Source organism: Malus sylvestris, chromosome 1, assembly GCF_916048215.2.
Source record: "Malus sylvestris chromosome 1, drMalSylv7.2, whole genome shotgun sequence".
Taxonomy (NCBI): Eukaryota; Viridiplantae; Streptophyta; class Magnoliopsida; order Rosales; family Rosaceae; genus Malus; species Malus sylvestris.
Window position 1 is genome coordinate 20,983,832 of NC_062260.1, and position 121,753 is coordinate 21,105,584.

General features: G+C 38.8%; 8 protein-coding genes, 5 non-coding genes and 8 pseudogenes across 13 annotated transcripts; 7 read left to right on the top strand and 14 right to left on the bottom strand.

The window, feature by feature from the left end:
- The first annotated feature begins 4,676 nt into the window (after positions 1-4,676).
- Positions 4,677-11,016, top strand: LOC126623747 (uncharacterized). Its single transcript, XM_050292730.1, has 18 exons — positions 4,677-5,057; positions 5,123-5,350; positions 5,485-5,580; positions 6,062-6,114; positions 6,241-6,337; positions 6,507-6,580; positions 7,187-7,304; positions 7,837-7,947; positions 8,105-8,181; positions 8,552-8,618; positions 9,004-9,069; positions 9,159-9,266; positions 9,360-9,490; positions 9,583-9,649; positions 9,779-9,846; positions 9,926-10,019; positions 10,253-10,323; positions 10,429-11,016. The coding sequence occupies exons 1-18, from the start codon at positions 4,908-4,910 to the stop codon at positions 10,802-10,804; spliced, it is 2,052 nt and encodes a 683-aa protein (XP_050148687.1). The 5' UTR covers positions 4,677-4,907; the 3' UTR covers positions 10,805-11,016.
- A 4,494-nt stretch (positions 11,017-15,510) lies between these two features.
- Positions 15,511-16,956, top strand: LOC126633294 (probable membrane-associated kinase regulator 4; annotated as a pseudogene).
- Positions 16,957-18,223: 1,267 nt separating this feature from the next.
- On the bottom strand, positions 18,224-19,709 carry LOC126633305 (uncharacterized). The gene is made up of 6 exons (XM_050303884.1): positions 19,451-19,709; positions 19,289-19,338; positions 19,102-19,210; positions 18,907-19,013; positions 18,697-18,743; positions 18,224-18,549 (listed from the first exon to the last, which is right to left on the bottom strand). Exons 1-5 carry the CDS (start codon positions 19,638-19,640, stop codon positions 18,702-18,704), a joined length of 498 nt encoding a protein of 165 aa, XP_050159841.1. The 5' UTR covers positions 19,641-19,709; the 3' UTR covers positions 18,224-18,549; positions 18,697-18,701.
- Positions 19,710-26,450: 6,741 nt separating this feature from the next.
- Positions 26,451-30,217, bottom strand: LOC126620594 (ankyrin repeat-containing protein ITN1-like). The gene is made up of 4 exons (XM_050288803.1): positions 30,060-30,217; positions 29,245-29,733; positions 28,139-28,548; positions 26,451-27,574 (listed from the first exon to the last, which is right to left on the bottom strand). Exons 1-4 carry the CDS (start codon positions 30,079-30,081, stop codon positions 26,750-26,752), a joined length of 1,746 nt encoding a protein of 581 aa, XP_050144760.1. The 5' UTR covers positions 30,082-30,217; the 3' UTR covers positions 26,451-26,749.
- Positions 30,218-33,481: 3,264 nt separating this feature from the next.
- Positions 33,482-33,598, bottom strand: LOC126634035 (U5 spliceosomal RNA). Its single transcript, XR_007627164.1, has one exon. It is a non-coding gene; the product is annotated as a U5 spliceosomal RNA (small nuclear RNA).
- A 1,921-nt stretch (positions 33,599-35,519) lies between these two features.
- On the bottom strand, positions 35,520-35,636 carry LOC126634062 (U5 spliceosomal RNA). The gene has a single exon (XR_007627178.1). It is a non-coding gene; the product is annotated as a U5 spliceosomal RNA (small nuclear RNA).
- Positions 35,637-36,697: 1,061 nt separating this feature from the next.
- Positions 36,698-38,255, top strand: LOC126619197 (3-ketoacyl-CoA synthase 19-like; annotated as a pseudogene).
- Positions 38,256-38,847: 592 nt separating this feature from the next.
- LOC126634056 (U5 spliceosomal RNA) lies at positions 38,848-38,965 on the bottom strand. Its single transcript, XR_007627173.1, has one exon. It is a non-coding gene; the product is annotated as a U5 spliceosomal RNA (small nuclear RNA).
- A 987-nt stretch (positions 38,966-39,952) lies between these two features.
- LOC126634051 (U5 spliceosomal RNA) lies at positions 39,953-40,069 on the bottom strand. Its single transcript, XR_007627172.1, has one exon. It is a non-coding gene; the product is annotated as a U5 spliceosomal RNA (small nuclear RNA).
- A 5,550-nt stretch (positions 40,070-45,619) lies between these two features.
- On the bottom strand, positions 45,620-45,736 carry LOC126634046 (U5 spliceosomal RNA). Its single transcript, XR_007627171.1, has one exon. It is a non-coding gene; the product is annotated as a U5 spliceosomal RNA (small nuclear RNA).
- Positions 45,737-47,704: 1,968 nt separating this feature from the next.
- Positions 47,705-49,672, bottom strand: LOC126595313 (3-ketoacyl-CoA synthase 19-like; annotated as a pseudogene).
- Positions 49,673-62,325: 12,653 nt separating this feature from the next.
- LOC126595527 (3-ketoacyl-CoA synthase 19-like) lies at positions 62,326-63,946 on the bottom strand. The gene has a single exon (XM_050261834.1). The coding sequence runs from the start codon at positions 63,913-63,915 to the stop codon at positions 62,506-62,508; it is 1,410 nt and encodes a 469-aa protein (XP_050117791.1). The 5' UTR covers positions 63,916-63,946; the 3' UTR covers positions 62,326-62,505.
- Positions 63,947-65,858: 1,912 nt separating this feature from the next.
- On the top strand, positions 65,859-67,888 carry LOC126630834 (putative pectate lyase 21; annotated as a pseudogene).
- On the bottom strand, positions 67,473-69,483 carry LOC126630814 (exocyst complex component EXO70H1-like; annotated as a pseudogene).
- Positions 69,484-69,629: 146 nt separating this feature from the next.
- On the bottom strand, positions 69,630-70,808 carry LOC126630825 (60S ribosomal protein L35-like). The gene is made up of 4 exons (XM_050301031.1): positions 70,696-70,808; positions 70,468-70,603; positions 70,208-70,364; positions 69,630-69,913 (listed from the first exon to the last, which is right to left on the bottom strand). Exons 1-4 carry the CDS (start codon positions 70,697-70,699, stop codon positions 69,839-69,841), a joined length of 372 nt encoding a protein of 123 aa, XP_050156988.1. The 5' UTR covers positions 70,700-70,808; the 3' UTR covers positions 69,630-69,838.
- A 13,190-nt stretch (positions 70,809-83,998) lies between these two features.
- LOC126622941 (caffeoylshikimate esterase-like) lies at positions 83,999-88,139 on the top strand. The gene is made up of 8 exons (XM_050291613.1): positions 83,999-84,250; positions 84,371-84,403; positions 84,493-84,619; positions 84,744-84,890; positions 85,025-85,155; positions 87,145-87,282; positions 87,368-87,466; positions 87,562-88,139. The coding sequence occupies exons 1-8, from the start codon at positions 84,014-84,016 to the stop codon at positions 87,829-87,831; spliced, it is 1,182 nt and encodes a 393-aa protein (XP_050147570.1). The 5' UTR covers positions 83,999-84,013; the 3' UTR covers positions 87,832-88,139.
- A 1,112-nt stretch (positions 88,140-89,251) lies between these two features.
- LOC126622865 (spliceosome-associated protein 130 A) lies at positions 89,252-94,145 on the bottom strand. Its single transcript, XM_050291564.1, has 3 exons — positions 91,013-94,145; positions 90,019-90,510; positions 89,252-89,902 (listed from the first exon to the last, which is right to left on the bottom strand). Exons 1-3 carry the CDS (start codon positions 94,016-94,018, stop codon positions 89,765-89,767), a joined length of 3,636 nt encoding a protein of 1,211 aa, XP_050147521.1. The 5' UTR covers positions 94,019-94,145; the 3' UTR covers positions 89,252-89,764.
- Positions 94,146-95,219: 1,074 nt separating this feature from the next.
- On the top strand, positions 95,220-96,424 carry LOC126622917 (dirigent protein 24-like; annotated as a pseudogene).
- A 1,122-nt stretch (positions 96,425-97,546) lies between these two features.
- LOC126622950 (dirigent protein 10-like) lies at positions 97,547-98,455 on the bottom strand (annotated as a pseudogene).
- Positions 98,456-99,107: 652 nt separating this feature from the next.
- Positions 99,108-101,579, bottom strand: LOC126622893 (uncharacterized; annotated as a pseudogene).
- Positions 101,580-106,504: 4,925 nt separating this feature from the next.
- On the top strand, positions 106,505-108,903 carry LOC126622992 (glutathione S-transferase DHAR2-like). The gene is made up of 6 exons (XM_050291654.1): positions 106,505-106,671; positions 106,762-106,852; positions 106,966-107,109; positions 107,569-107,686; positions 107,802-107,942; positions 108,660-108,903. Exons 1-6 carry the CDS (start codon positions 106,614-106,616, stop codon positions 108,747-108,749), a joined length of 642 nt encoding a protein of 213 aa, XP_050147611.1. The 5' UTR covers positions 106,505-106,613; the 3' UTR covers positions 108,750-108,903.
- Positions 108,904-121,753: the final 12,850 nt, after the last annotated feature.

The following is a 121,753-nucleotide window of genomic DNA, read 5'->3' on the forward strand; positions in this document are numbered from 1 at the left end:
ACCCTAGGTCTGAAAACCCACCTCAAATCAGATAGCAGAAATAAGATCGCTTAAAAGACGAAAATAAAAAACACCCCCCCCCCCAAATATTTTTTGAGCCAGTGAACACAATATTTAAGAACACCAAACAATCAGTTGGGAGCAGTGAGAATAATGAACACAATATTTAAGAACACCAAACAATCAGTTGGGAGCAGTGAGAATAAGGTATAGATGTGTGTGTGAGAGAGAGAGAGAGAGAGAGCAACAGAAGCAAAGTGTTAAACCGAAAAGAAAACTCGCGGAGGAAAGGGACATATTAAGGATGACGGACGTGTGGATCAAATGGGCAAAATCGACCTTTCACTGCAGAAAAGAGAAAAAGCAAGCCAAACAAAGCAAAAATCGAGGGGCAAAATCGTCTAACTACTGGCCATCAACAGTGCCCCCAAACTGAGTTTTAGTATATATGATGTAATTTCTTATTTATTTGTAGTACTTTATGTAAACACACCAAATAAAATTACATAAACTCACCAAATAAACTTAAAAAAAAAAAACACACTAAGTTTGCCTTGTCTTTCTCTCTTTCTATCCAAATTTGCGGCATGTCTAGGTTTGGATATCTGACCCACAACTTCCAACACGACGGGAATGTGAAACTCTCTGTTAGGGGTGGGCACGGGTCGGGGCGGGCCCAAATTTGGAGGGATGGAACATACCCGTTTAAAAATCTAACTGGGCGGGGCAGGGCAGGTATAGGAATTCTAAGTTTTGGAACCGGACCTAACCTGGCCCGTTTAAAACGGGCCGATTCGAGGCAAGTCCATGGGTCCATTTACTTTTTTTTTTCCCTTAATTTTGTTGTTGTTGAATTTTCCTTTGAAATGTAGCAAAGAAAACCTTGATGAAAAGCAAATATGGGAAGTTTTTTCTGCAATAATCTAGAAGGCTATAGGCTTGAGAATGCACAACAGCACTGCATCAACACATATTAGATGAGTATTGGAGCACAGATTATGCCTAGCAGAGCATATTAATATTATTATCCAAATCCAAAATATAGAACATTGTTGTAATCTATCCATGGTTCCTAACAGAGTGCAAATTATACTATAATTGGTAATTAACATGTAATAAAAGTTGTTTGGGTATGATACTTAAGAGATTTGAATTTGTGTTGGTTGATTTGGAACTTAGAAAAGCCTTCAAGTCCCACTCTCAGACTCTCAGTGCTTCAACTTCTCCTCTTTACTCTGTTTGCTGTTGAGCCTGCTAGAGTACTCAAGATCAGAATCTTCCTCATTCCCTGTAGGATGTTCGAGCACACTTAATGCATTCTTTTGCAGCTTAACTTCAACCCTATTTTTCAGAACCTTGTATCGCAAAAAATTAACGGTTTAATATATAAATCCCTAAAATGCAGAATATGATAATAATTACTTGAAGCTCAAGTTTTGAAAGAATTTGGATAATAACAATAACAAGCCCTACATGCCAATGATGAGAAGGGTTCCATACATGACACATGTAGTTAATTCTCAAAGCTTAGATTATGATCTAAATTACAAAATCGCAACCGAATAAACATAACCCAAAACATAATTTCTGATATAAAATAATTCAAAATTATTGAAACCAAAATAGAACAGAATAAATCAAAATCCCTAAATCTAGAAAAACCCTAATTCCTTAATTCCCCAAAGGCTAAAATTGAATGCATTGTGGCTTCAAAATGGATTGGTCGGAACTCAGGAGTCAGGAGACTCAGGACCGTGAGGTGGTGGCCGAAGTTGAGAGGAGCAGATGGTGGTCGTCGGAGACTCGGAGTCGAGATGAGCAGATGGTGAGGAGGAAAGTCTCTGAGTTTAAGAATCAACGACAACGATCTAGGAGAGAGAGATCGAAAGGGAGGAAAGTCTCTGAGTTTAAGAATCGACGAAGATGATCAAGATTCAACAAAGAAGATTGAGGATTGAGGAGAATCGGAGAAACCAAGAGAGGAATTGCATAGCCACGTGTATGTGTTTGTGAGAGAGAATGGATGAATGCAAGTGTATACGGTCCGGGCCAGGGCTCGTGTATACTCAGGCCATCTCCAACCGAGGGCTCGCTTTAGCCCTCTGACCCTCCAAGATATTAATATTTTAATGAATAGTACATGACCATATTTGCCTCCATCTCCAACCGATGGCCAAATGGGCATATGGCTCGTTTTAGCCCTATCACAAAAAATCGTCTCCAACCGAGGACCAAAGGGCTATAGGGACAAACATAATTTATTATTTAAAACCTACAACATAATTTATGTTATTAAATGTTTTTAAAAATATTGTTTAAGTTTCATGTTGTTAAATGTTTTTTTATGTTGTATAATTTTTATGTTGGTTAATGTTATTTAATGTTTCATATTGTTTAATGTTGTTTTATGTTACTTAATTTAATTTAATGTTGTATAATGGCTTAGGAAGTTATAGGAAAAAAATAGAAGTTAAAAAAATATGAAACAAATTTATAGGAAAAATGGAATTTTAAAAAAAATATGAAACAAATTTTGTAAAATAGAAGTTATAGGAAAAAAATAGAATTTAAAAAAAAATATGAAAAAAATTTGTAAAATAGAAGTTATGGGAAGTTATAGAAAAATATAGAATTTAAAAATATAAGTTATAGGAAAAAAAATTTGTAAATGAAACTGTTAAAAAAAATTAAAAAATAACGGCTAGCTGACATCAACTAGCCGTTACATTTGAAAATTTGGCCTAGTATTCCTGTCGGATATAACCAATAGGAATGCTCACATTTCTTGCCAACCCGAGGCTGGCTGGATTGGGCCAACCCTTTGGCCATTTCAGATTCCGTAGGGTCCACGAGCCATTTGGCCTAGCCCTCAGTTAGAGACGATTTTCAAGCGTTTTTAGGCCATTTGGTCCTCTGGACCCTTCGATTGGAGATGACCTCAGAAATTGGACCCGTCCCGCCCCGCCATATACTTAGACCCGCCTCGCCCCGGACAACGGGTCCAGGCCAATTTGCCCACCCCTACTCTCTGCCTTCTATGTTTATCATCCTCATCATCTTCCATTGCGAAAGCCTCATCTCCACCTTCCTTGAGATTGAACAATTCTTTTTGTTGCTAATCGATTTCATACAATCTCCTTGAAGAAGACATTGTAAGAACTCAAGATTTAAAAACGATGAAGAAGAATTTTGAGCTAAAAAAGAAGAATTGAGTTTGGTGTATGAATTAGGATGGATGTAGGGTTTATATGGACAAAAAGAGAAAAGATGAGGTTCTGGACAATGCCACGTGGTACTACATGATTGGTTGAAAATCTTATCGGAAATTTATCCACAAAATAGTACATTCGGATAATGACACGTGGCGTGACAAGATTAGTTAAAAATTTGATCAACATCTTGTGTAAATTATTGTAAACAGATAGTAACACGCGGTGCGTCAGAACTGGTTGAAAATCTTATCGGAAATCTATTCACTAAATAGTACTTTCGAATAATGACACGTGGCGTGACAAGATTAGTTAAAAAACCTATCTGAAATTAAAACTATTTTTTTTTTATTATTATTTTATAAAAAATATTAATAATATTTTAAATAGGCTGGGTGCCAGCGCATTTTTTAGGGATGAAGATGCATTTGTGCCAACGCATTTTTAGGGATGAAGTTGCTCTAAGATGAGACCAAAATAAATATTAAGTTACAATATAAAGTAAATTGTAGCTATATTTCCTTAACTTTAACTTAATTAGAGAAATATTCCCTCAACTAAAAATCCATTACCATTGGTCCCTCAACTCATCAAAACGTGTAACTATGGTCCCTCAACTAAAAATCCATTAACATTGGTCCCTAAACTTTAATTCAACTGGAGAAATGGTCTTTTAACTTTAACTCAATTGTAGCAATGGTCATTCCAACATAACTCGTTTTGACAAAATTTTTGACGTAGTTGACGAAAAGGGCCATAATTACACACTTTGATGAGTTGAGGGACCCTAATTATATAAATGATTATTCCAACATAACTTATTTTGACAAAATTTTGACGAAATTGATGAAAATGACTATAACTACACATTTTGATAAGTTGAGGGACCAATGGTAATAAATTTTTAGTTGATGGACCACGGCGAGTTAGCTGTAAAAAAAAAAAAAAGGTACCATTCTCTTTGTCTCGTTAAGAAGTATGATTTTAGTTTTTGAATCACTTGATTTCGTTAAGTATTGAAGAAGTTATGAACATTTAAAGTTTACCCAGTTTCTAGCGAGTTTTCAAGTTTTCACTCAGATCAGTCAACTTTGAGGCTATTTTCCGGCAATCTCTGGCAACCATTGGGCTTCTAAATAGATATAATCTTATTTTACACTTTCCTATCTTCATTTTGATATATTATGAGTCGAATTTGGTTAAGAATTGATTGCGTTACGAAGCTTTGAAAATTGTCCAAACTTCCGGCCAAAAGCTCCTGGACACTTAACGGAGTTTTTAATGGAATGACCAAAATGATGGAGGGTGGACAATCTTATGGACCACTTTTATCGATTTGGAATCTCAAAAACCAAAGTGATAAGTTATGCAAATCTTAGGGACCATTTTGACAATTTACCCTAAATCTATCTTACCAAAAATAGGATCGGTTAAGCTAGTAGTAGACTGGTAGTCTGTCAGTGGCAAGGCCACATCACCCAAACCCCCCAAAACGTCGTCGTTTCATCCTCTCTTCTCCTTCCCATCTCAATTGGCAATGGCTTCCCCAAATCCTACCCCCATTTCCCCTAAACCCCAAACCCTAAACCTCTCACCTACTCGATCCCTCCCCCAACGCATCAAAATTTAAAAAATTTCAGCTTTTTCGTAAAAATTTTCTGAATAATTTCTCGGCTGGAGCGAAAAAAGTCGGAGAAAATGTCGTGGCTGAGATCGGCTGTGAGCAAGGCGGTGGAGGCTGGCAACAATAACAACCTCACCCGCACCGTCAAGAACTACGCCGACTCCGTCGTCCAGCAAGCCGGCCAAGCCGTCGCAGAGGGCGCCAAACGGTTGCAGGACCGAATGGTAATTTCATAATTCACCATTTTTCACATTTTCCGACATTTTTTCTCATTCGCATTTGTTTACAGGGAGGTCGGAGCTTTAGGAGTGCGAAGAAGAGTATACAGAGATTGGAGGAAGCAGCTGTGTCCTGCAGGGGGCCCGAGAGACTTGAGATATTGAGAAGGTGGGTCTTGCTGCTTAAAGAGGTGGAGAGGCTGAAGCTGTCTCAGGGTTCTGTGGAAGAGAAGGAGAACGCGCCGGAGCAGCCTGTTGCTGCCGATGACACGGACGAGATTCGAAAGAGAATATCTCTGGTTCGATTTTGTTTTGTTTTTGCAGTTTTATTTCATTCCATTTGTGTTTTTTTTTTTTTTTTTTTTTTTTTTTTTTGGTTTTGTTGGGAGTATTGTTTGCTGTTGAAACTTGTGAATTTTGGTAATGTGATTAGGTTTTGTATTATGACTCTGATGTTGGTGGTGAACCGATGAATTTCCACGAAGTTTTTCTTCAAAGTCAGGCTCTGGAGGGCATAACACTGTCTATGGTATGTATTTGAGAAATTAATGCTGCATATATCTATGAAATTAAAGACATTTCTTTGAAAGGAATGGGCTTTTTTATTTAGCTAATGATCTAAGAAATAGTTCAGCCAAACAGATGAATGCTAAGATGGATGACTAAATGTGCTACGCGAAGAAATTACTTATTTCGTTAGTTAGGGGAAGCACTTAATGGAAGCATGATGGAAAATTATTTAAGTCGAGATGATTTTGTTGAACCGTATGCTCTCTGTTTTTGCTCAGGCATTGCCACATATGCACTTGGTTTATGAACTTCATGGAGTTTTCTTTTGTAATAGGAAACGGTGGCTTTTTTTATTTAAGGAAAAGAATGATTAGGAAACTTATCGTTTTCATCAAATGCCTAAAACTTCTAAAACTGGGATTATCCTATATGATCTTATATTTTTTTGGAATTTCTGATTCTGGAAGTTTACCGCTGGTTAACTCTTTTCTATGCCTCAGATTCTTGAAGCTCCAAACGATGAAGAGGTTGCCCTGCTCATGGAGATGTTTAGGTGAGAACCAGGAATTTTCACTAGTGTGTAATGCAGTTCATGGCCTGTTAAGTGCCAGTATTATTTATTCGGGTTAGCAAAACTATGGCCTGATTTTTTTAATCTTATTATTACATGAAACTGCAGGCTCTGTCTTACTGGAGGAACAGAAGTTCATCATGCGACAGTGAGCAGTATAAAGGACTTGGCAACAGCTTTTTCAAGCTACGATGATGAAGTATTGGTAAAGATATAAAACTAAGAGTGCACTTGAAGATCATATCAACAAATATGAATTGTAGAGAAAACTTGATATATATTTTCCATCAAGCTTATATAGATATAATTCATGCAAGACTTGTACTTCTTTTTGCTTAAGTGAAGCATACTAGTTCATATTCTTCTGTATTCAGGTAAAACGGGACGAATTGCTCCAATTTGCACAAGGTGCAATTACAGGGTTAAAGATAAATGCTGATGTCGTAAGGTGTGCAAAAGATAACAGAACTCTCCCTCTCTCCACTTGATATAGCAATTTCATGAATAACTTCTTATGTATGAATAACCCTATTTTTATTATCACGCATTCACACCCAAAAAATTAATGTGAAAAGAATTATCACCTAGGCAGTTGACGATTGATTATGAGAAATCCTGATCTTAACAGTTAGTAATCTCTTTCGGATTTTTCTTTTTTGAGAATAGGCAGTGGGATTTTGTTCTTGTATGGATATGGGCTAGTCCTTGGGAGCAGCCTCTCCATAAAATGGGGGTAAGGCTAGCCGACATTCACCTCTCCCAGACCCTGCGTAAAGCGGGAGCCTTGTGTACTGGGCACGACCTTTTTTTTTTATGGATATGGGCTAGTCCTGCCACTCACTAGATGTATGGATATGCAAATAAATTTGTTTGTTTATATTTTTAGAAACTTTTACCGATAGGTTGTTTGGGATGGTGACCTTAGGCATTTAATTATCATACTGGTAAGATAGAATGTAAAAGTATGACGCTAGGCCTCAGTCGTGAACTAAAGGGGTGAGGTGTTGCTGGTAAACATTTGCTTACCTGTGTATTTATATGTGTCCTGCCACAGAATAGACGAGGAAGCCTCTAGTCTAAAGAGGAAGCTTGATGTAACGAAACCACCTCTGAAGCCCTCAAATGAAGGTCATGACAAAGCATCAGAAGAAACAAAATTGGAAACAATAAAGGTGAGAATGATTGCTATTATTGATTTTTGTGGTTTTACTGCCTCATTATTTTTTTTGTATTTAATCATATTCATAAGTTCCAAAGACATATCAAATTTTATAAAGTGGAAGACTAGTGGCTTAATGATGCAATTTTAGTCATGGGCGACCTGATAGATAACTGTTACCATATGTGCAATTTAAACTTCTAGTTTTCTGGATGTAATAATAATTATAATATTATTTATATGGGAGGCTTCAATATAAAAGTTTTCCATTGAAGCTGTAACAATTAAAAGTTTACAGCATTCAGTGAAAGAAACCATTTAAGAACTCCATGTACAGGAAAAAAGAGACAACTGGCTGCTTAGTCAGGATTGAGTAAAATATCCTGCACAAGGTGCAAATAAATTGTTACTATATATACAGTGTACATTCTGTACATGTACAAGTTCTTCTTTTGTTCCTTCTTTATAAGGTCCGGTTTGATGGAGTTTTGAGTGAAAAGTCAAGAAAATAATGGATCTGACTGCCCTATGTTTCTTTCTGGTAGGCATTAAAAGAAGCACTTGCACAAATTCGAGCATGTTCCACAATAGAAGCGCTTTTACTGAAGAAGAAATTATTGAACAATGGAGATTCTCCAGAGATCCATGCTCAAAAAGTATGTCTTGTGTAAGCAGCATCTTGCCTTTATTTATATAGTTTCTGAATTGAATGCAGCTCGATGCCTTGATTGTTACTTTTGCACCAACAAAATGGCAATTTTCTTTCATGATTATAAACCCTTGTTATCAACATTATTTTGGCTATATACTCAGGTTGATAAATTGAAGGTTCTATCAGAATCTCTTGCTAGCTCCTCTGCAAAAGCTGAAAATCGTATTTTAGATCACAGGTATAACAACCCTTTAGGAACCATTTGTGCTTGTGTTGCTATTCGATAGTGTTGAATCACGTTGTTACAATTTGTCTTTTTTCTTATAATACATGTGTGTTCATTATATATTCTGTTGTTTTGTTTTTAAGTCAAATGTTAGGCTATCAACTACTAAACATTAACTCAAAAGTCAAAACTTCATATGACTTGGCTTGATGTTTTGTATCCATACAGAGATTTATTAAACCTTGATTTTGTAACTGCAGTTCCAGTGAAGAATTATTGGTTTAATTAACAGTAATGGCATGTAGTCTGTGGTTGTATTATTATATTAGATACCAGGAATAGGGAAAACAAAATCACTTTCTTAGTTCTTTTTAAATGACAGACTTCAAAAAGAGGAGGCAATAAAGGTTCGTGTAGCCAGAGCAAGTGAAGTGACTGAAAGGGAGAAGGTAGGGTTCTTCAACCTTTTTTAATAACAACATGAAGTTTGTACTCGATCCAAACACATTTATCTAGAGAGATTATTATTAGGTACTTGCATTGTTATCAAGTTTGAAATATGTTGGTATTTTAATTATTAGCATCTTTATTTTTGTGGGAATTATTGTTTGAACGCCAAAAGAAGCTTCTTGCAATCCATATATAAGTGCCTGGAGGAGTATCAGAAGCAAATTTTGGAGTTCATAAACCATCTCCCTTTTTTTTTCTTCTCCCGTGGGTAAAACGTTCTTTTTTGGTTCATGCTAGGCCTGCTTATAGATGTGGTAGAGATGTTCAAGTATACCACGAGCCTTGGAAAGGGAATTTTAGTTTTTGTCTTATGACCATTTTCAGGAAATAACAGCTGAGATTTCAGAGCTTGAAAAAGAAAGGGATGATCTTGAGGCTAAATTGAAAAAGGTTTTTCTGCTTTGATATTTCCCCTTTTCTATTAAATCAATTTGGTCTTCATTGATTGCTAATTTCTAAACACTAGCCATCTTTTCTAGGTTAATATCTCCTTGGCTGCAGCTAATGCTCGCCTTCGCAATACCAGGGAAGAGAGAGAACAATTTGAGGAAGCTAACAATAAGATTGTTTCTCACTGCGAAACAAGGGTTTTGATTGTTTCTCACCTTCTGGATTATTTCAGGGTATTACTCCTTTTTGGCCATTTGCATAATTCAAATCTTTCTTTGTTTTGTTAACAGGAAGTTGAGCTCTCGAAATCCATTGCAACGTGTAAGGTAGAGGCTGATATTCTAAAGACATGGATTAATTTTCTCGAAGATACTTGGGTTCTCCAACGCTCGTACGCAGATAAGAAGGAGAAGCTGGTCAAGTATGTTCTTCAAATCTATGCAATTGGATTCTTTTCTTTCTTGAAATTTATGCATTGTTTTTTACACAACTATTGTTTTCTGCACTTTCAAGTGATGAATTGGAGAAGCATGAGGACTATTTCTTGAACTTGGTCATTGTTCATCTCTCTGTTTACAAGGTGTTGACTCCCTCTCTCTCTCTCTCTCTCTCTCTCTCACACACACACACACACACACACATATATATATATATATATGTTGATATTTCTTTCAGTGTTCTTGATGCACACCTTTTCTCTTATATGCAGAAAGAGTTGGGGCCTTCTGTCAGCCGTATTGGGACATTTGTAGAGAACCTTAAGAAATTGAGTGAGGGGTAATGTTTGTGAAACTGTGATGGTTGTACCTTCATTTTGTTTGCGCAGTTTTTAATGTATTTTGACTTGATGAGACAGGTCAAAGATGGCAGCTAGTGCAGAGAATGAGGCTTCCAAAGTATTAAATCCAATAAATAATCTTGAGGAGGAATATATGGACCTTGAAACCAAGGTGAAAGTATTGTGTTTTAGTATCGCATTAGGAATCATGTCTCAAAGTCTTATTGTTCTGTATCATCTATGATCCAATGTTTCTTTTGCAAGTAGTCTTTTATAGTATCGCATTAGGAATGCTTCAAATTATGTGTCTAATGGTTTCTCGGTTCCATAATGTACCTATTATTTTTGTTGTGCAAGATTTATCTACTAGCAAGTACAAACATTGATGTTGTCCTTTTGTTTCAGATTATTACCACCTTCAGTGTAGTAGATTACACCAAAGAGCAATTTTATGGCCAGCGAGCCGAAGTTTCCAGGTATCAACTTGTGGGGGTGTATAAACTTGTTTCTTTTCCTTTGTACACTTATGTTTGAAGATGTTCACCAAAGACCCCGAATGTGATGTGTCTTGCCTATTCCAGGAAAGATGACCCGAGGGTTAAGGAGCTGTTTATTGATATTGAAAAATTAAGAGAGCAATTTGAAGCTTTTGAGAGACCAAATCTACAACTGGAGAATCCATCCCCTAAAGCAGAAACTTCATCTAGTGAAAAGCCGCAGAGCGGTCCATCTCATCTCCCGACAGAAAGCACAGGAGCACAGGAAGCAGGGACTGATAAGCAGCCTGGATCAGGTGCAGTCAAGGCACAGCAAACGCATGACACGGAAGCAGAACTAGCTAAGTTGGAATCCGAGTTTGGCAAGGTCGGTCAAGACTACTCAGGAGAGGAGATTAATGACTGGGAATTCGATGAACTTGAAAGGGAATTACAATCTGGTGAGTCATCAACCAAATAGCCAAATACTTATGCTGGCTAGGTGATCGTCACCTGTGTACTACAAGGGATATGACTGCCTGACCTCTGAAAACCTACACATAATTTTGTAATTTCAGTGCAACAAGTGACGGATTATCAATTTGTTAATTCTTCCTTAAATTCTCGAACGCGTGTGTTCTAATATGGATTTAAATGAATGAATGAATGAATGAATGGTATCATTTGGATGTAGCCGGTGAGCCACAACAATCTCTACGACAGTTTAGCTTCATGGCACCATGTTTCATATAACTGTTCGATACGGTTGAGAATGTGGCCACATTGCTTCTCTTCTGTGAAGTGGGGGGACGCCGGATGCCCACCAGATGTTTAAGCGGGCATCTCGTGTTTCCCCACCCACGGAAGGAGTCCAGAAGAGAACGTGGGGTTTCGAGATTTTTTTGTTTATGTGGATTTGAAAAGGTTTCCAGATATGCAAGTAAAATTTTTGTTTTATGTTTCAAGAGTACCATAATTATGCAGGACCCCTATGTTTTTAGCACAAAGGGAACAGAAGCTAGTGGCCTGGACATTAAACATATCTCCACCCAAAAGTGCTTCCTCCAAAAAGTAGCTTCTAAAACGACTTCCAAAAGAAGTTGTTTGAAGCCGTTGTTGCAATTCTCTTTTTGGGGATGCCCGGCCAAAGGTGCCTCAATTAGTCGATCCAGACTTATCAGTCCTTGAACCAATCAGATAGCTCAAGTATCCTGGATTTGGGGGTCGTGGGTCATTTGTATGAAATTGTGGCCATCCTTTGCTAGAATGATTTTTAATATAATTTGGTTTCGTAATTGGTTATTGCATATAATGTAAGAGTTGTGCTAGGATTGTCGTCCATGAGAGCGGGTAACCATCAACCATTGATGCGCTGCGGAACCCACCTTAATCAACAACTAATGGCTTGTTAGTAACATTTCTCATAAAAGTAAATGTAATATGTATTGGTTGTTCGACCCTTATTATTAAGGAGATATTCTTATGTTCAGACGCTTGTATAAGGCACCAGACAGTGCAGACACAAATGAATAGGACTGAAGAAGGTGGACGAGATCAAAATACAAAAGAGTGAGATGCTTTATGTGTAGTTGGACAGCCTCGTGATCCGGACTCCTGCACCTAAGAACAACTCCTTCCTGGCGATGCAAGGGTTAAAAGCAGGAGAAGGTATTGATATGGTAAAGTATGATGGAGGATTAGATATTGTGGAGTAGGGTGAGAGTGAGTCGAGTGACTTGTTACTAATCAAATTCAAACCCTTAAAATCTAAGCTAACGAAAGCACATTTATGAATGCTTGCTGTAGGAGGACAATCCTGCGCTACTACTCAATGCCGTTTGTCTCAAGAAAAAACACAGAAAGAACATAACAATACAATTTTTTTTTAAATTTTTTTTTTTTTCAAAACATTTAACAACTTGATGCCAAAATATGGATATTTTAGAAGGTGGGAGAAGCCACATGATATAATCCTTGTGTGCTTAAGTGGTGTTTGGAGTTCACCATGCTTGGAGTTCACCATGCTATAACGAGAAACTCTTAACACATTCTTGTGACACCTCTCACACAAAGTGTTGATTCTATATGTGAAGCTGATATGGGGTTTCTTTTTATGTGAGAAGCATCGTATACATTAGCATATAACATTTTCACTACAAGTCTACAACACAAGTACTATTATCAATATTCAAATCCTAAATTCTAAACTCAAAACTTAGTATGCACGTTATAATTTGAGTGAATTTAGATGCGCAACATATGCCTAACCACCTGGCCAAAACATGTATGATCAACTTAGCTAGTGAGTGATGATGATGATGAAGTGTGAGGGAATAGAATAGGGTGACAGAAGAGCCATGGCCAACCATTTGGTTTGGGTTTTGAAAAAGGAGGGAATCCCATTTCTGTGTTTTAGTGTTTAAAAATTGTTCGAGGAAAGAAAACAGAGAGAAAAAGATGGAACGCAAAGATGGGGAGGGTGTTAAAAGGAGAAGACAAATGAAAAGTCTCTCGAGACTGGCAGGCATTCCTTCCGGAAGTTCCCTTTCCCACCCACCACCAACTGTCGGCTTCTGTCTTGGCTCCTTTTTGAGGTCGACAAATTCTCCCCACCCTCCATTTCACTATAAACAGTACAATCTCCTCTCTACCTTTTCTCTCATTTTATAGAAACTGAGAGAAACATGTTCAAGATATTTATTAACCTTTCAAAAAGAATATTGTTTGATCCTTTTACATGTGAAATATTATTTGATATGAGAAAAACTTATGTATGGGTGTTCGACCACATCATTCATATGATATCTCTCATAAACGCATGAGATATGTTTGTATCTTTTTGATCCGGACTAACACTATGTTGGACTCACCGGTGTGACAGCCGTCCTAATCAAACATCCCACAAACAATTCCTAGTACTCTAAATCAGTTTAAATATAACTTTACTCAATAAGGCTGATACAGTAGTATTGATTTATCACTTCCTTTCTCCACACTCTTTTGCTCTTCATCTCGCTCGACTCTACTGTAGTAACTAACTCACGTACATAGCATGTGTCGCCACTCTAATACGATACATATACAAAAATAATTAGTTAAAATTCCCAAAAAAAAATTTCCGCATACATACATATCAAGATGTGACCTATGTGTAAGATAAAATATCAAATATGGTGCATATAATAAAATTAGAGATAAGTTAAAGAATGATCAAAGATGTGTGCACGTACAAATATGAAATGAAAGTGAAAAACAAGCCCAGGAATCCAGTAAAAGTAAGATGACCAGGTGAAGTGTACTACAAAGTGATTATTTTTAGTTCTAATTACTACTCTATTGGATTACAAGAGCTTTTTCAACCTATAGCTCCCACCATTACTCCACTGTTTAAAAAAGCTTTTTCGTTGTCTTTGAGAGAGAGAGAGAGAGGTATTGTTTACATTCTTGGCTGCATAAAAAGCCAGGTTTTGAGACGTGCGGTTGGTCACGAATTTAAATTTAACTACAAAGGTGGTGAGCATGAAACGGATGTGATCAGTGAAGGATTCAAAATTTTAATACTGGTGATTATAATAATCAAGATATGCTAGGGGCTAGTCGAACAGCAGGCTGGGGCTTAGCGTCTATGCGCCTAAATGAGGCTGGGGCTTAGCATGAATTTATAGTGAATTTAAAAATAAAAAAAATTAATGGTGTCAAACATATAGTATAAAAGGTATTAGTTGAATAACACTAATTAAAATGCTAAGTGGCACAATCTGATTGGGTAATAATTAAAAAAAAAGAAAAAGAAAAAGAAACATGGAGAGTTGGTCAGGTGGGAAATGGAAAGAAAGTCTTTCTTCTTCGTTGGAACCAAGGTCCAAGGACAGCAAGGCCATGGGTAGTCTTCTCTGTGTTCCTCTTCATCTCAAATTAGATATTTCTTCTTGGTTCAAAGTTTTTGTTGCACATCATCTTCATAGCCATAATGGTCTTCTCTCTTCCACCACCTTCCCAAAGTGTTGGGTGGTCCTCAGAGGTCCTCACAGGCGACTTCTTCGGACCCTGGGTGATCCCGGGACCACCCAGGTCCATGAATGGGTCCGCCCTTGGATGTGATAATGTTTCAAACTAATTATGAAACATTGTGCGAAAAACTTAAAGCATCGACATTGTATTTTTGATCTGAAATACCATAGTGACGTCGCGAGAGATACAAGTAACATTCTTCCGAGTTTTGAGTTAAAGTAGCTTCGTTTAGTTAGGCTAAAAAACAAAATCATGCACTCAAATGTTATTGCACCAAGTATTCTCACTAACAATATTATCAGTTTCCGACAGCATTTGTTAAATATTTGATAAGATATTCTAGTAAGTTTCAACTTTGAACGATTCAAGCATTGTTTATTGTGAGATGTGTCAACTTCACAAGTAAATTCAAACAATTTTTTGTCTAACAATGACCAATTCACTGAACAAGAGCCGGCCTGGGCCAAGTTGATGACTGTATTAAGAGGCTAAAGCATATCATCTATAGATATTAATCCTTTTAATCATGGTTCTTGCTTAATTTAGCACTTTTTAGATATTATTAACCAAAATGTTCATCTTTGTTTTTCACTACTTAGGAACTTTGATTGGAAAATGCATGGTCCCAACAAATTAAAGTCTTAAACTTGTCCCGAGTCCAGGAAAAAAAATACATAAAACCGACGTGCATTCTAATCAATTCAAACGCTCATCTTCTTCTTTAGTGTAAACTAATATAAAATATCATTTGTGATATATAAAATATATATATATATATATGGGTTGATCTGTGACACCTTTTTTTTACACAACTTTTGTTGGACCCAATTCATAATGTATTTAACGACCCGAACTATCTATCTTTTAGAACATCATCCATAGATCATCCTTGCAAAAAAATTAGAAAAATCCAAAATCATTAAGACATTAATTTCTAGTGAAGAAAATTGACAAACAACCTTGAATCCAACAGTCATATGGTTTCATACATTGGGTGATTTTAGTGGACATAATCTTTAAGGAAAAACCTAAAAGACTATTAAAATTGTTAAAATACATTGCAAAATATACTTCACAAAAATTTGTGTGAAAAGTTATGTAAAAAGAATGGCACACCGGATCCGTCCCATAAATAAAAAAAGAGAACCACAAAATTTTTAATGATAGATGGGGAGAAGAAAACATTTCTAAATGAGCCAACAGAAAAAGTCCACATCATATTTTATATTTGGAATTTTGGGAGCAATTAAAAAATATTCTAAAAACAGTTTATTTCTCTCTATAAGTTGGCATCATCGACATTCTCTAAAGGTTGCACAACACCTTTCATAAACCTGACCAAGCTCATCTTCAAGCAGCACACAGGCTATGGCTGTAGACCACCTATCCTGTGACCATGCAGACGATGACTACATCGACATGGATGTCGGTTCGTACTCCGCCTTCCTCAGCCATTCCATGAGCTCCCCTCCACACCCCAGAGAGTTTGAGTTTCAAATGTCATCCACTTCTTTGGAGAGGTATTCCCCCTCAACCTCTCCAGCTGATGAGCTCTTTTACAAAGGGAAGCTCCTTCCCCTCCAACTCCCCCCGCGCTTACAAATGGTCGAAAAACTACTGCAAAATTCCCACTCTGGTTTCGATCACCGAAAAGATATGTTTGAAGAATTCTATAGCACTCCATTGGCCACCACTGCCCCAACTCCAACCACAACTAGCACCCCATTTGAGTCCTGCAATATCTCGCCTTCGGACTCTTGCCAGGTTAGCAGAGAGCTGAACCCAGAAGAGTATATTTTGGAGTACTCAACTGAAGGGAGCGGCTTCATGAATGAAAACCCGAAAAAGTCTTGGACCAAAAAGTTCAGGCAGTCATTGCTTGGTTCAAAGCTGAAGGCTTCCCGGGCATACTTCAAGTCTCTGTTTGGCAAATCTAGTTGCTCGGACGAGTCCAGTGCAGCTGCTGCCAGGAATGCAGATGGAGGAATGGTTTTCAAATCTGAGGATTTAAGTAAATATGTGAAGACATCCAAGAAAACCCCATTTGGACAAATTCAGAGAGAAATACCGGATGTCTGCTTCTGGCGCGAGGAGCTTCAGCAAAGCCAAGGTCATTGACGATGGCCCTGGTCTCCACAGGAGATCGTTCTCACTGGCCATCAAACGGAATTCAACAAAGATCTCAACATCCTCTTCATCATCTTCGGGCTCTTCTTCATCTTCAAATCATTCCAATGGGACTCAGGAGCTGCAGTTTCTGAAGAGATGCAACAGTGCAAGTTCAGAAATTGAGAGTTCAATTCAGGGGGCAATTGCACATTGCAAGCAGTCTCAGCAACCTTTTCGTTCAAGAAAGACCGTCAGTGAAGTTGGGTTCTACTCATTGTCATCTTCGAGGATAGCAGCTTGTGAGGACCAAAGAAGACCAGAGCTTTGTAGGGGCTGAAGGGCTCTCAGTGAATGGGAGGGAGGGAGGGGAAAGTACAACTTTTGACTTGGGTTAATGATGTGTTGTTTTTTTCCTTCTTTCACAAATTTGTTAATGAATATGGTTTGGTTCAGTGCATGGCTGTAAGAAACTCCGTTTCACTTCTAAGACAAGACATCATGTTCTTCCCCTTTTTTCCTGACAACTGCTTCACTTCCAGCAAATTCCGTGGCTCTAGAATTCAACTAGCTAACAAGTTTTCAATTTACGAGCATGTGGTCCAAAATCCTAATGGAAAGGGTGTTGGGTTTCCACCCATGCGTCCTGGGTTCGATACTGACCATCTTTTAAGACGTCATAATCAAGTGAATTATGAAAGAAAAGATTGGTAATAATCCATGTCAAGGGTCTGAGATTCGTAAATTAACCCTGATGTTATTCAAGGAGTCGCCTGATGAACTCTCGGGATCAGTTTCACTTCCTCAAATGACTATGAATGAACAAACGAGAAAAAAAAGATCTTCCCAGCATCATATATGGATAGCTAATTAAATTCAACAGCCATCAACTCGATGAGCCGGCATCATTCCTTGATGATAGTTAACTGCAAAGTACCTTAGATTAGGCTAAGATCAACATCATTATGTCCCAGCCAATCACCAAACCAAGTTCCGAAAAGCCCACGTATCTGCCCCTCAAGAGTAGCCAGAAGACACCAGCCTCCATTATATACATTAACAGAAGAAAATGGTCCTTGGATCAACAAAGAAAACGTATTTACTCATTCTTACTGCATCACACAAGATTAATCCTAAAGCACGGTATAAATGAACAAAATTACGAACTCGACAAAGAAAAAGGGTACACGTTCAACAATTTAATATAACAGGAGTTCTTCAAGTGCAAGAAAAGAAAACAGCCTTTACTTTGGCTCTTGTTTCCTTCCCCTTTTCTTTTTCCAGATACTTCCCAGTGGGAAATATAAACCTTAAATTAAGTGAACATGTCAGCCAAAAATTTGACAGGATAAGAGCAAAAGAAAGCAACTAAAAGGTCTAATTGATGTTGTTGAGCACTATGGGTTACCAGATACCCATCTAACAACAGACCTTTTTCCCCACTCAAATTTTAATGTTAACTAGGAAAAAATAAAGAAATGGTAGGCCTTGCAGACCAGCTACATTGTTACATCAGCACAGCAGCCGCAAAGTTACCCCTAAAAACTAAGGTATATTTTTATCTTCGAGCCTATGGTTGAAAAGGTCAATAGCGCAAATGATCTTTCTTATCAAGTTCTTTTGGCTTGAACTAAGAACGGGCCTATGGAAGGTAGTGGATTTATCACCAGGCTGTCCCTATGACCTGAGAGATTTGGATATCTCCAATCCCTTGCATATCCTTTTATTGTGCTAGGATAATGATTATACCATAAGCACAAATATAAATATTCGCAAACATACAGAAATAAAGACAATTCCTACTCTTCATTTATCTTTTTTAAACCGCTAAATAAATCAAAATCTCCATATAGCAACAAACTGTACTAAAAAAAGAGGTAAACTAAGCCTGCCATGTATGACCATTGCAGCTTACTAACTCAACATCTCTTATCATTTTATTTGGGATGCACATCCGACTGATAACCAAAACATAATAACACACAAACCAGATGAGGAAGAATTTAAATGCACTGCAGACCTGTAACTTGTTCAAAAATCAAGTGCTTTGATTTCTCGGCATCCATCTTGATAGGCAGTTGCGTTCATCCTGACGGATCTTGCCATTTCCTGAACACAAACAAATTCAATCGTACACATGAACACAAACATTCGTACCCACAGTCAAAACATGTACACGCACGTACACAAACATGTATCTAGACAAATATCTACACACGCTATGTAGAGAACAAAGTCGATTCATTTGCCACTTACCGCTATTATGCAGGACACGAGTCAGTTGACTGCAGCTTGATAACAATCTGCCACAAAACAAACAGGACCAATTAACAAGCTATATCTTTCCCACAAAACATCAAAATCATAAACTACTATATGCGTCTCTACAACTAAAAAGTTCAGAACTTCGCTTTCAGTAACATGTCGAAACCAATTGCAATCCATACAAGGTATCAAATTAATCACCTTAGTTTTCTCATTGCTTCCAATATAATCACACAACCGTTTACTCCCATCAAGCACTTTCCCGGCCCAACAAAGCCGACTCGAATCCTCCCCGCCAAATTCAATGCCTGTAACTTTTCACATTGCAATAAAAAAACCAAGACTTCCCAATTACAATACACAATTCAAAAACTCAAAAAACAAAAACAGGGTTACCTCCCAATAGTTCCTGAAACTCAGAAACCGCTTTGAGCTCTCTCTCCAAAGCTTGTATGTGGTTTCTCAGTACATGGTAAGACAAAGGCTTATTGTATACAACCTGGTCCTGTTTTCAAAAACCCAGAATTTATCAGTGCGTTTTCGTTCTTGAAAACAATTCAAATTCAAATTCTTTGGTTTATACCTTGGAAGCGTAGGATTTGGCTTCGGATAGAGCTCTGAGGAGAGAAGCAGCTGCATTAGTAGTTAAACAAGTGAGTGGTTCAGAGATTAAGGATTAAGATTCGGATTAGTGGGTTGTAGGCAAAGTGATTAGGGTTTTTTGGGTTTTGTTAGAAGTTTGAACCTTTTGCGTCGCCATGGAGGAGTTCCAGACGAGGTTCGAGCTCGAGAATCAGGCGGTCGATCTTGGTTTGGAGATTGGAAATTCGGGAGATTTCGGGGGCAATCTCGTCAATTGGCGAAGTGCTTGCGCAGTCGTAGAGGAACTCCTTCTGTTCGGAGCCCTCGCCGTGCTTCACGTGGATTCGAACCATTTCCGGCTGGGAGCGGTCAAGTTTCAAAATGATCACGAATCACGATCGAGAAAACTCTTGTTGTGTTGTTTTACGTGGCATTATACAATTATTACCCTTAAATTGTTATTAAAAATAAGTTTTTTAGTTAAATTCATCCCTTAAATTGCTATAAATTTCCACTTTGAACCTCAATATTTAAAATAAATAAAAGTATTTTTTGAAACTATCGACTGTCAATCATTTTGGACATCCTATAAAAATCTCCGTTACGTTGTTTTTTCTGGTGAAAATACTGGTGAGCAGTGAATGCCCAGAGTGCTTTGGTAGAGTTTTCAATGCCACACACAGAGACTTTCAATACCCATGCAAATTGAACTTGACTTTGGGAATGCAAGATATCATATTGTCAAAAAGGATGTTGTAAATTTCAAATGTAGTAATACGACTTGCTCTATAAATGGAGCAATCGACTCGATTGCAATCAAAACATACATAAAGAAAGAAATCTCTTCCTCCATCTTTTATTTGTTATTCTCTTGTGCTATCGTTCTCAGTGTGACATTTTACACTTGCTTCGTTTCATTCACTAAAAATGTTATCTCTCTATCTTTGACATATTTATAACACGTTATCAGCACGAGTCTTTAAATATAATTATTTCTCATTCCTCTTCACCGAATGAAAATCATTTATCTTTGTCGAACGAAAGAAAAAATGTTCCCTCTAAGGTTTTTACTGTTCATCTTCTTCCTCTGGCTCAACTGCGCGGTATACCCTCGCGACGAACTATTTGTTCCATGCCTGCTTCTAGTTCTCAACCTAACGGTTACATACATCTTTGATTTCTTGTTTGGTATAGATATTGATTACTAACCCAGTATTTATTTATGTTGATTTTACTGCAATCCAAGATGGTGTGGTACAATCGCCCATCTTGAACTACAAATTTCATCTTACTCCGATCCAAGATGGTGCGGTATCATCGTCTATCTTGGACTACAGATTTAATTTTACTGCAAATTTTAGGTGGAGCGGTATAATCGCTCACCTTATCCTGCATATTTAATTTGCCTGCAGTTTAATTTCATTACAATTTTAGGTGGTGCGGTATAATCGCCCACACTGGTATGCGTATTTAAATTTTCCTGCTATTTGAGTGGTGCGGAATAATCGCCCATTTTATGTTACATTATTTCAATGAGAATGGTGCAGTACAATCGTCATCCTCATTCACCCCGAAAATCTCGAGCCAAAAGTTTCGAGTGCTTATCATTTTGGCCTGAAGATCAAAATGAAAAATTTGTAAGAAACAGAAGTTCTAATACTATATTCCTCCAGGAAAACATATTATTGCAAGTTCTTACACATCTCATTTTCTTTCAGAAAAGAAAATGGCGAACTTGGCGAAGCTTGATTATGCTGCCCTGGACATTATCGGGAAGAATTACCTTACTTGGGTACTAGATACCAAGATCCATCTGGAAGCAGAGAATCTTAGAGATACCATCAGGGAAGAGAGCAGCTCATCCTTTCAAGAGCGGGTGAAAGCTATGATTTTTATTCGTCGCCATCTTGATGAGGCACTAAAGAGCAAGTACTTAACGATTGAAGATCCGTTAACTTTTTGGAATGCATTGAGAAGCAGATACAATCACCAGACAATGGTGATTATTCCAAGAGCTCGCTATGAATGGACTCACCTAAGGATCCATGATTTTAAGTCAGTGGCAGAATACAATTATGCGTTGTTCAGAATTACCTCTCAGCTGAAGCTCTATGGGGATACTATTACTAAGGAAAATTTGCTGGAAAAGACTTTCAGCACATTTCATGCCTCTAACGTGCTCCTGCAACAACAATATAAAACACGAGGCTTCACTGTATACAACCAGCTAATATCTGTGCTCCTAGTAGCTGAACAGAACAATGAGCTCCTGATGAAAAACCATAATTCCTGACCTACTGGATCTGCACCATTCCCAGAAGTGAATGCTGCTTCCCTCGAAGTGAACACCACATCCTCTGGTGGCGATAATCATAAACAAGGACATGGCCACAAGCGAGGTCAGTAGAACAGGAAAGGCAAGAACCATGGTAGTCAGTTTCACAACCAGGCATAATTCAGGCCCCCCGAGCTTCAAACATATGAATCGCCACAAAGGCAAAGCTCACATGAACAATGCTCACAGGAACTCTGAAGGAACCTGCCATAGGTGTGGTGGCAATGGGCATTGGGCGGGTACTTGTCGTACCCCAAAACATTCTGGTGGATCTGTATTAAGCCTCCCTCAAGGAGAAGGGTGTCGAGACCAATTTTCTCGACCAGGCTAAACCAATGGATATACCTTATCAAGTGTGTGACTTATCAGGACAGTTGAACACAACTCACCCAGATGTTTCAGACTTCATTATGGAAATGAGGAATGAAGTGTATTGGTCTGACTAAATCGTTTATGTTTGATGTACTTTTATTATGTTGAACTTGTAATTCAAAACTAGCATTTCAGATTCAATAAAAGTGGCATATAAATTTCTTGTTATAACTTGCTTTTAACTCTGATTTCCTTACTTAGAAAGCATGGATAAAAACTATGGTCATTCTCAAAACATGAGAAATGGCGGAGACATTTGTCTTGTAGACTACGCAACTACGCATACAATACTTCGTGATCAAAAGTATTTCTTAAGCTTGGTGCTTACAAGAATGAGGGTAACAACAATATCAGGCAAATCAGATGTAATTGAAGGCTCATGGAAAGCCCAGATTATGTTACCAAATGGAAAAATATTGCCTATACAGAATGCATTGTATGCTACTCGATCCACTCAAAATTTGTTGAGTTTCAAAGACATACGTTTAAATGGATACTACATTGAAACGGAAAATGCAGAAAATGTGGAGTATCTATGCATTACCTCCAATGATACCCAGAAACGTATATTGGAGAAGTTGCGTTGTTTGTCGAGTGGATTGTATTATACATTCATAAAGACAGTTGAATCACATACTGTCATGAACCAGAAGTTCATTGATTCAAAAGTTTACATGATTTGGAATGATCGTCTGGGTCACCCAGGATCTACCATGATGCATAGAATCATTACCAACTCTAATGGACATTCATTATTGAGTAGGGACATTGCTATCACAAATGATAACCCTTACAAAGCTTATTCTAAAAGGAAGTTGGTAATCAGACCATGACAACTAAAGGTTGATGTTGAATCCCCATCATTTCTGCAAAGAATTCAAGGGGATATTTGTGGGCCTATTAAACCATCTTGTGGACCATTTTGATATTTTATGGTTTTGGTTGATGCATCTACCAGATGACTTCATGTTTGTCTCTTATTTACTCGAAATGTAGCTTTTGCGAGACTTCTTGCTCAGATAACTAAGTTACGAGCACAGTTCCCAGATTATCCCATTAAGTCAATCCGACTTGATAATGCTGGTGAATTTACGTCTCAAATTTTTTATGATTATTGCATGACATTGACCATTGATGTTGAACACCCTGTTCCTCATGTCCATACTCAAAATGGATTGGCAGAAGCATTGATCAAGCGGCTTCAGTTAATAGCCCGCACTCTACTTATGAAAACAAAATTGCCAGTTTTTGCATGGGGACATGTCATCCTACATGCTACATCATTGATTCGATTGAGACCTATAGTCAACCACTAATACTCCTCAATACAACTAGTGTTTGGACATCAGCCAAACATTTCACATTTACTAGTTTTTTGTTGTGATGTTTATGTGCCTGTTGCACCCCACAACGCACTAAAATGGGACCTCAGCGTAGAATGGGAATTTATGTGGGTTTTGATTCACCATTTATCATTAGATATTTGGAACCCTTGATAGGTGATGTGTTTATAGCTCGTTTTGCTGATTGTCAATTTGATGAGACAGTCTTCCTGTCATTAGGGGGAGAAATGATCGTTCCAGAAGAACAGAAAGAGCTAACATGTGTTGTTCCCACCTTGTCTCATTTTGATCCTCGAAGCATTCAATGTGAAAATGAAGTAAAAATGATCGTTCATCTTCAAAGCATTGCCAATCAAATGCCAGATGCATTTAATGATGTTATGAAAGTGACAAAATCACATATACCAGCTGCAAATGCACCTGCCAGAATTGATGTCCCTGTTGGACAAAATAAAGTGGCAGCGAATGATTCATCTAGTGCACACCTGAAGCGTGGTAGACCCCCAGGTTCAAAAGATTCAGCTCCTCGAAAGAGAAAGACAAGGGCACAGCTGAATCCAAATGAAATCATTCAGGAAGAGAAAACAAATGACAAATATACAATTCATGATTCTGGACTTCCAGAAGAAGAAAATGTCTTTGATGAAACACATTTCCCTGAAGAGACAGAAGTACATGAAAGCAAAGAAATCTCCATAAATTATGCATGTACTAATGAATTGTGGGATTGGAATGAAATAATCATCGACGATATGTTCGCATTCGCAGTAGCCACTGAAATCATATTAAGTGATGATCTTGAGCCCCGTTTTGTTGATGAGTGCAAACAGAGACAAGATTGGCCTAAGTGGAAAAATGCAATCCAGGCATAATTAAATTCCTTGGAAAGGCGAAGTGTTTTTAGACCAGTAGTCCAAACCCCGCTTGGTGTAAACCCCGTGGGTTACAAATGGGTATTCATAAGAAAACGCAATGAGAAAAACGAGATTGCAAGATATAAAGCACGACTCGTTGCACAAGGTTTTTCACAAAGACTTGGAATTAATTATGAGGAGACATACTCTCCTGTAATGGACGCAATTACGTTCCGTTACTTAATAAGTTTAGCGGTTTCAGAAAAACTTGACATGCAACTTATGGATGTCATCACCGCGTATCTATATGGAGAATTAGATACTAACATATATATGAAAGTCCCAGAAGGACTTAAGTCACCTGAAATAGCTAACAAATCACGAGGTATGCTCTCGATCAAATTAAGGCGATCATTGTATGGGCTGAAACAATCTGGACGAATGTGGTATAATCGTCTCAATAAGTATTTGATCAAAGAAGGATGCATCAACAATGTCATTTACCCTTGTGTGTTCATTAGGAAATCCAACTCTGGATTTGCTATAGTGGCAGTATATGTTGATGATATGAACCTAGTTGGAACTCCTGAAGAGCTCCATAAAAATGTTGAATATCTGAAAAACCAATTTAAAATGAAAGACCTTGGAAAAACAAAATATTGTCTCGGCCTGCAAATCGAGCATTGTGCTAATGGAATTTTGGTCCACCAATCAGCTTACATTGAAAAAATCCTAAAGCGATTTGGTATGGACAAATCTTATCCACTCAGCACGTCAATGGTCGTTCGTTCTCTAGACATTAAGAAATATCCATTCCGTCCAAAAGAAGGTGATGAAATGGTCATTGGTCCAGAAGTACCATATCTGAGTGCAGTAGGTGCTTTGTTGTATTTAGCACAATGTACTAAACCAGATATAGTTTTTTCAGTCAACTTGTTAGCCAGGTATAACTCTGCTCCAACAATCCGTCATTGGAATGGTGTCAAAGATGTATTGCGATACCTTCGTAGGACAACAGACATGGGTCTTTTTTACTCAAAGAACTCCACAAATGACCAAGTTTTTGTTGGATATGCAGATGCTGATTTCCTCTCTGATCCACATAAAGCCCGCTCACAAACTGGATATTTGTTCAAGAATGGAGATACAGCAATCTCATGGCGCTCAACAAAGCAAACATTAGTTGCTACATCTTCAAATCATTCAGAAATACTTGTTTTACATAAAGCAAGTTGTGAATGTTCTTGGTTAAGATCAATGATCCATCATATTCAGAATTCATGTGGTCTACCTTCAAAGACAGACATTCCAACTATCATTCATGAAGATAATGCAGCCTGTGTTGCCCAAATGAAGGAAGGATTCATCAAGGGCAATAAAGCTAAACACATATCTCCAAAGTTTTTCAGTGCACATGAGCTCCAGAAGGCTAAAGTTATTGAAGTCAGACAAATCCGTTCTAATGAAAATCCGGCAGACTTGTTCACAAAGTCTCTACCAAATGCACGTTTCAGAAGTTAGTGCAAAGTATCGGATTACGTCGACTTACCAAACAACTAAATTTGGAGAATACGAAATCAAGGGAGATACATATCAGGAGGAGCATCCATGATACATGCTTGTTGTACTCTTTTTCCTTCGATTAGGATTTTTCCCATTGGATTTTTCCTATCAAGGTTTTAACGAGGCAACATAAGCATATCTAACACTATATCAACAATTCAGGAAAAGTTGTACTTTTTTTCCTTCGCTATGGTTTTTTCCCACTGGGTTTTTCCAAGCAAAGTTTTAATGAGGCAACTGATGTTGATACGTGGGCATCCAAGGGGGAGTGTTGAAAATACTGGTGGGTAGTGAATGCCCACAGTACTTTGGTAGAGTTTTCAATGCCACACACAGAGACTTTCAATACCCATGCAAATTGAACTTGACTTTGGGAATGCAGGATATCATATTGTCAAAAAAGATGTTGTAAATTTCAAATGTAGTAATACGAGTTGCTCTATAAATAGAGCACTCGACTGCAATCAAAACATACAGAAAGAAAGAAATTTCTTCCTATTGTTTTCAATGTGACATTTTACACATGCTCCGTTCCATTCACTAAAAAGGTTATCTCTCTAACTTTGACATATTTATAACATTTTCACCCTTTTCTCCTATTTCCCTATAACAAACTGCTATATTGCTAATTTTTGCAAAGGGAAATGAACAAACTAAATAAACAATTCTATCGATTTTAAATCTAAGAGACCAAGGTGAGAATCGCAACAATCAAAGTGAAGAGTTATACCAATACATTTTGACTGAAAAGCCTGGAAAAAAAAAAAAAGGTTACTTGTCTTCGCATATAGATTACAAGACAAGTGCAATTTTTCCACTTTGAGTAGAAACAGGCAGAGTACAACGGAGGACACAGAAATATATTGCTGTTATTTAACTCCAGGGGATCATTCCTGTTTCCTGGAGGTCAGGGATATATCTACACGCCTCTGCACCCACTGAACATCCATTGTTGCAGTGGTTTTAACCTCTACAATTCCTCTACAAACTTCAGATCAAAGGGCATAAATCCGTTCAATTTCCGAATTTGAATGGTCAGAGTGCATCCACGAGTTGGAACCGCTCCTCTTCGGGTGCTTCTTCCTTATGGAACGTATCCGCTTCGACTTCACTACGTAGTATGTCATGGTGCCGAGAACAGCAGCCATTATCATTCCCCCAACGACTGTTACCAGAATGGCGGCCCACTTATGGTGCCGGCCAACCACTATGTAAGAGGAGGCCATGAATGCCACTGAAGTGCAGACAGAAGCCAGCCACATCAACTTGTTGATTATCTCCACCACCCGTTTCTCTGCCTTTGTCTCGCCTCTGACCAAGGTAATTTGGACAACCACAACAGCCAGCGACGTAAAAAGGGCAATGGCATTGAAAATGAAGAAGATTTTGAAAGGAGTGCTCTTAACTACCACGGCAGTCCCGTCATCATTATCACCACCGGGCACAGTAAAGATAGCCGCAAACGCAACTGTTGCGAATAGAACAGCCACCACAGTGACTGAGTTGGTGGCGTTGTTGATTCCTTCCCTGTGGAGCTTTCTCAGTTCTTTGGATATATTGTGAACATTTTTGTTGGTTTTCTTTGTTTGTTCAAGCTGGATATGAACATCGTTCTTGATCTGAGTCACCGTTTTCCTCAATTCATCCCTTGGTTGGTTCAGTTCATTTGCCTTGACTGCACCATAGCGATAAAGACAACCCCTTATTTCTGAGGATTCTTCGGAAAGTGGAAGTGCATCAGCAATGTCAAGAGCCGTTTTTGTGTCCCTGTTCAGTGCATTAACATTGGTGTCTGGGAGGAGTAACAACTCATTCACTATCTGCAATGAAAGTTACAATAATCAGTACAGATCTATGTTTGTTGTAGAGATGTACAATCATGAAAGGAAGAATCAATGGCTATACTAGTTCAGCTTGAGCCAAAGCTAAATCCAGTGCAGGAAATACAACAAACGTCCATAAACCCTATGTTTGAGAGCAACGATGTTAAAACTGATACTGGTTTTTAGCCAACTAAACCTTTTTGTTCACACCAGACTAGCAAATAAGAATCCTAGTTCATCACAACTATATTTAACCGTGCAAATAAAATTAGATCACAAAAGGAAATTGCTAAAGAAGAATAGCACATATCATCGCAGCCATGTGCAAGGATCAGATGCCCAGGTAAGGATTTTACAAATGGCGTGAGTCAATCTTTAAGAAATTATACACTATGGGCAGATAAAGAAATTAGCATTACATACCAAGAGCAATTACTTAAAGCACTGACTCACGATATTGGTGGGATTAAAGCCGTCGTTACTATATTAGAAGAATTGGAATTCACAGCCATATATCACTAAAAGAAACACTGGGAAAGATAAAGCATAACCCAGACATACCTCTGCTCGCCTCTTCCTGGTGGCAATATGTAATGCTGTGTTACCAAATTTGTCTGGCAGCATTACAATTGCGGGGTCTGCCTCAAGAAGCAATTTCACCACCTCACAGTTCGTCCCTTTTACAGCCATATGCAATGCAGTTTGCCCTTTCTTGTCAGTTCTTCGTGCCAACTGTGGATCCTTAGTTAGCAATGCGCTTACAATCTCTGTATGCCCCTGTCTTGCAGCCAGATGCAATGCATTCTTCCCATTTGATTTAGAAATCTCCAACAAGGTAGAATCTTTCGAGAGCAGTTCATCAACTACTGCTATATGCCCTTTATGAGCTGCAGATATAAGTGGGGTTGAATTCGACGGACCAATTGTTTTGCTTAGCCCAGGGTCATGATCTAGGAGCACCTGGACAATGGCTGCAAGAAAAGTAGAAGTATGAATGCATTGTCCAACGGCACAGACGCAATCAGAACAAGTAAGCTGTAGCCTTCATATACTCACTACAATCAGAAATCATTATTTGAGGATGGACAAAAGAACCAGGAAAGAAGCAACTAGGAAAGGTATCAGTAGTTTTACGAAACCCCTGTCAACGGAAATCAATATTTGTTTCACAACATGATGCAATTTCTCTCACATAACTGTCGATTCAACGGTATCATCAGTGCATCTTAAACTCTCGAAACAACAGACAGATCAAGCACCAAAACTAGAAGATAATTGTCACATGGAATGGTTAACATTTGTGCCTTGTCCACACAAGAGCATAGCTTATAATACCACCAAATCCTGTCCCTCAAAAAACACAGGCTTGGATACTCATCCAACCAAAATTCATCACTCTTTCGAATCATAAACCTCGAAGATCAAATACATCTTACTTCCTATTCGATTTCCGAGAATAAGTACGCTATATCGTACACTATATTCGACATGATTCAAAGAACACGAGAAATGATATAGCGAGATCCCAACATCTCAAAGAAGCAAACTTTTATCCTAATAGTCCTCTTACCATCTTTCACCAAAACACCCAAACTAACAAATCACACAATTAGAATTAGATAAAGAGATTCTAAATCCAAATTAGCACAAATGCTGAAGATCATTACCATGGTGTCCTTGACTTGCAGCAGCATGCAAGGGATCAAACCCGGACCGGTTCTTCTTCGTAACGGTCTCCTGATTCGAATATTTCAACAGCTCCTTAACCACATCAAGGTGCCCTTTATCCGCCGCCGTGAACAAAGCCGTCTCTCCGAGCTCATTGACCTCATTCACCACCGCCGCCCGGACCTCAGCCACCTCCGTATCAAACTCCGCACCGCTAACTGTCCCCACAATCTGCGAATCGATATCGCCGAGAATCTTCTTCACGGCGGCTAGATCCGCGCGCTGAGCCGCCAAGTGGAGCTCCGTGTCGTTGTGCCGCCCAGTGACCTGCTTCACGTACTTCTTCTTCCCCGCCTGGTCCATCCGCTTTCCAGAGTTGGAAAGCACCAAAGCCGGCGCCGACGCCGTGGAAGACGGAGACGGCGACGGCGATGGTTCCGCGTTAGGCTGTGCAGTCATCGGACCCTTCTCTAAGTCTCCATCACCTCCTACAAGTTCGATCATAATCACAAAAAATACACAAATATTCAGAAAAATAAAAAAACCTGTTTGGCTCGGAGGAAAATAAAGGAGGCAACTTTCCGGGAAAATAAAATATGGGTTCAATCAGGAACGATGAAATTAAGCATGTGACAAAAGTAATAAACAAAAGACAAGTTGTTGATTGATGATGATATTTTATTGGATTGTTTATTCAATTATTTTCGGAGCTGAGCGACAGAGAATCTTGTTTTCTTTTTCTGAGGTATATTTTCCCGGAATAATCAAACCAATCGGATTAAAAATATAAAAAAAATCTAGAGAGAGAAGGAACCTTGTTCGATTGGGGACGCCATGAGAGAGAGAGAGAGACAGACAGTCTGGGAGTGGGAAGAGAGCTCAGAGCTATGAGTTTATTTAGCCGAGGGTGCTGGGTTGCTGTGGAGGGTAATGAAAAGACGAAAAGGGGCAAGGATTGGAGGACAAGAAGATGACGAGGAAAGGGAGGAAGGAGGGAGGAAATAGGGGTCGCCATCAGTCGTTAGTCATGGTTGGCTGACTGTTTTGGAATTTTGCTTTCCTCTGTCTAGTGCTCTCTCTGGCTTTCCATGTCATCATCTGAAAATACCAAATTACCCTTCTATTTTTCCCATATTGTGCCTGTTTATTAAATTTTGTGTGGCGCGCGAAACTTTTTTAATTCATTTGATTCGATGATCGTAAAGAGAGAAGCGCATGAAGTAAAAGTAATGGCCTAATTGGATAAATGGTGATCTTTATAATAGAGTTGTTGGAAGGTAGCATCAAGGATAACAAATTCATATTGAAACCTTACTGGTAAAGTCTGTTAGAATTTAAACTCAAAAATAAAATCTCTGTTAATTCTCCGTTAACCCCATTAACCATGGCTTCACACTCAACAACCAAACTTCCTCCGCGGTCACCATTTGTGAATCTTTTGACTGAAAATGGAAACACCAAGGAGGCTTCTCACTTGTGACAGCCAGCTTACCCAGACGAGTTTAATGAAGGATCTTGTAGTGACTGTCAAGTCTGCCATGTAGGAGGAGCATATATGTGCCCTGAAGGTCATTGGTCCGAAGAATTACGTATGATGTTGTAGCAGTAGCAGTAGCTGATGCCACGACGTTCTTTGTTTTACTTTTTTTTTTTTTTCTTCTGTGTGGAACTGTTGCTAACATGAATACTAACATGGGTATTTTAGTCTCTTTATAGCAACTACCGTATGGTTTACCAACCCTAAAAATCGAAATCAGAATATATTGTGTAGAATACAGGTTTATAATTCATCTAACTATTGATCCACTCGTAGTAGTTTATAACCGAACCCATCGTTTGATTTTGAAGCTAATAATGGGTTACGAATGGCAATGGGCTTTAGAATTTAGATGCGTAACGCACTTGCACACTAACACTTTGGTGATATCAACATTTCAAGCGAAAGGAAACTTCCTTGTAATTATTACTTTACAAAAAAGGCACTTGGTGAAAAAGCCAATTTGAAACAAGATACAGATTTTGGGAGCAAAGACGGAATTAGAAATTTCTTCTAATGAGGGCAATCGAAAACAACTAAGAAAATCTTATTATAGTATGGTTATACGCAATATGATATTAATAATGGTTTCAAATGATGATATCACAATTCCAATGTTACAAAAATTTCAATATAGTAGTGGAAAGTGGCAAAGTAATGAGAAAAATATAAGTACATAATAGGCGGGAGAGGGTTTTTTCGATTTGAATGACAAAACAAGAGCACTATTACTCATATAGTATTTGATATGGAGTATAAGTAGAATGAATGTACGTTAGATATTAAATACATATATTTTCTTTAAAAATAACCCATGTATATCATATAATTGTAGTTTACAACTAAATAAATGAATTACTTGAATGAAGACATATGCCCTTAGTGAGCCTTGATTGACTCCGTCCATATTTGGAAGTGGCAAAATGCGTACGAGTCCGTGACTTCTAAGGACATAATTTAATCACTTTTGGCTTTTGCTTTATCCTCCCTGGAATTCTGGTTTGTGGGTCTTCCATTCCCAAACTTATCCATTGCTAGTACGAGGGGCTCCTTCCTCGAACTGAGCAATGCTCACTTAAGGTCTTCAAAATGAGGAGAATGACCTCTCTCATATGAATCCGGATTCTTGTTGGATTATCTTTATAAAAATTTCGATGATTTCTGAATCGTGTCTGTTCATCGTACATCAGGTGGTCAGAAATCATTTTAAATATTTTTATTTAAAATTAAACATAAACAATCTCTGATAAAAACTAACCGTACGATTTATGATAAACGAACACGATTTACAAATCTCGAAAATTCTCATCAAAAGGATCCGGAGAGAATCCTGTTGGATTTCATATAAACTTTTAGATTAATTTAAAGGTAGTTAGACTTATTGGCTTAAATCTTCGTTTGTGTGTCTAACAAACTTGAACTAATGAAACAGAGTGTAAAATCCCAACAATCCCAATTCCATAAAACTCAATAACTTTGCAGACTCGATTCAACCCATTCTTTTTTTTTGAAGACCTAGACAACCTAATTACACAAATTCAACAAGTTTCAAATTCACGCAATCCAATTCCACAAATTCAATGAAATTCAAAACCCAATAGACCAAGAAAATATTGGGATTGCTAAGTTTTGAAAATTGCTTCACTCTTTTTAATAGGGTTGTGTAACGCCGCATGTATCTTCATGGCGCATCGTCGTCATTAAAAACAGATGAACCGAATCGATGCTTCCGTTTGGGGTGGAGGAACACAAGATGGGTTGCCACTAAATCTAATATATGAATACGAGACAACGTGGATATGAATCTAGTTACAAGCCAACAATTCGAATCGATACTTGCTTTTGTAAGGTTAAAATTCAAAAGAAAACTTGATATAAATCTAGTTACAAGCCAACAATCCAGCAGACAGCCTAAGAAACAAACAAAAAATTGGACCTGTAGATCTAAAGATTTGGGGAAAACAGAGAGATAAGAAATCATAGGCTTTGGGATTCTCCTGCGACAGGGCTTGTGGGCTCAAAGAGGGCCCACTATCAGCTATACCCACCAAGAATGCTTGAGCCATAAAGAGAATGGATTTGGGTTGAAAAACTGAAGGGGAATTTGCATGAATGGCATTTGAACTTTTTCATTTTTGTGCGATTACCATGTAAATTAGAAAAATTAACAATTTACCACTTAAACTTCAAATAGTGTGTTATAATTTTGCGTCTATGTCTACTTCCATCTGCATTTTCGTCAAATACTGGACATGACAAATACAAATACTATTTTACAAAGAAATTATCATTCATTTTTCCTCAACAAGAAGGCCGCACAAACATATGTTGTTTTGTTGGCAAGAGAGTGAATGTCGATAAAATAAATGGGTTCAAGTACTCTAGTCATGATAAATGACTACAATGCCTTCGAAAAAAGGCCTCGTGAGTTTTGGTGAATGCCTTCGAAAAACGGGCCTCGTGAATTTTGTTGGTGTCGAACCACAACACAACATAAATTTCATACGATTATTTGTACTAAGTTCAAGAGAGTTTTTGTACCATTTGAACAATTTTCCCGAATCAAAGGAACAAAACAAGAATTTACTTGGTGACGATTAGTAAGTCACGAATACAAATGTGAAAACTCTTGACCCAAGCGACCGAGAACATTAACCATTTTGACAGATACGTAAAAAGATGGTACTTGTATTGATAGGGGCACCCACAGAGGTGCGCCCCTCCAAAAATAGGCGTATGCCACTTATAGCGATGAGCACACGGTATTCTTTAGTAAAAGGCGAAAGAATAGTTCGCTTTGTGCTCAACGCATGGCTCCGTGAGTTTATCGTCATTCTGCTGCTGCGTTTTATATCCCAGAGGCTAGCTGCTTCTTTTGGACTAGTCGATGTGGGAGAAACTCACCGCTTAGTTGAACGGCCAACATAGAAAAACTTATAAGCTCAACAAAACCCATACCAGCGTTTCAACTCCTAGTCTGTGATGCCCAATGGCACCAAACGAGGTTCGTGAGCAGATGACTGATGACTCGTATGATGCCATTCTTTAAATTTCTACTCTTCTGAACAATTTCCAACTTGTTTCAAGCAACTAAAGCTCCATGAGTAAACTTCCAATTCCCGAGCTAAGAACCATGAAGAACCCATATTCCCCGCCGAAACTCTTACTCCCCGATTAGACTCTGGAGTATAAGATGTTCAGCACTAAGTCAAGATTCGTGCAAATCACGGTATGTAACTAATAGGTAAATTGGTAGAATGCTCGACCAATTCCAATCCCCAACCATTTCGCCCGCCATACCCTTGGCTCCTCATAAGAACAGTGTCAGTCCCTGATGCTCACAAACTGTCGGTTCTACTATGGTGTTCATCAATTTCGGGAGTATGGACTCGATGGGAGGGTGTTGGGGCACAGGGAAGAGATGGATTGGGGTTCATAATTCAGTTCTCCAAAGCTTGTTAATCATACGGTAGCTCATTGCTTTTACGTTTTTTGTTTTTAATTCATAACATATTCGTAAAAGACACATGAATTTGCTTTAAATTTTTATTTCTATACAAGCGAAAGTGCGGAAGATTGACTTACAGACATCACCTCCATGGGTGATTTTCCCTTCCAATTATCTTAACTTTATGTGCTTTACAATATCTCTCAACCTTAATTTATAACTTGACTCAGTTTTTCGTGACTTTATAACTTTGTTTTCAATTTTACGAGAGTTTAAAATTTTCCTCAACTTGTATGATTTATAACTTTATAGCCACACGTTGTTATAGTATATATCTAATTTATATGAATTTTTTTGGACTTATGTAATTTATGTGACTGATTCTTTCTAGGCATATCATCCAAGCCAATCAAAGTCAAGGGATTTTAGAGCTACCCGACACTACGCTGCTTTAGGGCATCTCTACTTCGATATGCATAATATTTTCAAAATAAAAATTTTACACTTTCAGTTAACCGGTTAGTTCTCCAATAGAAAGATATCAATTCTAATCTTGACAATATATATACATATATATATATATATATATAAATGCGAATATGCATGTTTTTTTGGGAGTTTTAACTAAACACTCCCAGTACTAATCACTTTTAACGAAAAATCACATTTTTACCGTTTACTGACACTATTCACTATACCTTTAAAAAGAGTTTTTGGTTAAAAGAAAAGTTTTTTTTGGACTTTTCGGTAGTGTTTTTTTTTTTTTTTTTCACATCTTTGGATGTGGGTCCCGTCAAATAAACAGAGAAAAATGGGATCTGCAGTTTACATCTCTCCTGTTTTTTTATCCTCCAGTTAGAGTACAACTTATATTTACATCTCAGAAAAATTTTAAATAGAATTTAAATGTAACTTTACATCTCTAATTTACATCTTTCAATTGCAAATGCTCTCATACATTATTATTTAGGAGTATCGAATAAAAAACTCCACTACCATTTTAAGAACACCAAAAAGAGATGATCTCATTCCACTAAACTCACAACAAAACAACATTTATTGGTCAATAAAATCGTTCAATTCACTTTTTGAACACGTAATAAGCATCCACCGTACCCCAATGACCAAGGACTTCACATTAGGCCGAAGGAGGTTCGCTGGTAAAAATTGACACATCGGACCTAAAGAGGTTTGCTGCTAAAAGTTATGAAACCAGTTGCATTAGCAGCGTCAAAGATAAGATGCATTAGCAGCTTTGATTGACTTTTACAGTGAAACAAACAAACAATGACACCCACAGAGGTGTGCCCCTCCAAAAATGTGCGTAAGCCATTTGCCATGATGTGCACATGGTATTCTTTAGTAAAAGGTGAAAGAATAGTTCGCTCTGTGCTCAACGCATGGCTCCGAAGCCATCTGATAAGCATGCTGCTTTGCTTGTATACCAAGGACACTAGCTAGAGTTTCTCTGCCCGTCGGTGTGGGACATCGAGCGTTACTCCTCCCCTTATGACTAATAGGTTCAGTCCAATCCAACATTCGACATACAAAATCTTGGATCTCTATTTGATATTGTTGTTGACTTATCAGAATCATACTCTACTTCCCAAGTTCAGCTCTTATTCTAGTACAAACAAAGCCTCAGCATAGGAGAGGGATCTTTAATTATGATGTCAATAGTCAGATTTATTTCTCCATTTTGTGTATATCAATTTAGTGCGTGTTTGATGAAAAAATGGATGCAACTACTAAATTTTACTCAAGTTAAAGGTAAAAAAATGAATTAGTCATGAAACTTGTCCATTCTAATTCTCACAAAAGAAGTAGAAGTAACAGTCATAATTTTCTTTTTATACTAATTCATCTTCTACATTTAACTCAGATAAACTTTTAAAATTGCGTCCATTTGTTGCTTCAAAATGTACATCAAGTTTAGAGAGTAATCTCCAATCCAACCCTACACAACAACGACATAGTTCAATTGTGAGTCCCAAGCCAAGTTTTCATGAAGAAGCCATATTGCATGCGTTGATAAGTCCCTTATTTTGTTCACAAAAAAGTGATAAGAAAAGTACATATTCAATAAGACAAAGACTACTCCATCTCAATAATTAAGTGGAGAAAGCATCACTGCTAAATGTCAGGGCACTCTTAATTATCCAACTAATTATTATATGTGGTTGTTGTTGTGCCTAACTACCCTTAACCATACATCTTAATGAGGCCAACTGTATTATATTTATCAATAAGTAATAGTAGAGAGACTATATCAATCTATTTGGATTATATTTCGTAAATCATATGATGTGATTGTTGATGATTAAATTATTATTTAAATGTTGATTAACGTGTTTATTTTCTCTTAGTGACACATCACATAATTATAAATGTGGTTTAAAATTTAGTCTACCGAGCATACTATTTAATAATTATTTGACTCTAGCTCTTGCATAAGCATCTATTTATAAGAGAAAGATATCGTGCAACTGATCATTGACACTGCCCAATTCTAACATCTCTCTCTCCCTCTCCCTCTCTCTCATGGAGATCTTGATGGCAACGTGTTTGCTGGCTCTTTTCCATGGTTTTTACTGCCTCTATAACTTACTTCTCAGAAGGAGAGACCAGTCATGCTATCTGCTGGCATACGAGTGCCACATGCCTCCAGACGACATGAAGCTCAGCACTGATTCATGCGTGAAAATCGTCTTGCGGAATAGGAATCTGGGACTGGATGAGTTCAGGTTTCTCTTGAAAAACTATTACCAATTCGGGTATAGGCGAGGAAACTTACTGCGCAAGAAATATCATCAAAGGCCGAGAAGAAAATGCAACCCTAGAAGATGAACATGCGGAGATGGATGGCATCATCTTCGACACGCTGGACAAGCTTTTCACTAGGGCCACCTCAATTTCTCCGTCACAAATTGACATTCTTGTCGTCAATGTGTCGATGTTCTCCCCTGCACCCTCCCTATCGTCGCGTATAGTGAATTGTTACAAGATGAGGGGCAACATCAACAGCTTCAACCTCTCGGGAATGGGTTGCAGCGCGACCCTTATTGCCGTTGACGTTGTACAAAACTTGTTCAAGTCTCACAAGAACGCGAATGCCATCATTGTAAGCACGGAATCCTTAGCTCCTCATTGGTATTGTGGCATAGAAAAATCCATGATGCTCAAAAACTGTCTCTTCCGCTCGGGAGGGTGCGCGATGCTGTTCACGAACAACCAAGACCTAAAGCACCAAGCCAAGCTGAAATTAAACCATTTGGTACGAATCCACATTGGCTCGAACGACGACGCATATAACTGTTGCGTACAGGTAGACGATGAGAGTGGACATCGAGGTTTCCGCCTTACCAAATACCTATTAAAAGCAGCAACTCAGGGTTTTACAATGACTAGTACTAAAAGCCAAAAGCCAAAAGTCAAAAGTAGCTGAGGGAGTAGGGTTGAATCTCAAGACAAGAATAGAGCACTTCTGTATTCAGCCTGGGGGAAGAGCAATCATAGATGGGATTGGGGAGAGCTTAGAGCTAAGTGATTATGATGTTGAGCCGTCAAGAACGGCGCTTCACCGGTTTGGAAACACGTCGGCGGCTGGATTTTGGTACGCTTTGGGAGACATGGAGGCAAAGAAGAGGCTGAAGAAGGGGAATAGGATTCTGATGAGTGGATTTGGAGCTGGTTTCAAGTGCAACAATATTGTGTGGGAAGTGATGAAGGACTTGGATGATGTCAATGTGTGGAAAGACTGCATAGACAGTTACCCTACGGATCAAACCCTAGTCAATCCTTTCATGGAGAAGTATGGCTGGATCAATGATGATTATCTAGGCTTTGTTAAGTTTGATTTCTCCCTATTAGCTGTTAATTGACTTTTCAGCACTTATTAAATTTGTGTTTTTTTCTCCTAATTTTTATGGTTGTTTGAAGTTTGTATGAAGCTTCTCAAGCCCTGTACTCTAGATATATCTCATAAATAAAACCAGATAAGGTGTTCCTGGATGTCGTTTATCAAATTCAGAGTTCCTTTGCTAGATGTCAGCCCATGATCCTTCGCTAGCAAACTCTCTTTTTGATATATATAGGGTTAACACATTTTGAAACACGTTTTTTGTGGAGCTCAGTCTTTAATATATTTCAACAATCCAACCAAACTATTTTCTATATCTTACCTCAAATATCATGTCAACTAAAAATACATTTTCAAATGGGCTCTAAGCTTGCAAGTCCCTTTGTCAATTCTTATATGAAATCAAGCCTTGATTGTCAACCTGATTGGAAATTAGTTGACAAGTATTACGTAGAAGACTTAAAGCCCGTTTGAAAATGCTTCTTCAGAAAGCACTTCTAAACATTAAATGTTACTATGTATGTTATCTGAATTAATATCACTATGTATGTTATCTGAAAATTTCAGGATTCAAAATGAAGGAGATTTCCTGAAAACTAGTGTATGCGTTCATTTAAGCCTGGTTTTTGATTTAATAATTCCACTCGCTAGCGAGGTTTAGGATGAAAAACAAGTTCTGGGCTCAAGGCTGTAATGTTGTGGTACAAAAAAGGCCGCAGTGCCTCAGATACATAAAGACGTTGTACTTGAATTGTTAGGGGCACCCACAGAGGTGCATCCCTTCAAAAATAGGCGTATGCCACTTTACGCGATGAACACACGGTATTCTTTAGTAAAAGGCGAAAGAATAGTTCGCTTTGTGCTCAACGCATGGCTCCGTGAAATTTAACTATCACATGCTGCCTTTGTTTATACTACCGCCACTACATACCTCGCGCCTCTGGTCGCGATGTGGGAATTATGCAGCACAGCGCTCAGCTCACGACTCGTGGTTTTATTTGAACGGTCAACCTACAAAAGCGTTCATACTTGTCCATGATTCCATCACATTTTTCATTTCCTCTGGTCCCCTTCAGGCTAAATCCACTTGTATCTTTTGCTTGTTTTATCTTTACCCCCATCAAAATCCTCATCTGTTTTCACATCAGCTCCACAGACTAATGAGAAACGTTGTAATCTGCCACTAAGGCATTCATTTTGAACAGTGATGATGGTTGCTCAAGTGTATTTCATTCAGTTTAAATAAACTCTGAGCTTGCTAGTTCTTTGTTCAAACTCCATACCATACCAGGTAGCAATAGGTTGTGTTTGAGTTCATCATTTATATATGCGTCATGTTTATTTGAACTCAAAGTTGATCAACATGCAAAACTCTAAGCTTGCCAGTCCCTTTTACAAACTCCATACCTTAATGGGTAGCAATGGGTCACATTTAAGTTTGTTGTTTACATCTATGTTGCGTTTGTATCAATACATTCTTAATATATATATATAAGAAAAGCCGTCATTTAATTGATATAATAATTTAATTGGGTACACAACATGTTTTATATCCATGCAGGTTTCGAGTCATGTAATATGTCGTGTCCAAATTTATCACTTCTAACTTAAAATGAAATGAACTTATTTGCACGAAAATGGAACTAAATTTCTTCAAACTTAAAATACTCACGGATCAAATGAAGGAGATTTCCTGAAAACTAGTGTATGCGTTCATTTAAGCCTGGTTTTTGATTTAATAATTCCACTCGCTGGCGAGGTTTAGGATGAAAAACAAGTTCTGGGCTCAAGGCTGTAGTGTTGTGGTACAAAAAAGGCCGCAGTGCCTCAGATACATAAAGACGTCGTACTTGAATTGTTAGGGGCACCCACAGAAGTGCATCCCTCCAAAAATAAGCGTATGCCACTTTAAGCGATGAACACACGGTATTCTTTAGTAAAAGGCGAAAGAATAGTTCGCTTTGTGCTCAACGCATGGCTCCGTGAATTATAACAATCACATGCTGCCTTTGTTTATACTACCGCTACTACAATACCTCGCTCCTCTGTCGATGTGGGAATTATGCAGCACAGCGCTCAGCTCACGACTCGTGGTTTTATTTGAACGGTCAACCTACAAAAGCATTCGTACGTGTCCATGATTCCATCACATTTTTCATTTCCTCTGGTCCCCTTCAGGTTAAATCCACTTGTACCTTTTGCTTGTTTTATCTTTATCCCCATCAAAATCCTCATCTGTTTTCACATCAGCTCCCCAGACTAATGAGAAACGTTGTAATCTGCCACTAAGGCATTCATTTTGAACAGTGATGATGGTTGCTTAAGTGTATTTCATTCAGTTTGAATAAACTCTGAGCTTGCTAGTTCTTTGTTCAAACTCCATACCATACCAGGTAGCAATAGGTTGTGTTTGAGTTCATCATTTATATATGCGTCATGTTTGAACTCAAAGTTGATCAACATGCAAAACTCTAAGCTTGCCAATCCCTTTTACAAACTCCATACCTTAATGGGTAGCAATGAGTCACGTTAAAGTTTGCCGTTTACATCTATGTTGTGTTTGTGTCAATACATTCTTAAAAAATATATAAAAAAAAGCCGTCATTTATTGATGTAATAATTTAATTGTGTACACAACCTGTTTTAAATTCATGCAGAGAGTTGTGTAACGTGTCGTGTCCAAATTTATCACCTCTAACTTAAAAATGAAATGAACTTATTTGCACGAAAGTGGAACTGAATTTCTTCAATCTTATGAAATTACCCACATGTAGTCTATATATAGAGCTGATTTTCCACAAAAATGGAACTGAATTTCTTCAAAATTAAAATACTCACAGATCTACACATATATGGCAACATTGCTCGAAAATGGAACGCCAACTCAACAAAAAGTGCCACGTAGCCAAAATTTCAAATACGTGAACTTTATTGTTCACTCAGTTGTGATTGATGAATTTTTATGATACATAATTTGATATGTTTTTATAAAAAAATATTTTTAAATGTTTAACAGTGATTACAAAATTGAGCAATTATGATTGCTACATGTGTACAATGAAAATCGTTTGACAACTTAGCCAACAAGGAGGTGCACTTAAGTATCGTTCTAAGATAAATTTCTCATGCTTTTCAAACTTAATAGACTTGTAGCAGTTCAAATTCATTTCAGAATTTATTAGGCAAGTCAAAAATACCAAAGATCTGACTGTACGAATATGTAGATGAAAATTCAGTCATAAAATTAAACATATATCTATTTGTGTTGTGATTTGCCGCTTCAATTAGAGAAAGTCCACCCCTAAAAATGTGCTGGCACCCAATTCATTTAATCCACTCAAATGAATAGTAATTGACCCCAATGAATAGTAATTGGCCAAATGCACCTCCATCTCTAAAAAATGCGTTGGCACCCAGCCTAGTCAATTTGTATTAAAATATTATTAAATTTTTTATAAATAATAAAAAAATAATTTTATTTATAATTTCGGATAAGATTTTTAACCAATCTTGTCACGCCACGTGTCATTATCCGAAAGTACTATTTTGTGGATAGATTTCCGATAAGATTTTGTGTGACGACCCGTCCCAATTTTAATTATAATTTTCTCCTCGAGTATGTGAGATGACGATAATGCTCTCGTGGTTTAGTGACGTGGATGTACATATTCATATTTAAATTGATTGTCTTGCTGATGTAATTAAATTGTACTAGACGTCACGAGCGCGTTGACGCGAATTAGGGTCGAATCGGTTTTCTAACGGAAAAGTTACGACAATTAAAGAACGAGAATGGGTGGAAATATTTTAGGGTGGATTATATCTATTCTTATCCACCAATCACCTTAATTCCTACTTTATTGGGCCCAATCAGATTTTGGGTTTGATTTCATTTTTCTATGGGCCACTTAACATAACTCTCTCTCTCTCTTCCTCACGGCAACCCAATCAGAGCTTGTGGTCATCTTCTTCTGACCAATCCCGTGCACACAAACACAAACACCCACACGCGTATGCATCCTTCTTCTCTCCCTCACCTTCTCGACCTTTCCTCATATGTACACTATAGCACCCATACACCCAATCATCACAAAAACGTCACAGATCGAGCTTTTGGAAATCACCATCACACTCATCTCAAGCTCTCGAACCTAACCATACCCATAGGTTTTAGTTTTGGTGAGATTTAGGAATTGTTTCATGAACTCCGGCACGGTGGGAATTTGAGACTTGTGAATCGCGGGCGATTCACAAGGTTTTAAGGCTCGAGGAAGCTCTTATTCAACTTCTTAAAGACCCTAGACTAGCTTTAGGACAAAGTTGACGTCGGGATGTGTGGTTTCGAGAAGTTGCAGGGGTGGCCAGATTTTCCAAGGATTTTTCCAACCATTTTTCGTAGGATTTTGGACCTCAAATAGGTACGATTGTGTTCTATTCTTCAAGACCTTCAAATCCATATAAATTTCATGGATTTTTGTTGAGAATTGAAGAAGATATTGAACTGTGAAATTTTTCTAGTTTCCGACCAAACAGACGGCAGCTGGCTGCTGCTCCGGCGAAGCCAACAGAGAAGGAAGAGAATATTCCATCAACTTTGATGAAATATACTAATGACGTCAGTTAACTCCGTTATTTTTTAAACAAAATATTCTGTTATTTAACGGAATATTCCCTAACACCGTTAGGGATTCCGTCAGTGTGCCAGACACGTGCCTGCGCATGGCTGAAGCATGAGGGCGCGTGTGACGTCCAAAAATTATTCTAAAAATATGGGGGTGTTCGTGTTGTTGAGTAGATCACATTGGTATATTCAAACACCCCATTTGAGTAAAGTATGAGAATTTATTCCTAAGGTTTGTGTATGTGCTTTAAAATTAATGTAAAATTAGTTATTTCGCATATAGGTGAGACATACCTTGAGGACGAGCGTGGACAAGCGAGGCTATGTGGCTACGATTCTGCTACATATCAGTGAGTGTGCATTTTCTTTCTATATATATAATATGGTTTCCAGAATATTTTCTTAAATGATTTATACTTTGAATGTCATGTCGTAATGAGTTGCACTTGAGTATTGCACCGTTATACTTGTGAATTATATTGTGTGATGTTGTGGAGACTCAGGTAAGCTTCAGGTAAGTATGATGTGATTGAATGGGTTGTGTTGCATTGGTATGCATATATTTATTTAGAGCTCATTAGGGCTGCACCCGGTATTAGTGCTCATGCCCGGGGATTAGGGCACAACCTTCACGTGATCGTTCACATCTTGCACCGCACGCTCACCTTGGATCCAAGTTTGGTGCCAGCTTGTCGTACAGACCACAATAGGTGGTTCCGACTCGTAAGTGACCCGTGATTTATCGCACAGCCTTCACGTGATCGTAGCACTTGAGCGTACATATTTATATCTAGTCTGTCGTACAAGTCACATCAGGTGACTCTGACTCATGTGCTAGCCTAGGTTGATGAGCTATAGTCCAGTCGTACAGGTCACATTAGGTGACTCCGACTGGCATGTTATTTTACATTGATTCTACACCTGGCTTACATGATATATACGTTACGACATGGCATATTTTGGGTTTCACTGCCCTTGTGCGTTGATTATATATATGTAGTACTATTTTCTGGAAACTATATGAGTTTTACAGTGAGGGGTTATTATGTTCAGAAAAGATAAATGTGTTTTCAAGCGTTTGTTTTTGCCCACTCACCCCTCTGTTTTGCGCCCCTCCAGGTTCTAGGTAGCTGATCATCTTTGGTGGCTCACGAGGACTTCACGGTGGTTCTGACATATCCATAAATAAGTAGGGATCTTCTCCCTGTTTGTATAATTAGCACTTAGTTGGTTTGACTACACTGTTGGATTGCCTATGCTATGAATACTTGTATTTGGTACTTGATAACTTTCACACACTTATTTATTATCACTAGTTAAATTAGCTTAGGTGAGTTTTTATTTATTCACATTTACCTATTACTATCATTACTTCTGTTGTGCACTTAGCTACGTCACCCTTATATGACAGCCAGCACGTCTTGACTTCGATCGGGGTGTGTCATTTTGAACCAATCCCGACACGCCATGTGTCACTATCTATTTACAATCATTTAGAATATATTTCGATAAGATTTTCAACCAATCATGTTGTGCCACGTGGCATTATCCACAACCTCATCCTTTCTTTCTTTGTCCATATAAACCCTACATCCATCCTAATTCATACACCAAACTCAAACTAGCTCAGAATCCTTCTGCATAATTTGTAAATCTTAAAATTTTACAATGTCTTCTTCAAGGAGATTGTATGAAATCGATGAGCAACATAAAAAATTGTTGGCATAACAGGAATAATTGTTCAATCTCGAGGATGGTGGAGATGAAGCGTTCTTCATGGAAGAGGATGAGGATGAGGATGATGAACATAGAAGGCAGATAGCCTCACATTCCAGTCGTGTCATGGAAGCTGTGGGTTAGATCTCTAAACCCAGACGTACCGCAAACTTGGATAGAAAGAAGGAAAGAAGAGGTAAAGATCTCTTGGAAGATTATTTCATCCCCAATAGTTTATTCCCTGATCATATTTTTAGACGTTGTTTTAGAATGCAACGAAGTTTGTTCAACAAAATCATGATTTCTATTTGCAACCATGATCCATACTTTGTGCAAAAAAAAAAAATGCTTTTCATGTTCAAGGTATTCTTTCTGAGCAAAAAATTAATGCTGCCTTACGAATGCTTGCATATGGTACATCTACAGATCAAGTGGATGAGATAGCGAGGATGAGAAAATCCACTGTTCTAAAGTCCCAAATGAGGTTTTGCTCCACAATCGAAGCCCTCTACAGCAATGACTACCTCCAGAAATCCACGACAATGGACCTGCGAAGGCTTTTGAAGAAGGGTGAGAGGTGAGACTTTCCTGACATGATTGGAAGCATCACCTGTATGAACTGGACCTGGAAAAACTCTCTTATTGATATATATATATATAATGGATTAGGATATACAGGGTTAGGATCGGGAACATGGATTTTGACACACGTTTTTGTGGAGCTCAGTCCTTAATATATTTCAAGGATCCAACCAAACTATTTTCTATATCTTACCTCAAAGATCATGTCTACTAAAAATACATTTTCAAACGGGCTCTAAGCTTGCAAGTCCCTTTGTCAATTCTTATATGAAATCAAGCCTTGATTGCCAACCTAAGTGGAAATTAGTTGACAAGTATTACGTAGAAGACTTAAAGCCCATTTGAAAATGCTTCTTCAGAAAACACTTTTAAAAATGCTTTTAATTATTTTAAAAGCACTTCTAAACATTAATATGTCACTATGTTATCTGAAAATTGAATTTTTCAAGGGATTCAAAATGAAGGAGATTTCCTGAAAACTAGTGTATGCGTTCATTTTAAACTTGGTATTTGATTTGATAATTCCACTCGGCTCAAGGCTGTTAGGTTGTGGGACGAAAAAGGCCCGCAGTGAGTCAGATATATAAAGACATGGTACTTGATTTGTTAGGGGTACCCACAGAAAGGAGCCCCTCCAAAAATAGGCGTATGCCACTTAAAACGATGAACACACGGTATTCTTTAGTAAAAGGCGAAAGAATAGTTCGCTTTGTGCTCAACGCATGGCTCCGTGAATTATAACAATCACATGCTGCCTTTGTTTATACTACCGCTACTACAATACCTCGCTCCTCTGTCGATGTGGGAATTATGCAGCACAGCGCTCAGCTCACGACTCGTGGTTTTATTTGAACGGTCAACCTACAAAAGCATTCGTACGTGTCCATGATTCCATCACATTTTTCATTTCCTCTGGTCCCCTTCAGGTTAAATCCACTTGTACCTTTTGCTTGTTTTATCTTTATCCCCATCAAAATCCTCACTGTTTTCACATCAGCTCCCCAGACTAATGAGAAACGTTGTAATCTCCCACTAAGGCATTCATTTTGAACAGTGATGATGGTTGCTCAAGTGTATTTCATTCAGTTTGAATAAACTCTGAGCTTGCTAGTTCTTTGTTCAAACTCCATACCATACCAGGTAGCAATAGGTTGTGTTTGAGTTCATCATTTATATATGCGTCATGTTTGAACTCAAAGTTGATCAACATGCAAAACTCTAAGCTTGCCAGTCCCTTTTATAAACTCCATACCTTAATGGGTAGCAATGGGTCACGTTAAAGTTTGCCGTTTACATCTATGTTGTGTTTGTGTCAATACATTCTTTAAAAAAATATATAAGAAAAGCCGTCATTTATTGATGTAATAATTTAATTGTGTACACAACCTGTTTTATATTCATGCAGGTTTCGAGTTGTGTAACGTGTCGGGTCCAAATTTATCACCTTTAACTTCAAAATGAAATGAACTTATTTGCACGAAAATGGAACTGAATTTCTTCAAACTTAATGTACTCACGGATCTGCACATATGGCAACATTGCACGAAAATGGAAGGCGCGTAGAGAAGGGGAGAGGAAGAGGGAGAAGAAGCAGAGTGAGGAAGAGAGAGAAAACACTTGGTTTATAGATGTAAGCTGAGACTTTGCTTGGAAAATATTCAATGTGTATTTGGCAAACCAGGGTTTTGATATATTCTTGCTATGCTTGTACTGAAGAATCAAGATGGAACTATGGAAATAGTTTTAAGTGTTGAAAAAGAAGTTTAATTAAGGCCTAATTTTGTCGCTATTTTTTCTACCAATTTGGTTCATGAAGATAGAACCAGACAATGCTGCAGCACACAGCTCAGCTACACGTGCTGTGCTGCTACCATGGCAATCATGTTATGACTCTTTTATTTCCCAATTTATTACTTTGATGGCAAGGACAGGACCAAAACTTGAATTGGGCAACACATGCCAGAAGACCATAGGCAGTCTTCTGATTGAGAAATTTATTATGTTTCAGAAATGTGGCAGTCATGTTATTCAATGGTTCTGCAGATACAGTGCTGCAAGATGTTTGTAAATTTAAATTGCTCAAGTTCTTGATCACCTACTTCCTCAAATTTCTCCTTTTGGTTAGGACTCAGCCAAATTCCATTTCTAAACTAGATGTCTAGATATTGAATGTGAACCTCAGAAGCTGCTCTTTCAAGTCTATATAGATGTAACAAAAGAGACATTGCCAAGATATGGTAAATGTGCCCCTAAAAAAAGATATGGTAAATGTAATATAACCTCAAAAGTTACCTTTTACTTGCCATTCTTTTGGTATACCATGTGCTCTTTTGGTATACACACAAATATATAAAAGTAAAGAACAATTCTTTAAGGCATAGTGCATATATAAATACATGAACTTTATTGTTCGCTCGGTTGTGATTGATGAATTTTTATGATACATAATTTGATATGTTTTTACAAAAAAATATTTTTAAATGTTTAATAGTGATTACAAAATTAAGCAATTCTGATTGCGACATGTGTACAACGAAAAATCATTGACAACTTAGCCAACAAGGAGGTGCACTTAAGTATCATTCTAAGATAAATTTCCCATGCTTTTCAAACTTTATAGACTTGTAGCAGTTCAACTTTATTTCATAATTTATTAGGCAAGTCAAAAATACCAAAGATCTGACTGTACAAATATGTAGATCAATATTCAGTCATAAAATTAAACATATATCTCTTTGCGCTTTTATTTGCAGCTTCAATTATTAGAGCACACAAGTTTCAAGCACAGTGAACAACAATTTGGTAATCTGTCGACGAAATAATACAAAACCCTTCAAGAAGATCACAAAATTAACCAAAATCACACACAATTGAGCATACAAATAAAGAAAATGACCGAAAATTAACTGGAAAAAGCTAAGTTTAAGCGAAAATTTGGGAGAAATCGAGCCTAACGAAGCTTAGACATTCATCATTGAGCCAACTATACTTCTCCATGAAAGGATTGCCCAAAGTATTATTAGGAGGGTAACTTTCTATGCAGTCTTTCCACACATTGGCATCATCCAAGTCCTTCAATACTTCCCACACAATGTTGTTGTACTTAAAACCTGCTCCAAATCCCCTCATCAGAATTTTGTTGGCCTTCTTAAGCCTCTTCTTTGCCTGCATGTATCCCAAAGCGTACCAAAATCTGGCTGCTGACGTGTTGCCAAACCGGTGAAGCGCCATTCTAGACGGCTCAAGATCATAATCACTTAACCCTAAGCTCTTCCCAATCCCATCTATAATTGCTCTTCCACCAGGGTGAATGCAGAAATGCTCTATTCCTGCCTTGAGACACAACCCTATACCAACTGCTCCCAACTTTTGGCTTTTAGTACTAGTTCTATTCCGAACCCTAGAGGCCACTAGGTAGTGAAATATTTCTCTCAGTGAAAGCACTACTTTTGGGGCTAGATCTTGGAGGTTCACAGTAAAAGCTATAGCTGCTGCTTTTGTAAGGTGTTTGGTGAGACGAAACCCTAGATATCCACTCTCACCTTCTAGTTGTATGCAGCATTCATACGCTTTGTCGCTCGAGCCAATGTGTGTACGTATCAAATGCTTTAACTTCAACTTGGCTTGGTGTTGTAGGGTTCTGTTGTTTGTGAACAGCATCGAACACCCTCCTGAGCGGAACAGACAGTTTGTGAGCATCATGGATTTTTCTTTGCCGCAATACCAGTTTGGAGCTATGGATTCTGTGCTGACAACGACCACATTTGCGTTCTTATACGACTTGTGCACAACATCAACAGCAACGAGGCTTGCACTGTAGCCCATTCCCGAGAGGTTGAAGCTCTTGATGTCCTCCCTCATCTTGTACCAGTTTATTATGCGTGATGTTAGAGAAGGTGCGGGGGAGTTGCAGAAGTCCTAGCAAAAAGCTTGTCAAGGGTGTCGAAAATGATGCCATCCATCTCGTTAAGCTCGTCTGCCCTGGTTGGATTTTCTTCTCAAGCCTTCGATTATGTTTCTTGGGCAGGAAGTCTCTTCTCCAATGCCAAATTGACAATGGTTTTTAACAGAAACCTGAACCCCTCCAGTCCCAGATTCCTGTTCCGCATGACGATCTTCGCACAGGAATCACAGTCGACCTTCATGTCCTCTTTCGCCTTGTAGCATTCGTAAGCCAGCAGGTAACAGCACTGGTCTCTCATTCAGAAAACCAACTTCAAGAAGCAGAAGAAACCGACGAAAAGAATGAGTAGAGACATTGTCATGACGATCTCAATGGCCCTAGGGTTTTGAACTTGAATTGTGAATTGTTCAATGAACGCAGAACTTGAACAATGTTTCTGTTAGTATATACGTAACTTTGGAGTCATCTCTTTCTTATAAATTGATAGTTTTGAACTAGTGAAACTTTTGAACATTAATGGATTTTTGCAAACAACTCTACTTTTTACCAACAAATATAGATAGTCACTAGTAGCCTGCATGAATGATCAAAATTTCCCAAAATTTGTTTAATTATTGAGAGGAAGAGGAAGTTATGATGCTTCACATCTACACTTGGCCAAGTTGCCATCTCTCGTTACAACCAGAACAGGCAAATTTATTGAGAGGGAGTTATGTCTTCATATGTATTGTTTTATAATTTTCTATAAATGAATTTGGATTTTATTTTGTTTTTTGTTTTTTAAAGTCTTTAACTCCGCCTGTGTAAGTTTACATTGCCGGTCCCAAGCCCGGATAAAGGAGGAGGGGGAGGGCATCAGGTAGTCGACAGCCGGCACTCCACAGTTACGTCGAATCCTTATGACAATGAATCCAGAACAAAATCGCGCTAAAGCTAGGACGTCACCCGTAAGTGGCGCGCTGTGTGGCCCGAGCACAGTGATAAGTGAGCAAGGGTCGCTGTATCTCCATCGGCACCCGGATGCAGTGTTAAATGAGCAAGGGGGCCATAGAAACTTCTTTTCGAACGACTCCACTCAAAGTTGTTTGGGAGCATATGCTCCTATCAACTTTACACATGACACACAAAAGAAGTACTTTGATCCTATTAGACGGGGGATGGTGAAGAAGGTAGGACAGAAGGGTAGAGTTCAAGAGAGTAGAATGCGTTTAGGAACGTGGAATATAGGAACCTTAACGGGAAAATCTATGGAAGTAGTGGAAGTTATGGTGAGGAGAAGGATAAATATTATGTGCCTACAAGAAACTAAGTGGGTTGGTCTTAAGGCAAAGGATCTAGAAAACTCAGGGTTTAAGCTTTGGTATTCGGGCACAAATAGAACGAGAAACGGTGTTGGCATCATTATGGACAAGACCTTGACACAAGATGTTGTAGATGTCAAGAGGGTAGGAGATAGAATCATGGCAATCAAGATTGTAATAGGACAAGAACTCATCAATGTGATTAGTGCGTACGCACCTCAAGTAGGGTTGGATACGAGTTCGAAGGAGAAATTTTGGGAAGACCTTGGAGACTTGGTGCAAGGAGTTGCTCAGACGGAGAAGTTATTTATAGGAAGAGATTTAAATGGACACGTGGGCAGGGAGACAGGCAACTATGGAGGTTTTCATGGTGGCCATGGTTTTGGGGAGAGAAATGAGGATGGGGAAGCTATCTTGGATTTTGCAATGGCATATGATCTCTTCTTAGCCAACACCTTCTTTAAGAAGAGAGAAGAACATGTAATCACCTACAAGAGTGGGTCGTCAAAAACACAAATAAATTTTCTTCTAATGAGGAAAGGGGATCGTATAACTTGTAAGGATTGCAAAGTTATACCGGGGGAGAGCTTGGCTAATCAACATCGCTTGTTGGTGATGGATGTACATATCAAAAGAGTGAGAAAAAAGAACAAGACTTGGAAGTGCCCAAAGACTAGATGGTGGAATCTAAAAGGAGAAAAACAAGTCATTTTCAAAGAGCAAGTAATCACCCAGTGTGTGTGGGATAGAGAGGGGGAAGCTAGCCAAAGGTGGGATTCCATGGCTAGCTGTATCCGAAAAGTAGCAAAAGAGGTATTAGGAGAGTCCAAGGGCTTTGCTCCACACCAAAAGGAATCTTGGTGGTGGAATGAGGAGGTACAAACAAAGGTGAAGGCTAAGAAGGAATGTTGTAAAGCCTTATACAAGGATAGGACCGATGAAAATGGTGAAAGGTATAGAAGAGCGAAGCAAGAGAAGAAGAAAGCTGTGAGAGAAGCTAAGTTAGCGGCTTATGACGATATGTATAAGCGACTAGATACCAAAGAATGAGAGTTGGATATCTATAAACTAGCTAGAGCAAGGGAAAAGAAGACAAGGGACCTAAACCAAGTGAGGTGCATCAAGGATGAGGATGGAAAGGTTCTTGCTACAGAGAACGCGGTCAAAGACAGATGGATATGTTATTTTCATAATCTTTTCAATGAAGGACATGAAAGGAGTACTCCTTTAGGGGAGTTGAGTAACTCAGAAGAGTGTAGAAACTACTCCTTTTATCGTCGAATCAGGAAGGAAGAAGTGGTTGTAGCTTTGAAGAAGATGAAGCATAGAAAAGCAGTGGGCCCAGACGATATACCGATTGAAGTGTGGAAAGCCTTGGGAGAGACAAGTATAACATGGCTCACTGACCTTTTCAATAGGATTTTGAAAACGAAGAAGATGCCAAACGAGTGGCGAAAGAGCACCTTGGTGCCTATTTACAAGAATAAGGGCGACGTACAAAATTGCATGAACTATAGGGGTATTAAGCTAATGAGTCATACAATGAAGCTCTGGGAGAGAGTCATTGAGCATAGATTGAGGCAAGAGACACGGGTTTCGGACAACCAATTTGGGTTCATTCCAGGGCGCTCAACCATGGAGGCAATCTATCTCTTACGAAGATTGATGGAAAGATATAGAGATGGGAAAAAGGATTTACACATGGTCTTTATAGATTTGGAAAAAGCGTATGATAGGGTCCCAAGAGACATTCTTTGGAGGATTTTAGAGAAGAAAGGAGTACGAGTAGCATATATCCAAGCTATAAAGGATATGTATGAAGGAGTAAAGACTGCCGTAAGAACTCATGAAGGACAAACCGAAAGCTTCCTCATAACTGTAGGATTACATCAAGGCTCATCCTTAAGTCCTTACCTTTTTGCGTTGGTAATGGATGAGTTAACAGGACATATTCAAGATGATATTCCTTGGTGTATGCTTTTCGCAGACGATATAGTGTTGATAGATGAAACTCAGGAAGGGGTAAATGCGAAGCTTAACCTTTGGAGAGAAGTGTTGGAATCTAAATGTCTTCGCCTAAGCCGATCAAAGACAGAATATATGGAGTGCAAGTTCAGTGCAAATGGAGGCCAAAATGAGTTAGGGGTGAGGATCGGAGATCAGGAAATACCAAAGAGCGACCGTTTTCGCTACCTAGGATCTATCTTGCAAAAGAACGGAAAATTAGATGGAGATCTCAACCATAGAATACAAGCTGGATGGATGAAGTGGAAGAGTGCATCCGGCGTGTTGTGTGATCGTCGTATGCCACTGAAGCTTAAGGAAAAATTTTATAGGTCGACAATAAGGCCGGCGATGCTGTATGGCACAGAATGTTGGGCGGTGAAACATCAACACGTACACAAAATGGGTGTAGCGGAGATGAGGATGCTTCGTTGGATGTGTGGGCACACGAGAAAGGATAAGATTAGGAATGAGGATATCCGAGGTAAAGTATGAGTAGCCGAAATTGAAGGAAAACTGAGAGAAAATCGGTTACGGTGGTTTGGACATGTGCAAAGAAGGCCTACTGACGCTCCGGTTAGAAGATGCGACTACGGGACAGAGGTTCAGGGCCGAAGGGGTAGAGGAAGACCTAGGAAAACTTTGGAAGAGACTCTAAGAAAAGACTTAGAGTACTTGGATCTAACGGAGGACATGACACAGGATCGAGCACAATGGCGTTCTAAGATTCATATAGCCGACCCGACTCAGTGACTTGGATTTTTCAAGTCTCAAATTGAGAAGTTTTCCACACTCGGGAAATTAAGGGAACACTATCTCAACCTACATGCTCTACTCACAAAGCTTCAACATACAAGCTTCAACAAAAGAAAAATTCAAAGAACTTAGTAAATAAGGCTTTGGTGTATTTAACACAATACGTTGAAATGAAACAAAGCTTATTTATTGATATCTCTAAGAAGTTACAAATATATACATATACACGAGTCAAAATAAACAAACAAGAGGGAGCCTTCACAAAGGTTGCTTAGGAGAAGTCTCAGCAGTCGGCAGAGCCCCAGAAAGAGAAGGCACCGGAGGGGGATCATTCGGAGCCTCAGTACTGGACAGCACCCTAGAAGGAGGAGGCATCGGAGGTTGATCATTTGGAGCTTCATTACGCGGTACAGCCCCAGAAGACGAAGGCAATAAATGCCTTTGGAACAAACCCACAAACCTCTGATGATCATGTAAAATCTGACCATCAGATTCCTTCATCTGGTCAAGCTTCCTCTTCATGTTTGTAGCATAGTCATGTGTGAGCCGGTGCAACTGTTTATTCTCATGCTTGAGCCCTCTAATCTCCTGTTTGAGACTCATCACTTCAGCCGCTAATGATTCAACTTGGCGGGTTCGAGCAAATAGGCGTTGGGCCATATTAGACACAGAACCTGCACACTGAACACTGAGAGCCAGAGAATCCTTAACAGCAACTCATCAGACCGTTTGGAAAGTAGTCTGTTATCTTTGGGAGTGAGAAGGTTCTTGGCCACCACCGCAGCGGTCATATCATTCTTCATCACGGAATCCCCAACGGTAAGAGGACCAGTAGGGGATAAGAAGGATAGGCGCCATATGTTGTCTGGAGAAGGCGTGACTGCCTCTTCAACAAGGTTCAAGTCAAAACGACGGTCGGAGGGGCCAGACATTTTCAAAGGTGTTGAAAAGAAAAGAGGTCGGACAAATCAAGATCCTAGAAATGCAAGAAGGGAGCTTCTATTGGTAGAGATTCAAGTGTGCTTTGGAACTTAATACCAGCCTCTATAAAAATCTGCACTCGATGGAGCTTCAGAAATCGAAGAGGCGCCTGCTCAGAAATCGAAAAGGCGTTTGCTTTCTCAAAAGTTGGGCTGCTCAGAGACCACGAGGGCCGATCTCAGGAATCGAAGAGGTGTTTGCTTTCTCAAAAGCTGGGCTGCTCAAAGACCACGAAGGTCGATCGCAGAAATCGAAGAGGTGCTCGCTTTCTCAAAAGCTGGGCTGCTCAGAGACCACGAGGGCCGATCTCAGAAATCGAAGAGGCACCTGCTTTTTCAGCCTTGTCAGCACCTGTCACATGTACACTCAACTTTGCGGAAATTACGGGCATTCTGTCGAAGATTTCTAGTGAAGTAGAAAGCATGTGAATGTTACTGTTCAATCATTCACTTTCCACACGCAACATCAGCTCACGGGTACCACAGATAACTTTGCCAAAAATCTCTGACAAATTTTAGACACGTGAAGCTTGCAGCTCCCATTACATCGCTATGACCAAGAAGGGTAAAAGAATAGCAAAGAAACAGCACTAACAAAGTTTAGACACATAAATTTTGAAGGTCTAGCTACCATATTATTACCCACAAGGGTAAAGGAACAGGACCACTGCTGGATAATTGGAAAGTCCCTATGGGTCAACCTCTATGCTCCGTGGCAAGGTAGACTAGCAAACAGGCCTAACCTTTACTCACATTCGAGAAAACACTCCCAACAAGATTGCTTGCTTCAAGATCGAAGAGGCACCGTCCTTCGAATCTCGAGAGCCAGACTCCCAACATGATTACTTTTTCAAAAAGCGACGAGACACCGCTCTCCGAATCTCGAGAGCCAGACTCTTAGCAGGATTGCTTTCTCAAAAATCGAAGAGGCACCGTTCTCCGAATCTCGAGAGACAGATCCCCGACAGGATTGCTTGTTCGAAAACCGAAGAGGCACCGCTTTCTCAACTTCAAGAGCCCCTTAGATAAAGCTTGTCTGTAATCCTCACACCGCTTTCTCAACTTCGAGAGCCAGATCTCCTTGGATAAAGCTTGTCTGTAATCTTCACACGTAACATCAGCTTTCCAGATACCACAGACCACTTTTTCAAAGTGTTCTGACAGAGTTAAAACACGTGAAGCTGGCAGCTCCCACTACCGTGCTATGACCAAACAGGGTAAAAGAATAGTATTACTCCTTCTTGTTAGGGATACTCCTATATATGTCGACCTCCATCCTCAACGGACAGGCAGACCTGCAAAAATGCTCAACCCTTCCTCATATCTGAGAGGGCACTCCCAACGAAGCCTCTCGAAATACTCAGCTTTCTTCCCCCCCCCCCCCCCGAGAATACCTCTGCAAACAAGCTACACCAGAGCAAGAATATCTCATATCATCAGGGTTAAAAGCAAGAGTATCCCATATCATGTTTTTTCCCTGTCTTTTCCTTTGGCCTTGTTCTTACCTGCAAGACAAGGAGAAAGAGAGCAATCAGTCAGCACTTGGAATCAAGCTTCCAGTCCGGAACTGACTGCCTGGAACCCCATTACTCTCGAGTACTCATCTTCAACATCTTATGCTTCCCGAGAAGATACCACATCTGCCTGAGAAACAAATAGGGCAAGTGAGAATGATACAAGGAAGCATGTGGAGACAAGCGCAACAGAACACGTGCCGATACATCCACTACTTTGTCAACAGCAAAAGTATCTCATATCAGCAGGGTCGAACGTACTCTAGATTTGATGGACTTGTTTTGACCCTCAAATTCTTCAGTCGGCCTTATACTCTGGCGGAAATAAGAAAACCCTCCAGCCCAGTTCAAGAATAAGCCTGTGGAAAGTTACTTCTTCAAAAGCAAAAATATCTCATATCACCTTTTCTCCTTTTCTTCTCTTTATCCTTCATGCTACTTGCAAGATAAGGAGAAGGATAACAATCAGCCGGAACTCGAAATCAAACTTCTGATCTGGGACTGATTGCTTACCTTGTCTGTCACCTCTTTCAGCATATCCCCTAGCTCGGCGACTTGGGGGACTCCTACTACATGGTTTGTATCGCGCTTGACCAAGCCTGAAACTACAAGTAAGCGTCAAGTGAAATTGATACATTACCTTGTGCATCTCTACCAGTTAAAGATACCACCCCTGGAGGGAGGAAGAGTACTTCCAAAGAAGATGCCACATCTACCTATGAGACAGATAAGGCAAGTGAAGACGATACCACACTTCGGTACTTAAAAGTTTCGTGATTACGAGATCATTCTTCCACAATATTTCCTAATGTCATTTGTACTAAATCATTCACTTGTACTCACTAAAGGAGAGCTTGAACCTATATACTGTGTAAACCCTTCACAATTAATGAGAACTCCTTTACTCCGTGGACGTAGCCAATCTGGGTGAACCACGTACATCTTGTGTTTGCTTCCTGTCTCTATCCATTTACATACTTATCCACACTAATGATCGGAGCAATCTAGCGAAGATCACAAACTTAATATTTAAGATGATATTCTTTGGTGTATGCTTTTCGCAAACAATATAGTGTTGATAGATGAAACGCAGGAAGGGGTAAACGCGAAGCTTAACCTTTGAAGAGAAGTGTTGGAATCTAAAGGTCTTCGCCTAAGTCGATCAAAGACAGAATATATGGAGTGCAAGTTCAGTGCAAACGGAGGCCAAAATGAGTTAGGGGTGAGGATCGGAGATCAGGAAATACCAAAGAGAGACCGTTTTCGCTACCTAGGATCTATCTTGCAAAAGAACGGAGAATTTGATGAAGATCTCACCCATAGAATACAAGCTAGATGGATGAAGTTGAAGAGTGCATCCGGCGTGTTGTGTGACCGTCGTAGGCCACTGAAGCTCAAGGGAAAATTTTATAGGACAACAATAAGGCCGGCAATGCTGTATGGCATAGAATGTTGGGTGGTGAAGCATCAACACGTAGGTGTAGTGGAGATGAGGATGCTTCGTTGGATGTGTGGGCACACGAGAAAGGATAAGATTAGGAATGAGGATATCCGAGGTAAAGTAGGAGTAGCCGAAATTGAAGGAAAGAGGAGAGAAAATCGGTTACGGTGGTTTGGACATGTGCAAAGAAAGCCTACTGACGCTCCGGTTGACCACGGGACAGAGGTTCAGGGCCGAAGGGGTAGAGGAAGACCTAGGAAAACTTTGGAAGAGACCCTAAGAAAAGACTTAGAGTACTTGGATCTAACGGATGACATGATACAAAACCGAGTGCAATGGCGTTCTAGGATTCATATAGCCGACCCCACTTAGTGGGAAAATGCTTTGTTGTTGTTGTTGTTGTTGTTGTTGTTTTGTTTTTTAAAGTCTTTGTTATGATTGAGGTGTTGTAGTTCGATATAAATCATAAATTTAAATAAAAACTCAGCTGTTTGATGCTAATTATCGAGACAAGACTTCACATCTGAATGTGTTCATTGGGCCTTAACCATATGGCTTTAAATCGTGCTGGCCTCATTAAGTTTGGGACAATATAATTGCAGTGTTAGAACGGATTTAGTAGGGCGCTTACACTGGTTCGTACACAACACAGTTTGTTGGCTTATCTATGATTTCATTGCTTTATTTGTAATGGGGATTAATCATGATTGATGATCATATGGCAAGCAAGACTGATTAAAATCATTAAGTGCATCATCAGTGCATGTATATCAGACCGTGCACATACAAATGTAACTAAACAAGGCATTGACATGTTTTGAAATCTTCCTGCTTAATTACCATTTAATTCCATGTGTTATCTTTGGATGGAAATCTCTAGCTAGTAGGTTAAACAAATGATTACAGAAGAAATTTGTGTATCCAGCCACACTAATCTGGTTAAATAAAAAGGTCCAATTAGTCTGTCACTATCACCAGAGAAATCCAACATGACTTTTAACCTGCAAATAAGTACAAGCAAAATGATCATAACAAATTTATATTCCGTTGATCAATACAAAACTCTTTGATCAAAACAACAAATTTGCAGTGGAATCAAAGTACTACATGCAGACATCTTCTCGTCGGTTGTTAATAGGCACCCGCTTAATTGTTCAAAAGCAAAGCAATCTGTGTTTTTGAACCCATTGATATATCTGTTGGAAATTTTCACAATATATGTTCAGTGCTCAAGGGGTATATACACATAAAATATGAAAAGTACTCAGAAGTAAAAGGATTTTAATTACTACGTACCCTATTTGTAACTTGGCTTTCACAAAGTTCTTTTTATTCGGTGGGGGGCCAAGTACCCAGAAGTTGTCATACAGTCCTTTAACTCTGATATTTTGCAAAGAAGACTGGTAAAGGATTATACGGTACAATGGTGAAAGATAAATGGACCTAGAAATTAACTGCAGATAATGTGACATCTACTCATGTGCCTCCAGTGATAGAAAAAATTTCTGGGTACCATTTTGTCCCGAAGGAAAAAAAAAGTTAAGAGTTGTTCATACTAGACCCTTGAGTATCATCCCAAAATTTATAAAAAAATGTCAGTTTCAAGTCTTCTGTCATATCGTGTCATAAAAGAACAGACAATAGATTTGGTAGATGCCATTGTCTTTTAAGATTTCACAGAGATTAATATGCACAATTCAGCAGGTGCAGGGTTTTATGCTAAGGGTCAATATTATGGGCTTTTACATGATCGGTCCCGATGCAATAGTAGTAAAACCACTCATTATATATTGTATTTTAGTTTGTTCAGATTTCGGTGTGGAACGTTTCATTCATCTTAAACATAAGCCTTAGTTTTGATATGGTGGCCGCTCGTAAAAATTATGAGCAGCTTGAATGCTGTTTTATAACTGCAGTTCATTTACACTTGGCTGGTTCTGTGGATAGATTTATTAATATCCCGTGCCCTAGCTTATATTTTTCCATGGTTTTTCTCCATGCTTGATGAATTTTAGATTGGAAAACCTTAATTTTTTTCAATTTGGGTGAATGGGTAACCTACTTTCAGTTGGTCTCATGAAATAGAAGTTGGTAGAGGGCGCTTTAAATCGTGTTATTTATCAGCGGATACTGTGTTCTAATGAATTATGATGAATGCACATGCTCAAAAAAAGTCGTTAAGAGATTTTTCAGTGTAATTAGAACACGGAATGGTACACCACGTGTGTTCTACAAATAGTGGAATATGTGTGTTAGAAAATTAATAACTTAAAAAATAAAATTTCTCATCATTTATATAAAAACACGTGATGTACTATACGTGTTCTGATTACATTGAAACATTGACTTGGAGTCATTAATGAAAAAGAGAAAGAAGAAGCCAATGAAATTGTCGGTGGGAGAAAAGCAACATGATGAATTTCCTTTTCATGTTTCTATTTATGGGTAACTAAGAAGTATATTCAACGACACAAATGTAAAGTTGAGACGTAAAATTCATATTTACATCTTATTTTATATTTTTAAGATTGTAAATGTGAGTTTTATTATAATAAAAACAACAATGCTATTCTTACCACATTAATATACCACATTAGTATACCATATTATGTGGCATCTGATGTGGCTGTCCACGTCATTTAAATTAATCATAATTTAATTTAAATGAAAACCCATTTAATAAACTAATAAAAAATAAAAAATCTGAAATTAAATAGTAATTGTGGTATACGAGGAGTCTTCTCTCCTTCCTTCCCATTGCTTCTTCTCCCGTTTCTTCTTCCACGCCATTTTTTTGTTTCAGCCCAGATTATTCTCCTATATTTGCTCTCTCGTGTTCTGATATTGCGATACAGCCTTCTCGTATTTGAAGGAGAAGCAAAAGGTACCAATCATTTTAAAGCGAATGATGACACTGGGGGTTGAAGAAGAACCCGAAAAATTGGAGGACACTAACCACGTGATGATTATTAGCAGCCCCATATATGAAGGTAATTAATATAGCATTGTATGTGCTTGTTTGTATGCATGGGGAGAGCAAATATAGGAGAACAATCTGGGCTGAAACAAAAAAAATGGCGTGGAGGAAGAAACGGGAGAAGAAGCAATGAAGAAGGAAGGAAGGAGAGAAGACTCATCGTATGCCACAATTACTATTTAATTTCAGATTTTTTATTTATTATTAGTTTATTAAATGGGTTTTCATTTAAATTAAATTATGATTAGTTTAGATGACGTGGACAGCCACATTAGATGCCACATAATGTGGTATACTAATGTGGTATATTAATGTGGTAAGAATAGCATTACTCTAATAAAAATGTAAATTTGTTATCATATTCGCTTTTCTCACTTTGACAGCGGGACTCACCTTCAAAAAAATTTAAAAAAATATGTATATTTACATTTTTTCATTATTGAAGAGATTTTAGGCCAACTAAAAATATAAATACCCATTTCAAGACATTTGCATATGTGATTTTAATCCGGGATTGATTCACGAGGCTCATTCTGCATTGTTTTACAGCCATCCTCAGAATTACCTGTTTTTGTTTCTATTCATAGTTTAACGTGGAAAAATCACCTTAATTTGATACTATTTACTCATTTTGAATCTTATCATGAAATCTAGTATTTCTTTTTTTATTTTATTTTATTATTATTAAGAGGAGAGGGAGGGTTCGAAATTATTATAATAATTCAGGATAAGAGAAAGTTTCGAATTGAGACGCGTGTTTGGAAATCCAATACCCTATCCACTAAGTGACTAAATTATTAATTTGTTGCAACGATGGTCTATGAACTATACATCGTAATTAAAATACAACATAAGGTAATCTCACAAATAGTTACAGTGTTATGCAAAAAATGAGAGGGTTTTTACACCCAGTTTAAAACCTTAGCCGCTATCCTCTTCCTCTCCAAACTCAGCCCCAGAACCTGCAAACTCCAGCCGCCGGTCCCTTGCTTCGGCTTGGGACCGGTGGCAGCCTCGCCTCCTATCCATTTCTCCATATTTATTCCAGTACAGGGCTTCTTCCCTGTTTTTGGGACTAGATCTGCGGGTTTGGGCTGGTGATTTTTTGTTATTGGGGAGTCTGATCCCCCCCCCCCAATGGCTTGATTTTCTACGTTATGTGGTCCTTCTCAACTGTTTAGTGGTGGCTCTGCCTTCCCCTGGCGACCTTGGCTCGTGGGTGCAGCGGACTTGCAATAGTTGCAGGTGGTGATGGGTCAATGGATTGGTTTTAATTATTTTAATTATTTTAGTTTAGTCCTGGTCTTCTTATAAAATTGCTCTCTAGGGTTCCTAGGTCTTCTTAGGTTTCATTAGGAGAAGCGACTACTTCGTCTACGGCGATGGCACCGAGTTACCTTGATTCTGTGTTCTTAGTTCTGCGGGCATAGGTCTTCTACTGATACTATGTGGATGTTGGTCCAATTAATCCAATTTGTTGAAGACATTTTCTACCGGTGGTTTAGACTAAGTTGCAGCGTGTGGAAAGGACTATGGAAGAAATGGTCGAAAGCTTTGCCCCACGATTGGCACTCACTGCATGAAATGGTCGAAAGCTTTGTAACCAATCAGTTTAGTGGGTTGAAGACCCCCCGAGTTGCATATTTTGTTCAAAGATAGTTCGGAATTTGTTATGGATTGACATTTGAGGATAGGTCCTTTATGTTGTGCGGTACATTCTTTTCCCTTCGACGGGAGTGAAATTCATGGCAAGGTTTTATCGAGGCCCAGTACTTCTCAGTTTGTTTGTATTCTGAATTTGCTTGCAATGAATTATCGTACTTCTCTAAAAAAATGAGAGGGTTTCTCTTTTGAAGCTTCTTAATTATCTATGTATCAATAATGTTGCTTGGATCATATTTATTGATTACATTATTGGTCAACTTGCAATATAAGTGAACCTATCTAAGTATGCAAGACCTACTTTGGTATGAATAATGTTGTATAGATCATATTTATTGATTACGTTAATAAATGTGGTCCAAATAGTGACACTTTATATGGTTTATTTCTGTTACGAAGTAATTGGAATTTGGGTAAATATAATATGACTTGTGATAGGGTACAAGCCTTTGAGGAGTTGGCCACAAGGGAACTTCTTGCCCCTCCAGAAAATTCCAAGTAGTTGCAGACTTGGTTGCTATCTCCAAAACAGAGACTACATGCTACTTTCTGGAAGTCTCATATGGGTGGCAGAACAAATTTTTCGTAATAAGAGAAATGTCAAAGGGACTCTCTCAAAAGTAGGACTTTTTAAAGACTCTTTGCCTTATAATGTTTGAACGTGAATTAACGTAAAATTGTTAAATAACAAAAAATTTAAGAAGAATTTCAATTTTGAGAGAGTTCCCTTAACATTTCTCTTCGTAACAATATATCATTCTCCTTTCTGCAGTTCAAGTTGTAGCAAAACAATTTTTTATTTTTCTAATTAATTAACAATATCATGAAAAAATCACGACCTTTGACCTATATACTTCACATTTTATGAAATACATCAAATCAATGCAATTTTTCCTTACAAAAACAACAGATTACTCAGAAAAATTAAGATAAAAAACTTCCAAAATTACTCACTGATCTAACTATGCCTCTCCTGAAAGCGTTGACCATCAACACAAATTGCATTCATAACCTCCTCAAATCTGACAAAGCTCAAATATTCATCGTTGATCCAGCTATACTTCTCCATGAAAGGATTCACTATGGTTTCTGGAGGGTAAGTTTCTATGCAATCTTTCCACACATTGGCATTTTCCATGTCCCTCAAAATCTCCCACACACAATTGTTGCACTCATAGCCCGCTCCAAAGCTCACCATAAGAATTTTCTCACCCTTTTTAAGCCTCCTCTTAGCCTCCATGTACCCCAAAACATACCAAAGCCCACCCGAAGACGTGTTCCCAAATCGGTGCAGCGCCATTCGCACAGGCTCGAGATCATAGTCGTTGAGTCCTAAGCTCTTTCCAACCCCATTTACAACTGCAGCTTCTGTTGGGGGTATGCAAAAATGATCAAGTCCTGCCTTGAGATTCAAGCCAGCATTTGCAACTTTGTTTTGACGGCTTGACACTATAACATAGCGAAGTAATTCTGTAAGCGGTAACACTTTTCGCAGTAGGATTCGAAGGTTCATGGTAAGAGCTTTGGCTGCTACTTTGGCTATGCTTTTGCTGAGATTAAAACCACGGAATCCATTTTCATCTTCTACTTGCATGGAGCAGCCATATCCTTCATCGAGTGAACCAAGATGCGTTCGCACGATGCATTGCAATTTCAAAAGTGATCGATGCTTGAGATGCATTTTGTTTGTAAAGATCATAGAACACCCTCCTGAGCGATACAGGCAGTTAGCAAGCATCATGGGCTGAACTTTGCCGCGGTACCAATTTGGAGCAAGCGATTCTGTGCTGACAAGGACGGCATTTACATTCTTGTACGTCTTGAACAAGTTCTGCACAAGATCAATGGCCACGAGGCTTCCACTGCACCCCATCCCCGAGAGGTTGAACGCCTTGATGTCCGTCTTCATCTTGTAACGGTTTATGATCCTAGCCGTTAGAGAAGGTGCAGGAGAGAACAACGACACGTTGACCACTAGTATGTCAATTTTCGAAGGTGAAATTCCTGTTTTGTGGAATAGCTTGTCAAGCGTGCCAAACATTATGTCGTCCATCTCCCACAGTGAGTCTTCCAAACTAGGACAGTCTTCGCAGCCGGCGATGACATTTCTTGGACCGTAGGTTTCCTCTCCAAGGCCCGAGTTAACGATGGTTTTGAGGAGAAACCTGTATTCTTCCAGCCCCAGATTTGTGTTGCGGCGGATGATCTTGACGCAGGATTCGGTGTCCAGCTTCCGCTCGTCTGTGGCCTTGTAGCACTCATAGGCTAATAAGTAGCATTGTTGGTGCCTCCATTGAAGCAGCAACTCACACAGGTAGATGCAAGCAAAGAATATAAGCAATAAACACATTGCTAACAAGAGCTCCATGGTGGTAGAGAGAGAAATTGAGAGATTTCTAATGTTTGGTAGTTCTACTTCTACTCAGTGCTTTGTGGTGATTTTATACTAAAACTGTTGAGTAATTAATCTTGTTATGATATAATTCCTTATATTCTTATGTTGTAAATTGAGGCCAAGTTTTAATGACGAATACTATTTAATAGGATTCACGTGGTATGCCTATCCAATTTCATTGGCATGTCATAATGAAGATAAGTTGATTATCATGTGTCAACACGCGAATGATTCCGTTCAATTTTACCTGTTGCAATGGCTAAATCTACTTGTCCCCTCACTTACAATTAACTAATCTTTATCTTCCAAATATCATAATCGGAACCGTTCATTTTCCTTATCATCATCTAAAAATTATATTTGCAAAACATCATTCATTTTAGAGATCGTTTAGTCATCCATACATATACCAATCAACGATTTTGGTAACAAATAACATCCTCATGATGAACCGTCAATTTGTTTTATGCATTATGGATGGCTAAAAGATCTCCAAATTAAACTCTTTTTTTTTTTTTTTTGCATATATATGTGATCTTTAGAAGGTGCTAAATCATACGAACAGTTCCGTTTATAATGTTCGGGAGTAAAGATTCGTTAAATTGTAAGTGGGTGGACTAGTAGATTCCCATAGGAGAACACAAGCATTATCACCTTCTTCTTGTCATCCTCGACATCCACTAAAGATCATCCACGTTTGGTTATATGGATGTGTCAAACAAATCTATGGTTATTATAACAAATATAATATTTAGAAGACGATAGAAAGAATAATAAATTATAATCATAACGTTTATACAGTAAAATAATGTTATGTGAGGAGTAAGGTACGTAAGTATATATCAACCTAACAAAACCTTGTTAATAAATAGGAAATACTTAATGTTGCACACAATAATACCTGATGATGTCGAAAAGATCCAGCCTGTAATTATGGTTGGTATGAGTGAATGAAGGACGAAGCTTATGAATTGTACTAGTTAAACCCTGTAAGCCAAGAAAACACACACACTGAACTGAACCAATGGACCAATGGACCATCCCCTCCATTTATATCATCCTACCCAATTAAACCATTTTTTCTTTTACCGTTGTTTACCTGTTTCATTAGGTTTTTTTTTTCTTTCAATTTATTATTAATGGGAGGAAAAGGTTTGGAATTATTACAATTATTTAGAAGAAGTGAGAGTTTCAAATCGGAGATCGCATGGATGAAAACCTAACACTCTATCCATTAAGATATTAAAATACATACTTAGTTTCCACACAACCATCAAATTTGATGGGTTTATATTTTTAGGTTTAGTTGTGTCAATGTTCAGTCATATTTGAACAAATCTATGTGAATTGTTATTGTTTTGTTATCTTAAAATTTTGTCAGTCGAGCACGGTGCGTGTTATTAAAAAATGTCTCATGAGCGCATACAGAGAGGCTAGTGTACATGAAAAAATTAACAAAAACTTGTGGCAAGTATACAATTGGGGGTGATGTTGGCACAAAGTTGAAATTTTAGAGGCTCAAAATCAAATTGCATGTTTGTTGGGCAAAATGGTGTATGCATCAAAGTTTAGAGGCAATGTGAATGAAAGTAAAAAAATAAAAATAAAAATTAACAAAAAGTCCAAATAAAGGTGTACTAAAAAAAACAAAAATATGTGGTTTTTCATTATAAATAAATAGTACTTGAAGTATTTCGTTAAAACATTAGGAAAACTAATGAAAAGGGCTTGAAAACTTTGAGTTTTAATGATAAGGACAAAATAAAGGATAAAGTGAATAGTACTAGGATTGACTTTTTAGTGTAAAAATGTGGTTTTTCGTTAAAGTGAACAGTACCGGGTGCTTTTCGTTAAAGTTCCCTAAAACATTATGAAAAAAACCAAACTAAACAACGGTAAAAGAAAAACAAGGTACAGAGAGATTCCAATTTCAGGTACGGACATGGCTTCTCTACCGTACGCCGACGTGGATTTCAGCCTGCGATCAATGGCCGGTCGGGCCGAGGGCTTCGGTCAGTTCGCCATCGGTGGCCTCAACGGACCGGTCTATTCTGTGACCTCATTGGAGGGTTCTTTTATGATTCTTATCAGTAATTAAAATTTTCCCACGTTTGTTTAGTCATTTAGATCAATTAGATGCTTTGGGAATTGTGGTGGGGTTTTGTTTCTGAGCAACATTGAATATGGGGTTAGAAGGAAACTGAGAATTGGTAGACTGGAGATGTGAGTTAGGTCAGTTAATTAGACAGTCTACTCGTAATGAACCTAAATTCAAATATATGGCCGTATATTAGATTAGTTTTGGATATTTTCTTGTCGAACAAAATAAGGACTGAAAATTTGAGAGCTATAATAGCTCTTCGTAGCTGTTATTGCTTTAAGAAGATAGAACAAATTGACACCATTTTTGAAAGTTAGGTGCCCATTTTGTCCAAGAATTTGTAATCAAGTAGCACATTGCTGGAGGAGGGACCAGATTGGCTGGATTCCATACTCCAAAGTTATGCATCTGTTTTTTGCTTCTCATATTAGGTTTCGTTTGGGGCAGCTTATGTAGAAGCAATTATGCTCATAAGCGCTTTTGCTAGAAGTTATTTTGTTAGAAACACTTGAATCTTCCTAAAGAAGCATCTAGCTAGGTACTTATCGAGAAAGAGTTTGTACGACCTAGAAACACTTTAAACTTTCTTTTGCCAAAAGTCAAAAGTGTTTTTAGTCCTCATAGAAGCATTCCCGAACATGCCCTTAATCTTTTAGGATCTTTTATGAAAAAGAAAAATGTTGAACATTTATAAACAGCTTATTTTGGACTTTGATTTTTAGATGATTGTCCAGGCTCACTTCGTAAGGGGTCCCGAAAACAAGAACCGCTCTGGATTGTGTTTGAGGTTTCTGGCACCATTCATCTTTCGTCTTGCTTGAGTGTGTCATCTTACAAGACAATTGATGGACGAGGCCAGAGGATAAAGCTCACGGGCAAAGGCCTTAGGCTGAAGGAATGTGAGCATATAATTGTATGTAACCTCGAGTTTGAAGGTGGTAGAGGACATGATGTCGATGGCATTCAGATCAAACCGAACTCTAGGCACATATGGATAGACCGGTGCAGCCTTCGTGATTACAATGATGGACTCATATATATCACCAGACAAAGTACAGACATAACTATCTCTAGATGTGTTTAAACTTGTGCGTGTAATATGATATAAGTGTGTTTACTGATACAACCCATCTGACGGTTTCTTCTTCCCTTGGAACCAAATGTTAATTTGCGCAGACCCCTCGCACGGTGGTGACAGATGCATTCGGGTGACAATTCATCATTGTTTCTTTGACGGAACAAGGCAAAGACAACCTCGTCTTAGATTTGGGAAAGTTCATCTTTACAACAATTACACTCGAAACGGGGCTATATACGCTGTTTCGCAGGTAAATGAAACTTGTTATAACTGTCTCCTTGATCTTTGGAGTTTATGTGAACTACATGTTCTAATTAAGTTGTTTATATCAGATATACTCTCGGTGCAACATTTATGAAGCAGGAAACAAGAAAAAGACTTTCGAATACCATACAGAAAAGGTACATGACCATCTGTCGTTCATTTTTTCGATAGTTCCATATGAATGTGAAGAACTATAAGCTATTTGTACAACTACATCCCATTTCTCTAAAGATGTTCTTTCTCAAATGTTTGTAATCTTCCAATAGGCAGCAGACAGAGAAGTGGCGAAGGCCGGCTTCATATGATCCGATGGCGACGTATTCCTCAATGGAGCTCAATCATGCACGTTTGCAGGGTTCAGTGAAGAATGCATGTTCCATCCGAGCGAATTTTATCCACATTGGACTATGGAAGCAGCCTCAGCTTCCCTTAAAGCCATTCACCAAATTCTTACCGGCTGGCAATCCATTCAGCAGCTGGCCCAGCAGGCGGAAACTGTATAATTTTTTTTTTTATCACTACATGTGCAACAGGATTTTAGAGGTTCCATCACAGAATAGCTTTTGCATTCAAATGTATACATCTTTGTATATGATCATTTGGCTTGAACTGAAAACTTTGAAAACTTCTGAATCGATCTGAAGGGACGGAGTGGAAAATAAATGAATCATATAGATTGTATACTGTGCAATTGACATCTTCAAGTAATTCCCTCAACTTCCCGTCCTCTACAGCCCACGATGTCTGCTTCTTCAAACGTGCATTGAACCTTTTAAAGCATTTCCTTTGCCATTTCCGGAGATATTTCTGATGATTTCTCTGGTAATGATGATAACACCTTTGTCCGGGTTGTTGATTCGTAGTTTGAAGCGTACAGTTTAACCTTGTTCGCGTGTTCAGTGACCCAATCTTCACCGAGGAGGAGTTTCAGGTTCGGCGTTTGCTGCGCATTCTCAACAATGAAGTGAAGATTGTTGGCAAGGAAGAGATATGACAGAGACACATCTTTATAAATATCAGCTTTCATGTCGAGCTTGCACAGAAGGACTAGAATGAGGCAAGCTAGGTGGACTGACACTGCTGGTGTTGAACCGTCATCTGCCATTGACCACCTCAGTGATCGACTCGCCAACAATTTCCAACTCTTCTTCTGATCCACCCTCGTCTTCTCCATAAAATGTGCATGATCTGCTTGAAGATCGACTTGAAACTGCCATTGGTTCAGGTACAAGATACTATCATTACCGCCTGAACAATTAGACATCCAACTCGTATTCACAACGACCCAATTGCAAGAGCGGAGCTCTACCGGATTCGGGGTCAAGGTGATCAAACGTCTCATAAAACTCCTTTCCAAGCCTTTTCATAGCCGTTTGCAATAGGTTTTGGGCAAGCACGAGGTTGCCGGATGGAGAGCCTTCACGAACCAGAACATGCGTAGCACAGTGCAAGTTCTTCACGGATTTGAGAAGCTGTTTGCATCTTTCCTGCTACTTTGGAAGATAGACGTGGGTTTAGTGTATCTGGAGGAGTTTGGTTCCCATTTGGTGACGATGGATAGCGTTTTCAATGTTTTCTTCATCGTCGATAGAGAAGAGATATGGGAAGGTTTTGAACTAGTACAACCACTCTTCGGGGTGTCGGAGAGCATCATTGAGACGGGAAGGATGTCGAACTCTTAAAAATGGGGGGAAGGGTGTCGAACTCTTCTGATATTGGTGTCTGAAGAGAGGACCTTCAGCTTCAAAGCTGGAGACATAGAATCACTAAACCAGCTCAACACTTGATCATAACTGGTAATTCCCAAACACACATCAGATAACAAACATTCAGCTTTTTTTATGAGAAGAAGATAACAAACATTCAGCTTCAACACTGCCTATCTCGCAAATGGATCTGATTAGACGCTCGCTTTTTCTTGCTATGTACATCATTGACAATCATGCTTGTGCTAGAGAGTAATGTGTTCTGTGAGTACATGCGACACTTGTAAACATTTCCACATCAGAAAGAGCGGACTAAATAAGGGACCTCTAAAACAAACCTAGTAAAAAAGTAGCACAGGAACAACTTCAATCAACGGGCACAAGACAAATCCAACAGACACACCATGATGTCGTGCGAAGCATTCAAAAACAAAGCAATCAACTTAATGTTTCCGAAAAGACTACACACACCCATTAAATGTAGTAATGCACTAATAAAAAACGGCCAAATGCTTCAAGGATTCAAGAAGCAGAGAACTAAACATCAACAGAATCTTAACTATCATTGCACCCGAAGAAAATTTAAGTCAATTTGGGTGAGGCATGCCTACCCAAACCTAGAGGAGTACAATTAAAGACCAAAACCTCAGGTCTAATGTCATAAATAAATTCAAAGCCAAAACTTGTGAACAAAATATTCTAATACAGAAAGGTAACAAGACGAACTAACGTAATCAATTCGATCCTCTAAGCCTTAATGGCATACTTCCTCAAAGGATAGTACATCTCTTTCTTCTTCTCCCTCTCGGTCTTCAAAGATGCCTGCGCAATACAAATGCATAACAAAATCACACTCCAATACAAACCAACTGAAAAAAACTACGGATTAGGCAATCTAGCTTTCCATCAAACTCACAAAAGCACAATGCCGATCAACTGAATATAAACATACAACACATTGTCCACAATCTATGCGAGTTTAGTGTTTCGTATGCTATTAATTTAGCTAAGCGATAACAAACAGTTGAATCAAATGCCATTACAGAATAGTTCATCATTTCAATTTCGGTCCACAGCTATAAACAAAAGCAATCGAAATCGAAAAAACTTTAGTACCTGGTGCTTGGTGAGCCTCCGGCGGATGGCCCTGGTCTTCTTGGGACGGAGATCAAGAGGCAACAGCTTCTTCTTCTTGTACACTTCTCTGAGAGCAGCCTTCTGCTTCTGTGACATCACCGTCAACACCTGGGCAATCGACAGCCTCACAACTTTGCTGCAAAAACCAAAATTTCAATACAAAAAATCAAATTGCTATTCGTTTTCCGAGATTTCAGAACAAAAATCAGAAAAATAAAAAATTGGGTTTTGATTGTTACATCTTGGAGAGCTTGTTGGGCGCTCCGCCAGTGACCTTGGCGACGCGGAGGAGGGCGAGCTCCGCCTTGAGATCCTTGAGCTGGGCCAAAAGGTCAGGCTTTGTCTTGTGCCTCAGCTCATGCACCTTGATTCTCGCTGTCACATTTTACAATCAACAAGAACAAAATCATCAGCAAAAAAGATAACGTTTTAGGCGAAACGAAATCGCAGAGAGATGGTGGAAGTACCCATTGCTGCTGCGGGTGTGCGAGCTCTGCAACGGCGGCTTTCTCTTTAGCTTGACGGGAAAGTGAAACCCTAAACTATGAGTGGCTGTGGGTTTAGCGGGTTCTATATATAGAGCGGGCTTATGGACTTTAGGCTGGTATGATTGGGCTATTGGTGATTTGGTCCAACCCATGGGTCATAGTGTAGTGGCCCAATTAGTTATGGATGCCACTTGAAGCCCATGTCTTGAGAACTTAGCCCAATTTGTAGCACACATATTCTTTTAGTAAAAGTTGATGCCAAATGAAAATGGAAGATGTCTCTAGTACTACAGTCTAGTCATATTTTGTTTATTTTTAAGTTAGACATCTCAACCTCGACTCCCAAAGTAACAAGTTTGACACTTAAATATGGACTGAAGCTCACATCTAGGGGTGATTTTCAAACGGATCAAATCATAAATAACTTTTCCAATTTCCATTTCAAAATTTCGGAATTGGATCTGATTGGATCACAATTTTCAAATTTGAAATTTTCGGAATTAGAGTAATCTTGAAAATTTGGAACATAAGTTGGAAATTCATTTAAATTATATGTTTTGGATATTCATGAACTTTTTCGTACATACAATTTATTATTCTTTTTATGGTTATGTATAAATTTAATTAATTTTTTGGTACACTAGTATGCTTATCCTTTTTAATATATAAGTGTATTTTTAATATAAAAACAATGAATAAAAGTATCCAACACAAATAATATAATATAAAATTGATTACAAAATACATAATTTGAGTAAATAACTATAAAAAAATGGGAATATTTCGAAATTTCTTTTGTCAAAATAAATTTGAAACACTTCAGAAAAATTCGGATTGGAAATTCGGAATCCCTAAATGCATCATAAACTTTCAAAAAATTTCGAATTCAAAATTTTTGAATTCGAAAAATTTCATTTTTGAAATCGGAAACACCACTCCACCTTGCACCTTGCACCTCTACTCATATCTTTGTATCAAGAAAGAGAAGGGGGAAATTTTGTAACTGTGTTTGAGTGATAGTGTAATCATTAATTACCATTATCACTAGGACCAGGAGTAATGTTTTCTTGGCACCGATTATGTACAACTTGTGGTGAGGAAGACGTAGACCAAAAGTTTTTATCCATGCATGATAATGATTTCTTTTTTAAGGTACGTATGAAAGTTCTTTAAAATAACTCAAAAGCACGCGCAAGTGGTAAATTGTCATGATGGTTAAGATTTTTCTCTTTAACCCATTGGGTTCAAGATTCAAACTCTTTTCCTTCCCTTAGTGCAGTTTAGAGTAGAAATATTGCATATATTTCAGAAAAATGACTCAACACACTTTGAGATAATCATAAGTAATTATGACATCGTTTGGCCGAAAGACTTAATAATGCTTCTAGATTTACCAAAGCAGTTTTTATTGGCTTCTTCATCCTGCACTTTCAAGTGCTTTTCAAAGAAGTTTTTTATTTTAATAAATATTAAAAAGTTGTATTCTGATAAATATTTAGGACGCTTGTTTAACAGAATTGTTTCCTTGAGAAGTATTCCTAACAAAAGTGTTCCATCCAGAACTCATGGCATCCATCAAATATAGGCCCAAAACTGATAACTTATAACTGCGCATTGCTTCCATAATTTGCATCAACTTTGAAGCTTCTTTGCAGCTGGTTCAGTAGCCTGTTGTTTCTAGGTAGTTTGGATGAACAAATACCATTGTAAAGTATATAAATGCAGCAAAGTTGCACGCAATGTCAACCTACGAAGTTGACATAGTGAGATGCCGGATAAGAAGTCCGCAATTTGAAGCCCTATATATGTCCCATCATTGATAATATAACTTGGAGCTGCAGTTGGTGCATAGATATCGTTCATTCGACAACGATATAAACCAAACCCATACGCCATACCCTCTCCCAATAGCATTAGGATAGCGATACCATGGATTAAAATACCCCAAAACTGTTAAGTTTGGAGATCTCACTTTCTCATAATGAACAGCTCCTTCTCGATTGGCCTAACTTTGCAGACAATGACATATGACACATGCATTGACACTGATACAATAATGCTTACCCCCAACTAGTGGCAATATAAACATTATTAACGGTGGTGATATTTGTCAAAAATCAAAGCAGTGGAAAGGAAATTTGAGTCATTTGACGAAAGCTAGTACGTTAATTTGATCAAATCTCCACCGTCAACCTGTTAACAGATCTTTGTTGATTTCAAATCTCTTAATAGATCTTTCAAAGCGATTCATCACCCATTAATTATATAATTAGGCTATATTATTGTTGTTATTAGATAATATTATCTCATTGATGTCTCAATTTCAATTTCAAAGGCCTTTTCTAAAGTTCAAGCCATCAAAATAAAAAATTAATATTCGCCAATTATAAAATGGATGAAAATTTCTAAAGTCTAACAGGGGGAATTGCCCAATTAAAGAAGTTCAGGAGGTGAATCAACTAAAATTAAAATTCAGGGAAAAAAAGGCCAATTATAAAAGTTCAAATGATAACTAGCTAAATTAAAATTTAGAGTGAAAATTAGCAGCTCCTTACAAGTTTGGGAGATCATTGACAATTCCTCAAATAAAAAATTAAACTTCCGTAACTTGTGCAAAAGTTCTTACTCGCATATTTAGATTCAACAGAATCGTTACTAGAGTTTGGTGCTGGTGCAGTGCGGTTCTTGTGAGCTAAGCATTTCCTCATTTATTTGTCATTACCAGCAATCATCATTTTACCACTAAAACTAACTCGTCCGCAATCCAAAAAAAAGTCATCACGAACACTTACACTATATTTGAATGAAGAAATTTAAGATTACTAAGGAATTTTAAAATTACGGTAATTGAAATGACGGGATTTTATTTTCTAGAATTTGTGAATTTTTTTTGTTTGGTTAACCTAAAAGAACAATAGAATTAAATGCATAATTTTTTATTTTTAAACTCTCAATCATGGAAATTGGGAAATGACACATATTTATATGGAATTTAAATTTGGGAATTGGAGGTTTCGAATTTCAAGTTTTTTTTTTCCACGCGGAAATTCTAAATTTATATATTTATGAATCTAAACAAAGGAATTGGTGCATGTCAATTTATAAATTCTAATTTTTACCCAAATTTCAAGTTTATTTCTTTCATTCAAACATAGTGTTAGCAATATATATATACCAAAACATAAGCAAAAAATTCACTTAGGAAGTATGTAAGATAAATATATATTTGAAAACTCTCCTAATAATGAATTGTAAGAATTAACAATTATATGTAAGAAACTTGCAGCTTAAGTGATTAAAAGCATTTATAGGCACCTAAACTATTAAGTTTGTTGGAAACTCCACACCCTTTAATATATAGTAATTAAGTTGAAGGCAATATCGTGTTAGTCTTGTTGGACTTTGGCCGTTGTCTCTAAAACTTTAACAAGGTCAGGTTTCCCTGCCCCAAACCAAATATTGCCCATTCATCAGAAATTATCCTCTGAATAAAATAGATTATAATGCTCCTTGGATCTAATGGCATATTGAAATATAGATTTAGACAGCCATTAAGCTGGGGAGAGGTCACCTCTATCCAAATTGCCGACCCTTCAAATTGTTCATCCTTAAATATATTGACAAGATGACATCTAACTAATTATTTAATTAAATAAGATGCCACTAGCTGACTATCATCACCCATTCATCCATAGCAATTTGTAGGATTTGACCAAGTAACAGCTAACAACAACAAGAAGATTTCTCCTTTTCTCCATGTCTCCATTGCAGGGTTTTGGAGTAAAAATTCAAGAAATCGTTGCATTTTTACATGTCTACATTCGAATTTCGAGCTAGGGTTTGCAAACAGATCGATAATATAACCAACGAAAGAGAACAGGTAATATAGCTAGAGAAGCCCCCCGATGCAGGCCCCAAGGCGATATGAGATATGATTGAACAAAGCTTGTCTTCTGAATAATTAGCGGCATTTTTTTAATAAAAAGTCAATGTGACCGCTTCTTAGTTTGATACGTGTCTAATTGACTTTTCAAACTAAATAATTTTTAAATAATTAAAATAATGTTCATATGTCAAACTAAAGAACCGTCACATTAACTTATAACAGGAAATGCTATACATATTAAACATATAAATAATCCGCATAATACAAGTGGTAATTAAAAAGAGATTGAATTCAAAACTTAGCGTTTAAAAGAATGCATGCTCTTAAGTGTTAACAGACTAAATTACAATCTCCTTACCAATTACTATACTGTTCTATTGTTAGATGGAAGAATATAACCCTTAGAAGGGTCAAGGGTTCATGGTTGCATTTGCTTATAGATTACATAGTTGCGCGTTGGCCCAAAAATTAAAATAAATAAATGAAAATAAGAAAAGCTCGTGCCACTCATGATCCATGTGCCTAGTCAAACCCCCAAGGTGCGTTTGGTACGTGGGACGGGACGGGACGGAACGGGACGAGGCGTTCCGTCCCGCGTTTGGTACGCCAAAAATGGGTGGAACGGGCTGTTCCACGGGACAGATTTTGGGTGTTTTTGCGTCCCACCTCCCCCCCTGGAACGGGTTTGTTCCACGTCTGTGGAACACACTGTTTTACCATTTTAAGACAAATATACCCCATGTATTTTTCAAAAATTACACCTTCGTTCCGTCCCATCCCGTCCCGTCCCGTCTGCGTACCAAACGCACCCCCAAGGAACGCCGTCCATTATATGAATCAGACCCCAAATAATAGATTTTTTTTTCTTCTTTTTTTCCTCAAATATTCTAGAAATTAGACTCTCCATCTCCAAGCCAACGTGTCTAATCAAATAGGGATGTGATATTCACACACCTCTTTTTACTTCTTTCATATCCTTTTAAATTTCGACCGTTGGATCGGATGAATTGAAAAATATCAAATAACAGAAATTAATAAGGGATGTGAGAGAAATAAAAAAGAGTGTGGATAGCACACCCCATCAAATATATAGAGTAGAATTATATCCACTTGGCCAATGGATTGGACTTTGGAGTCTTATCTGCCCACTCGTCTTTCCTTCTTCTTATCTGGTGTTCCGTAATCAACATTTTAAACAAATTCAAAGTACACATTGAATGAGCTTATTACAACTCTTAAATTCTTAATTCCAATACGCACATTATTGTCTTCCATTCCCCTTGACCAAAGAAATCAAATACATCTAGAAAAAGTGATCAACATCGAATATAATATATATATATATATATATGAGAGTAAACTGTTGATTTGCCTCCTGAACTATCACCCAACTTTTTATTTCTCTCCTGAACTTTTTAATTGGAAAATTAAGGACTTAAACTAATTTTTTTGGCCGATTTTCCCCCTGCTGTTAATTCTTCATTCATTCCATCCAAATTTCTGTTAAATGGAAGCATGTGCACAATATGTGTTGGTAGTTCGGTCGCTTCATTCTTTAAAATAATTGAAAACCATAGATTTATATAATATAAACCTATGCAAATATATGTGATTCTATAGCTTTTGTGTCTGAATATCTAGTGAAGTAGCGCTTTTGTTCACAAATGAGAGTTACGTGGTTTGCACATGATAAGAGTTAACGTTAATTTGGATGAAATCTATTAAAAACTAACGGTAGGGGGGAAATTGGCCAAAAAAAATATTTTATGTCCTTAATTTTCCAATTAAAAAGTTCAGGGGGGAAATCGAAAGTTTGGTGATAGTTCAGGGGGTAAATCGGTAGTTTACTCGTATATATATATATATATATATTGTCACATTGAGAGGAAATTTTGGTTCAAAACAATAGTGCATATACAAAGACAATAATATACAGAGAAACTTGTATCAACAGTCTCTTAATTTTAATTCAATTGGAGCAATAGTCTCTCAACTAAAAATTCATGACTATTGATCCATTAACTTATCAAAATGTGTAGTTATGGTTATTTTCATCAATTCTGTCAAAACATCCATCAAAATGAGTTGTTTTGGAAAGAGTTGAGGGACCATTGGTCCAATTGAGTTAAAGTTGACGCACTATTTCTCCAATTGGGTTCAAGTTAAGGGGTTATTGCTACAATTTTTCTCATTTGGTTTTCCATATTTGCTCATGCATTCACCCTTACATGCATGACACCTGGCAAGTGACTCGTTTTGACAGATATTCCAACAAGTTGGCGAAAATGACCATAGTTGCACGTTTTGATGAGTTAAGGGACTAATGATCACGAATTTTTAGTTGAATGACCATTACTCTAATTAGGTTAAAGTTAAGGAACCGTTGCTACAATTTCCTCATACAATATGTCTCTTTTTGGTTAGTGTTATAAAAATGTAAAAGTTATAGAGAGATAACCTTTACTCGGGACAGGAACGAAGCAGTTGCAGATTATTATACCAACACAAGCTGTTGCAGAGGAAGTAATGTATATTATTGCTATTAGATATTTTCTCTTCCTTTTTCTCTCTGCTTAGTTGAACATTCGTAAAGCTCTATTTATAGAGCATCACCATGGAAACAAACAAAAACACTATTGAGCATATGATATGTCTACTGTATGCATGTGGGCATACATTATTATACTATTTACAACACTCCCCCTTGGATGCCCACATATCAACATCAGTTGCCTCATTAAAACCTTGCTTGGAAAAACCCTGTGGGAAAAAAAAAACCATAGCGAAGGAAAAAGAGTACAACTTTATCCGGATGGTATTAAGCATGCTTATGTTGCCTCGTTAAAACCTTGATAGGAAAAACCCAGTGGGAAAAATCCTAAGCGAAGGAAAAAGAGTACAACATGCATGTATCATGGATGCTCCCCCTGAATTGGATCTCCCCATGATTCTGCATTCTTTAAATTTGTAAGTTGACGTAATCCGATTCCCTGCACCAGTTTCTGAAATATGCACTTTGGTAGAGACTTGGTGAACAAGTCTGCTAAATTTTCATTGGAACAGATTTGCCTGACTTCAATAACTTTAGCCTTCTGAAGCTCATGTGCGCTGAAAAATCTTGGAGATATGTGTTTAGTCTTATCACCTTTGATAAATCCTTCCTTCATCTGGGCGACACAGGCTACATTATCTTCGTGGATGACAGTTGGAGTGTCTGTCTTTGAAGGTAGACCACATGAATTCCGGATGTGATAGATCATTGATCTTAACCAAGAACATTCACGACTTGCTTCATGTAGAGCAATTATTTCCGAATGATTGGAAGATGTTGCAACTAGCGTTTGCTTCGTTGATCGCCATGAAATTGCAGTATCTCCATTAGTGAACACATATCCATTTTGTGAGCGGGCTTTATGCGGATCAGAGAGAAAACCAGCATCGGCGTATCCAACAAGGATTTGTTCATTTGTGAGCTTGTCTGAGTAGAAGAGACCCATATCTGTTGTCCCACGAAGGTATCGTAGAACATCTTTGACTCCCTTCCAATGACGAATTGTTGGAGCAGAGCTGTACCTGGCTAACAAGTTAACTGAAAAAGCTATATCTGGTCTAGTACATTGTGCTAAATACAATAAAGCACATATTACGCTCAAATATGATACTTCTGGACCAATGACCAGTTCATCATCTTCTTTTGGACGGAATGGATCTTTCTTAACGTCTAAAGAACGAACGACCATTGGGGTGCTAAGTGGATAAGCCTTGTCCATGCCAAATCGCTTCAGTATTTTTTCAATGTAAGCTGATTGATGGACCAAAATTCCACTAACACAATGCTCGATCTGCAGGCCTAGACAATATTTGGTTTTCCCAAGGTCTTTTATTTCAAATTCGCTTTTCAGATATTCAGCAGTTTTATGGAGCTCTTCAGGAGTCCCAACTAAATTCATATCATCAACATATACTGCCACTATAGCAAATCCAGAGTTGGATTTCTTAATGAACACACAAGGGCAGATGACATTGTTGATATATCCTTCTCTAATCAAATACTCACTAAGACGATTATACCACATTCGCCCAGATTGTTTCAGCCCATATAGTGATCGCCTTAATTTGATTGAGAACATACCCCGTGGTTTGTTTGTTGCTTCAGGCAACTTAAGTCCTTCTGGGACTTTCATATATATGTCAGTATCTAAATCTCCATATAGATACGCGGTGATGACATCCATAAGTTGCATGTCAAGTTTTTCTGAAATCACCAAACTTATTAAGTAACGGAACGTAATTGTGTCCATTACAGGAGAGTATGTCTCCTCATAATCAATTCCAGGTCTTTGTGAAAAGCCTTGTGCAACGAGTCGTGCTTTGTATCTAGCAATCTCGTTTTTCTCAATGCGTTTCCTTGTAAGTACCCATTTGTAACCTACGGGGTTTACATTAGGTGGGGTTTGGACTACTGGTCCAAAAACACTTCGCCTTTCCAAGGATTTTAATTCTGCCTGGATTGCATCTTTCCACTTAGGCCAATCTTGTCTCTGTTTGCATTCATCAACAGAGCGGGGCTCAATATCATCACTTAATATGATTTCAGTGGCTACTGCAAATGCAAACATATCGTCAATGATTATTTCATTCCGATCCCACAATTCATTAGTACATACATAATTTATGGAGATTTCTTTGCTTTCATGTACTTTTGTCTCTTTAGGGTTATTTTCTTCTTCTGGAAGTCCAGAGTCATGAATTGTGGATTTGTCATTTACTCTCTTTTCCTGAATGATTTCATTTGGATTCAGTTGTGCCCTTGTCTTTCTCTTTCGAGGGGCTGAATCTTTTGAACCTGGTGGTCTACCACGCTTCAGGCGTGCACCAGATGAATCATTCGCTGCCACTTTATTTTGTCCAACAGGGACATCAATTCTGGCAGGTGTATTTGCAGCTGGTATATGCGATTTTGTCACTTTCATAGCGTCATTAAATGCATCTGGCATTTGATTGGCAATGCTTTGAAGATGAACGATCCTTTTTACTTCATTTTCACATTGAATGGTTCGAGGATCAAAATGAGACAAGGTGGGAACAACCCATGTCAGCTCTTTCCGTTCTTTTGGAACGGTCTTTTCTTCCCCTAACGGTGGGAAGACTGTCTCATTAAAATGACAATCAGCAAAATGAGCTGTAAACATATCACCTGTCAAGGGTTCCAAATATCTAATAATAGATGGTGAATCAAAACCCACATAAATTCCCAGTCTACGCTGAGGTCCCATTTTAGTGCGTTGCGGGGATGCAATAGGCACATAAACAGCACAACCAAAAACTCGTAAATGTGAAATGTTTGGCTGTTGTCCAAACACGAGTTGTATTGAGGAGTATTGGTGGTTGGCTATAGGTCTCAATCGAACCAATGATGCAGCATGTAGAATGGCATGTCCCCATGCAGAAACTGGTAATTTGGTTTTCATAAGCAGAGTGCGGGCTATTAACTGAAGCCGCTTGATCAATGCTTCTGCTAAACCATTTTGAGTATGGACATAAGGAACAGGGTGTTCAACATCAATGCCCAATGTCATGCAGTAATCATCAAAGGTTTGAGACGTAAATTCACCAGCGTTATCAAGTCGGATTGATTTAATGGGATAATCTGGGAACTGTGCTCGTAACTTAGTTATCTGAGCAAGAAGTCTCGCAAAAGCTACATTTCGAGTAGATAAGAGACAAACATGTGACCATCTGGTGGATGCATCAACCAAAACCATAAAATATCGAAATGGTCCACAAGATGGTTGAATAGGTCCACAGATATCCCCTTGAATTCTTTGTAGAAATGATGGGGATTCAACATCAACCTTTAGTTGTGATGGTCTAATTACCAACTTCCCTTGAGAGCAAGCCTTGCAAGGGTTATTATTTGAGACATCAATGTCTCTGCTCAATAATGGATGTCCATTAGAGTTGGTAATGATCCTACGCATCATGGTGGATCTTGGATGACCCAGACGGTCATGCCAAAACATGTAAACCTTTGAATCAATGGACTTCTGGTTCATGATAGTATGTGATTCAACTGTCCTTATGTATGTATAATATAATCCACTCGAAAAACCACGCAACTTCTCCAATATACGCTTCTGGGTATCATTGGAGGTAATGCATAGATACTCCACATTTTTTGCACTTTTCGTTTCAATGTGGTATCCATTTAGACGTATGTCTTTGAAACTCAACAAATTTCGAGTAGATCGAGTAGCATACAATGCATTTTGTATGGACAATATTGTTCCATCTGGTAACATAATCTGGGCTTTCCCTAAGCCTTCAATTATACCTGAAGGTCCTGATATTGTTGTTACCCCTACTTTTGTAAACATTAAGCTTGAGAAATACTTTCGATCACGAAGTATTGTATGTGTGGTTGCACTGTCTGCAAGACAAATATCTCCACCATTTCTCATGTTCTGAGAATAACCACAGTTTTTATCCATGCTTTCTGAGTAAATGGAATCACAGTTAACAAACAATTTATAACAGGAAAATTTACATGCCATTTTTATTGAATCTGAAACACTAGTTTTAGACAACAAGTTCAGCATAATAAAAGTACATCAAACATAAACGATTTAGTCGGACCGATATACTTCATTCCCCCTTTCCATAATGAAGTCTGAAATATCTAGGTGAGTTGCGTCAAATTGCCCTGATAAATCAAACACTGGATCAGATATATCCATTGGTTTAGCCTGGTCGAGAAAATTGGTCTCGACACCCTTCTCCTTGAGGGAGGCTTGATACAACTCTACTAGATGTTTTGGGGTACGACAAGTTCGCGCCCAATGCCCATTGCCACCACACCTATGGCAGGCTCCTTCAGAGTTCCTGGGAGCATTGGTCATGTTAGCTTTGCCTTTGTGACGATTCACATTTTTGAAACTTGGGCCAGAATTATGCCTCTGATCCTGGTTGTGAAACTGACCACCATGGTTCTTGCCTTTCCTATTCCATCGACCTCGTTTGTGGCCACGTCCTCGTTTATGATAATCACCTCCAGAGGATGTGGCGTTCACTTTGAGGGAGGCAGCATTCACTTCTGGGAATGGTGCAGATTTAGTAGGTCGGGAATTATGGTTTTTCATCAGAAGCTCATTGTTCTGTTCGGCTACCAGGAGCACAGATATCAGCTGGTTGTATTCAGTGTAGCCTCGTGCTCTATATTGCTGCTGCAGGAGCACGTTATTGGCATGAAATGTGCTGTAAGTCTTTTCCAGCAACATTTCATCAGTAATGGTATCCCCACAGAGCTTCATCTGAGAGGTAATCCTGAACAACGCAGAATTGTACTCCGCCACTGATTTGAAATCCTGAATTCTCAAGTGAGACCACTCATAGCGAGCTTTTGGAAGAATCACCGTTGTCTGGTGATTGTATCTGCTTCGCAAGGCCTCCCAGAGAGCTAACGGATCTTCAACCGTTAAGTACTCACTCTTTAGTGCCTCGTCAATATGGCGGCGAATAAAGATCATAGCCTTCGCCCGATCTTGAGAAGATGAGCTGCTTTCTTCCCTGATAGTATTTCCAAGATTCCCTGCTTCCAGATGGATCTTGGTATCAAGTACCCAGGTAAGGTAATTCTTCCCGGTAATGTCCAGGGCAGCATATTCAAGCTTAGCCAAGTTCGCCATTTTCTTTTCTGAAAGAAAACGAGATGTGTAAGAACTTGCAGTAATATGTATTCCTAGAGGAATGTGATGTTAGAACTTCTGGTTCTTACAAATTTTTCATTTTAATCTTCAGGCCAAAATGATAAGCACTCGAAACTTCTGGCTCGAGTTTTTCAGGATGAATGAGAAGGGCGATTGTACCGCACCATTCTCATTGAAAGAATGTAACATGGAATGGGTGATTAGTCTGCCCCACTCAAGTAGTAAGAAAATTTAAATACGCAGAGCATGGAGGGCGATTATACCGCACCACCTTTAATTGCAATGGAATTAAACAACAGGTAAATTTAAATTTGGAGAGCAAGGTGGGCGATTATACCGCTCCACCTGAAATTTGCAGTAAAATTAATCAGCAGGTACATTTAAATTTGGAGAGCAAGGTGGGCGATTATACCGCTCCACCTGAAATTTGCAGTAAGAGTAGATCTGCAGTCCAAGATAGGCGATGATACCGCACCATCTTGGATCGTAGTAGGATGAAATTTGCAGTTCAAGATGGGCGATTGTACCGCACCATCTTGGATCAATATAAATAAATACTGGGTTAGTAATCAATATCCAAACCAAACAAGTAATCAAAGATGTATGTAACCGCTAGTTGGAGAACTACGAGCAGGCATGGAGCAAATAGTTCGTCGCGAGGATATACCGCGCAGTTGAGGCAGAGGAAGAAGATGAACAGGAAAAACCTTAGAGGAAACATTTTTTTTTTTGTTCGGCGAAGAGAAATGAGAGAATGATTTCCCCTTTTTGTTTAGTGAATGTAAATGAGACATGGTTATACTTAGAGACTCGTGCTGATAACATGTTATAAAAATGTAAAAGTTATAGAGAGATAACCTTTACTCGGGACAGGAACGAAGCAGTTGCAGATTATTATACCAACACAAGCTGTTGCAGAGGAAGTAATGTATATTATTGCTATTAGATATTTTCTCTTCCTTTTTCTCTCTGCTTAGTTGAACATTCGTAAAGCTCTATTTATAGAGCATCACCATGGAAACAAACAAAAACACTATTGAGCATATGATATGTCTACTGTATGCATGTGGGCATACATTATTATACTATTTACAACAGTTAGTTATTTTTTGGGCGTACACAATTAATGATATTTGATGTTTAATGAGAGATAATTTTCCTCTAATAATGATATATATAAATACATTATATGAAAGACTAACAACCCTAAATAAAATACGTCTCACATTCTTTGTGTGTACAACTAGTTTATTAGAAGCCTTTAATATTATATTACCAATTGGCTTAAGTTTCAAAAGATGCAGATCCGTTGTTTAAGAAAAGAAGTTAAAGTCTTGTTCCAATTGGGTTGGATCTATATAATATATATATGTGAGGTTCTTGAAAGTTACTTAAAAGTTCGAATATGAGTTTTACAACTATGATGCGTTTGGCAAGTTAAATCAGTTCATTGTTAATTTGTTTAAAAAAGAATATTTAAATACACAAAATTAACATATTTATTGACATAAATTTATTTGCGAGTTTCACCTAAAATAGTAGTTAATTTTGTGTGTGTAAATAGCAACAAGCTTTTGTTAATTCGCTAATGTTGTTTCGGTTATTTATTTATTTATTTTCTTGAGCTATTTCAGTCACGTCCATTATTCTTCTTCTATTTTCCACTTCATAATTTTTATCTCAACCTTATCAAAAGTCCAAATATATGTGGGAGTCCAAGTTGACCACATTTATCACTCCAAGGCAGGCCTATATATATGCATCACATGTATACATTGGTTTCTATATATACAATATCGACTCCCCTGTACTCTCCACTCTAAATCCTAATTTGTTAAATTCCATCAGAGTTTTGCGTATTTCTCTCTCACTGATCATACGATTAGCAGTCTTCCAGAAAAACCTCGGCTTCTTCCTGATATCAAGCACTCTACGCATCATGGTTGGTTTCTCTCTCTCTCTCTCTCTCTCTCTCTCTCTCTCTCTCTCTCTCTCTCTCTCTCTCTCATCGTTCATCTTTGTTTATGTATTGGTTTTCTTATAGTTGTTTGGTTTTCTGCAGGCCTCTGACATGGATTTTGTCAAATATGAAGAGGTTAGACCTAGTTCTGTATTGGGTTGTGATCTTTTTTGAGAAATATTTTTCTGTGTGTTTAATTCTAATTAATTTTTATAAATTTGCAGGAGTACATCTTAAATCCTAGAGGCATGAAGCTTTTCACATGCAGATGGCTCCCGAAGAACACCAAACCCAAAGCCCTAATCTTCATCTGCCATGGGTACGCCATGGAATGCAGCATCACCATGAACAGTCAGTGTCAAACTTTTCTTCCCGATCAAATTATAATTCTAATTAAAATACCCAAAAGAAATCATTTATATTATATATGTACCCCTGAAATTAACAGGTTTTCAAAATTGTCCACTTTGACCAGGCACTGCAATGAGGCTAGCCAAAGCAGGCTTCGCCATATATGGAATAGACTATGAAGGCCATGGAAAATCAGCAGGCCTACAAGGTTACGTGAAGAGCTTTGATGATGTGGTGGATGACTGTACCAACCACTTCACAAACATATGTGGTTAGATTTTCGCACCCTTTCAATCTCTTCAATCTACCGTTCTTACCTGCACATGAGATGTCCTTTACAGAGAATTTCCATTCTCGTTAGTGCCAGTATTTTTGTCCTCGGTTATAATTTGTTGATGAATTCAGAGAGCAAAGAGAACAAGGGAAAGATGAGGTATCTAATGGGGGAGTCAATGGGAGGAGCTGTGGCTCTGCTGGTGCACAGGAAAAAGCCAGAGTTTTGGGATGGTGCGGTTTTGGTTGCACCCATGTGTAAGGTATTTGCTTCCACATTCTTTTTGGACTTCTCTCATTGGAGTCTTTTTTTGTTTTTTATGGAACTCATTGGAGTTTTTTCAGCCACCTACATCTGGTGGGGGTTTTTTTGATATTTTATTCATATGCAAAATTGATTTTGGACCCCAGCATAAAGATTCCACCTTGTTTTTTTAGTTTTATTTATTATTTTGAAATTAATTTGTTGACCAAATCTCTGTGGTGATAGTAAAAATTGGAAAGGCATCCTGTCCGGACCCTCTTCCACTTAATTCACTAAATTCGTGATCTGAATTATTAAAATTTGATCCAATAGTCATAATTATTATAATTTATAAAGGGCTTCCATGTTTGTAGTCGTTGAATCAAATTTCAATGGTCCGGATCACTGATTAGATGAAAAATGCTCATCCCTTTCCGTAAAATTTGTATTCCTTGCCATAATTTCTGCTAAATCTGTGTTTTTAATAACCTAACAACACATACTTTGAATCTCTCCGCACAAATTAATAGGTGACATTATCAATCTAGATTAGCTTTCCTTTTCATCGGGTGACATTGTTGAATTTGACATTTCTTTTGAATATTTTTTAATTAAAAAACACAATTTTAACCAACTGATGTGATGACCCTACAACCAACTTTCAATGATAGCAACTTTCCTCCTAGGATTATTTCTAAGTTAGCGTTTGATATGTATGGTTTTTGAATTTTTGACGTATTTTCATTGTGACGTTATTCTTTTATTAAAGTAAACAACCGTCTTGGACAAAAATAAAAATAAACAACCTTCAATGAAAGCATTTTGGTTTTTAGTTACAAAGAGACAAAGTGAAAAAGAAAAAACACTTTCAGATTAAATCTTTCTAACCTTGTTATCCGAATAACCATGCATCCTAGTAAGAGCTTCCACCTCGTCTCAAATTTCCAAATCCACACACCTCTCCAAACTGCTTTTGCCCTTTGGGTTTATTTAGAACTACTCAAAAAGAAAACTATATGCAAATATGACGTTTTTCCTTTAGAAAAATTTATAAAAACTACACTGTCATGAACTGGAAAAATATGTATTATTCTAGGAGAAATTAGGTTTTTATCCCTCTTTTTGCTACTTCATTGATTAAAACCTTATTCATTTTCAAAACTTTATCAAGGTCCTTAGGTATTAATAAACGTCATTAATATTTCAAAAATAAAATATTTTTTATTTCTAAATATATTCATTTAGTGTTAGAAATGTTACATTTGGTATATTTATATTTATGGCTAATTTTTTAATCATATATTTTTATTTTTTTGTTTGTACCCATTTTAATTTGCAACCCTTTTTTTAATTTGTATCAATTTGCTTTTCAGTTTTAATTTGTACCCCATATATTAATGTCTTTTTGTGCCCGTATTTTTTAAAGTTTTATTTGTATTTGTACCCATTTTTAATTTTGCTAAATGTGCCCATGCTAATTATATGTTTTTATTTTATGTTTTAAAATATATCAGTAGTTATTTTTTTTAAATATGTAAATAATTATATGGGTACATTATTTTCTTGCTATAATTTTGTGAAGAACAATATTACTCTAATATTTATTTTTATGTATTTATTATATTTTAAACTATTATTGGAATTTGTTTAAATTTCATAATTTGTGGGACATTAAATGCATGAATTAAATCTCTTAAATGATGTTAAAGACCTCGATCAAAATATTTAAACAAACAAGATTTTAGTCTAACAATTAAATTGAGTAAGGACCGGAACTAAAATGACCGATTATTCTCTTTTATCTTCATCCATACAAAAATGTGTGGGTGGTCTTTCACTTTCGAAATCCCATTATTTTGAAACAAATAATATAATTTAGTTAGTAGACTTTTAAAAATTTTTTTTTTTTAAAGTTTAGTTAGTGGACTTTACATTCAACTCCAAATCATGAAAAGCTAAACTAACACGTTTTGTGGTTTTGTTTTATATAAAACCATTTTATTTACAGATTGCAGATGATATAAAACCATCTCCATTAGTGATCAGTGCTTTGACAAAGCTCTGTAAGTTCATCCCGACCTGGAAAATAATCCCAACAAATGATATTATCGATGTCGCTTTCAAAATGCCTGAAATAAGAAAACAGGTACATATATAATTCTGTATTTATACTATATATATCATCCAAGTTAAAATGCAGGCCATTGCTAATAATTTTAACCTAATCACAGGTTAGAGAAAACCCTTACTGCTACAAAGGCCGGCCTCGTCTCCAAACCGGCTACGAACTTTTGAGGGTCAGTTCGGACCTTGAACAGAGACTCGACGAGGTACGGTACCAAAACGTAATCTCTTTGGCATTACTGTTACATTACCTTGCGTCACGTATAATAATTTGTTTTTTGTTCTTGTCTACTTTGATTAGGTCACCTTGCCGTTTATAATTCTCCATGGCGAAGACGATAAGGTTACCGATAAATCCGTCAGCAAACAGCTCCATGACGTAGCCTCCAGCCATGACAAGACGTTGAAGATGTACCCGGATATGTGGCATGGACTGCTCTATGGAGAAACACCAGAAAACATTGAGGTTGTTTTTGCAGATATAATCAGTTGGTTGGATGAGAGGAGTTGCTTTGGAAATGCAAGGCTGGAGGGAGAGTTAAAAAGTGAAAACGACGGAGTAAAACGATAATAATTAGGGGTATGATATCCACACACCCCATTTTACTTCTCACACATTTTTTTTAATTTTCGGCCGTCGGATTGAATGAATTGAAGAAGATCAATGGACATAAATTATCAAGGGTGTATGAGAAGTAAAATAAGGTGTGTGGATAGCACATCCCTAATAATTAACATGGTTTCTTTCTTCGGCTTCAAGAGAGGTGGCTGGTTTGTTCCATGTAAAATTCAAATACCCTTCAGTTGTAAAATTCTTTATACAAAAGAGCAAAAGTTATAATAAAAAGAGCTTCAAGCTTTCAGTTTCGTTTCCCTTAATTGATGTGATTTTATGGTACTTGATTACATAAATTTTAATTATTTGGGTCTTGAGTTCAACGCGTTTACTAAAGTATATGTATAAGAATCATTTTACTTTTTAATTTTCTTTTTCTTATGTTTACTTACAAATAATAAGGGGTATTGAAAAATTATAAGTTTTATCTTGAAATTGGTAACTAAATACGTCAAATAAGCATGACAATTGATATGATCACCCGTCTTCATTTCTCTTATTTGTAAGTTCTTTGATGCTTTATTTTTCATTTTCGATGAGTAAACACATTTCACTTCCTATGTTTTAGTAAACATTCTCTTAATTTATATTATTAAGAGAAGAGGGCTTGTTAACTTTTTATCCCTTTTTTTTTAATTTTGCCCTCACTTTTGAATACACAATGTTGATATGAGGAGGGAAAAATAGTAATTTTGTAGCTTTTGACAAAATGACAATCATATTCCCATTTTTCTTATTTTGCCTTCACTTTTGATACACAATATTTACATATGGAGGGCAAAATGGTAATTTTGTATCAATATTTACATAAGATAAAAATATGCACTTATTAAGAGAAATTGTCCCACCATCATTTTTTCATACAGATAAGTGAAATCATAATGTTTTTTGGATAGTTTGAATGAACTGAAGCGGTTGCGCTTGAGGAAAACGTGAGAGGAGGTGAACAGTTATTCACACACAAATAGTGTGTGCTCTCTGCTAGTGTTACTTAACAAGTAGAATGCCATGAAGTTTTCTCAATACTCATGTTTTAGTAAACACAAAGGATAACTCTTGAATTCTGATGCTATATATGTAAGTAATCATATCTAAGCAAACGCACAGAACCAACCCCCAACTCGCAAATTTTAGGTTACTGAAATCAAAGGTGGGAAATCTTGGGTTGTTAAGGGACTGGACCCGTTTAGTTTAATTTCACAATTTCACCTTAATATGTATGGTGTTGCTATTGGTAATCGTGATAATGGTACACATTATTATGGTGAATCACATTGAATGAATCTTAATAGTTACCTAGTAACAATTCAATTAATGAGTTGATTTGCCACCTCTCTAAAAGAGATAATTGGATTCGAATTCTCGACGATGCAAATAGACTCAATGAATTCAAATACCATAAACATATGGAGGTTCTGTAGCCATAAAAACAACCATACATAACACAGTGCAAGATTTCAGAGAGGGTTACAGAGAAAAGACATCAATCTTGCTAACATTGTTCAACAAAGGGGGAACCACGAAAGGGGAAAACATTAATCTCTATTACTACTAATTACAACAACAGTTAATGCAGTCTATAAGGTGCAAAGATGCATGATGCTGCTTCTGATACACTTCGATTTTATCGAAACAGAAACATTCACTCATTCCAGCGACATCAGGAAAAGATAATTACTAGCATGCTTGTCCAGTTAGTGTAACGAGAGTCATCATCGATCCCAGCAAAATCGACACTGCGACGAACTACAGATGAACAAAATTCTCAGTTGTATCGAGCACTCATCCACTTCAACCTTTGACTAACACAGCGATGTTATCCGATGAATGCATGCTAAAACCAAATGGTGCGGTAAAAACATGAACGAACTTTTGATCTTGTTCTTTCTTAAATGATCTTGTTTCGAATTTCCTCAAGCTTCTTCAGTATCTCTCCAGGAGTTCTATCCAACTCATCTGCAATTTTTCTCTGCAGATCCATGGGCAATGTTGGGAACTGCTCACACAGATCTCCATCAATCACATCCTGAAAAATTAATTACAGAAATTATTAATTAAGCTTTCTAACATGATCAAATTAAAATGACAAATAACAATAAAATCGAAAGAAAAAAATAAACCTATATTTTACAGCTGAATTACCTTGACCGGGAAATACGCTGATCTATAAGCCATGTGATCTCTACCACACAAGGGTGGATGCTCCTGCCTCATATACATCTCCAAGTGAGAAAAGAAGTCAACATCATCACGTGAGGTGAACGCAAGTAAGGAACCCAAGCTACCCATCACAGTTCCATAGATGATGCACTCCCCACCACCTGGAATTAGAGATGCCTTCTGCAAGCAGCTGACAACATCACCAACATGATACTGCACTATCTCCTCTACTTTGTTGGGAGCGCCATTCAACTTTCCCTGCTCCCATTTTATCCTCCCACCCGTTGGATCTTCTTCTATCTCATCTGAAACATCCTGTGGTAACCGCACAAAATAAACATTCCCAAACTTGTCTGCACCTGCCATGGTGTCAAAATCTATATGGAAGGATGCTGTAAGCCATCTTGGAACACAATCATCAGCAAAGATATACAATTGATTCTCATCCCGCCTATACTTGCAGTAGTGGAATGACTGCCAAAGAATTAACACCATGGGAAATATAGTTAGTCCCTTATAGTGAACAAAGACCGGCAAGCAAGAAGAACAAGAATATGTACTTCAAAGAAATCCACCACACAAAAATGTACCTCACATCCAGTATGCAGAAAGCCGATATTGGAATATTACCACGGACTAAGACTACGCAACCAAACATGATTGATTACATATAACAGTAACTCTGAACCCAGTATACATCAGGAAACAATATATGATATGTCATTGCATTTTGTACGAAGAGAAATTTTAGTCTAAATTTCAGCTATTGGACCCTTCCCGAAGAATTTTTAACCAAAAAATAAAAAATAAAAATCCAAGCATGTATCTACTTATTTAGCCTATATAATCCAAGGTCAAATAACTTGGTTTTTTAGACGAACAATAGGATATCAGTTACCCATGTATAACAAAAATGTAACGTGGGAAGGTACCACACAACAGGAACCAGATACAACCACAGACAAAGAAAACATACCTCTTGAATGTCACCTACATAAATCCGATCACGATAAGTTTGGATTGACGCAATTGTGTTGGGAAACAGCTTATTCTCACACTTCCTGAGTAATCTTTTCTTCCCCAAATCATAGAGTCTGAGCACTGGTCCGATCCCAGCTAGTAACCTTCCTTGAAACTGGCACAAGGCAAGAGGAACACCATCCACTTGTGTCTTGTGCAAAAGTTCAAGGGACTTTCCATCATCTAGGAATCTATATATATGTATATAGCCTGCTGTTACACTCTTTTTTGGCCAAAACTGCAGTCCCTTCGCTGTGCCAACAGCTAAAAGCGTACCATACTCCTTGTCATGGAAATTCACTGTACAGATACTGAATGCAGCTTCGTTATCCTGAAGCTCCAGCAGACATGTTGTAGTTGCTGTCTTGGGGTCAAGAACTCTAATGCAAGACACCCATTTGTCAGACTCTGCCTTAGGATACCCGTAGTGCTCATCAGCCAAGGGATCCTCCTCATCCCCGCCATTTTCCATCTGATCTACATTACCGTTTCCATTGTCACCTAAACCTGCAGCCTCAAAACACTCTTTTTTGGCAGCTTCACGCTCTTCTGCTGTGAACGCTCCTTGATCACTTTCAATAATTACCAAAAGCTTTCGTTTGAGCTGAATGATAAACTTTCTAGGGGTGTACCTCAGTGGAATCACAGTTTCATTAAATGTTTCTCCCAATCTTTCAATAGTAAAAACCCTCAAAGCATTTCCAGCAACAGAAACTACACCTTCCGAACATTGATCGGATGAAAATGAGGCAGCATATTCAAGGGTCTCATACGATAGGGGTGTTAAGAGAAAATGTCCTTGATGGATATAACCAAGCCAGGGCCGACTTGACAAGCAAAGCATAGCATGCTTGCCTCTCACACTAATAGAAAATAGCTTTGGTGCTCTTAGTCCCAAGAATCGAGAACGGGAATCAGAGAGTTGACCTGTGACCATATCCACCACTGTTCTGAACAAAATCCCAGAGCGTAAACCAGCATTAAGGAAAAGGCTAGCAGGATGATCAGCACCATCCTCCCCACCAATTGATGCCTGAACCTCAAGAAAGAGGAGAGATTCTGGAACTCCAGAAAGACTTTGCACACTAAGAATTTGCATACAGTCATCAGGATCCAATGACAAAATACGAATGGTGCTGTCATATGAACCAACGGCAAGGAAACGAGATCTCTGTCTCCCTTCAGGTACAGGGGCAATGTCTAGACAGGCTACATCTCCAGACATTTCATGTTTCTCCACCTCCATTAACTGACCCGTCATATCAACCTCAAAATATATGAGTTCTCCTCCGCTCAGTGCAATAACTACCTGAAGTCTATTAGAGCCAACCTTTACAATCGTCCTCTTTCCAGGAGTTCTCCATTCATTAATACGTCCATCTTCCCTAATATGCCTAATTCCATTTGGGTGCACTTGCATGAGAGAATCATCACCTATTAAAGAAACTGCAAGTGATGGGGTAGTGTCAAGAAACCCACTGTCACTAACTTCTTCAACTGTCTCACCAATTGAAAGCACAAGAGTAGCATTTGCAAATGACACCACAATGTATGCATCAAATTCATCGGACACATTCTTCTTCACTGTCCAGACCGCACTCGGTACACCAGGAAGCTCTGACACGGCCATCTCACTGATAGCTAAACCAGGTCTTAGTATCCTGAGGGATGAACGAGGACCCCGCCCACAAAGTGTAAATATTTGAGGTGTTTCTTCCTCAAAGAGATTATTGACCTTCATATCCATTATCGGCATCAAGCTCTCAACTTGATCAATCCTAACAAGGTTTTTTAGTTTTCTGGGCTGGAAAAACAAAGGCTGGAAACCTTCTTCCATTTCCATCAATGTGGCTGATGAAGACTCCACGTCAGGTTCTTCCCCTATTGCCTGGAACTGGTACAAAGAGTGATTCCCAAACTCTGACGCAGCAAACAAAAACCCAGATTTTAACACACACATTGAAGTTGTAACCGGAATTGTATCAAAATACTTGATCTTTAATTCTGAGACCTTGTCGTTATCATGATCCAGAGTAACCTTAAATATATCTCCATACTCTGTCTGCAAAAGAAAAAAGAACATTGATTTCTGCTTGTGCATAGCCGCTGAAACTATAAGAACCCCACGCTCTGCAGGCAAATCTGCACGCCTAGGAATCACAGCCCTGAGATCCGGTTTATCCTGGTTCTTATAAATCACAAAATTTTCCGCACAGACCAATACACCGCTTGGCCCATCCCCACCTCCAGGAACAGTGACCAGCATATTTGCACCATTATCAACCTGATCTGACCACTTCCTTGATACGTGATTGAGGCCAAGATCGAGCTCATAGAAAGTCAAATGCTTCTGCGCCTCATTCGCCGCCTGCCCAGTAGAGTCCTGATCAGCTTCCGCATAATCCAACTCAATGGCAGCAAACATGGGATTATCAAACCCACAATCAACCCCACAAATTGAATACACAATCGTATGCGACTTGTGAGCCTCCAACGGAGACGAAATCGTCAACCTAGCAGAAGTATCCCTATTCAAAACGTAAACAAGCTTCTGCTTCTCACATGCCCCAACCATAACAGCCCTCCCCTTGGGGTCAATGGCCAAATACTGACCCGGAACTATCCTTCGACAACCCGATTTCCCGAAAGTCTCCTGGTGAATCTTATCAAACACATTCTTCTCCTTATTATACTCTAGAATCACAATCCGACCCGAATCGGACCCGACAACAATATAGTCCTTCTGAGAGCCAGTGAGCCTAAACTGAGCTAACGACCTAATTGCGCCGAAAATTTCAACAGAGAGGAGAGTCTGGATCTTACCATTTTCGTCGGGACGGAGAAGGTCGAGAACTTTGCCGCGGGCGACGACGATCTCCTGGGCCTTGCCGCCGGAGAAATTGCCGTTGATGGCGCATACTATGCCGGTGGCGCGCTGGAGAGTGAGGCTGTAGAGGTACATGGCATGGAAATTTGGGGCTGCCGGAAAAAGCTAGGGCTTTGGGAGGACGGTGAAGTGGGGAGTATTGGGACCTCGCGAGGTTTAGGCCCGTTTAGGGTTTTGAAAAATGAAGTCAGAGACACTGAATCTTCGGTCGATATCGGGATTTGTTTTTTATATAGAAAAAAATGCTTAATTGCACCAATAGTCCCCTTATTTATTGATGTTTTCACTTTCATCAACGTATTTTTTGTTGTTGCATTTTTGTCCTTGTAGTTTCATTAGTTAGCAACTTGAGGACTATTTCTGCTAGGGCTAACTCCAAGAACTGGAACTTAGGATTGTAACCCTGATTGATGAGGACATATATATTTGAAAGCTCAGGGTATTATGGTCCACAAATCATTGGAAAAGCACAAGGGATTTTTGTTGCAAGCTCTGAAGATAAGAGCATAGCAGTTACATGATGACTACGCACATTTCTCAGATAACGAATTTAAAGAATGAATTGAGATTTTTCAAGATCTAGACGGATGTGCACCAGCGTGACAGGTCTCATGTTGCTCTCATTGGTGGGATTGGGATGTATGATGGTGCAAATGGCTATGCAACTGTTAAGGCAGTAAATAATGCAGTCCTTGTCGCTCAAAGGATCATCAAACAGGGAATGATGCTGAGCCATTTGACCCTAAGTAATTGAAATAGACAAGGATCAAGTATGTTCGAGTCATTTTATTTATTTATTACTATCCATCACAAAAGAGATATATCTCCGGTTGTATGACAAATTCTCTTCATAGCAGATATACAGTTTGACATAAAATTAGAAGTTAATCGGTTGCTGTAGTTATTTAGCATTTGTGTATGATGTGGTTTTACTTACTCAAAATTACCTCAGGGTAAATCTCCTAAAGATCAAGCCAAAACTCCGGGCTGTAGTGGGCAGCACCTAATATGCTCATACCAGCACCATCTTAAACTACTAAAAAAAGGCACCAATTCCATTTGATGGAGGGAGTTGGTTTTTCAACCATAAACACTCCGATAAGAAAAAAGGGTGCACCAACTCCATCACTTCATACAACTCCAATACAACCTATATATAACAACACAAATCATTTCATTTCTCAAACACAACACACACTCAAATCCAATACATTCTCTCAAGAGACGAAGATTCAATACAAAACCCTTCATTTCTTCACAAGCTCACAACCTAAAAATGGCAAAGACCATCAGACCACTGAAGGCCACACTCTACATCTTGCTTGTAGCCATCACCTTTGGATTTTCCAGCTCAGCTAGGATATTTGACGAGGTGAAACCCGATGAGTCCAATCCACTTCCGACAACTGTTCCCGCCATGAACCCTCTGCCAAGTGGTCAGATCCCTGCCGTTGCCCCTACCACCATAACGGTCGATGACACTGTCGACGACGCTGACTCACCAATCCCAGAGATGGATGATACCTCGCCAAAAGCTGAGGTGGTGCCTCCCGTAGTCTCTCTTGTCACAACGGTCTCACAAGCTAACTCACCACTACCAGAGACGGACGACGAACCTTCCGTAGTGCCAACACCTACTGCTGATGTGGCCCCCGTAGCAACACCCGCCATTCCAGTCACCACACCCGTGGCAGGTCCCGTTGCCACAACACCAATCGGCCCTAACCCAACTGCCTTGGCCGGTAGTGCCATCGTGGCAAAACCCGGCGCGAAAACCCCACACTTGTCCTTTTTCATGCACGACATTCTGGGAGGATCCCACCCATCAGTCAGAGTGGTGACCGGACTCGTAGCCACAACAGTCCTCAACGTTGCATTCTCCAAACCCAACAACAATATCTTTCCCGTCAGCGGTGGGACCCCTTAACCAACAACAACATCAACGGCTTCCTCAATAACAACAAGAACAACATCCCTAACATCGCCGGCCTCAGCGGCCTCACCAACTCCCAGTCCAACACGGTCATCCAGAATAGCGGCAACAATAACATTGTCAACGATGGGAGCAACCAGCCATTCGTCACTGTCGGCCAGCTCCTTAACGGAGCTACCCTCCAGAAGCTCATGTTCGGATCTGTGACCGTGATCGATGACAACCTGACCGAAGGACACGAGTTGGGCTCTGCCGTGCTCGGCAAGGCACAGGGTTTCTACTTGGCTAGTTCGCTGGACGGGAACAGCCACACCATGGCATTTACTGTGTTACTGCACGCAGGTGAACATGATGTGGAGGACACCATTAGCCTCTTTGGGGTCCACCGTACAGCGTCACCGGTGTCCCACATTGCTGTGATCGGTGGGACTGGGAAGTACGAGAATGCGAACGGGTACGCCGCCATTGAGAGCCTGCATCAGGAGGACCAGCACACGACTAATGGGGTGGATACTATTATGCAGATCGGCCTTTACCTTTCTGAATAGAAGGTGGTCGTGTGTTTTTTATTTAGCAGTATGGGGTTATGAGATGCTTCACAATTTCAATGTGTATTTGATGTACTTTCTATGTGTATCTTTAATTGAATGAAAAATGAAATCTTTGTCATTAAAAAGTCCGATCAAACTTCTTTTTGTTCTTTTATTCGAGCAGTTTTCTACTTAAATTTAATCTAAACTATGGGAGAGCACATCCACTCTAGTCAACTTAACTACCCCGCAGGCAGACTCGTTTCTTGTTTAATCAAAGAAGAAAAACCAACCATTAAAAATGTCATAAGCAGAGCCAAGTATCAATATCACAACTTTTTTCTGCTGCGTTCTGTGTTCAAACCTATTAGTTTTACATCAATAGACACCATTAACTTTCTCACAATTCATTCATTCAAGTTCATGTCGTGATATATTCCTAAGTCTATTCCTTCAACCTGTAGGTGTCTCATGTTTTTTACAGATATATCGTAATTGATTGGATAACTCGTAGATTACCCTTTTTCTGAAACGCGGAAACAAAATCATTGGCTTGTCAAATTATCTTGTATTAGTTGAATCATAAAAGCTTATCAATATGTAACATTTGTTCCTTACCAATATCTCTGGTTTGGACAGACTTAAAGTTTAATGGATGACGACTTACAAGTCCACAATATGGTTCTGCAATTTTCGACAAGATGATAAATGGAGAGCAGAGTTGTTCACAGAAAATAATAACACTCAACCAAGATTTAAATCTTGACGGGAGGAATTAATCCGTGATGAGTTACAGACCGGCTGGCATAGCCAGGCAAAACCTACAGAGGTTACACATAATCGGAGATTATAGTGTGGTAACGTTTTGTAGGACATGCGCTGATTGCTCATATGGACATGAACTGATTTGTTCCATTAGGAAAGAAGTTCGGATCTAAACTTGCAGACCTGTGTTTGGTTCAGACGTTTCAATTTGAACAATGTTACAGAAAACAAAATGTAATCATTTCGTTTCTCTAAAATAACAAGCAATACAATAAGAAAATCTCTCTTCAGAAAGCCCGCATCAGCAAACTTTATCGCTTTTTCTGAAGACCTTACAAATAAACTTGAAACACAAATGCTCTCAATCACATAGAATTAGTAAGTGACATAAACAGTGAACTGCAACAGAGTCTCCGCCCTATTAGTTTGCTGGTTGGAAGCCGGAAAGGTCTTAACCAACGCGAAACCTTTGGCATTGACATACTTTCCGGTGCCTCCCATCACAGCCAAGTGAGACTCTGACACAGATGTCCGGTGAACCCCAAATAAGCCAAGACTGTCGGTGTAACTCCCACTTTGGAACATAGCAATGAAAGCCATAGTCTGACTGGTACCGTCCTCAGAGCTCACTTTATATAAACCGTGTGCTTTGCCAACCAAGCCAGAGCCAAGCTCATGCCCTTCAGTCAACTCATCATCAAACACGCTCATTGTTCCGAACATGAGATTTTGGAGCGTGGAAGAGCCTGGCAGGAGCTGCCCACCATTTATCGGAAAGTTTCCAAACCCGCCACCATTTCCATTGTTGTTTTGTCCCACGTTTGGTGTTGTTCCACTAAGCCCTGTGAGAAATGGGATGTTATTTTTGTTTATGAGACCGTTGTTGTTGTTGTACTGGGGTACTCTATTGTTAAATGGTAGGACTGCCCCATTGGGCTTGGCGAACTGTACTTGGCCGTTGACTGTAGGGTTGTTGACTATCCCCGTCATGGCTAGGGCAGTGGGGGTTCGATCCTCCGAGGATGTCGTGCATAAAGAAGATCAAGGTAGGGTGGTTAGCAGCATTTGCAATTGTTGCAACACTAGTTGCAGCTGAAGGTGTAGCTACTGGTGCAGCATTTGTGACAGGTGTATCAAACGTATCGGACACCACTGGGGAACTACCGGAACTTGCGGCTGCTCCTCCAAATTTCGTGCTGAAGCGGCAGAGAAAATGGTGAGGGTAAGAAATAGGAAGTAGGCAGTGGCCTTGACAGAGATGGAGAAAATTTTGTGAGCTTCCATGTTACTTTGAGAGCGAAATAAAATATGGGAGTTGAAATTGTTTTCCTTTCGGGTTTCAATTCAAGGATCGAAGGGATGATTTCGTTTGTGTGGATGTATGATGGTGTATGTATAGATTGAGTTTCTGAAAGGAGTTGGTCAAATGGAGTTAGTGCTAATCTTTCCTAATTAGTGTATTGGTTAGGCTCCTAAAGGAAAGTTTGACTCCAAAAGAGGAATGGTTTGGATATGGACACAGATTGGTTTAGGTCACCTAACAAAAGATCCTAGCTTTCACAAGGCTCGGATTATCGTTCGATATTTCAGGGAAATTGGCTTCTGATGTCAATTCTTAAACGAGGATGAACAAATAGTCCTCGAACTTTCATGAATCCGTTTATAATTATATACAGAGCTTCCTTACGCTTCCTTCCTGGTTTTCGCTTAGCCATCCTTCTAGAAACAATTGCAAGTACTAAATTAGAGAGAAAACATCCAATTCCAACACATCTGAATTTCATTTATCATGTATAAAAATTGAGTCTATACATATATCCCTTGCAAACCCTATCACTTGATCAAAACTGTGGCCACATCTACGTAAAAGTACCTCTGTCTAACTTGTTCACAAAATTACTCCACCAAGACAATAATCACTAGTGTCTTAAAAACTCTACACGGTAACAAACTCCGCTATGAGCTTATCGAACAAAAATCTCTCAATTTCTCTACCAATACCATCAATATCATCTCCTAAATCTAGCTCAATCTCCCTTCCTAGCGCCTTTTCAGTGGTGTCCCTTCCTGTTTCCTTCTCTTGGCTAACAAGCAACATCCATAGATCTTCCTCTATCATCTCCTCACTTGGCGTGGATCTAATCCTTCTAGACACGGGCTTTGTCCACGTGGGAACACCCATACAAGGCTCGAAAATCTCCATCAACCCTGCATTTATACCGTCAAACAAAAGCCTCATGTCCGACCTTTTCCATGATGCCTGATCACCAAACTTCTTCTCCAGGGTCTCAAAGACAGCAAGGCTTACTGGCCATTCCGGAGGGCACCAGGTGCTCAAGTCCATTGTCAAGTTCCTACCATAAAAATCTATCTCCGCTAACACATTAACAAGGTAGGAATAGTCTATACTTTCTTCAACCCTGAACAATCTCATTGAATCTTCATTTTCTCTGTAACTGCTTGCAGATCCTTGAATAGTATCATCATCGTCGTCACTTGAAACGATCATTCCAGATCCTTCGGAGTATATGTCAGAGTAGTCTGATTTCAGAAATGCAAGTAGAATATACAAATTTAGCATGAATAAATCGAAAAATAATTAATCAAAAGCATGAACAAATAAAAAGGGTTAATATCTTAGAAATCAAACTTCTATTCAACAGACTCAACATACCGGTGATGTCAACATTCATCCTTTGCGGGAATTCTGGTGTAGGTGACCACTCTCCACTAAATATTGGTTCCAGAACTGAAACTGGACTAGGCTTATCAGCCTTCTCCAAGCTCGCCATACAATCTGATTCTGTGGTGGAGCAGTGCAAAAGGAATGGACTTTCTTTTTTGTCTTCAGTGGATGTTTCCTGCAGTTTCACAATAGTTTAGAAAAGTGGCGTAGGGCAATAGTAAATCTAGTGATAACATGAATAACCAAGCAACATTTAATACGGATTTTCACAGTAAACTGATTAAAAAAAAACAAACCATGTATAAAAAGAATACCTGTCTTCTAAAGAAAGAAACAACAAACCTGTTGAACTGAAGCATTTGTGCCATGACTGGAAGAATTGTCATTTTTGTCTACAAAAATGCCGGCTCTGCGTCCAGATTGCTGCTTCTTGAAATTTCCGAAAGTCTTTTCCACAGTGTGAACACCTTTGAATTCTAGTCTTGGATAAGAGTGGAGTTTCTTACGGTTGGATCTCAACTTTATAGGTCCGAAACCATCATTCTAGTTGAATTTGTACTCCCTTGACTTGTGCTGCCCCAAATTAATAGACCATTTTGGCTTGAAACTCCACTCTTTGCAAAGAGCTGCATATTTATCTTGTTGTGCTCTAAACTTACTGAGGTCTAGGTCTTTCAGGTCATTCCTAATGAGCTTTCTTTTCGGTTGAAGATGCCTAACAAGATTGTGATCCAATGTTCTTGAGCCTGTTTCGTGGGCAGACATGGCAAGCGAATTCCTGAGGGTAGCGCCTCTACGAGCCATTCCTGCTTCTTCCGGCTTATTAATCATCTTCCGTCGTTCTGAGAGTTGCTTTTTGGCTTCCTGGGATTCATATGACTCGTCTGAATAAGAAAAGGACTGGTATCTTGAGGAAGACAGCCTCATTGATTTAGTTTTCATTGCAACTGAGTTGCCACCTCTGGATCTTAACCGTGATACCTTTGTACCAATGTTGGTTTTGTTGCAACTTGTATTTTCAGTTAGCTTACCCAATATTTCCCTCAAAACTGTAGACCTTAAGCTTACTAGTTCCATGTCAAATGCCAAGTTCTTCCCTTCTTTTACTTCAACATGTATTTTCACACTACCAGGACTAGAAAACTCCGTGCACTTTCGATCACTGGAATGAGAAACATCAAGGGAACTAAAAGAAGGGAAACATCTAGCAGAATTCTCAGCCTTTCCATGCCCTGGTTTCAAGACTACAAATCTACCACTAGGAATGCATCCTTCTTTGTTCGACCCCAATTGCGATCTTGAAAAATCATCTAAATTTAAGAGTCCAACTTCTCCAAGGGATTCTGTGACAATTCCATTCTCAAACGTCTCAAGTAAAGTGGCATTTGGCAGCTCATATCTCCTCCCGGATTTCCTGCATATATCAACATTTCCACTGCCAGAAGTACATGTCGAAGGGGAAACTTGCAGATTATGCTGATGCTCGCTGATCAAAGAACTGCCCATCGGGAGACATGCCGCGACATGATCACCCTCATAATCCATAATTTCCGGTACTCTCAACCTGAATGAATGACGAGACTCTTTGGCACCAATGGAAGCAACTATGTGCAGGTAATTCTCAGACAACACTCTTCTTTGTTTTTGGACAGGCGCCTGAGGCGGCAAGCCATTAAGGCCCATCAGCTTTTCCATAACACTTGGTGTACCTGTAGCTTCCATTTCTGCCAAGTATTCCGATATCATCTATACAGGCACCGTGAGCACTTGACTCTCTAGAAAATGCAGGAACGGATCTGCACAAAATCGGAGGATGCTTGGTGAACAAGGGAAAAGTATACAACGTGAAAATCCGAATAACAACAAAAAGAAAAGGATTCAGTGAACCCATTCGAGTTTCCGAATGATCATAAATTTTTACTGTTCCAAGAAACCTAGTAGAGATACAGAATACTGAAAGTTTGTAGAAACCAAATTATTACCACAACTTTTGTTAAGCAATCAATGAAACAACAACAAAAGGAACAATAAGAATCTATGTAAATTGAACACAACATCATAATTACAAAACAAAAGGACAATTTCAGACCTTTAGGGTGCGTTTGGTACGCAGACGGGACAGAACGGGACGGGACGGGACGGAACGGGACGGGACGGGACGAGACGGAACGAAGGTGTAATTTTTGAAAAAGACATGGGGTATATTTGTCTTAAAATGGTAAAACATTGTGTTCCACAGACGTGGAACAAACCCGTTCCAGAGGGGGCAGGTGGGACGCAAAAACACCCAAAATCTGTCCCGTGGAACAGCCCGTTCCACCCATTTTTGGCGCACCAAACGCGGGACGGAACGCCTCGTCCCGTTCCGTCCCGTCCCGTCCCACGTACCAAACGCACCCTTAAACCTCAAAGAACCCACACTGCCATCATATGATATGGTCATCCTAACTACTACAACAACCACCTCAACTTCACTGAAACAAAATCTTCGCAATACCGGACGTAGCCAAGTTGGTTATAGCAACGTGCTCTATCATTCTGTACTCAAGTTCGAATCTCCTTCTCGCTAATTTAGTTTAGATTAAAATATTTCTCAACAAAAGAACATCATCATTTATGCCACCACTATGAAATCCCATTAAGAAGAACAACCATCATTAACAAAAGCACAAGCATGCAAGAATCAAAACCTAATAAAATTGTGAATCGCTCTATAAATTAAAGAACAAAGAAAACCCAGAAAATTAAAATTTGTGAATTAATGAAAGGCTCAAAGGCTTACCTTTCTACCATATGTCAGGCCATCATAATTAAATTCCTTCACCAAAACCAACAATCTTTATAAAAACTCTCCTTTCATTTTTGGACTAGAATTTAATAACGTAATAATTTCATCAATCCAAGAAAATGACTCAGCGGTACACCCGCAAATCTGGTCAACAAAATATTTTGAAAAATTTAAAAATAAAGTCAGTAATCCAAAACCGCAACAATTTTTGCTTATTTGCTCATGGAAGTGGGCGAAAAGTAAAATCTGGGAAATGGGTTTTGGATTTAAATTCTGGGATCTGAAGAAAAAATTGGATCGAATGATGAAAAAATGATTGGGAAGGGGAAGAAGAAAAAATTTTAAAAAATTAATTAATTAAAAACAGAGATACAATACAAAGTACTAGTTTGGTACTGTAAAAAGTGATATAAAAAAATGAGCTCGAAATGGTGTTTGTTAAACATTTAAAAACAACTTATTTTCATAGTTTTAGATGAAGAAAAAAAAATGAAAAACGTGAATCAGTTAAAATGAGCTTATTCTCATAGTACAACAGAAGCCGTTTTTTTTTTTAAACACAGTAATACCAAACTAGCCCAAAATCTTTTGGGTTGAGGTCGTTTTATTCTATTTGTTTTGTCGTAATATACCCAAATTATTTAATTGTCTTGCTTGCGTAACTCCCGCCACAACGATATGGTTTTTTAATGGGGATTTGATTGGAGCTTTCCAATTTTTTATTGGTCCAGACACGGAGGGGGATTTGTGGGAGTGGATTCTGTGAAGAAATTAGGAGTGGAAATAGAGGAATGTTGGGGTGTGTATTTGGTATGTCCGATTCATATGATTGCATGGGAGATTATGGTTCAAATTTTGACTTTTAGTTGGGGGCGGCGGTAGCGGCCGCGGCCGCGGCGGTTCGGTCTTAGGTGTTCCTGGGTTTTTGGAGGTTGAGAAATAGTGGGTTGGGTTTATTTGTCAAGGATTTGGGCCTGTGGATTGTGGAACAAGATTTTAGTCGACTTAATCATTGCGCCTATGACACTGTTTGCAAGTTGACTATTGATCAAAACAACGAGAGATACGTGTAGAAGATGGTGGCATTTCATGTTTATCACGCATTACAGTATATTTTAGTTTACTCACATGACAATACGTGATAAATATGGTGTTATTGTAATGTATTGGTTGCATGTACTTCAACATTACACACAGGCTTGACCTAGTTTGCATGGGTTTGACTAATTTTAGGTCAACTACATTACATATACTACAATACCAAACTAGGCCAACTACGTGAAATAGCCTCATAACGTACAATTTTAAATCAGCATGATGATAAAAGTAAGGTTAAACTTGTGCTTAGATCATATAGATGATATTTAAGGGTGGATATACGTTTCAAATCAAGATATATTTTGTACTAGGACTCTATATCTTGTACTGCACCAAATGTCTCACTCAAAAGAATTTTGGCCTTACGCGCTTATTGTTGGTATGCAACAAGTATAGAGTCTTACATCTGCCTCTACTTAATTGTGTCCCCAATAAACTAACATTCTAGCTTCACCTCTAATCCATGATATGTAAATTCTCAAGTGTCAACAAAAAGTCAACGTTCAATTCAACCCATTTTTATTTTCACATCAAACTACATTCGCCCTAGTAGTAAAAGTACTTCTTTTACTTGCCAATATAACTCCTTTTGATCAGCTCAAAATTAGAAATTTTAGATCCCAATTCAATTGTACTCACTTATTTTTTTCTTTTTATTTTTAACAAGCGATATTATCTATGTTAAGGGGTTAAAAGGGGAGGGAGGTGGGCTAACCTCACAATGGACGAGTCATAATAATGTGGTTCAAATTCATTTTTGACGAAAATCGAATATAAGAATTTTCACTTACAAATGAAGAAAAATAACACTAGACCATAGTAGTAAGTAAAGAAAACCATAAAACCAAACAATCACATCATCTCTCATATAATGCTTTAGAAAAAGTGGAGAAAACCATGAAAACCAAGTCACCTTTTTCCTTCCATAATATATGCCTTTTCATCTTGTTATGACATGGAAAGGAATATCAAATATGTGGCAGAAAATGGGGATATAGGTAGAGATTAGAAACATACAAATTAAAAGGGTACCAATTCTATTGAATATGTTGACAAGTAAATGAATCAAATGGGTTTGTTCCCAACAATAATGTTATATATTCTCACATAAAGCAATATACTCAAGACCAGGACAACATGCAATTAGAAATGACAAGTAAATGAATTTATTGAGTTGTTAATGGATATCCATTAAACCCATTTTCGGTTTTATTTATTTTTTCCGCATCTAAAGTTTACTAAGATTATTTAAACAACTTTTAGGGTTATATTTGGTACCTTAATTCCAATTACAATCATCCACACACGTACCCTGAAGTCAGCCACCGTCGAAGACGCCGTTGCCGTTGCCAACGGATAATTATGTAAATGGCGGTTGAAATAAGGGCCACGTGGTATTATGTATGTAGTCAGCATTCATACCATGTTCATAGTGTTTTGTAACGTAGAAAAAGAAGGGAAAAAAAAAGATTTAAAAAGTGTGATTAGAATGTAAAGATATGGAAATTTGAAGCTCCACAATTTGTGGATGAATGCTTGACACGTAAACGACCTAAATGGATTAATCAAATGTCCTCGCCAAGATATAAACATGTGGAGTTATGATCATTTTTGTCAACTCCGTTAGAATTTCTATCAAAATAAGTTATGGTGGAATAACCATTGTTATAATTGGTTAAAGTTGAGAAACCATTGCTCCGTTTGAATTAAAATTAAGAGACTATTGCTAAAATTTTCTCATTTGATTTTCATATTTGTCACTTGATTGAGCCTCACGTGCTTGACGTATGATTCATTTAGACAAATTCTAACAGAATTAATGAAAGGAACTATAGATGCATATTTTAAAAGACCAATAATTATAGATTTTTAGTTGAACGATCATCGCTCAAATTCAGTTAAAAATAATCGACCATTTCTACAATTTTCTTTGAATGATATATCAACTAACCACAGATCACATACCTATTCAAAGTCAGAGGCTTTTGAATTTGTTACGTTTCAATTCTCTTTAATTTTCTTGTAACTTAATTTGTCTTTGAACACACAAAAAAAAAAATAAATAATAATAATTGACTGATCTTCTTTGTAAACGCAGTTTTTGCCGATGCATGTGTCTCTGAAAATTGGTTATGTGCGTTGTAAATGATGTAATTAACACTAACATGCTATTAAAATAATGAAAACTATTTCTACTTTATTAAACAAATAAAATTAAGGAAGTTTTAACGAAAAACCCGCGGTACTATTCATTTTAACGAAAAATCACATTTTTACATTAAAAAGTCAAACTTGGTACTATGCATTTTACCCTTTATTTTATCCTTATCGTTACAACTCAAAATTTTCAAACTATTTTCATTAGTTTTCCTTAAAATTAATATCTTCTTTGAGGACATTCAAAAACCATTTCTTGGACATCTAAAATGTGCCTCTAAAATTTCAGCTTTGTCCTCCACTTTTCTAAAGCCACCCCATCCCCATAAATAAATGAGGAAAAAAAGTTAGCTCAATATAAGAGGTATCCGTCATTGATATCAGCACATCTAAAAACCCCCCACGTCGTGGAAGTTGACAATCAAGATCGACTCTCTAACAGATTGAGAATTACCCAACACTATTGATTCACACACCCCATCTCCCAATTCTCTATTACCTACCAACGAGTGAGTGGCTACAATTTTAGAGAAAAATTAATTAATAAGCCTTTTATATGCAAAGTGTATTAAGTTTGTGTCAGCACTGACATATGCCTTAATATATACACATATATACCCTCAAAGCTCATCAACTCTCGCTCCATAACCAACCGTTCTGCCCCATTACCTTTCAGTTTCATCTTCCACACTCTCTATCCCCTCTGCTCCCTAATGGCTCTCGAGGTCGCTGCCAAGGCCGCTGCCGGCGCACCTGATCTCCTCGGCGACTGTACGTTCACATTTCTCTCTATTTTCCCTCGATTTCCTTCCTAGATTTTGATCAAATTTTGCTAATTTGGTAAAATTTCGTTTCTGATAGGCCCTTTCTGCCAAAGGGTTACTCTAACCTTGGAGGAGAAGAAAGTACCCTACAAGCTGCACCTCATCAATCTCAGCGACAAACCCAAATGGTTTTTCTTTGTGTTTTGGATTTTTGAGCCAGAAACAACGTGCAGGCAGAGATGGAAAATGCTGGATTTTTTTGTTTTAATGGATTTAATGTGTTTTGGTTGGTGATTTGTAGGTTTACGGAAGTGAATCCAGAGGGGAAGGTGCCTGTGGTGAAGTTTGATGACAAATGGGTGCCTGATTCCGATGTGATTGTTGGGATCATTGAGGAAAAATACCCTGAGCCTTCTCTCAAAACCCCTCCTGAATTTGCTTCTGTGTATGATCTCTCTCTCTCTCTCTCTCTCTCTCTCTCTCGTTAGTGGGAAACTGCTGTTGGAAGCACTTATGATTATAAGCGTTTTTTCTAGAAGTGCCTTTAGTATAACCAAGTTCATAGTTTTATTAAAAATCCAAATACAGCCTGAGAATCACTTGGAAGTGCTTCCAGAAGCAGTCCCAAACGGGCCTTTATTTGTTGTTTATATTTTTGTAACTGTAGGCTCCTTGATCCGTTTCTCTTAATTTGATTTGGTTAATGTTTGTTGGCCTGGTAAACATCTGAGTACTAACGTTATAGGGAATTCATATTTACATTTCTCTCTTTTTCGTACGGGTTGTCAAGCAAATAAGTTATATTAAAATGGCCCGTTGTATTGTGATCATGGTTTGCTAAACTTGAATTTTTGAGGATATCTTTATTGCTTAATATTTCGGGATCTTTTTGTTGTGCTTGCAGGGGATCAAAGATATTGGGATCATTTGTGACATTTCTGAAGAGCAAGGATCCCGGTGACGGATCCGAACAGGCTTTGCTTACCGAACTGAAGGCATTGGATGAGCATCTTAAGGCACATGTACGTCAATTTACGTCATACGAAGAAACAGTCACCTTTTCTCTTCAAAAGTTAGTGTTCTTTGTATTTACGTTGGAACATGTTGTAACTTGTAATATGTTGCGAATGAAACCAGGGTCCATACATTGCTGGGGAGAAGGTCACTGCTGCGGATCTAAGCTTGGCACCAAAACTGTACCATCTCAAGGTGGCTCTCGGCCATTTCAAGAAGTGGACGGTTCCAGCAGATTTGGCCCATTACCATAAGTACACCGAGGTATGAAATTTTTCATGCATGATGTTGCATACTTGGAGCTGTATATTTTGTATCTTCCAGTAAACAATTTTTCAGTGTATATGTTTTATAAATAGGAGACCATTTTTGTTCTAGTAAGTATTATAGTGCGTTTAAGTTCTAAATCTCCTTTTACTTCTGTTCGTTACCTGTCTTGATTCATGATGCAGATTTTGATTTCCATGAAATGCTGTAGACTATAGTGATTTAGATTACTGCAAAAAATAAGATTTGGTTCCTGCGTAGTTAGGTTTGTTGGTTAATCAATTTGTCTAAAAGCTATGCTGTTGAATTCAGCCACCATGCGATTAGGTGATTGCTATTCTCCTCTCCCTTCAAACACCACCTCTGTGTGTGTGAATGTGTATCCCGCTCTCCCTCTCCCCATGTTTGTGTGTGAAAACTAGTCTGCAAGTTTGGGAAAGTTGGTCAATTACAATGTGTTGTGGTTGTGCACTCTGATGCATAGAATAATTATCAATGCAATGCCTTAATGTGTAAGAACTAGAGCCTACATTCCTTGTAAGGGATTGCCTGTGACCAGCATTTGTTGGTACGCAATCAGTACTTTTTTCTTTTGTTCCAATGTGTAAAACCCGATACATTAACATTTTTTGGTAATCTTTTAAGTGCTCACAAATCCGAAATCTAAACAGTGATGGGAGCCGATTTTTCTAATTATAATTTATGCTTTTGCAGCTGCTTTTCTCAAGGGAATCCTTCGTGAAGACCGCTCCTGCTGACGAGAAATATGTGATTGCGGGATGGGAGCCGAAGGTGAATCCATGAAATAGTCCTAGATTATGAGCTCATTTGTTCAAGTTTAGTTGTGTAATATGTTTTAAGACATATGCATGTCAGTTGTGGAAGCTAAACTTGACTTTGGGTTATTTCCCATGTCTAATAAATGTGTTAAATCTAAATCGTCTATTATTTTGTATTAGCTCCGCTGGTTGCTATTACTTGTTTATGTAGGTTGTCATCTGTTTTTTCATCCTTTTAATTTCGGAGTGTTTTTCACATTTTCGTTTTTTTCCTTCTGCACGACTCTCAGTGCAGAAGCACATGTGCTTCTCTAGAAGTGATTGTGGCCATTTCCTTACTCATTTTCAAACAATCCCTTTGTGATACGACACGACCTGTTATTATGCTTAATCTTCAGCGGTGAAATACAACAATTCTTGTGGTAAATGCTTCACTTTCTTAATTGCAGCAGCTGAACCTCAACATTCAACAGTTACCCTCATGCTTTCTCATTCGAAGCTTTTCTTGGGTTTTTACTAACATTTTATTTATTTATTTTTTATTTATTTAATGTATAATGATATATTTACACTAAGTAGTAAAATAATAAAATGGTTTTCAACCTCACATCCATGAGATTCGTATTTAAGATCTCTCAATAACGGGTGGGTTATTACCAACTTTGAAAACAAAATTTTCCATCATTCTAAAACAAATTGGCAATTCTGTACAGCCTTTGTTTACGTAAAATGACTAAGAAACTGGGTGTCAAAGGAGGTCTTAGGCCTTTCTAAGGATATGGGTGGAATGGGCTTCAGGGATTTTCAAGAATTCAATGATGCATTACTAGCTATGCAGTGGTGGAGGTTAATTTTGGAGCCAAATTCGTTGTGGGCTCGGGTTATTAAGGCCCGTTACTTCCGCATTGTTCGTTTTGGGAGGCAAAAAAAGGGGCTAGGGCATCGTGGGCTTGGTCTAATCTTCTCATAGGCAGGGAGCTTCTTGCCGGTGGTTCCCATTGGCAGATAATGGGGGGTGAAGATGTGCGTGTTTGGGTGGATAGGTGGCTGCCCTCGTTACCTTCGGGGCTCCTTATGCCGCTTGCCGAGGTTGAAGTCACGAAAAATTTACGGGTTAGCTCTCTCATTGGCTTCTCTTCCCGACAGTCGGATATTGATTTTCTGCGATCGTTCCTTTCTATGGCGGATCAAAGGGCTATTCAGGAAACGCTTATTGGAGACCCGAGGAGGAAGGACCTTCTTGTTTGGGCTGCTAGCCGGAATGGTCAATATTCTGTTAAATCGGGTTATCGGTGGCTTCAGGTTCGATCTTTAGATTTCTTGGATCATCGCCTGCCTGTAGTTCGTTCGATTCTGAAAAATTTGTGGACAATTATTTGGCAGTTAGAGGTACCTCCAAAAATTTGTCTCTTCTTATGGTTATCGTTGCATCATGGCTTGCCAACTTGTGCGGCTCTTTTTAAAAGGCGATTATCTTGTGCACCTACCTATCCGCTTTGTCGTTGTGATGATGAATCTGTTGAGCATGTTTTTCTTCGTTGTCCTTGGGTGGAGGCTATATGGTTTGGTGGTGCTCTTAATTATAAAGTTGATAGAGCCAGCATTGATTCGTGGGCTTTGTGGTTGCAGGCAGTGTTGTCTTCGAATTTGGGATTTTTGGCTGATAGGAATTAGTTCCAATCTTATGTCGCTTTTACTTGCTGGTTCATTTGGAAAACTCGATGTGATTTTGTGTTTAATCAGGTCTCTATCAATCCCTTTAATGTTGTTTTTGCTCTTTCGAATAAGTTCGAAATTTTTTGCATGCAGTGAAGGATTTTAGAGCTCTTCTATCTGTGGTGGGTCCTCGAGAGGCCGTTAGTAACAGGTGGTGTCCTCATTCTCCTCCATTTGTAAAAATTAATGTGGATTCTAGCTAGTCTAAGTGTTCTCGGATGGGTTTTGCGGGGTGGTTGCAAGGACTGCAAGAGGGAGTTTTACGGCTGCGGTGAGGTTCTTTCTTATGGCTCATTCTTCTTTAGTGGCTGAGTCTGTCGCGATTCTTCGAGGTTATGAGTTGGGTGCCACGTTGGGTTTCAGCTCTGTTATTATTGAATCAGATTCTCTTTAAGCGATTTCTTGTTTAAACGGTTCTCTTGAAAATGGCAGTTGGGAGGCTTTCCCCATTTTGGCTAGGGCTCAAAGGTTGGGCGAGGCTTTCCAGAACTGTCACTAGTCTTAGGTGCCAAGATCAGCCAATATGGCAGCGGATGTCCTTGCGTCGGCTGGTCTTACGGAGATGTGTGATTTTGTGTGGGTTGACAGACCCCTATCTTCGTTAGTTCATGTTTTATGTAATAATGGTCTTCCTTATCCTCATTAACTTGGTGTGGTGGGTTTGGGGTGACACTTTAACTTAGTTCAAGTGTCTGTGGCTTGTATCCCCGCTCACTGCTTTGCTCTTGTTTAGTTTTCGTGGTGTTTGCCTCTGTGTAGGCTTTCTTGCTCCTATTCGGCTTCTTAGCCCTGGATTGTGATTTCCTAGTTAAAATAATAATAATAATAATAAATAAATAAAATAAAAATAAATAAAAAATATATATATATATACATACATATACATACATATACCTCATTCCAAAATGTTAATCAACCATTGAGCAACCCTAGTGAACTATTGATCTTGACGATCCTAGACAAGATTGGGATATGTTAAATTCATCGTTACCTAATTAGGGCAAGTCTACCCCACTACACAATCATTGCTCCGTTAATTGGGCAAAAATAATTATTGCCTTAAGAATAGTAATTGTTTGAGAGCATTTCCACCTCGTGAATGAATTGACGGGGGAATGAGAATTAAAAAACTATATTCTAAAAAACTATTATTTTTAATTTTCCAACCGAGAAGCCAAATCTGATGTGGCATGACATGGAATAGCAGTTCTCCCCTTGCTGTCAAATTTGATAGCAGTGTCAAATATTTTTTTATTAATTTTTTTATCAGATATGCAACTCTCCTCTCTCCTTCAATGGCGTCCATGGCCACCCTTTTCGTCAACACCCCTTACCTTTCTCACTCTTTCCCTAAGCCGTCATCTGTCCATTTTGCCCCTGTCCTCAAGCTCTCAACCTATCTCGGGTCCAAGAGCATGAGGTCGTTGGCAAAAGAGGAGGTGGAATCACGTGACTCGTTAAAGGAGCTACCAGTGGAGTCACACGACGTTGTGGTGTCGGAAGAGAAAGAGTAGGACGCGGAGGAGGGGAGGAGGAGGGTGTGGACCATGGAGAGGCGAGGTGAGAGGTGCAGAGGGAGGATGTGGCCTGTTGGAAATGTGCCCTAAAACCAATCATGTGATGATGCTTTACGGACATTTCACATGTTAAACTAATCTAGTTTAATATAAAGGGCAAAGATTATTGTTTGAGCCGTCTCATATAAATGTTATATGCTTAAACGATAAAGTCCAAGGAATATGTGATTGGAAGAATGTAATCTAATGAAGTTAGATTCATGAGACCATTCTTTCGTAGACACATCCTAAATGTTCCTGATCATAGGATTGCCAATTGGGCATTGACAGTCCGTCAAGATCGGTACGTGCTATGTCTTCTCTCAGGGAGAGTGACTAGTCTCGAGTCATTTGTGTGTGTGACATCAAGACAAGTACGTAGGTGCTCAGTAGAGAATGAGTTCACTGAACGCGATCAACGAAGAGTTCTCATACTCATGTCACATGAGAACTCATGGTTGGGATAATGCAAAGTAGTCATTTGACCCGAGGCATCACAGTTGTCTTGTGGTTAAGTCCTTGATCTTTGATTATGTCAAATTCACCCCATCGGGGTGTCCATGGCATCGTTGGGGTTAAGCCACTTAGCCATGGAGGCAAGTGAATGTGCAACAAGGGATCTCTAACCTTCAAACTGTTTGAGGGAGAATACTCTATGATATGATTTAGAATCTCTGGCCAGAGTATGAATGAGATTTAGAAAAGTCGTTCTAAATCACATTCAAGGTAATCATATAAGCACACGAATCACATTAGATAGTAGACATGAATAAATAAACTATCAAACCAAACAATGTGGTCAAGAGTATTGTATTAGAGAAAGACCGTATTGCATTTGTAATCCCAAACTGAATAGGTTTTCTCTACCTCTTCTGATTAGCTTGGGTAACCATGATATGCTGCAAGGTGTCACTCATGGTTTGTGGAAGCCCTAAACGTGTGTAATCACTAAAGGGAGAATTGAAAGTAAGTTTCAATTCACAATCGATATAAAATGGTTTTAATCGCCCACTTTCTCGTGAAAAGGAACCTAATGGATCGCACACCGTGTAAGGTGGAGATTGAAGAAACAATGGAGATGAGTAAGAATGATTAAATGGTTTAATCATTTATTTATGGCAAGGATTAATTAATATGTTAATTAATCAAACGAATAAGTTCGTTAAAGACCTCGGGATAGTTTTGGACATTAAGGCCCAATGGGCTTCGAACGTCAAGCCCATTGACTTAAGTTGTATGACAACTTAATGAATAATGATTCACAAAGGCCTAATTAGCCCAAAAATACCCTAGGGCCGGCCATGATGCTAAGGGTAGTGAACTTGGACTTATTTACAAGTTTACCACTCAAATGAATAAAGGTATAAATATGACTTTATAGCCTAAAATTCATTAGGGTTTTGTTTTGGAGAAAATTGGAGAGAACATGTCTCTCCATTTCTCTCTAAAGAGGCCGGCCACCTTGGGGGTGCATCTTGCAATCCCACTACTCCAAGGTCACTCATTTCTTCTCCAATCTCTCCTTAGTGAAGAGACTTAGAGGTTCCCTATTTTGGGAACTTGGAGAAACCTATTCATCCATCCAAATCCATAGATTTATTATGCAAGGAATGAAGGCCCTCTCTTTGGGTGATTAGCCTTTGCTTATGCAAAGAGGAATCTACAAAGGTACAATTTCAACTCACTTTGTTTTGAGTTGAGTTTTGGTTCACCAATCTACTAGGCTTTGAATTTCTTGGTTAATGTTTTGTTTTTAAGTGCATGCAAGCATGATTCCGCCTTTAATTGTTAATTGCATGCTTATTGATGTTGCTTAAATGAATATGTTTTCACAAAATTATCCTTCATGGCCTTTGTAGAAGAGCTCGTCTACGGGGCAGACGGAGTTGGAGGATTTGCAAGGGGAGAGAGATGGTGAACTCAAAATCGGATGAGGATGAGGAGGAATGGAAAGAGTGGGTGGGTGAAGGCGGTAGGGTTTGAGATTTGTGGTGGAGGTGACGGCGGTGAGGGTGAGGATTAGGTATGGTCATATCATTGGTCGGATCTTTTGTCGTGCTCAACGTCTCCATTTTTAGTGTGTTGAGACAATTAAGTTACATGGTAATGATTTTTGTGATCAGCGAAGCCTGGTCGAGCCCTCTCCACGAATTTATGAGAGAATCTGAGTTCCTCCGAACTCTTCGTTTCAAACCCAGAAAAAAATAGTTTAATAAAAAAAATAGTTTAATAAAATAATATTTAATTTGACATACCAGGTGGAGAGCAAAATTTTGAAAGATGTCAAAATGCCACATAGGTTGTCAAATTCAAATTTTATGTTTAAAATTTGACATCTCTTTTGGAGATGTTCTAACTAGTCTAGTCACACCACGTATCATTATCCAAAATTACAATTCCGTTCGGCAACACGTTGGGTTCGCGTCGGGCTTGAGTGGCTCAGACTGTCTTGCCTTTGGCTTGGGCCCGTGTGGGCTTGAATGGCACGGCTTAGGCCATGGTTGTGGCGCCATAGGCCTTGCCGTGGTGGTTGCTACGGTGGTGCCCCGTGAGGGTGGTGCCGCTCCACTCATTGTTGTGTTGAGCCTCATAGATCGTCGCGGTCCTAATCCTTCAACGTTGGAATTTCCGTTCATTGAGGTTTTCGAATCTCTTGCCATTGTACTTTTCTTTTACATTTTATCAAAGAATTTTTAAAAATAAATATTCCAAGAATAAGAACGTACAAAAAATCTATAAGTGAACAAGAAAACGAAAAATCTTGAATGCGAGAGTCTTCTATGAGTGTTTGATTAAGACTCTCAATGAAAGCACCAATTTGTGGATGCAAATTTCTTCCTTCTTGTTCTTGGACAAAATTTCACCTACAAAACAAATAACACCTTAGGTCAAGGCTAAGAGCCTCACGCGCCCACGATGAATAAGGAGGGGCTTTGGCCGAAGAACCTCCGATGCCAAAGTTAGAATTTTAAGGGAAAAATGTTTGGAGAATTTAGAGAATTTTGCAAGAGAGTTGGAATTGAGTTTTGGAGAAAATGAGGTGGTATTTATAGGGGTATGGCCTACCCCTTTGGGAGGATGGGGACCAGCCACTTGGATGGTTTTTTCGGTATGATTCATAATTTGTTAGCTAATTAATATAATTTGAAAGGAATGATTTGGGGGTTACCTTGTGGAGAATATTTGATGAGGATTGATAAAATAGGTTTTGAATGATCACCTATTTTGATCACTTTTGACCTTGATTGAGTCATGATTGTCCACTGCTCGCGCGTAGGAGTTCCGATGTGCCTCGAGGATAATTTTGTCATTTTTACCCAAAAATCCATATGTCGTCTCTATATTTTTCTTGATTATTTTTGGCTCCACAAATGCCCCCACACATGTTGGGCTGTTCGCAGGAAAGGGCAGCAGGTGTAGAGATCTTCTTGCTTTAGGAAACGTAGGATTGTTTCCTATTTTGATGTATATTCCCTCTTTAATTGGAAGTTGGAACCTTCTAGGAAAAGGAAATAAATCACTTCTAAAGTCTATTTAAGTCTACCTTAAGTAGATGATTAAATCAACTTTAGAGAGCAATTTATTCTACCCTACAAGAGAGAGAAAGCTAGAGGATATTTGTTCTCCCTCCCCTAGCAATCTTCTACACTTGCTCGTGTAAAGGATCATCTTTCGTTGCTTTCTTCGTCTTCTCCGAGCCTCATCGAGGGAAGAAAATTTTAATTTTCCTTGTTTTCTTCTTGGATAGTGTTGTCGCTGGGCAACCGTCGGGGTGGTGCAGCACGTCGGCTGATAGGGCCTAGGAGTCAGCTTGGCATGGGCCAATGAGGTGTTGTGGCAGAGACCACTGCTTGGGCTACTCGGCTTGGCTAGAGCCAAGGGCAGCTTGTGTGGCTGGGGCCGCAGATTGAGGCACTGGGAAGCAGTGCTAGGCGAGCCGCATGGCTCATATCTTTTGGGCTTTTGGACTTGACGCAGGCCAGGCCGGCGATTGAGAGAAATTTGGAGGTCGTGGGCCTCATAGGCTGCTGGAATGCTGGGCATGCAGGCTTCCTGCCTGTTGGTCTGAGAGAAAAAATAAGAGAAAAACCAGTATAGGTTGAGCTCATTTGCTGAGTACCGTGAATGGCGTTAGCTGCTTAGTCCTCTTTGCCGGGAGAAAGGTGGGTTACTCCCAATAGATGAGGTAAATAGGATCAAGATGGATGCATTGGCTCGTCTAATCGCTGTTGTGGAGCCTACTATAAATGAAGGTGGAAATAAGAGATCTTCCCCGCCTGCTCAAGAGATGCTGGTTGAGAAAAAACTGAAGACTTCCTCCGATGCTCGTGAAGGTCCGCCTGCTACCGAAAGGCCTGTGATTGACATGACTTCTTCCAATGGGAAGAAAAATGAGGCTGCTAAATCTGAGTCTATGGCGTCTGCCATGTCAAGAATGGCTAATATGATTGATGATAGGATTGCTCAGCGTAGAGGTTTTGTCATGCCCCTAGTGCTGAAGTCTGTACTAGGACATCCATTAGAAGCTAAGTCCGGTTCACCTTTGGAATGGCTTGTTATTATGAAGAGTGATAAGATGGACTCTGCTGCTAAAGTGGCGCCAAGACCCAATCCCACTGCTGCTGAGACCGATTTGCCTGTTGGGAAGGAGGAGACTGCTCGCGTGGGCAGTTGTGAGAAATCCACTAAGCCTGCTTCTGGGGAGGCTACTGAGATTAATACGCTTTTGAAACCAGATCTGCTTGAAGACATTGACGTGCCAAGTTTGTCGATGGCGTTAGAGGGGTCGTTTGCCCAAGTTCCTTTGCGAAGCTAATGACCGAGTATAAGAAGACTACCCTACTTGCCATGATGCAGAAGATGGTTATTCTAGCAGCCGAGTCTATGCTCATTGACCAAAAGGATACCAAGGCTGCTAAGGAGGTAACAAATGATATGGCAGCCGAAGCTTATTCTTCAGCTGAGAAGATCAAATGATTGGAATCTCAGCTCGTCGCTTTGAAGGGGTCTAATATCTCTGCCCCCACTTCTTTGCAGCTTGAAACTACTCACCAAGAGATTGTTGACTCGAAGACTAGGCTTGACGCGATCCAAGTTATGTATGAAAGTGCAAAGAAGGAGATTCGGATGTTACATACCTTAGATTCAAGATCTTGAGCGTGCCGTTTCTGAGTTTAGTTCTGCTGCTTATGCAAAAGATGAAGAGTTGATTGCTGCTTATAACCAAGTGATCCACTTCAAGAAAGTCGTTGATAGGCTTGAACCCCAAGTGTTGGAACTCTAAGGTACGCTGAAGATCAACGAAGGTTTGTAGAAATAAGTGGATGAGCTGCAGGGCATCCGTGTTGGTCTGCTCGAGGAGAACGAGCAGCTGAATGATGAGAAGGCTAGGTTCGAGGCTTTGTTTGTTCAGAGTCATGCCTATTTCTACAAGTTGGGTTATGTAAATCATCTCTTTGGTAGATCGTCTGACTTCGAGTTTGATGGGAAAGACTTCAAAGCCTTATCTATTTCTCCGGAAGACTTGCTTTCCTTTACTTTTGAGGCTTCCATTGATAAAGTAATCGAAGAAGTTGGTGCCCAGGTTGGGGCAGCCGGGGATGAAGCGCTAGATGGTGCCACTACTGAAGGTGTGGTAACCAAGTAGTCGTAGAGCGTCGAAGCTACTGAAGAGTAGCCTTCTATGTAGTCATTAGGATTTTCTTTGTTTTCCTTTTTGCTTTTGCTTTGCTTGAACTTCTTCAGTCTTTGCTAGTCATTTATCAATTTTGCTAGAAAATTTAATAAACTTGCTTCCTTCGTTTTTCTCCATCTTCGCTTCTTTTGTTCGTGCCCTGACCTTTAGACTTTATAAACCAGTGGCAGACATGCTACTTTTCTATAAGCAGACAGGCCGCGTAGCATATGCAGTCATAGGTGTTGGTGTAGAACTTTGCAAAGTTGTTAGCCATATGGTCGGCAGTTGGACGCCTTATTTACAGAAGCAGACAAGTCTGCATGACCACTAGGCTGTTAACCTTGGCTTTCTCCAATTCCGTAAGTTGCGTAGCAAGTATCACAACACTTTAGAACTTGGTGTAGGTCATTCTGCGCTTAACAGAGGTGAAGCTTATTGACTACGTAGTATGTCGGCAATGGATAAAGCTTCATAAATGCATGCTAGTTTGTTTAATCTTTCACAAGAATGTGTGCTTGTATAAGTCTAGCATAGCTTTACTGCTCGAAGGGCAAGCCATAGACAGTCTTCTGGAAACCGTAGGTTACTTTAGTGCACTCGGTAGCAACTTTAGGGTTCCAAGGCACCCGTCCATAGGGCGTATTGAGTAATATACCTCCTCCATCTATGAGGCCCGGTTCCTCATAGATTAGGCTAAGAGACCCAAAATTTTTCAGTTAGCTAAGCTTTGAAAAATACCATTGTAGCTACTTCTAGGAATCTCAGCGCAAGCCATCGTGCACCTAGTTATACCAGGGCATCCCGACTCATCCACGTATGGATATTCAGAGTGTAAGTTTATCCTTTTGCCTTGGATAACAGACCTATGTGGGTGTCGGGGAATTGGTTTACCCTCTCGCACTATAAAACAATTAGTTTATCCTTTCACATTAGAGAGTAGACTCAGATGGGTGTCTAGGAATTGATTTACCCTCTCACACTAGAGAGCATGGTTGGTCTCTCAGGGGGCGTAATTCATGTGATAAGTCTCTAAGAAGGGTATGGTCTTCTTTTGAAGTGCATGAGTGATCAGTTATTGTAAGCATGCAGTCGAGCCAAGTTGTAGATTACTTCAGAACTCTCATTGAAAAACAAGTGAAACAAACGAGAACTTAGCTGTAAAGTAGGAATTGCATAACAACTGGATAGTCCTCAGCTTGCGAGGTGGTGCCCGTCGAGCTGCTTGAGTTTTCGAGCTTTGATATAGTGGGAGGTCACACATGGTACTTCCTCATATTGTAGGCGTTCCAATGCTTTTCGATCTCTTTGTCATTCATGGTGGCAAGGATGTAACTACCCTTGTCGCCTACTTTGTTGATCTTGTACTGACCTTCCCAGATAGGATCCATCTTTTTGGAGCCTTCTCTATGGACAGTGATGAAAGCTTTTATTAAGACTAGATCCACGAGTTGGAACTGCCGGATCTTAGCCCTTTTGTTGAAGCTGGAGATGAGCTACTGCTGGTAGGCTGCGATACGGGTGATGGTTTGCTTGCACTTCTCATCTGCCAGATCTAAGCTTATGGCCATAGACATCCGGGGAGTTTGTCTGGCCACTTTCTCTTTTTGTCGGGGAGGGATTTCTTAAGGCAGTCGAGAATCGTCTTGTTGGATGCTTCGGCCTACCCATTGCCTTGAGGATATCTCGGTGTGGACATGTGCTGCTTGATGCCATACTTTTGGAAGAACTTCGCCAAATATTTGCCCATGGATTACGGGTCGTTGTTAGTGACCATGGATTACGGGCCGTTGTCAGTGACCATGGATTACGGGCCGTTGTCAGTGACAATGGATTGGGGATGCCAAATTGACAAATAATGTTCCTTCATATGAAGCGCTCTATGTCCGCTTAAGTTGTGGTTGTCATTGGCTCTTCTTCTACCTATTTGGTGAAGTAATCTGTTGCCATGATCATCATGCCTCTGCCCCTAATAGCGAGCGACATTGGCCCTGCCAAGTCGATTGCCCACTGCATAAACTGCCAAGGACTTACTGTGGGTGTAGCTCGCTGGCAGGTGGTGCTAGTACCAGTTTGTAGCGTTGGCAGCGATCACACTTTTGCACTAACTCTTTAGCGTCTAAATCTATGGTAGGCCAGTAGTAGCCTGCGTTAAGAACTATCTGCGTTAAGGATCGGCCTCCGAAGTGATTTCCATAAACCCCTTCGTGGATTGAGCTTAGAACCTTTAGGTCGTCAGGAGGCACTAGGTAGCGAAGATGTGGTCCAGTGTAGAATTATCGGGCAAGAATGCCGTTCTACATGTAGTAACGTGCTGCCTTTATTTGGAGCTTTCTAGACTCCAACCTTTTTGTGAGGAGTGTGTTATTGACTAGGTAGTCTATAATAGAACTTTGCCAGTTTGGAGTTTTATTAACCTGTGACACTTCGGCTGCTGGTTTCGCCTCTATGCTTGGCTTGTCTAGATATTCCACCGAGATAGAGCGTTTGAGTTGGTGGTCAAGGATAGAGACTAGGCCGGTTAGTGCGTCCGCGTGAGCGTTATCTGCCCGCGGAACTTGAGTGAAGGTGGAAGTCTGAAATGCCTCAAGCTGCTTACGTACTTTCTCTAAGTATTGTGCCATCTTTGGATGTTTTGCCTTGTACGCCCAGTAGTCTGGCTAGTGATTAGCTGGGAATCGGAATGAATTGCAAGCTTTTTCACCACCAAGTCTTTTTCCATTCGGATGCCTGCTAGTAAGGATTCGTACTCTGCTTCGTTGTTGGATGTCTTGAAGCCTAGAGTAATCTCCTGCTCGAGCATCAAACCGTATAGGGTGACAAAGACCATGCCTGCTTTGAGCCTTTGTAGTTGGATGCGTCGTTGACGTGCAAATGCCAGAAGTCTCCATCTGGCAAAACATGCATGGTTAAGGCGTGTTTGGCTGCCTCCAGAGTGTCGTTGGCTCGCTCTGTTGGGTCGCCTAGGCTAGGCATGAAGGCGCCGTAGGAAGCCGTGAAGCTGAGGACATGTTACACGTAGTAGGAGATGCTAACTGCGGGTATCGGGCCGCTCTAGAGTTGAATCATAGAACAAGTGTCGGCTAGGGCCATGTGACACGTAGCAGGAGATAATGCTCAACTTAACGGTACATGTTACTCCTATGTAGAATCTTATGGGGCGACAAGGATAAAACTTACTTCCAAGTATCATTCTAGTGTTCGTCTGCATTTGCATGCCTTTTGAGCTAAGTTCTTGCATTTGTCAAAAAAATTTGCACCGTCAATGTCTGCACCTTTATCGTCGCACGTTTGGATTGGGAGAAATAGTGTGTCATGAGGATGATTGTGTGCGTCTGATGGTATAACTTGAGTTTCCGAGTTGCAACAACTGTCGCCAAAGTTAGCTTTTGAATTTCTGGTAGCTAGTTTTCGAAACGATGAGAGCTTTTGAAATGTGGAATACAGGTAGTTGGGCCCCCAACTCTTCTTGTATGAGGGTAGAGCTTATTGTTGCTTCAGATATGGCTGCTCGTCCAGTCAAACCTTGAATCTCCTTCAGAGTAGTGAGGGACTTCATATTCAAGATCGCTCATATTTGCCTTGAATGTGCATCGGCAAACCTCGTCCCAAAGTGCATGTTTCTCTGCCAAAACGAAGAGTCTGTCAGAGTTAGATCTTCTTTCATAATCAATTCTCCGAACAGCGGGTGGTCTTCTAGAAGTTCTTTTTGGAAGGCTGCTCTAACTATTGAGTCATTGCATCCGACTATCTTTGCCTTCTTTGCTTTGAACCTCTTCACATAGTCACAAAGCGACTCATTTGGGTTCTTCTTGATGTTGAACAAGTGGTAAGACTTTTCCTTGATCGAGCAATATGATGAATATTCTTTGGTGAAAACCAAAGAAAATTCGTCGAAACTCCAGATGGATTGTGGCGACAGGGTATAGAACCAATCTTGCTCCTTGCTTTGTAGAGTGGTGGCGAATATCTTGCACATGAGATCGTCGTTGTTTCGATAGAGGATCATTGCGCTTTGGAAGTGCTTTAGGTGTCTTTCAGGGTCTCCATCCCTTTTGAAGGATGTGAAATGTGGCGTGTTGA

Excerpts from the sequence above, each read along its gene's own strand:
- LOC126595527 (XM_050261834.1), bottom strand. The coding sequence starts at position 63,915 with ATGGAGCTCTTGTTAGCAATGTGTTTATTGCTTATATTCTTTGCTTGC.
- LOC126620594 (XM_050288803.1), bottom strand. The coding sequence starts at position 30,081 with ATGGCGTCCCCAATCGAACAAG. Across the intron at positions 29,734-30,059 it reads GGCGTCCCCAATCGAACAAG|GAGGTGATGGAGACTTAGAG; the intron begins GTTCCTTCTCTC and ends TCGAACTTGTAG. Across the intron at positions 28,549-29,244 it reads TGCAAGTCAAGGACACCATG|CCATTGTCCAGGTGCTCCTA; the intron begins GTAATGATCTTC and ends CTTTTCTTGCAG.
- LOC126622865 (XM_050291564.1), bottom strand. The coding sequence starts at position 94,018 with ATGTACCTCTACAGCCTCACTCTCCAGCGCGCCACCGGCATAGTATGC. Across the intron at positions 90,511-91,012 it reads ATGTAGGTGACATTCAAGAG|TCATTCCACTACTGCAAGTA; the intron begins GTATGTTTTCTT and ends ATTCTTTGGCAG. Across the intron at positions 89,903-90,018 it reads CAGCGTATTTCCCGGTCAAG|GATGTGATTGATGGAGATCT; the intron begins GTAATTCAGCTG and ends TTAATTTTTCAG.
- LOC126622941 (XM_050291613.1), top strand. The coding sequence starts at position 84,014 with ATGTGGGAGTCCAAGTTGACCACATTTATCACTCCAAGGCAGGCCTAT. Across the intron at positions 84,404-84,492 it reads ATTTTGTCAAATATGAAGAG|GAGTACATCTTAAATCCTAG; the intron begins GTTAGACCTAGT and ends ATAAATTTGCAG. Across the intron at positions 84,620-84,743 it reads ATGCAGCATCACCATGAACA|GCACTGCAATGAGGCTAGCC; the intron begins GTCAGTGTCAAA and ends CACTTTGACCAG.
- LOC126622992 (XM_050291654.1), top strand. The coding sequence starts at position 106,614 with ATGGCTCTCGAGGTCGCTGCCAAGGCCGCTGCCGGCGCACCTGATCTC. Across the intron at positions 106,853-106,965 it reads CTCAGCGACAAACCCAAATG|GTTTACGGAAGTGAATCCAG; the intron begins GTTTTTCTTTGT and ends GGTGATTTGTAG. Across the intron at positions 107,943-108,659 it reads ATTACCATAAGTACACCGAG|CTGCTTTTCTCAAGGGAATC; the intron begins GTATGAAATTTT and ends ATGCTTTTGCAG.
- LOC126623747 (XM_050292730.1), top strand. The coding sequence starts at position 4,908 with ATGTCGTGGCTGAGATCGGCTGTGAGCAAGGCGGTGGAGGCTGGCAAC. Across the intron at positions 6,581-7,186 it reads ATAAATGCTGATGTCGTAAG|AATAGACGAGGAAGCCTCTA; the intron begins GTGTGCAAAAGA and ends GTCCTGCCACAG. Across the intron at positions 7,305-7,836 it reads CAAAATTGGAAACAATAAAG|GCATTAAAAGAAGCACTTGC; the intron begins GTGAGAATGATT and ends TCTTTCTGGTAG.
- LOC126630825 (XM_050301031.1), bottom strand. Across the intron at positions 70,365-70,467 it reads CCCAACAAGCTCTCCAAGAT|CAAAGTTGTGAGGCTGTCGA; the intron begins GTAACAATCAAA and ends TGGTTTTTGCAG. Across the intron at positions 69,914-70,207 it reads GGAGGCTCACCAAGCACCAG|GCATCTTTGAAGACCGAGAG; the intron begins GTACTAAAGTTT and ends TGTATTGCGCAG.
- LOC126633305 (XM_050303884.1), bottom strand. The coding sequence starts at position 19,640 with ATGGTTCGAATCCACGTGAAGCACGGCGAGGGCTCCGAACAGAAGGAG. Across the intron at positions 19,339-19,450 it reads CCTCCATGGCGACGCAAAAG|CTGCTTCTCTCCTCAGAGCT; the intron begins GTTCAAACTTCT and ends CTACTAATGCAG. Across the intron at positions 19,014-19,101 it reads GTTTCAGGAACTATTGGGAG|GCATTGAATTTGGCGGGGAG; the intron begins GTAACCCTGTTT and ends GAAAAGTTACAG.